At 44.3% G+C, this 122026-nt stretch overlaps 2 protein-coding genes and 1 pseudogene across 2 annotated transcripts; 2 read left to right on the forward strand and 1 right to left on the reverse strand.

Moving 5' to 3' along the window:
• Positions 1-14486: 14486 nt before the first annotated feature.
• ASAH2 (N-acylsphingosine amidohydrolase 2) lies at positions 14487-62978 on the forward strand. The gene is made up of 21 exons (XM_066621419.1): positions 14487-14499; positions 14730-14876; positions 17725-17786; positions 21234-21386; positions 26109-26285; positions 28383-28510; positions 31129-31206; positions 34340-34460; positions 37394-37519; positions 39434-39520; positions 41895-41999; positions 42087-42168; positions 44338-44453; positions 46740-46834; positions 49680-49719; positions 50681-50776; positions 51047-51142; positions 54123-54269; positions 57323-57382; positions 57668-57756; positions 60898-62978. The coding sequence occupies exons 1-21, from the start codon at positions 14487-14489 to the stop codon at positions 61070-61072; spliced, it is 2193 nt and encodes a 730-aa protein (XP_066477516.1). The 3' UTR covers positions 61073-62978.
• A 3635-nt stretch (positions 62979-66613) lies between these two features.
• SLC16A12 (solute carrier family 16 member 12) lies at positions 66614-79115 on the reverse strand. Its single transcript, XM_066621926.1, has 6 exons — positions 79048-79115; positions 75794-75897; positions 74466-74609; positions 72252-72843; positions 69763-70022; positions 66614-66887 (listed from the first exon to the last, which is right to left on the reverse strand). The coding sequence occupies exons 1-6, from the start codon at positions 79098-79100 to the stop codon at positions 66625-66627; spliced, it is 1416 nt and encodes a 471-aa protein (XP_066478023.1). The 5' UTR covers positions 79101-79115; the 3' UTR covers positions 66614-66624.
• Positions 79116-84854: 5739 nt separating this feature from the next.
• LOC136647246 (5S ribosomal RNA) lies at positions 84855-84971 on the forward strand (annotated as a pseudogene).
• Positions 84972-122026: the final 37055 nt, after the last annotated feature.

Here is a 122026-nt window from a genome sequence, read left to right on the forward strand (position 1 = left end):
AGTAATGCATCCATCTCCATTCATAGACATTGGGATATCAAGAATAGTGGAGAGCAAGTTCTCCCACTGTGAATAGTGAATTATTTTTGACCCAGAGAGCCCAGGTGATTCTTTGTTATCCACCTCTAGATTATGGTAAACCAAGCCACAGCTGTTTTTTCACATCTTGGCTTGAGTTCCAGTTTTCTTCCCGCTTAACCTTCCATTTCTCCTGTTCCCCTCTCACTCACCCCGAAACCTTTATTCCCCATCCAATCCTTCTGCCCTATGAGAAATCCCTTCATCTCCATAGAATGCTGGCGCCCCTCCATGTGTGTCCCACTTTCCCCTCACGTCTTCCTTCCCCTCCACTTTGCTTCTTTGCATTCCCCTTCTTCCTTAAGAAATTAGACTTTCCCTTGCATCCCTTGGACTGATGCCCTTTAGATTTCACTGCATGTGGCTGAAATCCTATACACACTTACCTGAGAGAGTCTAATTTAACTCAGTGGGACTTACTTCTAAGTCGACATGGTTAGGATTGTGCTGTAAGTTACATCACATTTTAAACCACTGCTCATTTATTTAATATCATTCTGCTACTTGATCCTCCTCCCGTTTTTTTTGTAATTGTATCCCCTCTATAAATATGACTGGTTTATTTTTATTATCACAATATTTATATACTCTGCTGCCTTTCTCATAGACTCACGGCAGTTTACATAGGCAGGCTGACCATAAACCGCCTTTTTTTCTTCAAATGGAATTTTTACAAGTGTTATTCCATGAACCCTGCCTTTCTCCAGATGCTTCCCGTCATAGTGCATTCGTCACCCTGGCTGCACAGCTCTTGCTCTTTCCGTGCTTTTGGAGGCAGCTGCAAATCATGCCTCAGACCAGTTTTCAAGATGATATCTGTTTCTTGCCAGCTGGCTCCTCCATGCTCCTCTGCAAAGATCTGCCAGAGGCTTTGGTTTCCCATCTAAGGCAGCTGATCCTGCTTAGCTTCCGAAGCCAAAGAGCAGTGCATGCTGCACTTCCTCCTCTTCCTTTGTTAGACCAATGCTGTGTCCCGAGATGCTTCCTTGTTCATCCTGGTGCAGGAAAGTGAGCTCCACTCCATTGTTGATGTGGGACCAGCCCTCTTGGGCTCTGACTAGAGCAGTCATTTTCAACCACTGTGCTATGGCACACTGGTGTGCCACGAATGGTCTGCAGGTGTGCCTCGGGAGTTTGGAGGAGGATCATTTATTAGTAGGGCCATTGAGGGATGTGAGCCCCCCACCAACAGCATGGTGTGCCTTCTCCATTGTCAAAAAAAACTGATGGTGTGCCTTGGCAATTTTAGTACTTCATCAGTGTGCTATGAGATGAAAAAGGTTGAAAATCACTGGGCTAGAGGCTTGACTTTTATTGCTCAATTTGAATAAACATATGCTACGATACGGGACCCTTTTGATGATGTGACGTTTGAGTCATCGTTATTGTTGAAGAGATTATTTTTTTCTAGTAAAGACATGACAATGTGTGACTTATGGGACCCCTTGGATGATGTGCCCACCAAGGCTGGAGCCACAACGTGGGACAGCCAACCTCTGATAAGAGCTGCTACATCAGAATTGTCGCTGTTAACTGGGAGAGCTCCAGCAGAGACTGTTATTCCTTGTTCAGGTGCAGCTTTGACTAGAGGTTTCATGTCCATTGCTTTTTCTGAACCAACATATGTTATGTTGGACGATTTAGGTGGTGAGCAAATGACAGCGAATGTGACAACTATAGAACAGTTGATAGCAATTTCAGAAGAGCATTTTTTTCATACTTGTGTATGGAACTGTATGAATGGGTAGCTGCACAAAAACAAATGGTAGCCTTGGAATGTGCCCACCTGGCAGTTGAAATCCAAGCTGGACAGGCAAGGGGGTCAGAACTGAAAGCTTCAACTGATAAGCAGGAGCTCCAGCTGAAAAATTCCATTTAGGAGAGGCAGGAGACCAGCAAGCCAGGAGTGAAGAACAACAAAAGCTGTGCATGCCTTCTCGCTCAAGTGGAACACCAGCTGTGAGTAAAAGCCCTTCCCAACATGGTGCGCCTTCTGAATTTCAAGCCCAGTCTACCCCTAGTCTACCACCATTAGGGAGGCAGATAGTGTAAGGGATGCCAAGGGCGGGGCCATATCATACAGCAGTGCCCGAACCCATCTTCTAGAGACAAAGAGCTTGGCAACCCATCTCAAGAGGGTTATATTAAACTACTGAAAGGTGGGCCACCCCAGCAAGAGCCTGAGAGATGAGATTTTGACTTTGAACCTGTAGCTTTGCTATCTCAAACAACTATAGAGACTGCTCAAGCAACAAATTTCTCTGAGACTGTTGCTATACCTGATATTGAGTGGTAAGGAACAGCTTTGTCCAGGGCTGGATGGACATTTCAAGTAAATGCTTGTCCGGAGAGCGATAGCTCAGAGAACGTTACAACCTGCCAGTGAAGGCGGAGGGGGAGGCAGAGGTGAGCTGCCGTGGCCTGAGCGACTTAAGATTCCATTTGAAAAAAACAATACCAATTGACCAGCCAGTCAGGGCTGGAAAGCTGAAATGTGCTCCTGCAATTTCATCTGAGGAGAACCAGATGCCAAGAACTGATCAGCAAGTCCAAACTGATAAGCGGAGGCAAGACTTTGCAGCTCCGCTTGAGAAAGAATGAACATGTCAGAGCTACCTCATTACTGAAGTGCCAACTGATCCCTTTGTGCTTCAAGGCAGGACTTTGTGGTGCAACCATGGAAGTCTTAAGTAGAGCTTCCCATTGACATCACATGTATTTTAACCTTACCCGTTAATTATAGTTCTGTTCTGTATGAATGCTCTCAAACTGTTGACTGTTCAAGCTGTCAGAATACTGCCAATACGTATCTTTTTTACCTTGCTTCACCTGTTTTGCTAATTTTCTTTGCTTTACCTACCTCATCAGTTGTATTATGAAACTCCAAGTAAGTTTTATTTTAAGCTTGTCCTCACCTCAAGTTATTGTTCAGGTTAAGTGTAGTTGAAGGTGTTAACCTTCGAAGCCCTCTTTTTGAAGGGGGGGGGGAGGATGAGACAGAAATGGTTGGCTAAGTTTCGTAAAAGCAATTGTTGACTTCTGCCTGAAGCAATGTTGGTAGCCAGCTGGGTGCAGTTTGGATATTGTAAGAAAGCTTTTTTTTTTTTTTAAATTAAGGTATATCAAAGGAAGACTTGCTTCTGAGGGTAGTGGGAGCGGTTGTACCAGTTTCTGCAGTTAGCAAGCGTCACATACAGTGTTAATTGGTTCAAGGACATCTTGATTGTTAGATGCATCACAGCTGAGGGCTTCATGATGGAAGCTGTGTTCCACCATGAGTAGATAGATGACCCTGGAGCATGTAGCCTTTTTGGAAGGTGTCAGGCCCAAATACTGATTAGCTCATTGTTCAGAGTTAGGTATAAGAGTCATCTATTTTCCAGAATCTTTTAGCTCTTAGCTTCTGTCTCTGTTAGAGGCCTGGGCAGTGGCTACTTCCTCTCAACAGGGGCGGCACTGACCGCAGCAGTGTTGGCTAATGAACTAAGATCTGGAGATGTAAGTTGTATCTTGGTGAAGGATAGTGTTAGCAACTAGGAGTTATCTTTTTATTGTTGTGTGTTTATGCTCTTTAAATTCTAGGATGTGGAAATGCCTGTCTTTTTGTTTACATATCCCATTTGAATGTTAAATTCTATATACTGATAAAGGTTGAGTCTCATTATTCGTGAGGGTTCCTTTCCAAGAACTTACGTGGATGGCAAAAAACGCACTACAGGTCCAGCCTATTTATACACAGAGTTTTTATACACGGATTTGACTCAACATGAATGGCCCCTGCAAATGAGAGAGAATGTGCTGATCCCTGGAGAAGGGGAAAAATGCATCCCTTTAAAATCAGTTTTAAAAACTGAACAGTCCTTTAACAACAGCCTCCTTAATGAGAGAGAGAGGGGGGGCACCAGGCTAACAATCCATCAATCCTTCTCTCTCCTTTGGACCCCTCCCTTCCCCAGCATGTGAAAGAAACATGATCATTTTGCATTGGTGCAGGGAGGGGCTGAGTGAAGTGCTGATGGATTGTCTTATCTGACTCTTATGACTCTTATCTTAGAGTCAAAAGGTCAGCAAGGCTGTTTTTCAATCACTGGAGCAAAGAAACTGTTTTTTAAATTGATTTGCTATAGTGCGTTTTTTTTTATCCACGAGTGCTTGGAACGGAACCCACGTGAATAATTAGTCTCAACCTGTATAGCAAATCAATTTAAAAAACAAAGGTTCTTTGCTCCGGTGATTTAAAAACAGCCTTGATGACCTTTGTCATGCACACAGAGGCAATAAGTTTCTCTCCAGGCACTTAGGCTTCACTAGGAGGCAGCAATCTCTCCCTTCACCAGGAGCCCCAGCAAGGGGGAAAGAATGGAGAAGGTGATAATCGCTGCCATTTAGCCTTCTTTCACGTGCTCAGGGGGAAGGAGGTCTGCAGAGAGAATGATTGATGGATTGTCAGCATGCATGGGAATGAGTGCTGAGTCAGGGGGACCCTCACTCGAGTCTTTTACAGTCTTTCACGTGCATGACTCACAAGTAATCAAGTCACCCAAAATCACGCATTTTTGCAACTTGAGTCTGAGTCACTGACCAGCAGCGGACCTCTGCAGCCCCGCGCCCGGAGCAAAGCTCTGTGACGGTGCCCCCCCGCAGGCTGTCACCACCCCCCTCGGACTTAAATTTGCTCCCCTACTTACCAGAGACTCACGGAGCCTTGCACGACCTCCTCCCATGCCGGGGAAATCTCTGTGAGGTTCCCCAGCGCTATAAACTGTGCTTCTGGCAAACCGGAAGCACAGTTTCCACTCCCGTCGGGAGCCTCAGAGAGACTTCTGCGGGGCCCTAGAGGCTAGTACTCGGGCATTTACCCCAGGTCAGCCTATGGCAGGCACGCAACTGTCACTGACTCCAGTTCCCAACCCTGCCAATCAGTATAGGAAGTTGGAGCTGAATTGCTAAACTAGTTGAAAAAAAGATTGCTCCTGTAGTGTTGTTTGTAAATAAACCCAGTTTGTTTGAAGAGGTGCATCTTCTGGATGTCAAGCCTGTCCTAAATTCTGGCAGAATGCCAGTTCACTGAATTGTAAACAGTATTCCCACTGAGGACCTGGAAAGGAGTGTCCACAACTCCTCAAGTCCTTGAGAAGAATGAGGCTCAGGCAAGCTAGGAACTGGTGCCAGCAGAATGACAGGATATATTAACACAAGTTTCAGTGGGACGTTCTCCAAGATAAGTATCTATAGCAGGGTTGGGCAAACATTTTGGCAGGAGGGTCACATCATGTCTCTGACACTGGCAGGAGAGAGGGGAAAAAAAGAATTAATTTACAATTCAAATTTGAATAAATACACAAATTTACATAAATGAATACATTAGAGATCAAACTTATATGACTAAATGCATTTACTGTGCTTATTTATAATACGCATGAGAACTATAATGTAGGTATGTAGAACCACATGAGAACTATGAACTGTTTGCCACACACCTCTTGCACAGTGAAAACATACAAACCAAGCCAGAAACACATGGAGACATAAATTGTTCAGAGCCAATGGGGGGGGGGGGGTGTTAAAAAATGCCCAGGGAAAAGCAGAAAACACTATAAAAGACTTTGCTCTAACTAGGCCCACAGCTCACATCTGGCGGTCATGACCGGCAGTTGGGCAGTTGTGGGTCAGTGCAGGTTCCAATACTCTTTGATGGGCCAGAGGCTCATTGGAGACTGGGGGCTCCCTGCAGGCCAGATTGGGGGACCCCAAGAGCTGCAAATGCCCCCGCCCCCCCGCCAGAGTTTGCCCATCCCTGATGTACAGGATTGTAGCCTCAGCCAGAGCTAGTAAAATAACATGATGAAGGACTTTTTTGCCTTTTGGCTCTCTGCATGAGCACCTAGTTATACAGAGTCCCTGTTTGCCTAATCTTTGTTTGCTTTTCTGTGAGGAAAGAACACAGTAATCTGAACTCCATGCAATCTGATGCTCATGGTCATCTACACATAGAAGGGAGGAACTCATTCCCCCACTATTTTTGACTATTGTGATGCCATCCCAATGCTAGTCATCTAAGATGTCTGTTGGAAAAATGTTTTTATTTTGTTTTTAAATCATGTTTTCAATTGTGTTTTTAATCATTGTTGTAAGATGCCTTGGGTCCCTTCGGGAAGAAAGGTGGGGTATAAATAAATAAAGTAAATCCCAGTTGAACTCATGAACCAGATCTTAAGCACATTGTACATCTCTTCCATTGAAGGCAGCTGGAAATAATTTGGGATTAAGGTTTTGGTGCACTCAGTTACATCCAAGCAGTGGCGTCACTAGGATTCACATCACCCGGTGTGGGGGCCCTGTGCCTCACCCCATGTAGTGGGCGAGGCAGTGCCCCAGGTGGGCGTGGTGATGTACCATTGTCCTGCCCCCATCAGTTTTTTGGCTGTACCTTTTGTTAGAACACAGATATTTCAATGTGGTTTGTTTCATTGCATTCTGCATGAAATTACGCATTGATTGATACATAACATGACGGTCTTATTCCTCCAAATTCTGATTTTAGTGATTTTGAAAATGTAGAGTCACACACACACAAACACACCCGTGTCAACTTACTAACACCTTATTGCAGCAGTTCTCAAACTTTTAGCACTGGGACCCACTTTTTAGAATGACAGTCTGTCTAGGACCCATTGGAAGTGATGTCATGGCCAGAAGTGACATCATCAAGCAAATTAAAATAAATAATTATAAATAATTAAATTAAAATAAAATAATTAAATAAGGGGGAGCCAGTCCTGTTCCACCAAGTGAATCTATTCTGAAGTAAGTCCTATTGTGGTCAGTGGGGCTTACTCTCAGGAAAGTGTGGGTAGGATTGCAGCCTGTGAGCCCAAGCCTATGCATGTCTACTCTAAAGTAAGTCCCATAGTGGTCAATGGGGCTTGCTCTCAGGAAAGTGTGGGTAGGTTTGCAGCCTATGAGCCCAATCCTATGCATGTCTACTCTGAAGTAAGTCCCACAGTGGTCAGTGGAGCTTACTCTGTAGTCTACCTGCAATAACAACACCCTAAAAAGAATCAGTGAGCTCTTCAGCCCTCCCAGTGCCCAGTTTAAAGTTCTTCTATTTCAGGCATATCAGTCCAAAGACCATCCTGGCTTCACAAGTGCAAAATAGAAAACTTTCCCCTTACCATTCAAGCCTCTTTTTTGTTCTTTTGTTGGGGGGAGGGGAGGCTGCCTTCTGTTGTACTCCAGCTCCATTGGATCAGGACCCTTCTGGTGTCCTCACATTCCCCTTTGCCTGGCCTGACCACCAGTCAAGGCACGTCTGCCTACTCACAAGTAAACACAACCGTGAAGCTGCTTTGCTTTCCATAGAGCACCATAGACTGGGAGGGGCAGCTGGAACCTCCTTCTCCTGTTTTTGGGGGCTGCACTTATTGGATGAGGACCATTCTGATGTCCTTGGAGCCTCTCAGCCTGCCTTGACTAAGGCAAGTTTGCCTACTCGTGAGTAAACGTGGCCAAGTGGCTTCATTTCAGGCACAGACTCACAGCTGGGTGGAGGGGAGCTTCTTGGGTGTTTTGGGGGGGTTGCATTCATTGGATCAGGACCATAATGGTGTTGTTGGATTTCTCTCAGCCTGCCCTTTCCGATGGACTATGGCAAGTATGCCTACTAATGAGTAAATGCGCGCTACGGCTTGCTTTCATTTTCCATAGAGCTCCATGCATTTTTTCCTTCCAGTGTTTTGGCCATGACTTTTGAACGAAAGGAGCTATTGCAGTTCCGGTTTTTGCACTGCACTCTCTGCTAGCCGTTCTGCATCCAACAGTGTATGGCATGACGCAGTAGCTCCTAACCCCACGATGTTATCACGTCCTCCCCCAGGGCGTGTCACCCCCCCAGCACGTCACCTGGTGCGGCCTGCACCCCCCACACCTCCCTAGTGATGCCAGTGCATCGAAGCAAAGATGCCTATGACTGGCTTCTAAATAAGACTCATTGATATCTCATATCTGTGTCCATTCACCTCCATGCTTTACCTTTGGGACCACTTTGAACCCTCCCCCCGCCCATGAATTCACACTTAAAAGAAACTTTTCTAAAAATAAACATTGATCAAGAAAATATGTTTTGTACGTTAGCATGCCTGGAGAGTTTACACTGACACTACAAAAACATTGTAATCTGCTGATGACAAAACAAAGATTTTATTTATAAAGATAAATAAACTTCAAGTCATTTCTGCCCAGCGTTGCATATATGCAGAAGGGATCAAATGTTTACACCTGTGGGCTGGGCAGAAATAGGTTAATTTGTTCTCGTACACATTTTTATGCTCTAAAAACTGCTTCATGAACTTTTTTGTTGAAAAGTGATATATAAATATTCTTAATAAGTGACAAACAATTAGCAGTGTGAATAATATAATTTAAGGCAAGTCCTGTTGCACCACTTGTTGAGTTTTGACAAATGAGCCATAATGTTTTTGGCAGAGAAACAAGAGCCCTGATCCAGCCAGATTGATAATGAGGGCTGACAGCCCCATCTTGTGCATGTTTACTTGGGAGTAAGTCCCACTAAATGTAATGGGCTTCCTAACAAGGAAATGCATGTAGAATTCTCCTTCCAAGCCCCACTGAAACTGATTGAACAAGTTGGTTACAAATTATTAACTCATTACTTTCACTGAGATTGACTGTTGCTGGATTGGGGCCATTGTAAGTTTAATGATTAAAATTTGATGAGTTTAGTGCTGTCTGTTTATAGAGAGGTTAAAGATGAATACTGTTATTGCAACACTTATCATTATTATCAAAGTAATTCTATAGTTTTAAAGTAGTTCAAATGAAATGCTTCAAAGAACAAAGTTTGTTCTTAGTAAATGATAATTATGCTGCTTTGTCAGGGAAGTCTACAATGACATGTTCTTGTAATTATAACAGAAAGAGTGCTTGGTAAAATCTTTGACTGTGATCCTACCTTTGAAGAATGTTTGTTATAGCATGGTATTTCCAGTAACAATTTACTGAATTGTGTTTGTTTACAGGCTGTCATCTTCTGCCTCTGTTCCAGGAGATGCCTCTCTTGATCTCCAGACTTTGCCTGTGGGTTTTCCTTCCAGTTTTCCATTGTCTTTGCCTGACTTGATTAGAAGCTGCTCTGCCTTTAACCTTTCTCCCCATGCCTTCCCCTGCCCCCTTTGCTTTCCTTTTTTGTACACCCTTCCACATTCGTACACCCCACTTCCTTGTACCATTACTTCCACCTTTCCATCTCCCCCCTGTCCCCTTCCCACCACAGTGGGCAATTCAGGTACAGCTGGTTGCTCATAATGGAAGATTTTATGGAACAGGGTACTGTGCATGGAAAAATGAATGCCTGAAGCAGAGTGCAAGACACACGGGGGGGGGGGGCCGACAACAATCACAGAAGAGTCATGATCCTAAAGAAGTGTTTATAACTAGGGGTAGTAAATTTAAGTGAGGGCCACTGTGTAAGGCCACTGTCATGCTAGTGATGATTATGAAGGCAGAGCCTTGATCCCTACGCCTCCTATTCAGATCTGCCATCTTCATGCACCTGTCTAACCAATTGTTTTATTTGTACTGTAGTTAAATAAAACTGTACTGTTTTATTTGCATTATGGTGGTATTCTGCTGCTTTTATTTTGCATTAGTTCTTTATACTGCTCTGTGCTTGTCTTTCATGCTGCTGTTTTGATTCTTTGTACTGGGTTTTGTTTCTTTTCTTTTTTTATTGGGTTTCATTGTAATTTGATGCCTTAAACTGCATTGTGGGAGGAAAGGCAGGGTAGAAATGGCTAAATAAATAAACCGGCACAACACAGGGCCTTGTCAATTCTTTTTTCAGCAGCTCCTGGTTATCTAGTGGAAGGAGTCCAGCGCCATTCAGAGAAGTCCAAGGGTACACACCAGTGGCTCAAGATCCAGCCCTGTTCTCTTCTGCACAGAGCATCCCACTAGCTGTGGACCTGCCTGTTCAGCCCTATCAATAAGCAGGCGTATCAGAGTAAGCACTGTTTTCTGTGATCAAGGCCTACTGACTAGTGTGCTAGGCTATGGACCTTAGGCCCAGCATTGATCAGGAAGGAAAAAACCATCAGGCAGCCATTTTCTCCCCAAGCTGTAGCTCCCAGAAGGCAAGCTAAAAGAGAGACTTCAATATCGGCACCCGTCCTTACTTCTCAGCAGCGGTGCCTTCCCAAAGGTTGGCTTCTGTTGTGGAAATCCTCCATGTCAATCCACAGGGTTGAATGTCAGTGGGGCTCAGTGGCCTCTGGCAGGGAGTACTGCACTTTGACATAATGAGGTTGCAGCCCAGGAGCAGCCAGGCACTCTTCACTTTCTGATATTTGGCATGACTCATCATGGCTGTTTGAATGTTCAGCAATCCATTCTACATTGTCCTAGTAGCTCTAACAGGCCAGAGCTGTTCCAATCTGGGTTTAATCCAGGTGCCTAATCCAGGTGTTCCAATCCAGGTTCAATCCAGGAGCCCAACGTTGCATATATGCAACAGGGACCAAATGTGTACATCTGTGGGCCAGGTAGAAATGGATTAATTCAGGACTTAAGCCCATGCCAGAGAAGCTGTTCTGGCAGCCACAAAAGATTTTGATAGGCACCACTTCCACTGTACCACCACTTCCACTGTGCTGGTTGTGATCATGCAAACACAGCCCACGGGCTCCAGCTATTTAGAGCTCATGGGTTGTAAGCGTTGGCATAATCAGAGGAGTGGTGATGCTATTCCAATACCTCTGGTGGAATGGTTCTGCCTCACCTTCCACCCCCAGACCACATGTCACTGTTCTAAATATTCTCTGACTTTTCCTGGTACTCAGAAGAAGCTTACGACCCCATCACCTGGTTCTAGTTGCCCAAATTAATTTAATCTTGATCTGGCCTTCCCTGCATCACCTGAAGTATCTTTACTTTTCAGTTTTGGTGCTGCTGGCAATTAAAGCAAAAGCTTGTTCCAAGTAGTAGCAGGTATTTATTCCAGGGATGAGGCAACAAGGATACAAAATCCGATGGCAGGAAGCCTCCAGTCTGTTGAATGTTTTACAAACCTGAGAAAACAAAAGTGGTGAAAAATGACCAAGAAATTGGATGATTATTATTGAGAGTAGTTACTGCTTTTCAATGAAAAACTTCACCAAGAGATTTACAGCAAGAATCAAATAAATGGTCCCTTACTCCCAAAGGGCTACAGTCTCAAAAGATGCACAAGAAACACTAGCAAGCCGCTAGTGCCCACTAGAAAAGACACTCTGCTGAGGTGAAGAGGAACAGTTAACTCTCCTTCTGCTAAATACATGAGGTGTACCATGGACTCTTTGCTCACTGAGCAGTGGAGTGATAGGCTTGATTTGATTAGAGGCCACAGCCTTACTGATATCTGTGTGTCTCTGAACTTTGCAATCTAAATGTTGTAAATGCTAGAAGGACAATCAGGGTTAAGGAGATACACTATCAGGTTCTACTTGCCTTTAACTGATACGCAATCATTTATCAAGAAATTGTCCTCAACTATGGCAGTCTTGTTAGTTATTCATCTGTAAAAATATATCACGTACAGTACATAGCACAGAGGTTCTCATGACGTTTACACATGCATTTTGCATTGGGAATTGACCAAGAGATCCTGAAGGAATACAGTCATAAGTAACTGCAACAGTCCTGCAAAGTTATTGTGTCATTTGTAGAACCCTGTGTTTCTTTCAGAACTTGGGAAATCTGCAAGCGCCTGTGACTAAGGAGAAGCACAATTTCAGGGCTGCAGTTTGTAAAGAAATACCTGATTCTCCAGAATTCTTCATCTTTGACTTCAAACCTGCCATTTGAAAAATAAAGGTTTGACTTTTTTCTTCATTCATGACTCTAGCTACTACTTCAGTGATTCTGTGTGCATTTTATAGTACAGTATCTTGTATCCTAAGATCTTATTTCACAAGTGGAGAGAGAAGAAGAAATCCCATTTGCTCTAGGAGAGAAGTGATTTTACCCCCATCTCTCCTTCCTCCTCCACCCCCCCAAAAATGTGCTTCTGAGGGACATAAGATCTCAAGAGCAGATAGTGGAAGAAGAGTTTCAAACACAATCCTACATATGCAAAGGCCAAAGGTACAAATTACAGCTTGAGCACTCCGGAGCTGTCACCATTCTCAGAGGAAGAAAAAGCATCATTCATATCCCTGACCATTACCCATTGCTTTTAAGGCCAAGTTGCAGTTACTTATCGTTTTTGCACTAGAGGCAGCATCACAGTCTTTGGGACTCATAATGGTTGCCTCAAGTGCACAGGAAGAATTAACACCCACAAATTATTTTGTGGTTTAGATCTGGAGAATTCCACTTCTCCCCCTTTCAGCCCCCAACTCTCCTCACCTTCTTATCTTCCTGCTGTTGCTATTCGGTTAGTGATGGCAAAATGAGTGGGGAGGGGGGAAGGAGGGAAGAAAAGACTTTTTTACCTTTCAGTTCCTGGCAGGGAAGGGGCTCATCAGCTAACTTCCCTTTAAGAAGTCCCTTGTACCTCAGTGGGTCCTAAGGAAGTCAGTCCACCATCACCATGCAGGCTATGGCACATTTATTCAGGGCCCTGGACCCCTGACAGCTTTCACCACTCCTGACCCCTAATGCCAAATCTGCACACCACTGTGCTGTAAGCCAAGTGCAACCAGGCTCTGATAAATGTTGTTTTCTCAAGGAATATTGATATTATTGTAGGCTTTGGGCAAAGTAAATTTCTCAGGGGCTACATGTACCAGGCATGCTGCATAGTAGTAAGCCAAGTAACAGATGAGACAGAAGTGAGAGGCTCCCTTTGCTTCATCCAGCCTGTTTGCCACCATGCTGGAATGGCCCTTTCCCGTGTAAATGGGTGAAAGGAAAGGTGTTGGAAGGATTCTTGATAGGTTGGACAGAAGGATGCATTTGGGGACTGGGCTCAGAATCAGAGTGGCTCAGAAATCAGCCAGGCTCTTTCTCAGTTCAAGAGAAAATAGCTTGTCTTATTTTGAGCCCATTTGATTTCATCCCTGGGGAGCTTGCCTTTCACTAGTTGCATGACTCTGGCTCTCTCCTCTCCATGAGCAGTAATTTATGACGAATTAACTTGACCGTGTTAGCTGCTGAGTCAATGTGGGCTGCAATGGTGCCACTCTGTCTTGCCAAATGCTTTTACTAAGCTGTGCCCAGTAATCTACCTAGGACAGTGTTTCTCAACCAGTGGTACACATGCCACCATTTGGTGGTACTTTAGGTGGTGTCTGGTGGTACACGTGTGACCCTGATCTTCCGCCACCTGGCAGCAAGACCAGCAATGTGACAAACAGGTATGAGGCTTGGTTCAGCAGGTAGAGCTGCAGTGTGTGCTTTTTGTGTGCTTGAAAAGGCCCTCCTGTCTGTCTTGAGCCTCTTACCAGTGTTTGTTTTGTCACTTCTGGTCTCCCAACCCAGCAGTAACTGGGGATGGCATCATCACCAGTTACTTCTGATGAAATTTCCAATTAGTGGACTATGCAAAGTGATATAGTGGGGTACAAACATTGAGAAATGTTGTCCTAGAACTGAAAAAGTTCTGCTGAATCAGATCATCAAAATGAAGAAAAAATAGAGTTACTCCCAGCATCTTTTTTTACTTGAACCTATAACCCTCTAGAAATTCCTACAGGCTGTGGGAGAGGCACTCAGAATAATCCATAATCCGGTTGAAGAATCTCACCTGTTTTTAAGAGAGCCAAATGTGATATCATGAAGAACTTATTCCTCAATGCTGTACACACTGATTCCTGTTGTTTACTGTCCTCCCTAGACACACAAGTTTTACAGGTTTCTGAGCCTCTGTATACCAGACCTATAATGGGATGAGTGTGTACACCAGAGGCTTTGGCTTGTATTCAAAGAGCTTGTAAAATACTCCCAAGAGTTTGGACATACCTAGTAGTATCTTCTCCTTGTTCCATTAGAGTGGCAGATCTCCGTGCCAAAACACAGAATCTATCCCAAACTTTTTTGAGTGGAAAGCTCAAGCCGTTTGTCAAACCCAACTAGCACTTTGGACTCAAGCCATCAATGCATCTATCAGACCACTATCAGACCAGTCTGAAACATGACCTCCCCCACTTACCTATAATCTCAGATGCTGCCACCTATTTACTTAAAATTGTGCAGGATAATGTCTTAATCTCAGTGTTGTTGTAGCCCTTGGTAATAATTCTTTTTGGGGAGGACGGGAAGAGTAATTTTTTTATATACTTTATTAATGTACTTTATCTCATACATTAAGAAGTGACTTTAGTAGGACATTTTGCAGACATTTTGGATACTGACACTGTCCCCTCATCTTAGGGCCCAATCCTATCCAAATTTTCTGCATCGGTGCAGCCACAATGCAGCCCCGAGGTAAGGGAACAAATGTTCCCATACCTTAAGGAGGCCTCTGAGACTGCCTCCCCTCCACAGGATACCAGGCACACCCCATTGGCATGGCTACATTGCACTGGAAAATTGAATAGGATTGGGCCCTCAGTTAGCTAATATTTGAGGGTGTACGGTGCAATGGTTGGGACATATTTGGATGGAATGTATTTAAAATCAATATTCAGTCTTGTCTACCCCCCTTCTCTTCTTAGAGTTACTTTTACCTGAGATGGGTGAATCTGGCAAATCGACTCTATCGCGCCTGGCAATTGTGTTTGTTGTCGTTTTACTGCTAGTGACGGGGATTGTTGTGACTCTTTTAGTTCTCCACTATCTCCCTAATAACAGCCATGGTGGTGGTGAGTCTCATGTCTTTAAGTGTTGTAATGCCTGAGGGATTCTGTGGTGATTTGAGTGATTTGCTGAACTGCTTGAATGTGACTGAGGGATGGAATAGAGAATGCAATGACTGCCATTGGCTCAGCTACTCTACTCCTAGACGGTAGGGAAAGAATGGTAGAGCAGAGGAAGCCAGGGGTAATAAACATTGAGGCTACATGCCTATGATCTGGGAGTAACACTCACTTAACACAATTGGGCTTAATTCTATACATGCATAGGGTGTGAGAGATATTAAAAAATGCCTCCCCATGAGTGAGAGTAGGGAGAGCATGACAAGATTTCTTCCATAAGGCAAGACGTACAGGAGACTTTAACTCCTCAAATTTTGCTTTTTTGAAGGGTAGGAAAAGATGGGGATTGAGCCTTCCTGCCTATGGAGATAATTGTGGGAGGAAAATGTTTTGAATTCTGAACTATCTGAGCAGCTGCAAAATCTAGTTAGGCTCCTACATTTTATTTTACATGCTTGTATCCCACTTTAAATACTTTGGTCATCTCATGAGAAGGGAGGACTCTAGAAAAGATCCTGATGCTGGGAAAAATTGAAGGCAAAAGGAGAAGGGGACGGCAGAGTATGAGTTAGTTAGAGAGTATCACTGAGGCAATGAACATTAATTTGGACAAACTCTGGAAGTTAGTGGTAGACAGGGGGGCCTGGCATGCTGTGGTCCATGGGGTCACGAAGAGTTAGGCATGACTTAATGACTGAACAATAACAACAAATCCCACTTTTAAAAATATGATGTTCACAGCAAGGTATATATATGTTTCATTCATCTATCAACAACTGGTCAATTGGAAATCACTATTTCTCAAGAGAATACACAGGTCTGTTAACCCTCTACTTCAAAACATTCTTCACTAGAACTGATAGTGAAAGGTCTTTTGGGATTCAACTTGCCTGCAACCCTTTAGAGAACAAAACATTGAGGACCAATCCTCTACTCCAGGGGTGCCCAAACCCCAGCCCGGGGGCCACTTGCAGCCCTACAGGACTCCCAGTCCAGCCCTCAGGGAGCCCCCAGTCTCCATTGAGCCTCTGGCCCTCCAGAAACTTGCTGGAGCCCGTGCTGGCCTGATGCAACTGCTCTCAGTGTGACGGCCAACTGTTGAGTGAGTTGTGGGATGAGGGCTCCCTCCACTACTTGCTGTTTCACATCTGTGATGCAGCAGCCAAGGAAAGGCTGGTCTTGTTTTGTGCAAGGCCTTTTATAGGCCTTGAGCCTATAAAAGATCTTCATTCATTCATATAAGTTCCATCTCAAATATATTCATTTATGTAAATTTTTTCAAATTTGAAAATTAATTAATTATTTTCCCAGCCCCCAAGTGTCAGAGAGATAACATGACCCTCCTGCCTAAAAGTTTGGACTCCCCTGCTCTACTCATTAATTAACTTCTAACTCAAGGGGAGAACAATGGGATGATAGGGGTGTTTAGAATTTGAAAAAAGGGATTAATCAGTTGCTGCAACCATTGAAAGTAAGACAAGGATGTGGTGAGATGAGTTTCTTTACAAATAGTCTTGGGTCAGAATCCTTTTATTTGCCCCAAGAGATGTATTACTGTATGTCACAATGTTTGTGTCATGTTTGATGTCCAGAGCACCAGCATACACTGTGGTCACCCTTTGAAAATAGCTTTGCATGGAGAGGAGGTAAGGGTGAGAGAGAAATCTTTGCAACCATACCAAAACTTCATGCTCTCTTATCCTGGTCAAAAGGTACATGTCAAAAGCCCAATATAATATAGAGGAGGTCTATTACAACTGCAAAAAAGGAGAACAACTCCATCAAATTTCTAGCAAAAAAAGGGGAAGCAAAATTATAAAGCAATAAAACCTTCCAAAATGCACACACATCTCAGGTAATGGGGAAATGGTTGCAACATAACTAACTAACATTACAATTACTAATGTTAGCTAAACAATAATATTGGCTGTCAGCTGTTTTCCACCTGCTTGGTTATTACTGAACAAACATGAAGTTATGGAATATTTACTGTATTGCTGAGTGGAAAACAAATTAGACCGAGAAACTAATTTAGAGTTTGTGACCCAGAGGAATCTTGAGTCACCTCTTATGTCAACTGATCATTGCTGAGTTGCTAAGTATAACTTCCCTATCGGTCAAACTCCTTACTCTGTCAAGGGATACCTGGGATTCTAATTGTCTCATGCTGTTAAGGAAAATATACTTCTTTCAGGAGAGGGCCTAATCCTATGACCCAGTTCTGGCAAAAAGTGCCGTAAGGCACTTTTGCGCCAGTGCTAATGACATGCCACCAGTGCTGAGCCCAGCATCAGTTGGCACAGGGCCTCAGCTCCAGAAGAGAACTCTTGGCAGTGAGTATGGCCACAGGCCAATGGTAAGTCTGTTTGAGGTGGGGAGAGGGCGGAAAGGGGGCAGAACTGGGCAGGGGGAGGAGAGGAGCAGGCCCTGCCACGGTATGCTGGTCATGTATCCTCTTTCCCTGGGCCAGGAATCCTAACATGGGTCTGCTCAGTTCTGAGCCAGTTCAATAGCTGGCACTAATCCAAGGAAACCTATTGGGGCCTCCTGGGTGCTACATGGGGAAAGTTTGTTCCCTTACCCTAAGGAGACCTGGCGTAGCTTCCCTGCCCCATAGGTTACAGCAGTTTGGCACCAGTGTAGCCCTGGGCGCTAGAGAAGTTTAGGATTGGGCTGTGCAATGTTTGATTTCAAAGAGGTAAATTCAATTTTTTGTTGTCATGGGCTTCTGCATAGAAAGCAGTGTTCAATTCTTATATCTTGTAGCCTTATGTTGTTTTCATATTTGCCCTAGATGGCTACTTGATTGGAGTTGGTCGAGCTGACTGCACCGGCCCTGTCGCTGAAGTACCTTTTGTAAGTAGAGAAATGCTAATTACGTTTCTTTAGTTGTGTCATCATAATCATTTCCGGAATTAAGTTTGTTAGCTTTATCCAAACGCCATATAATAAAGCTGGTTGTTTAACACATGGAGCAATGTTCTCTTATTTAAAATAAGAACACCTGCTTTAGAGCCTAATCCTATCCAACTTTCTAGTACCGGTGTAGCCGCAATGCAGCCCTGAGGTAAGGGAACAAAGTTGCCTCTGAGATTGCCTCCCCAATACGGGAAGCAGTACATACCCCACTGGCACAGCAGCACCGGTAGTGGAAAATTGGATATGATTGGGCCCTTAATCTATGTATGTTCATGATTGTTTATGATTGATATATTTATTTTATTTATAATGATATTAAAAAGAAAAACAATAAACAACGTTAATAAAAATGCATAAAAAAGAAAAAAGAGAAGAAAAAAACAAAATATCTCTAAGTGTAGCAAAAGTGAAACCAAAAAGTTCTAATTACTTACTGCATTTATGTTAATGATCTAAATTTCCACTCTTACGAAAGCTACACCTCCAATAGTCCCTCTTATGACTAATCTTCAAATCCAAAACTCATTGAATCATTATCTCTCTCTCTCTCTTGCAAAAAGTCAATGATTTGTTTCCAGTTATTCATAAAGGTTTTTGTTGATTTTTGTTTAAGTAAAGTCGTAAGTTTATCCATTTCTGCAAAGTCCATAACTTTCATCCACCATTCTTCAAACAATGGTATATCTGTAGTTTTCCAAATACTGTGCATAAAGTATTCTAGTATTCTTATCATATATAAGAAGAAAATTTCACTTCTTTTCCCCACATATTCATCTATCATGCTCAACAAAAATACTTCAGGTTTCAATTGTACATTTGTTTTTAAACTCAACCATATCTGTGCATATATTTGTGACCAATATGATTTTGCTTTAGAGCATGTACACCACTTATGGTAAAAAGTTCCCACCTGGTTTTTTTCCATTTCCAACATTTATCTGATATATCTATGCATGTTCAGATGACCAGTTAAAGAACTCTTAGGGCTCAATTCTGTCTCCTGCCAGCTCAAGTCATGCAGCATCGCTGAAGGTGCATGTGCTGCATGCTGTGTTGGGAGGGGCAACCAGAGAGCCAGGAGCGTAAAGTAAAAATCAATTTTACTTACTTCTCTATAGATCACCTGGCCTCCAGTGGATCTTCTTGGACCCACACGACTTATTTAAATGTGAGTCTGAGGAGACTTCGAGGTGCTTTGGGACAGGGAAAGGGGATAGGGGCCTCCATATGTGGTTGCTGCCAAGATCCACCCTTGAGCCACCCCCTGCCTGGCCCACTCAACACCCTAAACTGCCTCCACCACCACCTTACCTGCTTCCACGGGGCTTCTTGGAGCCACTGTTATACATGTGGGACCTCTAGCTGTTAACATGGCCACCAACATTTTACCTGCTCCAGTGGGGCACCAGGAAGGCGCTTTCATGTATGCGGGGCTTCCAGCCATTTGCAGTAGTGGCTTCAGTCCATGTGACCATGGCGTCAGTTGCAAACCTGGCCCCTGTACCGCTCTTAGGCCAGGTCTGCAACACACCCCACAACACGCTGCCTCTCTTGGGGATATCTGTCTTCACTACAGGACCTTACTTTCGTCAGCGCTCTGAAAGTCTCCTGAGACCATCAGAGCGCCTTTAACAGTACATCCAGTTTTCCAATGGAAACCAAAGTACTGTTAAAGGCACTCTGGAGGTCTTAGATGGCTTTTGGAGCACCAAGGAGCCACAGTCTAGGGCCTTGACTATCCTCAGAATGGTTCTGGAGAGCAGGCAGAGGCATCAACAGCATTGCGGTGGGTGGAGGAGGCTCCATGGCGGGTGTGGCAGTGCTGCCCCAACAGGGCCTGCAGGCACTGCACCTGGGGTTTTGCCCCCCCCCACCCTCCCCAGGTCCACCACTGTGCAGCATGGTTTTTTCACTGTTGGCCCAGGCTTTACAATGGCAGATCACAAGATCCACCACTGTAAGGCCCACGTAGGATTGGGCAACTAATTCCATTTTCATAAGGAACAGGTAGAGGCTGCATTAGCTGCTCCCACTTGCAAAAAGTTCAGGGGCTTTTTTTCTCTAGAAGAAAACCATCAAACTTTTGCAAGCAGAGGTTGCAAAGGAAGCCTCTGCCTGCTTGCTCCCACTGCTTCCCCCACCTTCCACCAGCAACATCCTTTTCCTGCCCGCCCATCCGCCAGCCAAGACCCCTGGTCATCCTCCCCCAAGCCCTGACCCACCTGCCACTGCAGCTGTCTCCTCCTTCATGCTGGCTGTCCCGAACGCAACTGGGACTCTGCTCCGGTTGCCTCCAGAGGAATTCTGAGTGCCATGGATGCCACCTGCAGCATCCCCAACCCTCAAAATAACATTTGGAGACCTCGGAAGACCTTAAAACGCCACCTCAGGGTTTTCTGAAAACCCAGAAATGAAGTGTTAAGGCCTTCTGAGGCCTCAAAACATCATTCTGTGAATTCTGCTCTGGACACGACCTGAGCAAGTGGGCGTGGGGCGATCCCAGAACTTGCCCAGAGCACGTGGGATGCTTGAAAAGGCTCCATGGGCTGTATCCGGCCAACGGGCCATATGTTTAACATCCCTGTGGGCACAATCTTAACCAACTTCCCAGCACTGACATAAGGGCAATGCAACTCTGGGTTAAGAGAACAAACATTGCCCCCCAACTGCCCCCCAACTGGAGGATGCAGCACGTGCCTCACAGGCACAGCTATGCCAGTGCTGGAAAGTGGGTTAGGATTGCTCCCTGTGTTAGATAATGCATACACAATGCAATCCTATGCATCTTTATTCAGAAGTAAGTCCCATTCTGTTCAACGAGACTTACTCTCAGGAAATTGTGATTGCAGCCAGTCACCATATCAGAAGAGGCATTTTTTTTCCTAGTGGAAGTTTTTTAAAAAGTCCTTACTTAAGATGCAGTCTGCCACTCAGTTTTTGTAAGTACTTTTAACTATGAAAATAACTTATGTTTTAAATGCTGCCCAGTCCATCAGGAGGCCCTCTTTAATTGCTCAAAATATTTTAAATTTATCTAATAATCTACTCAGGCTACAAACCTAAGTACAACTGCTAAGGTGTAGATTCCACTGAGCTCTGAGTAAGCATGAGTAGGATTACACTGTTAATACCGCAGAATTTATGCATACTTGTCTCTAAATCTAATATCTGTTTTATCAATATTGTCTACACTTCTTTTGCTTGACATTTTTAAAGAAATTTATTGCAAACAGTGTAGTTTTTTCCCCATTAACATATGTTTAATAATTGGAAAGCATGAAGTCTGCAGTATATAAGAGTGTATCTGTGTCTTCTGTTGTGTTTGTGAAATGTTGGCAGGCATGACCTTATGTGTGGTTAATGGAATGCTGTGTTCCACTACAGATAGGCTATGGCAATATGGACCAAATTGGTGCTGGCATCATCTCACGACTGTACAGTAGGGCGTTCATCTTAGCTGAACCTGATAACTGGAAGAAAAGAATGGTGTTTGTCAGTGCTGAGATAGGAATGATGTCTCAGAGAGTTAAGCTAGAGGTAAGTGGAGAGGAAAAATAGAACGGCGTTTAAAAGCATATGTAGTATATGTTTTATGTTATTACCCAAAACTCTTGGTTTCCAAAAGCTGTCACTTCTTGCATGTGGAACTCCTGTAGATATTATTATTATTATTATTATTATTATTATTATTAACAGTATTTATATACTGCTTTTCAACTAAAAGTTCACAAAGCGGTTTACAGAGAAAAATCAAATAACTAAATGGCTCCCTGTCCCAAAAGGGCTCACAATCTAAAAAGATGCAAATGAATACCAGCAGACAGCCACTAAAACAGACAGTGCTGGGGTGAGGTGGGCCTGTTACTCTCCCCCTACTAAAAAAAGGAGCACCCACTTGAAAAAGTGCCTCTTACCCAATTAGCAGGGGTTATTTATATTAGATATTTAGATATAAATGTACAGGAAGTGATATAAATGTACAGGATATTAGATATAAATGTACAGGAAGTGATAGGAGTTAAAACATGACCGTATTATATTATATTATATTATATTATATTATATTATATTATATTATATTATATTATATTATATTATATTATATTATATTACAGGTGCAGCCTATTTATCCACAGATTTTTTATCTGCAGATTTGTCTCAACAGGAATGGGGTGGGGGAATCAAAAGTCACACACAACTTTGCCCTGCGCTGGCATCTCGCTCCATTTCCAGGCAGCCCAAAAAACCTCAAAAAGGCTCTGCCTTGCCCAGGCAGGGAAATAGCTCTGGAAGAGGTTCCCCTTGCAAAGGAACAGTAACAGTCCTGGAGCCCCTGAGCCAGCAAAGATGCTGAAGAGAGGAAGGGGGGCTGAAAATCTCTGTAGCCAGAAGCACGCTCTCTCTCTCACTCACTCACACAGGGGCAGGTGTGATAGCAACAGAGGGGATTGCTTTAAAAAACCCAGGGAGTGTTTGCTGAATACCCCCCCCCATGGCACAGGCTATCACTAACACAAGCAAGCCTTCCCACCAAGCAAAGCATGAGATTTCGCCTACAATCCTCTCCACACTTTCCTGGGAGTAAGCCCCATTGACTGGAATGGAGCTTACTTCTAAGTAGAAACACATAGGGCTGGACTCTTAAAAGATCAGCATCCCAACTGTAAAAGAAGCCAGGCAGCTGGCAACAGGAGGGCTAAGTGCAGAGCGGAGAGGAGGGGATTGATAACAGCTGCCTTAGTTTCCTTCCATCTGGAAGTGTCAGGTTGCAGCCTCTTTGCGTAACTCTATGAAATTTAGCACAACATGTTTTTTGTTGATTGCGCCTAGTCACGGAATGGAACTAATGCAGATAAATAGGTTCCACCTATATATTATATTATATTATATTATATTATATTATATTATATTATATTATATTACTTGTTTAGCATAGCAAACTCTTTGGGTATTGTACCGTTGACTACTGTCATTTCGCAAATGTTTATCTGTCCTGCAACCAGTAATGGAAATGCGAAAGATCCCTCCAGGAGATAGGGTGTGGTGTCAACAGTGGCCCCTTGCTCTGGCAGGCAAGCATGGGGTTCACACCAGGGCCTTAGATTGCAGTGAGTGTTCTGCACAGCTGCAGCCACTTGGAGGCAGAAAGGCCCTCAGGGTTAAAAGCAGCACCTGGAGGAAGGAAAAAGGTGACTGTAGAAGGAAGGAATTGTGGAGTGGCTGTGAAAAAGGTGGCTGTGGAGTGTTTTAAAGTGCAGAAGGAAGGAGCTTGCAGGAGAGAAAACTAAACTGATGGATTAATGAACTGAGGAACTAATGGACTGGCTGATGGATTACTAGACTTGTTGCCTGATCAATGGGCAAATGGACTTCTGAGGATTGCTGGAATGGGAACTTTTGGAGACTGCTGGAACAGTGACTGCTGGAGACACTGGAGATTGGTGTGTGGCTGCCATGCCAAAGACCTGCTGAGGACCAAGGGGTTGCTGTAGTTGCTGGAGAAGCTGCTGGCAGGAGAGGGGAGGAAGGAGGACCTCTGCAGGTTGAACAGGCGAGCTACCTTGGTAGTGGGATGATGCAGTGCAGAACTAGGGCCAGTGCTGGGGAATGGAGAGCTAATTAGCTTAAAGTGGGCATAATTCTCTAAGTGAAGCTTGAGCCGAGAATCTTGGCAGAACAGAACCCCATATAGATGTATGTAGGAATTGTGCAGACAAGCAAGTGAAAGTGTGTATGTCAGTGGGTAAGGGTTCTGTCACATTCTCCTCTATGCACTCACTATGTACATGATTATTTTGTGAGTGAGTACTGCTGTGTCTTCTGTTCATCATGTTAATTCCTTTACTACACATCCCTGCAAATAACCATCCTGAGTTTAATCCTGCTCTTTTGCACAGGCACTATTTGATGAAGTAGTGTCTTGCCTCAAAAAGCATGTGAGAGTTTAAGGTGCCACAGGGTGTTTGGTTGTACAGGTTGGGCACCCACCATCTGGAATTTGGAAATATGAAGTATTCTTAAAACTGTAACTTTTTAAAATGTGAACATGGTTTTTTTTAAAAAAAATTTAAAATTGCTTTGCATGGGGTGGGAGTCAGCTAGAATTACACAATGCATGCTGGGACAGTATCCAGCTGAAACTGAGACAGTTTAAGCTCACAGGCTCCTTTTTTTAAAAGTCTCTCCCTCCAGCTGATCTCTTCATCTAAAGCAGTGGTTCCCAACCTTTAGGAACTCAGGGACCACTAAGGCAAAATTTGGAGACAGCAGGGACCACATGCTACCGCCCCACCCCCCACACAAAAAATACAATTAAATTTGTAATACATAAGATTATTTCATAATTAATGTGATGATTGTGCTTGCATTTGCTTCACTAGTTGTGAAATTCTTGTGTTTATACTGCTGCTCAAAGCTATACGCATGTCATCACTAGGGTCCAACTGATTCGTTTGCTTATTTTTCATCATTAGCAGACTAGAAAATCCCTGCTCACACAAAAAAGTTTGGTTAGGACTAAGAGAGCATGAGCAAGCCTATAGGTAGGCTGCAGCCACAAAACAACAACTGCCCACTCTGCCATTAGTCTGTGGAACTCCTTGCTCCAGGATGTGGCGAGGGTGTCTAGACTAGATGCCTTTAAAAGGGGATTGGAGAAATTTCTGGAGAAGTCCATCACAGCCACAGTGTGACTAACAGCCCCATTCTAGGTATGTCTACTCAGAAGTCCCATTATAGTCAATGGGGCTTACTCCAAGGTAAGCTTGCATAGGATTGCAATCTGAGGAGATATGGGAACTGGCCAAGTGTGGGGTGGGGGAGGGCTCCCCATGGACAAAGCTGCTGCTGCTCTCTGAGGAGGAAGAGTCAGGGGTTACACCTGCTGTACTTGGCTATAGTGGTGCCTGTTCTACAACTTCTGGGATTGCTTCTCCCCAGGTGGGCAGCTTGCAGTAAGACAGCAGAGGTGCTGCCTGTTTTCCTCTCCTAAAGGGGTACAAAAACTTTTTTGCTTGGATCCCTTGCTCCACCCCTGGGCATTAGAAGAGCACATCCAGGGGTCCCAATCCTGCCAACTGGGGAGGGGGTACCAGGGCTGGGGGTTGAGCATACTGTTTCTCCCCTCTCCTGCTGCCACACTGTCTCCAACTCCCTTCCTCTGTGTTCCCTGGCCAGCTGGAGTCTGCACTCCCAGGGAAATCATATCCAGAGAAACCCACTCCCAGGGAAACCCCCCCAGCCAGCCAGGCAGACAGCTAGTGATGCCTTTGGGAGCCTCCTCCAGCCTCCCCTTCTCAGGCCCCCCCTGCCCACCCACAAAAGGGACTTCCCAGGCTGGCTGGAGTCCTGATCTGACTCCTGAGAAACCAGGCTGCCCGGGCTCACCTGAAGGCACAGGGTCAAGGAATGAAGGCAGGAGGCAGCGGGCGACAGGGCACCTCTCCTCTGCATGCATCTGAGCCACGAGGCTGCACAAACGCGCGTGCACACCTTACAAAGCGCCTGTGCTTCACTTTTTTCTTGTCTGAGGACTCACAGACAAGGAGGGAAGGGAGGTGAAGGGGGCAGGCAGGAGACGGAGAAAGGCTATCCTCTGATTGGCTCTGAGCTGCTCTGATTGGCTGCTGTCTCTGCAGAGGCTTTTTTCTTCCTGGAAGGGCATTTTTTTCTTTTTTCACCAGAGACATCATGGACCATCTGGGGGGGGCGGGCGCTGCGGACCACCAGTGGTCCACGGACCACGGGTTGGGAACCCTAGCTCTAAAGTGATCACAGTGGCACAGCCTAAACTCTCCATCTTTCCACAGGGTGGAGACAGAGACCCAGCAGTAGACAAGGTTAGCCAAAGCAGGAACTGGCAGGCATTAATCCTTCTCTCCCTCCCTCCTTTTCAGCATCTACATCTCTAAGGTTTTGCCAGAGGAGGTTTAGCTGCAACCTCTCACAGGCACGGTGCTATTGTCGCGCACAGCGTTGTCACTCCAGTGCACTGTGTCAACAACCAGCTTTGGAATAATTGTTTACACAAGGATTCTAAAATCCAGAAAACATTTCTGGAACACTTCCAGCTCCAATTGGTCCGAATAAGGGATACCCAACCTGTAGTAGTAGTTGTTGTTTTTGGTGTGTGTCTCCATTAGTGAATATTCATTTAAAAATATATTCAGCTCTCTTGCACTGCTAAAAGATAACTTTTATGATTACCATACTGCTTGGATTGTGTAAGAAACCAGTCATTGCAATACTCTTATTTCATAGGTCATGAAACAGCTAAAACAGAAATATGGAGATCTCTACAATCAAGATAATGTTATACTGAGTGGAACTCATACCCATTCAGGACCTGGAGGATATTTTCAAAACACCCTTTTTATGATAACATCCAAAGGGCTCATCAGATCATCCCTCCATGCCATTGTCAATGGGATTGTAGAGGTATAAAGCAGTCCACTATCACTTTTTTTTTGTTATGATGAATATTTATACACTACTTTTCAACAAAAAGTCATTCTCACAGTGGTTCGCAGCACAAAATAAATCAGTAAAAGTTCTATGTCCCTGAAGGGCTCACAATCTTAAAAAAAAAAAAAGATGTGGAAGAGTCACCAGCAACTACCACTGGAAAAGAAGATGCCATGCTCTGATTAAGAGAGACAGTTACTCTTCCCTGACTAAATGTAAGAGGACACCACTTTTAAAAGTGCCTTTTTACCCACTTAGCAGGTGTTCAGGTTAAGCAACTTACAACCCAGTACAATCTGGAGCTTAGAGCAGCAGATCTCCTTATCTTACTGCCATAAGACCTTGTCCAGCATCCTGAAAGGCACACCAGTCTCATGCAATGTGGGGCCACCAATGCAAATGGCCAGAGCGTGTGGTGTGTGTGTGTGTGTGTGTGTGCGCGCGCGCGCGCGTGTGTGCACGCTTGCATCAACAGTTCTTCACTCAGGCCATATCGGAGCTGGTAAAGTGGCAGCTGGAGCAGTTTGAGGCCAATCTGGGAGAAAAGAGGCATGAGGAATAGGATGGGCAGTGGGTGGTTCACGCTAGGAGAGTGTGGATCTCAGCAGCAGTAGTGCACCCTGGAATTCTATTCCCTTACGTAGGCTGGTGGAGGATAGAACTGGGGCATAGTTCATTGCAACATTTAGTAGGGAAAGCTCTGTATGGCAGTGGCAATGTCCTAGAAGGATAAGATGAACTTGCAGGCTTCTTATAAGATGTTATAGTTCTTTGTCAAGATACTTTGTCATGATAAAGAATTTCATTGGCTTTTTAAAGGAGATATCAAAACAACACACTCATTCTTTAATGAAGATAACTGTTGGACTAACTGAAAACACTGTAGCTGGTTCTGATCATTTTCATGAAAATTACTAAGTGATGTAGGGCGTGATCCTAACTAGTAGAACAACCTTTTGCACCTCCTTGTGTGTCAGCTGGGCTGGCACAGGAATGCACACTGGCCCATGGAGGCTGCATCCAGCCTCCGTTCCAATCCAGGGGTCTGGGGATGGCAGGGAGGAGGTGGGAGGGAGGCGTTCTGGGGTGGGGGGAGAGTGGGCGGAGGGTGTTCCAGGAGGAGGGTGGGTGGGAAGCTGGAAGCAGGGCTGGAACTCAGCAGTTATGCCAGATCCCAACCCTGTTCCCTGAGCAGCGCAGAGCAGCTCCAAGATGCTCCGTTCTCGTCAGACTTGCATCACTTCCTGAGGTGGCACAGGTCCGAGGAGACCCATTGGGGCTGTGGTGGCTTACCCGGGGGTAAGGGGAAGAGTTTTATCATATCCTTCCGTCCCGCTGGTGCAACCATGCCAAAAATGAGTGTGCTGTATCCAGCAGGGGTTAGGGGTTGATTGGGAAGCACTGGAGGGGTAAGTGGAATTGTTTCCCCTTACCCTTCCATAAGTCTCTCACTCAGCAATGGGTCTGTAGCTGGCTCAAGTATGAGGAGTCAAAGGGGCAGGGAGGCTTGCAAAAACTGGATGGGATCCAGTGTGTGCCATCATTGCCTGATTTACCTCCTTCCACAACGTTCCTACCTCCCATTCCACCCCTCTCCCTGCCCACTTTCACCTGTCCAACCCTCACCCTGCTCTTGCCTTACCTTTTCCAGCAGGTGCAGCAGGTGCATCTGCGGCAGTAGAGCGCTGCTGCCTCTTGTAGCAACGCTCAGAAAATACCACTGACAGAGTGCTGTGCTTTCTGTTGGCAGCCATTATATGAGAGCGGAACTCTGTTCTGCTGTCGTAAATGCCTCTGCAGGTCAGCCCAGTCCACAATAGACTGGGCTGTAAATAAACCTGGGGTTTTAAACCTAGGCAGACTTACAACTGTGTATCACCTGCTGAATGAGGAACTGCAGGCATAAATGCGATACAGCCACAGATTTACATCTGAGGATAGGATGCACTCTGTGCCACACTGCTCTGAATGGAATGTGCATGTGCATTCAAGTGTGCATTCTAACATCTGTGCACTCCTGGGACTGAAGCTGTGTACATCAATGAACTTCTTTCTATTTCCCATTTTCAGAGCATTGACATGGCCCATCAAAATATGAGGAAAGGACGAATTTTAATCAATAAAGGTATCCTTGAAAACACTCAGATCAACCGAAGTCCCCTTTCTTATCTTCATAATCCAGAGTCCGAACGACTCAGGTAAAGAAGAGGGAAAACTAATAACTACCATATGTCAGAAGTGTGATTCTCTCCTATAATAGTGTTATGTATCAAACAGTGAAATCTTTTGTCTCATGAAAATACTGTGCTTGAACTTCCTCAACAAGAAGCTGGGAGCTATTAGGCAGTCATTGCATATTGGATTTTATGGCTAAAAAGCAGAGGAATGTAATGGTCATTTTTCATGTTTATCTCAACCAACTATGATTCCCCATGTATATTTGCAGCTGGCTAGGGGATCACACACGGCAATAGCACTACCATGTCACCCATGTATGACTTCCCAACCCAGTCTAAAAGGAGGGACTGCGCAATGTATCTTAAGGAAGCTGGAATTTCACTTACCAGTCATTGAGGAGGGAGAGCTGGGGTCTTGTCTAAGCAGTGAAGACATTCAGTTAGAAGGCTAAGCAGGCACATAGTGCAAGCTGCTGCAGCAGTTCATCTAGTCCACTTGATAGACTGAAGGTATATAACCCCACTCAGTTTGCAGCCCTGTTTTTTTTAATTATACCACGTCTATTTGTTCTGACTGGCAGCCTGCTGCTGTGAAGAGTATTGTTTCAGTCAAAACTCCTTTTCAGAGAAAAATCTGAAAGCGTTTATGAAGGGACCCCTCCCCCATCATTTACAATAGATGTTCTGAACCCAGCCTGTATAAGGGAAGTCAAAGGCAGAGTCCTCAGTTGCTGAAGGGAGGCTAATCCTTACTCCCCATAGTAGCAAGTGAAACAAGCAAAAGGGAAAAATGTGGGAAGGGAAAGTTGGCATATTGCTTTAAGGCAAATATTCTGTTTGGGAGAATGTGGGAGCATGTAAGCATGCTCCTGGTGACCTCAATATCCAGTCAAGATTTAAAAGCGCAATACAGGTATAACCTAATTATCCATGATTTTTCACCTGAAGTTTTATCTCAACATGATAAACGCCCTTTAAACTGAAGGGGAAAAGTCATTTAAGAATAGCCTCAATGCGAGAGAGGACAGCTGGCTGACAATCCATCAATCATTCTCTCTCCAGGCACTTAGAATAGCTTTACTCTGAGCCAGGGACCCCTCCCTTCCCCCTGAGCATGTGAAAGGAAGATAATCACTTTGCATTGGTGAAGGGAGGGGTCCCTGGCTCAGGGTGAAGCCTTTCTAAGCACTTGGAGAGAGACTGATTGATGGATTGTCTGCCTAATGACTCTGTCTTGCATCACAAAGGTCACCAAGGCTGTTTTAAAATCTCCTAGCAAAGGGACATTGTTTTATAAATGGATTTATAAATGGAATGCAATTTTTGCCCTGCTTTTGAGTTCTGGGAAAGCAACCTTCTCAAATAATGAGATTCAGCCTGTACAACAATTGCAAATCTAACATCCTAGACAGAGTTTCCCTGTGACTTTGTGCCTCCAATACCTTTCAAGATAGACTATTCACACATTCAGCTACAAGTTGCTGACTAATGTATCTGTGTGAATCAGCTTAAAATTAATAGTGGGAATGCAGTGATTTTTTTGTTTTGAAGATTAGAAGCAGCAAATTCATAGCTATAGATGAGTGTCCTGAATAAGTGGTTATCACAGTTCAAAGAAAAAAAGAAGTAGGTTCTTTTGCAAGGTGCCCCATGTTTTGAGGGAGGGGAAATGATTGCAACAGCAACCAACTCGGCAAATGGGAAACAAGGACTACTCAACATACTGGTGGAGAGACCAACCATAAGCAATAGCACAATATACAATAACAAGCTGCAGTAACAAAGGCATGCTTAGAATGTAAAATGTATGCATTTCCACTACCATGCAAACTACTGTCCCAACTAACCATTCAGAAAATCCTAATCTGGGGAAACTTGCTTATCTTTTTTCAGATAAGGGGCTCTAGCATCTCTTTTCAGCATGATAAAAAGTAACTGTAGAATAATAGGCAGGATTTCATATCTCATGAGTTCAGTGTTTCTCAAACTAGTGGGTTGTGACCCACCAGCTAGAGAACCACTACCCATTTCCTTTTAAGGGGCGGGGGCAGGGGGAAGGCAGCGATGCAGTCCCCAGGATCGCACCACTGCAGGGGAAAAGGGGCTTTTTAAAACTAAATTTCCGACTGCTGGGGTGCGGGAAGCCCCACAGAGCCTTCTGCAGGGCTTCCTGCAATTTGTAGAAATTTAAAAAACTGTAGTGACCCACATCTTGGTTGCAATTGCGAAACTGTAAGTGAGTGCAGTAGATTTTTTTACTTTCTGCAAGCCATGGAGAGCCCTGTAGAGGGCTCTTTGCACACCCCCCCCACCCCAGCAGCCGGTAAGTTTAGTTAAAAACAGCCCCCCTTCCCCCCACTGTGGTACAATCCTGGGGATCATGTTGCTGCTTTCCACCCCATCCCCACAAAGATTTACCCTAATCCTTTAACTCCCAGGGAGTCCCCAAACTCTTAATTAATATAACATTGAATATATAGCATATATATTAATATAGCATTGAAGACCGCACAGTGTCTACCAAGGAAACAGTCCTAGATGGGTACCCATGCTGATCTACCTCCTAACAGATCTGTTTCCAATATTGTAGCTCATTTAATTTAATTGTAGGATATATCACTTTTTTCTGTAATGTCCAGATATTCATCAAACACAGACAAAGAAATGGTGATGCTGAAGATGATTGATGATGAAGGCCAAGACATAGGAATGTTGAGGTAAGAATTCCGAAAGTGCCATTAAATATTGAGCAAGAGGAACGTTGGAGCAGAATGTCTTGGTCACTCCGTTCTGTGGATAAAACAGTATGTGAGAGATGGAGCTAATGGGTGAGATGGGTGCAGCTGGGGAGAGTGAATGGAAAGGAGGTGCAACTAAGAGATGAGAGTGCTGATTTGTGGAAGTGGTGCAGAGGGAGAGACAGAAAAGAAAGAGACTGAAGGAATGGGAATGTTAATAGAGAAAAGGGTTCAGAGAGATCTGTAATGAGGCAGTTGAACAAACAGAACAGACTATGTGATATGGATACCCAAAAAAAAAGAGGTTGGCAGAAAGGATTAAAAAGAAAACACTGCATTTGATTGTAAAAAAATAAAGTAACTGCTATTGACATCATGATGTGGCTCTCTTAAGTTAATACAAAGATAAAGGTGACACCCCCTGTTATGAAATTCCTGTGGTTTATGTGTGTTCTATTTCCTTACATTCTTAAACTCATTCTTAACTCGAAATGAAATGAAATAGGCCAGTCTGTGTCCCCCAGTGCTGGCATGCATGTAAATTACAGGCAGTTTGCTAGACAAGAAGGGGGAGGGGATGCAAACTGGGGGCATGGCAGCAAAGTCTGGCCAAACTGGTTGATCAAGTTTTAAGGGGCTACTGCTCCTCCAATCAAAGAGCAAGATGACTGTCATTTGAAAAATAAACCCAAACTCTTTTTCCGGTCACTGAGAGGGGAGGGGAGTCAGGGAGCGCCTACCACCCTCTTTGAAGAGAGGACAAGGGCTAGTGGTTCCAACATTCAGGGACACATAATTAGGGAGAGTGAAGACAGTATTGTCAGGTTTTGTTTTATTGTAGAATTATCAGTCTAAAACCTTCAGCTGTTTTCAGGCAGCTTTGTCCAAGCTCATTCCAAACTTAGAAGCAAGAACTCTGAGTTAACAATGCATAAGTGAGATTTGGCAGTGTCTTAGCGCCATCCACTGGCCAGTATTGCCTTGCTCCAATGTTTTCTGTTTTTATGTAACCCCCCCCCTTTTTTTTTACCAAATTCAATTATCCCAATTCCTTTTCTTGTTCAATTGTGCTCTCCCTCTCTTTTTTCTTTTTATTAACATTTTAATAAACTCTTTGCATATTATTCTGAGCATATTATTTCCTTGTTAAGGGAAAACCAGTAGATTGTCACATCTACTCCCTCTGCAGGCACTATTGTGAGAGTGATTTTGATTGAGACCCCTGTGGTTCTACGAGAGGGGTTCTGCCCAGGGAGCCCCTTAGCTAGTCTGATTGCCTGGGTTGGTGTCACCTGTTTCAAACTACCAAGGCTTTCCCTAGTAAGCTGTGTCCAAACAAGGGGAAGAGAGGGGAACTGAAAGGCAGCGACCACTACTGCCCTGAATAAGTGTGGGTTGCTAGCAGCCCGTCTCTGACACCATGCTTCCAGCATGATTTGAAGTAATTGTCCCTCCCTGGTGCTAGAGCTCTGAGTTTGGATACGGAAACCCAGGCCCAGGTTCTTACTCAGCTGCAAACCTCTTGGACAAATTGCTATTTTTCTGTCTGACTGAGAGGCTTGGACACCGTTCTGAGCTTCTTTCAAGAAGAGCAGGGTACAAATCTAGCAAATACATTCAAAAGTAGGTTTCTGTAGATATCTGCATAAAGAGGGCAAAGAGGATTGATGTGAAGGAGTGATTGTGCAATCCTAAGCGTATCTACTCAGAAGTAAGTCCCACTGTGTTCAGTGGGACTAACTTCCAGGAAAGTGTGCCTAGGATTGCAGCCTGAATCCATGTTTTTTGATGAAGCACAGATTGCAAACACTTCACCCAAATCACAATCTAGGTTCAGTTGATGGGCTGGTGTAGATGTGAGCACTCTTTTTTGAACAGAGAAATGCCCAGTGGCATAACTAATGAATGTGTAGCTGGGTGCAGAGCTCAAAATGATGTGCCAGAAGTGATGTCACAACCGGAAGTGATGTTATGGCCAGGCTTTTTAAAAATTAGGGGAAACCTGCCTCCTTCCCCCAGCAGCTCACCACCCACTTGCTCTGCTGCCTCCCCCCAGCCAGTGGCATAACTAAGACATCTATCTGCTGCCTGGAGTCAAAGATGATTTTGTAGGCTCCCCCCCCCACAACAAAATCAAATTTAATTAAGTAAATAAATAAAGAGTGTGTCCCTTATTGGTTAGAGACACTGTGCTGGGGTGAAGAGGGACAGTTATTCCCCCCTGCTAAATATAAGAAAAGCACCATTTGAAAAAGTGCCTCTTTACCCAGTTAGCAGGAGTAACTGCATGGAAATGAGAGCTCATATTAACACCTTACTGGCTCCATGCTGTATCATATTAACATCTCATTGGCTTTCAGAACAATCTATCACATAGGTCAGTTTTGAGTTACAGAAATCTACCTTTTGTTCCATAAGGCAGTTGTGTTTTCATTTTCTGGTTAATTGGCCATAACTTTTGATAGAAACCACATGGGAATATCTATATTCTTTCATTGCATACTGCATTAAATTACCTTTCCAATGGCGTATAAGATGATGGTATTATTCGTACATACCAAGATTTCCACAATTTTGGCCACTAGTATCAAGCTAAGCTTGTTGTCCCCCAAAGCATGTTGCCTGGTGCATTTGCTACCTCCTGCGTGCCCTTAGCTATGCCACTGGAAATGCCTTCTCATTGCTTTACTATATTAACCTCTTTGAGGACTTCGTTGAAAAGAGGTACTGTATATAAATATTTTAAATTACTATTGGCTTTAGCCTGTTTAATGCCATTAGTTTCTACATTTAATTTGTTCTTGTATAAGTTTCTGGGAACTTATTGTGAACCGAGCTGGCTGAGGGTGCAATCCTAACCAACTTTCCAGCACTGGCATAGCCATTCCAGTGGGGCATGTGCTGCATCCTTCAGTTGGGGGGCAGTCACGGAGGACTCCTCAAGATAAGGCAATGCTTGTTCTCTTATCTCAAAATTGCATTGCCCTTATCTCGGTGCTGGAAAGTTGGTTAGGATTGCGCCTGACTCATTTCAAAGTGAAGGTCCCATGAAATAAGCTTATATATTCATGAATTATTTTCCAATAATGATTATCTTTTGATTCTTTATTAGTTGGTATGCGATTCATCCAGTCAGTATGAACAACACCAATCTGTTAACATGTAGTGACAACGTTGGCTATGCAGCATATCTCTTTGAGCAAGAGATGAATAAGGGACATTTGACCGGCAAGGTATGAACAGAACCCAAAACTGATTACAGTGACCTAAACAGAACCCAAAACCAATTCATACCTTCTCCTACCTATTAATATTTCCAACATCTTTGGTTTATCAGTTGATACCATAAAGATGTTCTATCCAGGTTTGCCATATAGTTTCTAATTTTAACAAAGGTAGGTTACAAAATATCAATCAGCACCAGATAATCATTGTTGTTTTTCCTTCTGGAATGATTACTTTTATCCACTTGCATAATTTTCTTATTATACCTTTTAATCCTAAATAAAATTCTGCCTTCAGAATTATTTCCAAATCCTCATAAGGCATTGGTCATGTTCCAGCACAAGTTAAGCAGTTTATTCCATTTGATGGAAGATGGTTACACATGTGAACTCTTTTGTTCAAGTTGATGAAATGTAATAGGGCGCAATCCTTCCTTGCACTGCAACAGGCAAGCCAAGAATCTTGCGCTGTATCACCAGCGCAGGATAGGGGCCTAGAGAGGCTCAACCAGAGGCAAGGGAAAACTTTTCCCCTTACCTCCAGGTAAGGCACACTGGCCCCTATGGGTCTCCTCAGACCTGTGCCACCTCCTGAGATGGCACAAGTCCAAGGAGAGCTGAGTGGCTTGAAGCTGCTCCAAGCTCCCCAGGATCAGGGGTTGGGAACCAGTATAAGTGCTAGATCCCAGCCCCGCCTCCCACTCACCCTGCCCCCGGGGCCGCCCACCACTCGCCCTTCCCCCTACCATGAATGCCTCCCTCCTCCCCACCCACCCCAAAGCCTTGTGTCAGCCCAGCTGGGCCGATGCAAAGCTCACTTCACAAGCCACCATGGAGGCTAGATTCAGCCTCCGTGTGCCGGTGCACCTCCATGCGCTGATGTGGCTTGCTCATGAGGAGGTGCAAACATGCTTTACAGGGATTTGCGCCAGCCTAATGTGCAGTTAGGATTGCGCTGCACATCTGACTAAATTTTTACCTAAATGGCTATAATGATCAAGGTTTTCATGACTCTGTTAAATAATTTCATACCCTAACTTCATTTTTATGCACATTTTTTGAGTCTTTCTATGACTAAATTTAGCCACAGATATTTCCTGCCCTAGAATATTAACAGTGGGTAATTATATAGTAGTTCTTGATTCCTCTATACCAGGGCAGACAAACTTTTGACATCCAAGGAGCCACATTACCCATGCATGACCCTTGGCTGGGCTGACCCAGAGGTTCTGGGTTGTGACATGATGGCGTCACCGCCAATTACGTCTGCATTATGAAGTCATTGGCATTGCTTAGGACACAAACGCTGAGGCAATGGTGGATGCAGTGGAGGTTTTGGATCCCCCTGCTGCACTGTTCTGGTGAAGGAGAAGCTGGCATGGCACAGCAGGGAGACCGAAAAGCTGCTCGCATGGCCTGCTGCTCAAGCAGAGCGGGCATGCCAGCAAGGCTGTAGGCAGTGCTGGACTGGACTAGAACGGGGAGGACTGCATGCAAGCGCCACCAGAAGCATGCAGCCCACGGGCTGTGTATTGGACCACACTACTCTGAATGCTTCATGTGCTCATTTGCCCACTGAAATATTTATTAAGATAGAGCAGCATGTTACAAATAACTGATTGGGAATACCTTGCATCTAAATGTGCAGAGTGCTCAACCTCCTTATCTCATGCCACAACATCAGAATATTTTGTTACCAACACTGTATCAGCTGCTACTGGTGGGGGCAAGGAAATGTATAATGCCGTGATGATGTATTGCTGAGTGCTAATATCAAGTGAGAAATTCCATTTTCAGTAGAATTCATAAGATGTCATCCTTTCAATAAGAACCCCATAAGGAAAAGAGCGTTAGTATTCCCAAATTGCAGTTAGGAGAAGGGTAGCCCAACCCTAACGTGCCCTGGAGCAGGCAGGCCAGCTGCCTGTGCAGCATCCAGAGCAGGGCTAGGCCAGGTTGCAGCACAACTCTGGTTAAGGGGAACCCTTACCCCCATCGCTCGGCAGCTGTCCCCTGGGGCTACTCGGATCTGCACCACTTAGAGGTGGCGCAGATCCAAGCAGCCTGGCGTAAGGCTGGGCCGCTCAGGAAGGGGGTTAGGATCTGGCTGAATTGCCTGATCCTGGTACTGTCCCCCTCCCAGGCCCACTCCTCCCACCAGCCTGCCTGCTGCCTGCCCTCCCCTGCTCCAAAACACCTTCGTTCCGCCCTCCCCCTGCTCTCCCCAACCCTCCATGCCGGCTGCCCTCAGCCAGTGCAACTCCGGGAAGTCCAGGAAGTGGTGCAGGGAGGCTGGCACACATCCTTGCATCAGTCTCCCTGACGCTAAAGGAGACGCGAATGTGCCTTACGGCACACTTACGGTACTCCCAGGCTGGCGCCAGGAACTTGTGCTGGCCCAAGGGCAATGCAGGATTGTGCCCAAAATGATAGAACCTTACCCCTTTCTGCAGCCTCCCCACTTCCCGTCATGCATCCGTCCCTGCCGCATTTGATCCCATCCCGGCCGTTGTCTTACCTGCTCCTGTGGATGTAGGCAACTCTGACAGTGCAGCAGTGCTTCTAAAATGCACCCTCTGTCAGTAGCCAATTGGATTGGGCTGTCTCTCAAATAATTTCCTGCTCCAGTTGCCTAATTGGTAGAAGGATTTAAGATTATATTAAATACAGGCAGCTGTATTTACCTCTAGGTCAGTATCGTAGATATTGTCTTCATTCCTTGGCAGTATATCTGCATGGTATCTGATGGAAATCTTTCCAAGTCCTGCTTGGAGATGCCGGGGATGGACACTGGAACCTTCTGCTACTGAGTTGCACTTCTTCCCCATGCTTCTAGTTCTCCATTGCAAGCATTTTCTGCAGGGCACAGGAATGAATGTGTACTAAAAATCTTATAGACTAGCTTTGATTGTATCACTGAAATGACTGCCTTCTTTTCTCAGGGGCCATACGTGGCAGCCTTTGCATCATCTAACCTGGGAGATGTGAGTCCAAATATAAAGGGCCCACATTGCATAAATACTGGGGAGTCATGTGAAAACCTGCACAATTACTGCCCAATAGGTGGGGTAAGTATTTTATTTAGATCAGATGTTTTGAGCCTTGTGTAGTTGAAAGCATAAGACTTCCATTACCAGCATCAGGCCCAAGAAAACCAATACCAAAAAGTAGGTTATACTACGCAACTATAGTTTTTTAAATACTGTGCCAGCCAGGCTCTTAGGTAGTATTTTGTGCTCTGTTCCTCCCATTTCAGATAGTTCTTTATTCTGCAGGTTGTCTCATGAGATGCCCAAGATGTTTCAGATGTTAAAGTTAAAATATTTACTCTACGACTGTCCAAATTAACTCATTTCTGCCCAGCCCACAGGTGTACACATTATATCCCAGTTGCATATATGCAACTTTGGGCAGAAATGGCTTAAGCTGCTCTTGGTTGGTTATGCAGTTTATCTATAGCCCACTACATCACAACTCCCTACATGGCAATGCAGCGTCACAAATGTGGCATCCACTGTATCTTGCGAGGGAGTTTTGGCATGTTGAGGCCTTCTCAGAGGAAAGGAATATTTGTTCCATTCCCCCAGGGTAAATCCCCATTGCCGTCATGAGTTGCTGGTGCAAGTCCTCCTTGATGGTGTAGGCACATCAGGTCTGGAAAGGGGTTAGGATTCTGCAGGTACCATTGCCACTGAACCCACCCACTTCCCAGGCCCAATTCTCCTTCCTCCACACTGTCACCATCCCATTTCATGCACCCCCCCCATTCCACCCTGTCCCCACTTCTCTCCCGGCCCCTGCACAGCCATACCTCCATCAGTGGGCATCCACAGTCCATCTTCATGCTTGTAGTGGTGGCCAGACTACACATTTGTGACAGCCACAAAGTGTATTAAGCTGATGGAATGCACTTTCCACACTCACAGAATTGGGCCTTGAGTGAATTTTCCATTTCGGGCAATTTTCTCACTTATTACTGTTATTAAAAGAAATTCAGTCACTGACAAATACTGTTCGAACATTTAGTACAGATATTTTCAATGGAATTTGGGCTAGCAAAATGTGCCACACTAGCTATGAAGAGAAGTAAAATCGCAGAGAGAGATGGCATTGAAATGCCAAATGATAAAGTCTAACCTGAAAGAAATCTATAAATATCTTGGCATTTTACAATTGGATAACATTAAGCATGAAGAAGTGAAAACCATTGTCAAAAAGGAATATACCCAGAGGGTTAGAAAAATTTTGAAATCTAAGTTAAATGGTGGGAACACAGTTAAGGCCATTAACAGCTGGGCCATATCAGTTATAAGATATACTGCTGGAATAATTAATTACACTCAAGCTGTTTTGGATATTTTGGATCGGAAAACATGAAAACTTATGACAATACTCTATGGTTTACCCCATGGAGTGATGTGGATAGATTGCACTTGCTTTTGCAAGTAAAACAGTGGAGGAAGAGAAATATGCATTGGCTGATTATGTAAAAGAGAGTCAAGAACAGGCACTTGCTGATGTAAAGGATAGGAACATTAAATAAAAACTAAGCAAACTAAACAAGAGTATAAGAAAAATGCTATAAAAATAAGAAGTGAAAGCTGGCACAATAAACTGTTGCTTGCCATCAGTAGGTATTGTGGCTGTTTGTGGGATACATAAAGCCCAGCAAAGGAACAAAGATGAAATGGGCCACAACCCAAGCATGTTGGAATGACATATTAGCGCTAATAAACATTTGCTGAGCACCACACATCAGCATGGTCTAGCTATAAGATGTGTTCAGGTGAAATTTTGTACTTCACAGACAGAACACTGCAGTCTCAGGCCCAATTCATATATAAAGAACTTCATGGACAGGACAGATACGTGAAACTGGATGCTTTGACAAAATTATTGCAAAGTCTTTTGCTTCTTGAGTGAAACCCTGTAAATGCTTCTGAGGTTCCTCTTTTTATTTGTTCTTCTGAAACCTGATTTAGGCCCAGATGTGCATAGCTGCAGGTCCTGGCAAGAACATATTTGAGAGCACAAAACTCATTGGAAGAAATATCTACTTGAAAGCAAAGGTATGACTCTTGCAACTGCAACCAAGTGATGCATGCAAATTCTAGGATACATTTTCTTTTTAAACAAGTGTTCTTTTAAAATCAAGATGTTCGGCTGTGACACTTCAAGCATGTCTGAGAGCCCAATCCTGAGCTTGCTGCTCCAGCTTTCTGCTGGAGCGCACTGTCACAAATAAGCCATAAGGCATGTCTGCGAGACTTGCCACCAGGCCAGCGCCCGTGCTAGCCCAGCACTGGCTGGCGCTGGGCTAGCGCTGGGCGGGTGCCTGTCCACTGCTCGGCAGTCTCCCAGACCGTCGAGCCGCAGCACAGAAAGCGGGGGTGGGGAGGGGGCAGGGAGGAGGCGTTCCAAGGAGGGGGGAGGCATGGGGAGGGCGAAGAGAGGGCGGGTGGGAGGCATGGGGAGGCGGGGGCGGAGAGAGGGCGGGAGGCGTGCTGGGGGGAGGGAGCAGGGAGGCAGGAGGCGGGTCTGGTGGTGCTCATCTCCACCGGATCCTGACCGTTCTTATAGTGTTCGGCGCCCTACACTAATGACTTTACTGCCGATCTTTTGGTCAGCGGTAAAGTGAGTAACCCCATTGCAGGGCTGCTTCCCTTACCCAGGGGAAGGGGACGAAAGTACACAGGATGTGGTACGCAGGATGTGGCGGCAGCTGTTCTCGACGCCGCTGCAGCCACGTGTCCCAGGTAGCTCAGGATAGGGCTGCGAATTGTCCTCCCAGTTGCAAATTAAGGTGTACAATTGCATTTTATTTTCCATTCCATCCTAAAGACTTATGCAAGTCACAATTTCAATAGAGATTTTAATAAAATATGCGTAAATGTAGACATAGGTAAATACATATATGTTCCATTCCATAAACCGATAAATAGTTGTTCCAGTTTGTATTTTTAGTTGGCAAATAGTATGCAAGCTCTTCCTTATCTACTCAGAGTCAGTTCAGATATTTGAGGAAAGCATAAGGCACAATCAACAAGGAGACTCTTATGTCTTAACTTCCTGGACCTCTTACTCTTCCATTGCAATTTCTCCTGTGGCCAATCTTCTTGCTCTCCAAATTATGAGGGAAGATTAGCTGTATGAGAGATAACAATGGAAGGAGAAAAGACGGAGTCTGTTATGATAACTCCTACCCTCTGGCAAGGAGCTACTTCTGCAAAGGTGAATAATATGACCAGTGCTTGCTTCTTCTCAGAACAGAGAGAGAGAGAGCCTGGAGAAGCTGAATCATAGGTTTTCTCTGCCTAGATTCTTCTAGGCCAAGGCTTCTCAAACTAGGGTATCGTGACCCCCCAGCCGGAGGGCCCTGGACTCTGCCCCCTTAAGGGGGTTTTGCAGAGGTGGAGCATGATCACTCCACTTTCACTTTCTGAAGGCTAGGGAGCCCTGTGGACGGTCACTCAGGGCTCCCTGCACGCCCAGGAGGCTGCTGCAGGGACTGGTACTGCTGTTAGTTGTGTCATATTGCTGATCTCGTAGCCAGGCATCAGATGTCTAAGGGTCCTGCAAGTTCTACCAGACACCACCTCAAGTACTACCTGTGGTACCTGTACCGGTGATTGAGAAACACTGTTTTAGACAAAATACTTTTCTTTGAAGTAAATTTACATACGTATTCAGTTGTCAGGTTCCCACTCAGGTTGAAGTGAAACCAAACTGCATGTAATATGCTTATTCATATTCCTCTCTTTGCTGCTTCCTCCCCCTACCCTGTTGTCTCTTACTTAAATTGTAAGTTTCTCAAGGCACAGACCTTGTTCTTGTTGATGGTACTCTAGCCCTCTTCAGACCCATGTTTATTGTCTACCCATGTTTGTCCACTTCTAAGCCCTGCCCCTGTGCACTTGCTAAACCCCATGTTCTGCCCTGGCTTATAGAGTCTATCTGAAATGTTGGGTGCAACTTTTAGCTCTCCCAGCATCACATGGACAAAGTCTATGCCATGTTTGTCTAAACAGGGCTTCTGTTAAGTGCACATGCTAAATAATTATCATTATAAGTAAACATAATGTAACTACCTATATAAATAACCAATTAATATGTGTTGCATGCTCACATGATGAGAAATCACATGTTGTATGTGCATCAACCAGCCCTGCGATAATCTAAATTGTATTTTAACCTTGGGTCATTTAGGGCCCAATCCTAACCCACTTTCCAGCACCAACATAAGGGCAATACAGTTTGGAGGTAAGGGAACAAGCATTCCCTTACTTTGAGGAGGACTCTGTGAGTGCCACTCAACTGCAGGATGCAGCACACGTCCCATTGACACAGCTATACCAGTGCTGGAAAGTTGGTTAGGATTTGGGGCCTTATTTGTACACTTTTTTACTGTTGACATACATTAAATGACTGCCCTTAATATTTCAGGAACTATTTATGGCAGCATCTGAAGAGATAAATGGCCCCATCGGTTCAGCTCACCAGTGGGTGGACATGACTAATGTTACTGTACGACTCAATGCTACTCATTCGGTAATGTACTGTCAGTTTTAGGCAGGGGAGAGAGAGAGAGAGAAAGAGATTATGCGTGCCTTACCTTTCCATAATATTTTTCCAAAGGGTAAAACATGCATACCGGCTCTGGGATACAGCTTTGCTGCAGGTACTATGGACGGACCAGGAATGTTCAATTTTACGCAAGGCAAGTGGAGAAAAATAATTTATAGATGATATCCATTATTGGTACTCTTCATAACATTTAGCATTGAAAACTTACCATTAAAAACTGTGAGCATTGCTACTGATGTGTGGGATTTCTAGTATTCTAATTCAAGAAGTCAGACTTCACTGATCAAATTTATACACCAAAAATGTGCCAGTCCAGAGCCCAGCATCACCCTTAACCCCAGAGATCTCTCTTTTATGTACCCCAACTATATTTTTTCCTGAATTGTATGAATTTTAGGGGACCTTTAATTCAATACCCTGTTGGAAGCAGGAAAATCTTCTCTAGAGCATCTTCAAAAAGGTGCCTGTTAAACCTTTGCTTGGAGACCTCCTTTGCAGGAAAACCCACCGGTTCCATTGTGAAACCACTCCTATTAAGAATGTTTTCCTGTTATCCAATCAAAAACTGCAGCTTAGGCCCATTAGATCTAGTCCAACTGTCTGGGGCAGCACAGAAAAAATGTTTGCCCTTTTCCATGCAACAGCCCTGCAGGTATGTTCCCCCCCCCCAAGCATTCTCTTTTCCCAACTGAACACACCAATGCTTAGACCTTACCTGAAAGGACATGTTTTGCAAGCCCTTGACCTTTGTTTCCCTTTTTTTGATCTTGTTCCAGTTTGGCCTTTTAATTCCCTAGGTCAAAATTGGATGATTTCTGGATGACTGTTTAACTACGAATCTTTAATTGCTGTCAATCAGTGGTTATCAAACTTTCAGGGTGATTTACTCCCTAAGTAAGTTTTTGCAGGGGAGGGGCCCGGGCAGCGAGGCGATCCCCAGGATCATGTTGCTGCGGGGGGGGGGGGGGCGAGAGGGTGCTTTTCACTTACTTTCAGTAACTTAGGGCTGCTGCATCCTCCAGGAGGCATGGGGAGCCCCACGCAGCCCTCCGCAGGCTCCCCAATGCTTGGAATGGTGAAACATAAGCATGCACAAAGCACTTAAATAAACAACAACAACAACAAATCCTTTATTGCTTAACCATAGGTCATTACAATTGGGAAGAAAAATAAAATATACAAAATATATAAATACTTTAATATAATAATACCATACAATAAAACATCAATTATCAACAAATTGAATAAAACACGATCTTATCTTTTTGGCCGCAAGGGCAAAATGTGCCACAGCAAATGTAACATTTGGTTGTAAATCCACAAGTAAATAATAAACTAATTGTTCAAGAGAATAGCCACACAGGGATTTTACTATTGGTTCCAGAAAACGGCTTCTCGGATTCCCATATAAGGGGCAAATCAGTAAATAATGTAATTTGCGACACAATGCGGAAGTGCTTTGCACACGCTTATGTTCCAAGCATCGAGGAACGCTTTGGAGGACTGTGCGAGGTTCCCGCACCTCCTGGAGGACACAGCAGCCCTATGTTAGTGGAAGTAAGTAAAAAGCACCCCCTTCCCCCCTTAGTGACATAATTCTGGGGATTGCCTTGCTGCCCTTTTCCCTTCCCCCACCTGTTGGGGGAATCTTTACATGAACTGGTGGGTTGCAACCCACCAGTTTGAGAACCACTGCTGTAAATAACAGCCTGTTTTAGCTTGGTAATCTCTGTTCTTCACCAATATAAAATAGGAACTATTTCTATAGACCAGTAGTTCCCAGACTCACAGCAGCACCACATGGACTTTTCTTCCTGGCTTGCCAGGCTGGAAAATCTCGTGCGATCATGCGAGAATCGTGTGCAGTTTCTGGAAGATTTTGTGCAATCTTGGCATGCCGAGCTGTCCAGAAGAGACCACATGGCGCCCCTGTGAATGCGCATGGCACACAGTTTGGGAACCTTTGCTATAGACATTTTCAGAAAAACCTAGGGCTAAAAACCTATACTGTACATGCTTACCTGGGAGTACAGTTCATTGAATGCATTGGGATTTACTTCTGAATAGACATGTAGAGAACTGAACTGTAAGAAGATTTGGCACCCATATAAAATGTAAATATTTTTAAGGCAATGCATTTGAAAATACAGGAACTCACACATAAAACATTTTCAAAACTCTAGATTTTAATGTGCATAATAGGATTTTATGCTAGAATTACCACAATAAATTATGTACAGTATTTAAAAACTTTACAAAGATGAATGGGAAATCTTTCTATAAACACATGTCCCTTTGACAGGTGCAATAGAAGGTGATCCATTTTGGGATGCAGTTCGTGATGCAGTCCTTGCTGTACCTTCCAATGAAACAGTGGAATGCCACAGACCCAAGCCTATCCTTTTACCAACAGGAGAGGTAAAAGATAAGAGCTCTTGCTGCTGGGTGGAAATTCATTTCAGCTCTGGTTTGATTAAACTCATTATTGAAGCCACAGTCTAGATCAGCCATTTTCAACCACTGTGCCATGGCACACTAGTGCGCCGTGAGTGGTTCACAGGTGTGCCACAGGAATTTGGGGCAAGAAAATTTATTAGTAGGGCCAATGGGGATGTGAGCCCCCCACTAGCAGCATGGTGTGCCTTGTCAATTGTCAAAAATCTAAAGGTGTGCCTTGACAATTTTATTGCCTTGTTGGTGTGCCACGAGTTGAAAAAGATTGAAAATCGCTGGTCTCGATAGACATTTGACACATTCCCAAAAATGTGCTTCAGCTTCAAATCTGCAGAGCTTCAGAGGAGGAACTTCCCAGTTTATTTCTTGAAAAAGTAGCTCTCGGATGACTTCTCCTAGCCATCTACATGCAGGGTTTCATAGCAAAAAGTTTTTGAAAGTCTCTTTCAAATTCCCTCTTATTTTGCACTACAACAGTGCAAATGGAACTTTTTTGTCTGCATGTTGTCTGATGTAATATGGGGATCACTAGTCCCTCAAAGTACCATGTACTTTGCCTTTGTGCACATCACAGGAATGTGAATGATGCAGCACAGCTTCCTAAGTATTATTGAGAGATAATGGATGTTTCTGTGGGACCTCATCAATGTGTGAAACTTGGAAAATCTCACATGACGTAATTTATGACTGAGAGCCCAAGCCTATGCTTGTCTACTCAGAAATAAGTCCCATTATAGTCAATGGGACTTACTCCCAGGTCAGTGTGGAGGGGATTCCAGCCTCAGAGCCCAAGTCTGTGCAGCTCTACTCGGAAGTAAGTCCTGTTATAGTCAATGGGGCTTATTCCCAGGAAAGCCTTTATTCCCTGACTTATTTTGGATGCAGTTTCCCAGAAAAGACACCAAGGGCAGCAGGCAGTCTCCTCACCCAGATTGCCTCCTTGGAGCCAACCAGCGACCTCCCTCTTGAACAGCCTGGCTGAGACCTCATGCCATCAGCCACAGCCAGAGCCTGCCCAAAGTCAAGGGCAGCAGGTCGGCCAGGTCACCTCCACTCATTAGAGCTCCCACCGACCTTCCTCCTCAGCGGCCTTCCTACCTTGTTCCCCATCCTTGTTCCCCTGACAGAAACACACAAAAGGGAGGGGAAGGCACAGGGGGCGGGGTGCATCTCTTTCTCTCTGTCAGAGCAAGCTATGCTCCAGCCCCAACCACAAACACACTGCCAGGGACACTGGCACAACACGCTGGGTTGGGGGGGGCAGGGGTGAGGAAGGAGGAATGGGGGGAGTTGCCCGGCCAGGGAAAGAGTCTGTGCCTGTCCCCCAGAGAAGCAGGAGGAAGCCAGCAAACCTCCCCATAGGCTACTGTCTGTGTGTGGCAGCTGGAAAACTTCAGCTGGCTTGTGACAGTTTGGGGGGGCACACACCCGTGGTCCCCCCCCGATCCACCCCTGGCTAGACCATAGTTCTGTGCAAGGACTTGTCCTATAGCAAGAACTCTAAGATGCTGTCTTTGAATTTTTTTCCCCCAAAGGATGTGAACTAAGAAGAAATGTCAGGCTCAGCAGGAAGAAATGAAGAAATTTTCCTAGCGGTTTGTCAGTCTGCCCCTGTATTCAGATGCAGATGAATAGATAGGGGAAGGGAATCGAGGTGATGCCATGACCCAACAGCTCTAGCAAACTCTTAGCCAAAGTAACGCCATTTTAACATCCCCTCTGACTCTGCTTCTGGTCCTAAAATGCTTGTTAGCGAAACGCTGTGTACCATTCTTCACTTCGTATCTTAGTCCTTGAAGACCAGACAGAGCTGGTCTGCGTTATCTTGAAATGCAGTCTGAGCTCAATGTGGAGGGACTGAGCAGAGGAGAGTGGAATTTTACTGGACCTCTGGGCATGACCAATGTCCCCCTGGCATTTTCCTCAGTGGAGGGGGTGGCATTTTGCAGTCCTGGCCCCAGGCGGCACAGGACTAAGTTCATCACTGGGAGATGGCAGCAGACTCAGGATGAAGTGTGCCCTAAACTCACCATCCCTTCAATTCCTCACAGTCTGCCACTGATGCAGCCTACCTCACCTCATGATCAGGAGAAACCTTTCTGCCCTGATTGATGACATCCTTGTGTCCCCTGTTCACTTTTTCTAAACTTTCATAAGTCCCTTGTGCTATGTTTTTGACATTGGCTATGCTTTAATAAACTTTAAAAAATAAATAACATAAGCTTTCCTTTCTTTCCTGACTCTCTTAAGCTGAACAAACCTTACCCATGGCATCCAAAAATTATTGATGTTCAGATTGCTACCATTGGATCCCTGGCAATACTGGCTGTTCCAGGAGAGTTTACGTATGTATTCATATTTAATGTTTATTTAACCCCTACTAATTGGGTAAGAGGCACTTTTTCAAGTGGGTGCTCCTTTTTTTAGCAGGGGGAGAGTAACTGGCCCATCTCACCCCAGCAGTGTCTGTTGTAGTGGCTATCTGCTGGTATTCTTTTGCATCTTTTTAGATTGTGAGTCCTTTTGGGACAGGGAGCCATTTAGTCAGGGCTTTTTTTGTAATGGAACGCACCGGAACAGCATTCCGGCACCTTTTTTCCCCCTCCTCTCCGCCCCCACCTTTTTTCCCTCCCTGTCGGCACCTTTTTTTCCCTCCTCTCCGCCCCCACCTTTTTTCCCCTGCCTGCACCACCCCGCTCTGCACTGCTGGCTAGGGAGGGATTTGAACCTCCAACCCTGTGCTCCACAGCCCAGCACTCTCTCCATTGGGCTATAGGAAAGCCTCTAGTTAAAGTGTTCAGAACTAATATATAAGGTCTTGAGCCCAGCTGGTGGCCATCAGTGCCTCAAGTATTAGTTCCAAACACTTTGAGCCTAAGAGTTCCTATAGCTCAATTGCTAAAGTGCTGGTCTGTGGAGCCAGAGGCTAGGGGTTCAAATTCCTATGAGGAATAAATTTTTTTTTTTTTTTTTTTAAGTCCCAGGTAGGACTTAACCCACAGCCTCCAGCAGGGGGCTCACTCTAGGAGCTTAACTGTGGGTTAAATCCTACCTGGGACTTAAAAAAAAAAGGTAAAAAAAAAAGCCTGCCTGGGACTGAACTTTGAGGAGTTTTGCAGCCTCAACTGGCCCCCCTTTTGGCAACTGGCAACCAACCTTTATATTTTGCAGCCATGGAGCACCTCCCCACCTAAAAAAAAAAAATTATTCCTCATAGGGATTTGAACCCCTAGCCTCTGGCTCCACAGACCAGCACTTTAGCAATTGAGCCATAAGAGCTCTTAGGCTCAAAGTGTTTGGAACTAATACTTGAGGCACTGATGGCCACCAGCTGGGCTCAAGACCTTATATATTAGTTCTGAACACTTTAACTAGAGGCTTTCCTATAGCCCAATGGAGCAGCTCCCCACCTAAAAAAAATGGGGTGTTTCACTCCAGCTGTGGCAGGAGTGCTTTTGCTATCAGGGAGCTCATACGGGAGTGACGTGTGTGTGTGTGTGTGTGTAGTTATTGACTACGTCCTAGTTGTATCTTATTACTTATTTCTCCGATAAAAAATGGTTTAAAAATAAATAAATAAATAAAAGATTAACAAGTTGTGAGTTCCTGCACTTTTTTTTTTTTTACAAAAAAGCACTGCATTTAGTTATTTGATTTTTCTCTGTAAACCGCTTTGTGAACTTTTAGTTGAAAAGCGGTATATAAATACTGTTGTTGTTGTTGTTGTTGATGATGATAGTAATAATGTTCATGCTAGTAAAGAAAATTTTGCTTATGGAAAAGAGTTGGCCTAGAAGGCAGACCTGCAGTGCACATTTTGGAATTAAATTAGAACAATTGGAACTAAGGTGGCATTAGGACTTGACTACAGTAGATATTGGACAAGGGTGTGTGACCCTCAGAGGGCCCAAATGGTCAGACAAACCCCTGAACTATATTTCCTGTACGGGGTCTGCATCATTGCGCATAACTCTTTTTGCACAATATCATGACTATATTGTGACACCATATGTGGACATGTGGCAATGACGTCACACATCATCATTGCGCTTCCACATTACCAAATTCTGCGCTGTGTGGAGCTTGACTTAGCAGGAACTTTGCCCTTGAACCCTTAGCTCCATTGGTGATGGTAGTGACCAGGTGCCATCAGGGGTTAATGAAGGGCTTTGTCCCCGAATACCCCACAATCTGGGACTGGCCCTAACTAGAATAGACAATAAGAGACTGAATAATTATAGAAGTAAGGGAAAATTCCATCTCTATTTGACTAATACTGTTAGTAAATAATTGTCCCAATTCAGCTAAAGTTAGTCATGAGCAAGCCTCATTAAAAGTGATAGGACTGAAGTTTGTCATGGTTAAGAGCCCAATCCTAAGCTCTTTGTGCCAGCTTATCGCCGGTGCACATTGTTGCAAACGTGCCATAAGGCACATTTTTGAGGCTTAGCACCAGCCCAGCATCAGGGCTAGCCCAGCGCCAGCCAGTGCTGGGCTAGCGCTGGTGGAAAGCCAGTGCTCAGCCACTCAGCAGTCGCCCAAATTGCTGGGTAGTGGAGAGGTAGGTGGAGCATGAGGAGAGGCGGGGAGGAGGTGTTCTGGGGGGGTGGAGGGAGGGCGGGGAGAGTGTGGGGAAGAGGCGTGCCAGGGGAAGGGAGTGGTGTGGGAGGAGGGCGGGACTGGTGTTTTGTGGACAAAATAGGAAGTAGTGTGCACACCACTCTTACTATCCTTGATGCAATAATGTTTTGTTGTTTTTTTTTAAAAAAAGTTAATGACCTACAAACATCAAAGGTACTTTAATAATGCAGCTTGAAGCATGTACTTTCTGTACTACTCTGGTAGCCCAATTCTATTGGCTGTTTATGATGGTGGAGCTCACATTCCTTTTTAGTACATGGTGCACCGTTGCCAAGTGCATTGCAACTGCTGGTGCAAATGGCCAGCAGCTCCATGCCACTGATGGACCTGGCCCCTACTATAGTAGGTGAAGTGGCAGAGGGTCAAGTGAGGATCCAAGTGGGGACTGGGCTCAGCCAGGGGTGTGGCAAGGGCAGGCCAGGGGTGGATATCAGTGGCAATGGTGGTGCTGATATCCCATTGTGGTAATAGGGCTTAATCCCAGGAAAGTATGTATAGGATCGCAGCCCAAGGAAAATGAACTAATATTACCATTTTCACATCTCTCAGGACAATGGCTGGTCGGAGAATACGCGAAGTTATTAAGAGTGTAAGTTGTAGACTTACTGCTACTATTATTTATTCTTATTCTTGTCCACCTTTCCCAGTCAAAAACTGGCATAAGGCAGCTCACAACATTGTTAAATGCAATAAAAGGTAATATGAAAATAAAAAAAACTGATTTTATTTATAATTAGTCTACAAGCAGCAGCATAAAACAGATAACATGTGTTCTTGATTCAATAATAAAGAAGCAGCCAGGGCTTTTTAAAAGTCAGTTTTACAAGGAGTACATAGAAAAAGGTTTGTACTGTAAGTGCCAGACTACATATTGCATACAATGCGTGGCTGACTCATTTTTTCCCTATTTCTTATAAATAGTATGTTGAGGTTGCTGTGGAATGAGACAAAACTGCAGCAAGAAAGGTGGGGAAGGAGGCTAGCACTTTCCCCCTGATCTTTCAGAGGGACTAACCCTAACATTCTACACAGTGAGCAGCTTGGCCTTCAGGCCCCCCTATTGCACAGGATGGCTCTTGCCTTCCAGCTGTGTACTGTGTGTCCAATTCTCCCCTTGTTTCTCCTGCAGGATATATGGCCCCTTTATCTGCCTCTCCGAGTTCAGGCCAAGATAGAATCTGGGGTCATGAATTACAGTGGAGATTTTAAGTCACTGCTTCTGCTGCCCTCTGAGATTCAGCTGATTCCAAAAACTGCCCATGTAGATACTTCTGGCCCCAGTTTGGACTCATGTGGCTGGCTTAGGATGGTCCCTATTTGAAGAGTTCATCAGCTCACCGCAGGCTTTGGACAATGATGGTGCCCTTCTCAGCACCAAACTGCTCCCTGGTACTCCTAACTTGATTATATCTTCACCTCAGCACAGACAGAACACCCATTTCTCAGCTTCCAGGGAGGCTGCCTTTTGAAACTTGCTAGTCTTCAATATCTGAAGTTACCATATTTGTAGTCAAAGTGCTAACTGACTGATGTGTTCACCTTTTTCATAGGAGTTTAAAGCTCGAGACAGACCAGTTATGAATGTTGTACTTGCAGGCCTGTGCAGTGTTTATACCCATTATATAACTACTTATGAAGAATATCAGGTAACTAAACTTGCAGCAGTCTAAAGCACCACTTAAAAAAAAAATTGGCAGCTGTGTTGCACAAATGCCACAGACTTGCTAAAATCAATTTGTTTTCTCAAAAATCGAAACACTTAGAATTAACTGCTCCTAGAAATAAGGGTGGATAGATAAATTGAAAGCCCCAGGCAGCATGGGTCATTCATGACACCAACTACACTCTGCTATTTTGTACACATTTGGACCAAGACATGTGGCATGATTAAGATGTGTTCCTGTTTCATTTTTTAGGTTCAGCGCTATGAAGGAGCATCCACCATTTTTGGCCCCCACAGCCTGTCTGCTTATATCCAGTCATTCACAACTCTGGTTGAAGCTATTGTTAAGGTAATTAAAAGCTGAATAGATACAGTATAGGAAATCCAGAACAGACTGATATATCTCTATACTTCATTGAAACATTCCCTCTCTTTTTTTTCCTCTGGCCATCTTGTAAATTGGGATTGTACCCTTAAGCAGCGTACATGACCATCATGCAAACCAAAAACCAGCTGCAGGGGGCCCCTGTCCTGTTCAAGATCACAGTGCATAGAGGTTACACACACTTTCCCCTATATGCCATTTTCCCACTCAAAAATCTCCTCTCTGTCCCCAGAGTGGCATAATCTTTCTCTGTATTGGAGCCATTATAAAGGATGCACAAAAAGAAAATGGATGACACTGTAGGTGTACTCCTTACAAATATTCCAGAGCCCAGAAGAACTCTGAATGAACACCTGGGCGTGGGTCTCACTACTCTGTTGGCAATGTGGGTGTAAATTCTCTACAATACTATCACTCTGTCAATGATTCAGGGCACTGCACCAATGCCCTGAGTGCTCCATTGTACCCTGCTGTTAAGATAATGGCTAAGAGTGTGAGCTGGGAAATTCCTGGGTCAAAATTTTTGAGTGAGTCATAAACTCACTATAAAGTCATTGCGAGCCACTTTTCATCAACCTTATCCCCCAAACTGCAGTATAGAAAAAGAAATCTCACAAGGTGCTACTGTGAAACTGCTAATATAAGTACAGTACTTTGAATTCTTGGAATGGGCTATTTAGGTGCTGTAAATCAGCACTTCCAAACTGTGGGTTGTGAGGCCAAGCATAGTGGTTCTCAGTCTGGGTTCTCCTGCCCACCCTTCTGCTGGTTTGGCTCCAAATAGAAGCCATTCCAGAAACCCCATTACTTACTAAAGCCTCCGGAAGCCTCTCCCAGCCTGGTGACCCATTCTACATGCCTCTGTGAGCCTCAGAATGGCCCTCAAAATGGCCCTCGGAAGCCTCTGTAAGCCATTCTGGGTTTTGGAAGCCACTTCTGTTTTGCTTCCAAAAATGGGAAGTGGCTTATGAAGGCTTCTGAGGGCCATTCTGAGACCCACAGAGGCCTATAGAGTGGGTTGCTGATCCAGGACAAGTCTCCAGCACCACCAGGAGACTTGGTGAGATTGCAGTTCACCACAGAGGATGAAGTGGGCTGCAGCACTGCAAAGTTTTGGAACCTTTGCTCTAAATACAGGGCATCCTGCATTGTCTGCAGGTGTACAGTTCCAGGACTCCCCACATATAGCAATTTCATAATCTGTCAGTCTTGGGGCCTGCTAATCCTCCAGAGGCTGTGCTCCTGTCACCTCTGGCCTCCCTGGCATGACCTCCCTGAACCTCAGAATACCTTCTAAGGCCTTCAGCAAGCCTTAGAAGGTCTGTTCTGGCTTTCGGGGGGAGGGCACCGGAAGTGATGTTTTAGGCCCTTATAAGGCCTTCTGAGGCCTGGGATACCTTAGAAGGCATTCTGAGGCCTGTGGATGCTGAATGTGGCCTCCTTGGGACTTGGAACACCTTCCAGGGACAATGGGAGTCAGACTCCCATTGCCCCTGGAAGGTGTTCTGAGTCCCCTGTGTTCTGAGTCCCATTGCCCCCAGAAGGTATCCCAAATCTTTTCTGTAAAAAAGTCAGCCACAGGAAAAAAAAAAAACTGAACTGCTGCCTGGGTGTGTGTGTGTCAGAGTTCTCCTTTGATATTCCCCTGATGTCCCTGTCCCATCTGTAAACAAGGTAGGAGGGGGTGGGACAAAGTGTGTGAGAGCGGGTACAGAAGCTGCAGGCGCAGGAAGGGTCATGCACAGCAACTGGGAGGCTTACCAGTATGACCCAGTTATTTGCAGTTCTTCTCTGATGTAATAATAATAATAATAATAGTTGTTGGCATCCTTCAGTCTTGAAAGACTATGGAGTAACGCTCCGAATGGTGGCTCTGGAACAGAGTGTCCTCTCCAGAGCGCAAAGCCTGGGTAAAGCAGGTATGGAGGATAGGCTGTTACCCATGCAGCAAATTCCCCCTCTCCACGTCGCTGGAATGGTCCAATGGAAAGGCAGAGGCCAATACGGTTGGTTCCAGCGGCGTCGCAGGAGTTGCCAGAACGTGACTGTGTTCAGCCGTGAACTGCCTCAGGGACTCCGGCTCCGGATTTTGCCTCGAGGTTGACTCCTGAAGCCTTTTCCATAACTGGATGTAGCCACAAGGCAGTGGAGGTTTGGAATCAGAGTTTTCCTTCTCTCAGATGAGCTGCCTTCCCAGGCTGACAAGTCCCATCTACCCGGTGGCTGTTTAGTCGCCTCTTACGACAAGTCGCCTCTTACGCCTCTTAATAATAATAATAGCAGTATTTATATACCGCTTTTCAACAAAAAGTTCACAAAGTGGTTTACAGAAAAAAATCAAGTGGTTCCATTGCAGCCAGTCATTCCATAAGCCTGCTGGAGCCATGCCATGCTATTTATCCTGGATAGCTGGGAAATGCCCCCCCCACCTTCTCCCCTCACTTGTCCACTGAAAATACCTTCATCCACTGATCATCAGTTCCTTCAGAGATGTACAAGAGAGCCCCCCCCATCTCCTGCTTGACGCAAAACCAAAACATTACCCCTTCCCTGACTCCTGGCGGGAACGTGCCCGCTGCTCACCCGGGCTGAATGATTGGCCCCACGAGGTCTTTCATGCCACACAAAAAAAAGAAAGCAAGCACACCCAGATGCAGACAGACTCAAGTCTGCATGTGTGAGAAGTCATTTCCAAGTCAGTGGCCTCAGCCTTGAGTCAGTGCCAGAGTCATTGACATGCCTGACACAGATGTAACAAGTCAGCAGAAAATACTTGTTTTTGCGACTTGGACTCGAGTCACCTGACTCAAGTTCCCATCCCCGGTGACAACCTTCAAAATATTCATTCTATCACTGATCCATGATCCCTTCCCTTTCTATCTCTGTTCCATGGTGAAATTTAAGTAGAAAGTATTCACCTTGAATTAAATTAAATTTCTTTCAGGATTCCGTTCAGAATTTACCAAAGTCTCCAGAGCCGTCCATTTTCAACATAACGGACATAAACTTTTTGCCTCCTGTTATTGATACAAAGCCACCTGGTCATCATTATGGGGATGTGCTACAAGATGTACAGAAAACATACAGGGTGGTATGTGTACATTTTTTTAAAAGGAAACCAAATGCTGCTACTTTCATATAATTTTTGAATAGAGAACTTAGAGCCCAATCCTGAGCTTGGCGCTCTGGCTTTCTGCCAGAGCACACTGTCGCAAACATGCCGTAAGGCACGTCTGCAAGGCTTACCGCCGGGTAGGCACCCATGCTAGCCCAGCACTGGCTGGCGCTGAGCTAGCCCTGGGCAGGCACCTGTCCTCCGCTGCTTGGCGGTCTTATGGACCGCTGAGCCACGGCACGGTAAGCGGGAGCGGGAAGGAGGCGTTACGGGGAGGGGGGAGGCAGGCAGAAGGTGGAGAGAGGGCAGGGAGGAGGCGTGATGGGGAGGCGGAGAAAGGGCAGGCAGGAGGCGTGCCAAAGAGAGGGAGGGAGGTGGGTCCTGTGGAGCACCATTCCACCAGATCCAAGGCGTTTGTGTGGGGCTCAGTGCCCTACACAAATTCCTTTACATTACTGCCGACCTTTTGGTGGGCGGTAAAGTGAGTAGCCCCATTGCGGGGCTGCTTCACTTACCTGGGACAAGGGGACAAAAGTTCCCTTCTCCCGAGGCGCTGCCCGTGGCAGGCTAAGACATGCAGGATGCAGTGGGAGCCATTCTCGGTGCCATTGCAGCTGTGTGCCCTGGGCAGCTCAGGATTGGGCTGTTAAACTGCAATCCTAAGTACCCTTTCCTGGGACTAAGCCCCACTAGACATACTGGGAATCACTCTTTGAGTAAAACGTGCATAGAATCACGCTGTTATTCAATGACTTAATATATGAGCGGCCCAATTCAAACCTTGGGCTGGCCCCTTGCGCCACTCCTGACTGTCACAAACATGCTGTAAGGCACATTTGCATTGACTTGGGAGCCAGCTCAGTCATCATGGAGGCCTGTGCCAGCTCACCAGGACCAGGTCTAGCCCTTACACTGGCTGGATGGGTTGTGTTGGGCAGTGTAGGGGATGGGAGAGGGTGATGGGAGGGCATTCTGGGTGTGGGGAAGAGGCATTTTTGGGTGGGGGAGGGCGGAATGGGAGGTGGGTTGGACCTGGGAGGGGGCAGTGCACGCTGGATCCTAACACCCACTTGCCTGCTGGGCAGCCTTACTGCGCTGCTTGGATTTGTACCACCTAAATAGCTGGCACAGATCCAAGCAGCCCTACGGTGCAGGCTGGGGTTCAACACAGGGTAAGGGGAAAAATATTCCCTTAGCCTGAGGTGTCCTCCAGCCTTCACCTAAGCTGCACTGAATACAGCACAGGCCACTTGGCCTTAATGAATGTTAGGTTACACTTGAAATTAGATTGTGACTTCAACTCAACTCATTGTCAAGAGCAGAATCACAAAATGAAATTCAACTAGTGATAACGAAAATCCTGAAATATTTTTTTGAAAAGCCTTGCATTTTCATTCCTTTAAAAAATAAACTTCCCCTGTTTCTAATGCAGTAAATGCAGTATTACATGGTAATTATAAAACCTACTGATATATTTAATTTTTTTCATTTGAAATTCAAAAGCTAAAATAATGTGTTGAACAATGAGCAGGAGACATGTAGAATCTATACAGTTAGTGTTAGATTATTTGCCTGTTACTAGAAAAGCTAAATAAATACACTAATGCACTCAGCCAAGCACATATTGTATAACAGTCCAGCTATGGATTAGTTTTTCTTACTGGGATGCCACTTGCAGCCCTCGAGGACTCTTAATGCGGCATCAGGGAGTCCCCAGTCTCCAATGAGCCTCTGGCCCTCCAGAGATTTGTTGGAGCCCGCACCGGCCTGACGCAACTGCTCTTAGCGTGAGGGCAACTGTTGGACCTCTCGCGTGAGCTGTGGGATGAGGGCTCCCTCCACTGCTTGCTGTTTCACGTCTGTGATGCAGCAGAGGCAGCAAAGGAAAGGCCAGCCTTGCTTTGTGCAAGGCCTTTTATAGGCCTTGAGCTATTGCAAGACCTTCATTCATTCATATAAGTTCATCTTTAATATATTCATTTATGTAAATTTATTCAAATTTATTCAAATTTTAAATGTAAATTAATTCTTTTTTCCCCGGCCCCCAACACAGTATCAGAGAGATGATGTGGCCCTCCTGCCAAAAACTTTGGACACCCCTGTTCTAGAACATTCAGGAGAGCTTCAAGAGACATTTATGGAAGTTAACTGGGTTCAAGACAGAAAAAGAAAAAATATAATTTATAAAGAGTAGTAGCAGCTGCTTCATGACCTGTTCTTGGACCTAGTGCAGTGACATTGCTGATGCAACATTGTTGGTGCTGCTGAATACATTTGTTGTGGCACTACAAGACACAGCTTCCCCCTGTTTCCATCAATACACACACATAAAAATAAAAACAAAGAGAGATGCAAAAAGGCTGCAGACTCCAGCATAGTACTAAGTTGCTCCCAATTGCTCTAAGAAAATGATCCTCTGTAAACATTCTAGAACAGTAGTTCCCAAACTGGTGGGTTGTGAACCTGATTTTTGGTGGGTCACCAAAGGGTGATGGAAAGATCAGATAACTACCGTAATTGCCTCAAGCCCTGAAGCTATTCAGGAATCAGATACTGTAGCTGCTAGTGACCCTGCAGCTGAGCTGAGCTCCTGCAGTTTGCAAGCATGGGTAAATATAGGAGATAAATGTTTGTGGGTCTTTCTGGTTATTATTGCAAATAAATAAATACATTTAAATATTTCTTTCTAGGGCTCTTTTTTTAAAAGTCTAGTAAACGCAGATGGGTCCCAAGAGCGTGTCATTTTAAAAAATGGGTCCTGGTGCTAAAATGTTTGTGAACTACTGTTCTAGAAGACATTCTTAGGCCACAATCCTATCCATACTTACCTTGCAGAAAGTTTCATTGATGATAATGGAATTTACTTCTGAGTAGACATGCCTAGGACTGGGCTCTTAATTAGTTGAACAGAAAGTAACTACCTGCTGCCTACCTTTTGCTGAGCTTCTGTAAGGAGCAAAACATGGCAGCTTTCTTGTATTCTGGTCTGTAGTACACTGTCTCACAACACATTCTATTATTTCATCTAGGGAGAAGTTGCTGAAGTGAAATTTGTCAGTGCAAATCCAAGGAATTCTGTAGAAAACATGGTAAGTAAGAACCTGAGACTTTGGCACCACTGATTATTGTTACGTGTCTCCCCATGGAGGTCTGAGGTGCAAGAAACATGGGAAAATGAATGCTGGGAAGAAACAAAGGAGAGCAAGACGTAGGGGTAGGTGTACGTGAAAGCTCCAGATAGATCAGCCACGCAAGGGGAAAAGAGATCATTCTGATTGCTTATCTGCTCTTCCTGCATGTGCACTAACTCATTCTATAACCATGTTATATGTAGCTGCTTAATTCCTGATTTGTTGCACACCTTTTTATTTCAGAACAGTTTCACATTCCTTACGGTAGAAAAATACAATAATGCTACAGAAAATTGGCAAGTGCTATATAACGATGCTTCATGGGACACCAGGTGAGTGGCACTGTTCTACAATAGGCTGCACATTTCTCTTGAAGAGAGGCACATCGATAGTATCCACCAAAAGTAATTGCATTCCCCTTTGCGCCTCTAGATAAATTCCAGGGTGAATCTTAAGAACATAAGAACAGCCCCACTGGATCAGGCCATAGGCCCATCTAGTCCAGCTTTCTGTATCTCACAGTGGCCCACCAAATGCCCCAGGGAGCACACCAAATAACAAGAGACCGGCAGCCTGGTGCCCTCCCTTGTATTGGCATTCTGACATAACCCATTTCTACAATCAGGAGGTTGCACATACACATCATGGCTTATAACCCGTAATGGATTTTCCTCCAGAAACTTGTCCAATCCCCTTTTAAAGGCATCCAGGCCAGATGCCGTCACCACATCCTGTGGCAAGGAGTTCCACAGACCGACCACACACTGAGTAAAGAAATATTTTCTTTTGTCTGTCCTAACCCTCCCAACACTCAATTTTAGTGGATGTCCCCTGGTTCTGAAGAGCATCTCTCTATCCACTTTATCCTTCTCATGCATAATTTTGTATGTCTCAATCATCCCCCCTTAGGCACCTTTTTCTAGGCTGAAGAGGCCCAAACGCCGTAGCCTTTCCTCATAAGGAAGGTGCCCCAGCTCAGTAATCATCTTAGTCACTTTCTTTTGCACCTTTTCCATTTCCACTATGTCCTTTTTGAGATGTGGCGACCAGAACTGGACACAATACTCCAGGTGTGGCCTTACCATCGATTTGTACAACAACATTATAATATTAGCCGTTTTGTCTCAACTTTTTCTAATGATCCCAAGCATAGAATTGGCCTTCTTTACTGCCGCCGCACATTGGGTCGACACTTTCATCGACCTGTCCACCACCACCCCAAGATCTCTCTTCTGATCTGTCACAGACAGCTCAGAACCCATTAGCCTATATGTGAAGTTTTGATTTTTTTGCCCCAATGTGCATGACTTTACAATTACTGACATTGAAGCGCATCTGCCATTTTGCTGCCCATTCTGCCAGTTTGGAGAGATCCTTCTGGAGCTATGACAATCACTTCTGGTCTTCACCACTCGGAAAAGTTTGGTGTTGTCTGCAAACTTAGCCACTTCACTGCTCAACCCTGTCTCCAGGTCATTTATGAAGAGGGTGAAAAGCACCGGTCCCAGGACAGATCCTTGGGGCACACCACTTTTCACCTACCTCCATTGTGAAAATTGCCCATTGACACCCACTCTCTGTTTCCTGGTCTTCAACCAGTTCTCAATACAGGAGAGGACCTGCTCTCTAATTCCCTGACTGTGGAGTTTTTTCAGTAGCCTTTGGTGAGGGACCGTGCCAAACGCCTTCTGAAAGTCCAGATATATAATGTCCATGGGTTCTCCCACATCCACATGCATGTTGACCTTTTCAAAGAATTCTAAAAGGTTTGTGAGGCAAGACTTACCCTTACAGAAGCCATGCTGATTCTCCCTCAGCAAGGCTTGTTCGTCTGTGTGTTTTGAGATTCTATCTTTGATGAGGCATTCCACCATCTTACCCGGTAAAGATGTTAGGCTGACCAGCCTATAGTTTCCTGGGTCCCCCCTCTTTCCCTTTTTAAAGATGGGTATGACATTTGCTATCCTCCAATCCTCTGGCACCGTGGCCGTTTTGAGGGACAAGTTGCATGTTTTAGTCAAGAGATCAGCAACTTCATTCTTTAATTCCTTAATAACTCTTGGGTGGATGCCATGTGACTTATTGGTCTTTAATTTATCAATGAGGTCTGAAACATCTTCTCTTTCAACCTCTATCTGACTTAATTCCTTGGTCAGGAGGGGCTGTTCGAGCAGCGGTATCTGCCCGACGTCTTCTGCCGTGAAGACAGATGCAAAGAACTCATTCAATTTCTCAGCCATCTCTAAATCTCCTTTTATCTCCCCTTTCCCTCCCTCACCATCCAGAGGGCCAACCACTTCTCTGGCGGGTTTCCTGCTTCTAACGTATTTGAAGAAGCTTTTATTATTCCCCTTAATGTTGCTGGCCATGCATTCCTCATAGTCTCTCTTGGCCTCCCGTATCACCTTCTTACATTTCTTTTGCCACAGTTTATGTTCCTTTTTATTCTCCTCATTAGGGCAAGACTTCCATTTATGGAAGGAAGCTTCCTTGCCTTTATGTCCTCTCTAACTTGGCTTGTTAGCCATGCAGGCACCCTCCTGGACTTAGTGGAGCCCTTCTTCCTTTGTGGTATACACCTCTGCTGGGCCTCTATTACTGTTGTTTTAAGCAGCCTCCATGCACTCTGGAGAGACTGGACTCTTTTTACCTTCCCTTTCAACCTCCTTCTAACTAGCCTCCTCATTTGGGGGAAGTCGGCCCGTCGGAAGTCAAGGGTTTTTGTGAGAGATTTGCCCGGTATTCTTCCCGGTATCAATTCTTTTGATTGCAGTACTGGGGATTAGATATGAACAAAGAAAATGCATATGATTAAGAATATTTATATACCACTTTTCGACAACAAAAAAAAAGTTCACAAAGTTGTTTACAGAGAAAATCTAATTGTTAAATGCAGAGGCATCACTAGGATTTGCATCAGTTAGTACGAGAGCTCATTGTGCCACCCTCATGATGTGCCACCCTCCTCCTGTACCAGACTGTATAGAATAAATTACAATATCATACACACAGCCTTAATACCAGTGGCATCACTAGGATTGCTGTCACCCCCATTAACTTTATTACTCCTCTGACTTTATTCAAGGCGGTTCACATAGGCAGGCTATCTCTAAACCCCCGAGGGGATTTTTACAATAACAGGAAGGTTCTGTCTTTCAAGAACCGCACAACATTTCAGATGGATCTTTCACGGTCTGGTATCACTTCTGGCCCCAGTTGCCTTCCACGCTGGCTGACAAGCAGCTCCTTCATCTCTCACTTGAAGGGCAGCCAAGACACTTCTATGCTCACACCAAAGAGCAGGTGGAATAACTCAACTTGTCAGCTGCTTCAAGGTCTCGCCATTCACGGAGCTGCCTGTGGCCTCGAACCTTCAGATCTTATCTTTGGGCTAGACCAGACCTCCTGTGCTGAATTGTTTGGGAACTGCTGGAGTAATCGGTTTAACCTATGATGCTTGTTTTCCCCACTAGGTTCATCTGGGAGAAAGGTTTCTGGGGACAGAGCACTGCTAAAATTGAATGGCATATTCCGAACGATACTGATCCTGGCACCTACGTAATCAAATATTTTGGTCACAGCAAAGAGCTATTGAAACCAATAGTTGCTTTCAATGGCACGTCTTCAACATTTGAAGTTTCAAACTGAAATTGAAATTGTAAAGTTGTAGCTGCTGTCTTGAAAATTTCTCCTGTTGAACTTGCATGTATAGCAGCATCATATCAGATTTTTCATGCACTAGCCTATGGGCACACCTGTCTCGACACCTGTTCACAGTGTCACCCAATCTCTCGTGAAAATTCATCCGAAGTGGGACTAAGATAACGTGTTCTCATTTCAAGAGAAGCGATTCCAGCATTGTGACTAGAGCCACAACACCAACAGTTTGCTCCTAGCCTTCTGGCAGTGCATGGAAGTGCAGGTAAAGGAGAGCTGACTTGTAGTTTTGGACCAGTGCAGGCACATCCTTAGGTGCTCATTTCAGGTGTTCTGGTCAGTTTTAGTCACACTGTTCTAGTCAGTCAATTATTGCATTTTTTTCTTTAAAATGGATGAAGTGGACTCCACCTCATGGAAGTTTATGCCACAATAAATGTGTTAGCCAGTATCACTGGACTCCTTGCTACTTAAGGAATTGAAACTTGTGCTCGAATGCAGACTTATAATATACTCATCTAATGAATGACTTTTGCTGCAGGTGAGTAAACAAAGTCTTTGAACAGCTGATACTAAAACAATAATACTGGAAAAAGAGAAAGGTGAAGATCCTTGGTTAAGCTGACACAGACCCCAAGCCTATGTGGGTATACTCGGAAGTAAGTCCCATTTGAGTCAATGGGGCTTACTCCCAGGAAAATGGGGATAGGATTGCAGCCGCACAGAGCAAGATTACAACTCACCTCTGAAGTTGATAGGGGCATGCTCACACACATACACACCAACATGCAGATGCCACGCCTATTCCCCCCACTAAGAGCAGGCTGGGCTTCCTCCTTCCCAAGCGGAGGAAAGCGCTGCGCTGCTCTCTCTAGGTCAGGCTTCCCTCCCAGTTTGAAACCTACCAGGAGTGCGCCCTATCCTGATGAGATGCAACCCCTCCTCCGCTGTCTAACCAGCCTTCTCTCCCACCTCCCCCCACCATGTTTCACATGCCCTCAGCACCTCACACTGCCCCACCCACCTTGTTCACAGCCACAGAAAAGCAGCAAGTAGGGAGGTGGCACTCTAAGTTCAGCTGAGCTGAGCAGCTGTGGCCACCTCTCTCCCTAAGATGCCTCAAGACGCCCCTGGGGGCTAGCCACGCCTCCCTAGGGAGCACCCAATTGAATACCTCAGCCCTAAGCAGATAAGGAGAGAAAAGCAATTACTTATTTCATGCAGGATGTGTTCTGTCTTTGTTCTATCAAAAGGTACAGCCAAAAAAACAGTGGGGGTGGAGCGATGGTACATCACCACGCCCACCACCTGGGGTATTCCCCGCCCACTGCATGGGGGGTGATGCACTGGCATCCCGTACCGGGTGACATGAACCCTAGTGATGCCACTGACTCCTGCGATGTCGCTGGAACCAACCATATTGGCTTCTGCCTTTCCGTTGGACCATTCCAGCGACGTGAAGAGGGGGGATTTGCTGCATGGGAAACAGTCTATCCTCCATATCTATTTTACCCAGGCTTTGCGCTCTGGAGAGGACATTCTGTTCCAGAACCACCATTCAGAGCGCAATACCATAGTCTTCCGAAACTGAAGGATGCCTAAAATAATAAATATCCTCCTTGCAAAGACCTTCAAAACAACTGTCTAGTCCCCAGTGCTCTCTTCAATGGGGCTCACCTGTGTGTTACACTGGAAAGTCTTTGAAGAAGGAACTATGACTGGTAATGTAACTGGTAACCCCTGCTAATTGGGTAAGAGGCACTTTTTAAAGTGGGTGCTCCTTTTTTTTTAGCAGGGGGAGAGTAACTGTCCCACCTCACCCCAGCAGTGTCTGTTCTAGTGGCTGTCTGCTGGTATTCTTTTGCATCTTTTTAGATTGTGAGCCCTTTTGGGACAGGGAGCCATTTAATTATTTGATTTTTCTCTGTAAACCGCTTTGTGAACGTTCAGTTGAAAAGCGGTATATAAATACTGTTAATAATAATAATAATAATAATAATAATGTAGCAAGGGTAAAGATTTCACATTGACCAAACTAATCGGCAGCCCAATCCTAACTGGCGATGGTACACCCAGGCCACAGTGTCCTGCACTGCATCTGGGTCACCTTGGGCTAAGGGGATACTTTTCCCCTTGCTCTTTGTCAAGCCCCAGCCTGCCCTATGCGCAGTTATAAACCAGTTATTTAGCTGGCGCAAATCTGAGCAGCCCATGTAAGGCTGCCCAACCCAGGTGGGGGGGTTAGGATTCAGTGCTGCTGATCCCACCCCCCAGGCCCAATCCCCCCCCATTCCACCTTCCCAAAAACACCCCCTCCAACCCCTGGAATGCCCTTCCACCACCCTCTCCTATCCCCTGAACTGCCTGACTCAAACATACCCTGTCTGGCCAGCACAGGAGCTGGATCAGCTCTGCCACCCGTGCCAGTCTAGCTGATTCCCAAGTTGGTGCAAATGTGTCTTATAGCACGTTTGCGATACACGGGAGCCGGTGCAGGAGGCCTGGGTTGGCTCAAGTCACTCTTAAGATTGCATCCTCAGTACAGTTGTTACTCAAACATAAACAAGACTGACAGTAATTAAGTAGAACATTTGGTAAAACTGGTATGTTTTAGCAGCTGTGCCTGTTAAGTCTGGTTGGGATCTTTGTTTAATGAAATGTCACACTGTTTTATCAATGATGAAACTGAAGAAGGAAGAGAAATTAAATTAAATTCCAGACATTTATAAAAAATCTACCAGTCAGACTCTCTGTTTTATGGATGTAAGACTAGATTGAAGAGCAGCTCTGTTGTAAAAACATTGGAATGTTCAAATGACAATAGAAATGTCAAAGATCAGCATTTCAAAAACTGGCAACAGCTTGTCTATGCAGTCAGGTATCCTAAAATAAAAACATCCAACCTCCGTCTCTATAGGCAAATTAGAGGTTTTATGGAGTTGAAGAAGGCTGACAACCAGATCAAGCTTTCTGGGTTCATCTTTTGTTCATCAAGAGCTAAAGGATTGTATAGTATAACTGTTTCTAGTAGGCTGAGTTCACTGTATTATAATGAAATAAATACCCCTTCACCCACCCATATGGTGGATAACACAAACCATCTGGGTGCAGCTTATGTGAGAAGTCATGTATGGTAAGTGGCTCCTCAAACAGAGGCACAGATTTCAACCATGCTGATGGAATGCATTTGCGATGATGTATTTGAAATTACTGCAGCTGCATGGAAGGCTCAAACTGCTTACCATATGAAGCGGTACTCCAATCACAAGCAAACACCTGGACAGTTGCTTATCGACAGCATTCCACAGACATCTCCACATGTTTATTAGATGTATGACTAAAACAAAGACTAATTCTTTCCTGTGCAGGTAGAGCAGGACCATTAGTTTTGACAGTCCTACCAACAATTTAAGAACTGTGGTTTATTGTCTGACCTTCAAAGTGAGCGCAGAGCAATACTTAATTAAACCCGGTATCAGATTGTTGCATCACTTGTTTTGTTGCACATGCCACAAGGATGCAAATGATTAGGAAGCCTTGAATGTTACAAATGAAGCAATTGTGCATAGACTGCAACAAAGCCTGAAACAGCAGCAGTTTACTCCATCAGTAAAGTATTTTTTCTGTGGTTGTGGACACACCAAAAGGAACAGCTTACTCATTTTGTTGGCAGTATGGAACAGAAAGGAAGTATTTCTCCATTGCAGTTACTGCTGGAATAATCTATTGCTGTTTGAGAGGACAAAGTTCACCACATTTTGGTTAGCCTTGATCACCAGGGGTTGGGGTTTCATTAGGAACTGGATGGGTGAGGTTCTTCGGTCACTGCCTGCTAAAATTGCCAGCACTAATATTTCACTCTGAAGCTGGAGGGGAAAACAGGGACTTCTGGCACCGGATGGGTGAGACACCTGAACTGCCTATGCCAGAGGCTCTCAAACATTCCCTGTTTATGGTGCACCTATGGTGTCCCGATAATTTTTTCACATTGCCCCTAGATTTCCGTTGCTGTGTTTCCCTTGGAAATTTAAAATATTCCTCAGCACTCCTGTGAGTTGCTGTGGTGCCCAGGGCATTATGGTGCACAGTTTGGGAACCACAGGCCTACGCTGTCAAGCACTAAAATGGCCAACACTGACCACTTTTCCAGTTTACAACTGGAGAAAAGTGCTAAGCTCTTTCCTGTAGTTGTTCTGCACCTTCTGAACATCAACACAGCTGTGGGGACAGTCCCCTTCCCAATTCCATGCAGAAAAAGGGGACCTGCTGTTCTTTCATCACCCTTGCCAGAGGGCAAAGGAACGCTTGCCATGAGAAGGCAGATGAGCAGAAATGTGAGCGTCTGGGTGAGAATGCAAGCAACATGAATCATGACAATTCTTCAGGTTTATCAATACACATAATGCTGAACAGAACCAAAATCATAAACATGTTAAAAGGAACTGCCTCATATGAAACATAGCTGGAAACTTATTTGGTAGCCTTTTAGGAAAAGCAGAAATGCTTAACATATATGCACATATCAGGGGTGTGCCTTGCCAATTACTAAAGGGCTATTAGGATGTGCCTATTGCATTATGTTTCTCAAGTAAGAGCATACCATGAGCTGCACTCACATGGTTATGTGTCAAACAAGCACCCATGTTGCCTGTATGAACCGCACAGTGACCTATGAAGGAGTCAAGATAGTAAGCAGTCTTTCTCTGACTTAAATACACGAGACCAAACTATAAATTGAAAGAAAGCTGCAGGAACTTAATAATGTTCACTGGAAGGTACAATCTGGACCTACTCTGTATTTGTGAGGCCAGTGTGGAAACCACAGCCTGAAACATCAGGTCTATGATGTAATTGTTCAAATCCGAAAATTTGGTCTCCACTAACTTTCCAGGTAGGCACAGCTTTTCTGGCCCTATCATATTCGGACCTATTGATAGATGCTTTGAAGCTCTGAGAATTATCAGTCTTCCAAGGTCATATCCCAGTTGTTTATAAAATGTAGGCAAATCATACAGTAAGTGTATTTAAAATCAGATTAACTGCAGTATAAAATGCTGATCTCTAACAGAGTTTCTTTTCAAATGACACCGATACCTATTAACAGTGATTTTCAAAGACCACAGAAAATATACATTTTTAACCATTTTTAACCCTTGCTGTTCCGTACAAGAGAAGTCATGTGCTACATGAAAAGGCTTGCTGTGTCAGCATCTTAAATGCAATTTCATCATCCATTTAAATGTCCAATTTTCTTTCGTTACAGGCTTTTTTTGATTATGCTCAATTTGTCTTCATAAACCTAGGACTGAATAAGAAATGCTGAGATACATTCTAAAAGATAAATTCCTTTTTTCTTCTTTGCTACTGTTAGCCAAGGACGTTTGAGTTTGTTTAAGAGACAGGGAAACTCCAGTTGAAAAGGTGCCTTATTTCCTTCTTTGTACCGGGGTGAAAAATCTTCAGTAGTGTAGGATACTTAGCAAAATCTATCTTAGCAAAAGGTTATTTTGTACATCAAGTGGATGGGCCCCCTTTGCATGTTGTCATCTTTTGCTATAGCTGTTTGTCTCGCTAGCCAACATCTCCACATCTTTTTGCTTTAATTCTCCAGTCACAGAGTAAGCAATTGCGCCATTTGCCCAGATTTGTTGCTTGGCATCACTGACACTGCCGGTTGGCCTCAAGGGAGTCCGTCTGACCTTCTTTGCTAGCCTGGCACAGCATAATAATGTTGAACTGAATATCATGGAAAATCCACATAGGAGGAATGGTGCAGTATAGCTGCCAGTTGTATCCACAAGCCAGCCTGTGGGAAAGACAAAACATCAAGGTGCACATTAATTTTTATATCTGTTTAGCAGAGAGATGCTGCCTGAATCAAGCTGAACCATCCATTCTAGTTCTTTACAGAGTTCCCTCCCTATAAGACTCTTCTCCGATCCGGTGTATGACGGATGCCACAGATTGGGTCCTGTGGATCTAGCTTCAGGAGTTGCTGCACAAGTTGCATATATAAGAGATCAGTTGCTTATCTCTGCTGACAAAAAAACATAATCAGCGCATAACTCTGTAGCAACAGCAGCTCCTTTGTGTGCTCTTCCCACAAGCTGGCTGGCTTTCTTTCAGGGCCTCTGAGAAAGCTATTAGCTGGTGGGAGGAGTATAAGCTGACTACTGTCACAGTTGAAACTCTGCATGATGAATCATCGGTTGGGCTCCCGGCCCCACACACCATGGGGAGGGAAGCTCCCCATCCTGCCCTAGGACCCAGAAGAACCTGGCACCAACCCTAAGTAGTTGAACAATATTTCAAGTGACCAAAGACACAGTTTCAGTACTCTGAGTCCTTCCCCATGACTAGCTGAATCTATGATTACACAGGCCAACACACATTTTGCTTCCTTAAACATTACACCAATTCCTGGGTATATTTGGGGTGCTGATTCCAAAAATGGCATCCGTTTTGCCCTGTCACATCTAGTTTTGGAGACACAGCATAGTCTCATCAGTGAATGGTCCAAGCATCTTCCTCATGAGGAAGCCTACACCATGGCTTCCTAATGAGGAAGCTGCTTGAACCCATTCACTAATGAGACTATGCCGTGTCTCCAAAACTAGACATGACAGGGCAAAACGGATGCCATTTTTGGAATCGGCACCCCAAATTCATATCAAATCACCATAAAGTTTGGGAAAAACTTTTCTGACCCTCAATTTTGTAGGCCTGTGTTATTTATTATTATTAACTTTCATATCTGACTTATCCTCAATTCAGCTGAGGGAGGCATACAAGGTTATCCTACTTTATGCTCCCAGTAACTAGGTGAGGTGGAGAGAGTAACTGCCTCAATGTCACCAAGTGAGCTTCATGAAAATATGGGGTTCTCTAGCTGTTGTTTGATACTGTCGGCTCTGCACCACACAACTCTTCTGAAAAAGTAATTCTGGAAATTATGTCACTCTGCCTAGTTTGCATAAATTAAGTGGGCCAAGTAATTCTCATTTTCTTGGTAGAGAATTTTGGGTTTTCTTGGTAGAGAAGCCTGGCTTTTTAAATGTTTAGCTCAGAAGTGTACACATAATGTTAAAGGAGCATGGCATGAATATGACAGTCTTTAGACTTTTAACAGCTGACAATGCAGTGTGTGTTTTGTACACATGGGATATTCCGAAAAGGGAAACAGAAAATATCATATTTCAGATCTGTCAAACACCTCCCACCTTATTTAAATTACTCCCAATACCAATACTGATATATATTTTTTTCTTCAAAGTCGTTTTCTCTGAATTTCTCTTTCTGCATTTTCCTTGCTGAAAAGTACACAAGGAGTACATGTTCCTTGCTACATGAACATGCTGCCCTCTAGTAATCAATGTGGGGGAGAGCAAGCATTGAACAGCATTTATTTTTTAAATGTATTTATTGCCTTTCCACATACATATGGGACACTCAGAGGAGCAAACAATAATCATGTTTTTATGATTATTGGTATGGTTTTATGTATGGTTTCATGTATAACCATAAAAGCTTATACAGTGTCAGCAAAAGAATTATACTGCAAAGCAAAAAAAAAACCAAAAAAAAAAAAACCGCATGCATGGCAAAAAGAGGATCAGTATAAAAACAGAAGGTTAGATCCCAGGCAGATGAAAACTCTGCTGAGAAATTCATTTTTTTTAGCAGGCGGAAGAGCCCCAAGCTGGATGAAGGGTGTCTAATTTCACAAGGCAGTGAGCTCCGTCAGCCAGGTATCCCTCCAAAAAAGGCCCTCAGTGTCACCCTCACCCACAAAGGAGGCAGGAGGCACAAAAGGGCTTCAGCAGATGATGGATCTTGAGGAAAAATATCTGGATGGAAAATGTTTGAATCCACCAAAGTCCAGGATGGATCACACAAGAGGAATGAATATCTTGTACTGTGCAGTTGACCTCCCCTCTCCCTTCACTTAAAAAGGACACATTGTCTTAGAACATATTCTTCTGGGAAAGCATGAAGTAATGAAAGTGCCAGTTAGTACTAATGTGTCACTCTGTGGTAGGGTCTCTAACCTACTGTCAGAACTGGAGTCTCCAGCAGATTGTAAACTTTGTTCATGTGGTCCCTTTAAATAAAACCAGAAGTCCCACACTTCCTGGTTTGCAAAAACCATGTGACGGAGCATAACAAGGAAGTATGTACATCAATGTGGCTCATGTCCATGGTGATCTAGAGGAAGATTGTGGCAAACTTGGGGTGAAGGGCACCCTAAATCCACCACCCTCTCACCCCCTGCCATCTGCAACTGATGCAAAGTGCACCATCCAGTTTCATGACTGGGCTTGTCCTGCTTGGGTGTCAGGGGGTATTCAGTCCATTTGTACCATCTGTCCCTGGTCAAAGCCATCACATCAAGACAGCCAGGAGTTCCAGATTGCAGCCCATTTTTTTTTTCTTTTTTGCTCCATATAACTCATTGCAAGCCATTGATAAGCAAGCAAGCCTCAGTCTGAGTCATCTGCATAGCCCCCATCATGGGTTCTAAAGTGTGGCCAAGGGACAAAGGCCAGGACCTGGTTTGCATATATTATGAGTTTACAGACCTTTTAAAGATTTGAGCTATAGGTCAACTTACATTCACACACATAAGAAGAAATGGAAACAGCAAATGGAGTAGTACATAGTAGATGAACATGCAAACTGACCTGCAACCGGTGGGCTAATTAGGTATGGTATTGCATGAAGAAAGTAGACCACCCCAAGGGCTGATGATAGCGAAGCAGTCCCCACGACATCTGCTGTCACCACCGGGATGAGTGTTACGTAGGCTCCATCAAAATACCCAAAGGTGAACGAGAAAGGCACAAGGAGTGGAAAGCTTTGGAGGACCGGAAGGAAGAGACAGCAGAGACCATCCATTCCCACAGCAAAGAGGTAGCAAACGTGACGATACTTCTTCAGGCACCTGTGGGGCAGGGGAATCAAGGAGACAGGGAAGGAGCACATGAGTTGCCACTAATTCCTCTTCAGCACTGGTGTTTAGTAGGGGAAACACAGTCGGTATCACTGGTGTTAGTAGTGGGGAGCTGGGTCTTCTAGCCACACTTTTTCTTTAGCCACACCCACTTAGCATCACTTCTTCCTATCTGTGGCTATTCCCTTTTAAAAGAAGAAGAAATTAACATAAGAAAGAAAACCACCTCTGAACATGTATAAAGTGCACTTCTCTCCCCACACATTCAGAATAGAAGAAAGAAATAACTGAAGTACCTGATGAAATTGATGGTTATTTATCCTCACTGCTTACATTTTTTCCCCTCCCATCTCCAGTTATCTATATAGATGCTAAGAAGGCCCCAGGGTTCAACAGGCACTAATTGCTAATATGGACATGCTCTGAGAGAGTCACTCTGCTGCCACCTCACAAAGGCTGTGGGCCCAGTTGTTCAAGGATGCTCAGTCCCAGAACCAGCCCTGCCTGTCAAATGATGATAACATTTCATGCGTCTGATGAAGCAGGGGCTAGTCCACAAAAGCCCCACTTACGAAAAACATTCTTTGAGAAGCTATAAGATTCCTGGTTTTTGCAACAAACTTAGCTCTGGAAGCAAACATATTTGATGAATGTTGTGAGTTGTCTGAGGGACTCTGGTTAAAAAAAAAAAAGTGACAGCCACAAAAATAAGAATTAATAAGAAGCTGGAGCAAGGCGGCCTTCCAGGTTGAATCATGGCACCTCTTCTTGGAAGTTAAGCAGTGTCCCCACATTCCTAGGCAATAGTCAAAGTTCAAATGGTTTAGAAAACTGAATGTTTCTAGCTAATGGCAGCATTACCATACCACCCCAAACCTTGCCATTTAGGCCTGTTAAAGTCCTCTGCAATTGCCTGCTCTTTTTCAACATTCCTTGCAACAAACCAGGTATGTACGAGGTGCTTTCTGCACCTACTGCAACTCAAGGCTGGCCCATGAAGAGCGCAATGCGGCTCACATTGGCAGCAGCCACTGGGAGTGGCAGATTCAGGGTGTCCTTCATTCTTAGCCTGGCCACTGCCTCCCTCCAGCCCTCTGTGAATGGAGCTGCATTGATCCACTTCCTTACCTTGCTCCTTCCTCGCAACAGGTTTAATGTTTAAAGAGACAAGTCCCTTTAAACTCCACAGGACAAAGGAGAGAAGTGAGAAGGTCAGGAAGCCAGTGACCACTGCCCAAGCTGAAAAAACCATGTGGGAAGCGGCAAACAACTTCACTTAACTCTCTCCTTCCTTGCATGGTTCCTTTTTAAACTTAAGGGGGCAACATGAGGAAAGAGTGAGATGAAAGTATAGAGAAACTGGTTGCTGGCTGCTGTCCATATGGTGTGTTTTTTGTTTGTTTGTTTGTTTTGGTCTGGGCAGTGGCAAACCCAGAGGTGAAAGCCAGCCACTTACCTGGTTCTTTTCTTGTAGTCACTTTAAATAAAACAGAAGTGTGGTACATGCTTGGTTTTCCCAGCATTGCCTGCGCTTACTGTTTTGTCAAGAGGATAGTACAGGAAGAGGTGAAGCAAGTAGCTCCATTTTTTTCTCTCTCAGTTGGGGGGGCAGCAACATCATGTGGCACCTTGGGTTCAGCTATCCCTGCTGTAACTGCTGTATAGAGCTTGGACAAGCTCTATTAGTATAGTAGGAACTTCTCCAAAACTTTGTATATTGGTTAAGCATTAAGGTGAAAAAAAGGAAAAGCCATAATCCTGGCATATATTCTGAAAGGTCCTCTCTTTGGAAAATGGAAATGGTTATTTTTCCAAAGATCTGCCAGCTTAACACTGGTGTTCTTCTTCCATTAGAATCTGGGCAGGGCTGGCCCATCCATGACACTGACAGAGTCAGTTGCCTCAAGCAGCAGATTGGTGGAGGGTGCCCATCTCCATCTGTCCACTTGCCTCTTATAGTCCTCCTTCCACTCCCTGGATTGGAAAAGAAAGCGAGGGCTAGAACAGAAGAGGAAGCATGGAGGAGAGCTCTCTTTTCCACCACACTTCCTCCACTACTCTGTCCCCCTCTTCCTTTTCCAGCCCAGGGAATGGGAGGAGCAGAGGCTGGCACATCACCAGGTAAGGGGGGTAGGCTAACACTTGGGTTACTAGGTTAGGCACCATGAGGTCTTGTGCTGGCCTTGCCTCTGGACTCCAGCTTCTACCCTTCATTATTACCTTCTATCCGTGAGCCATCCAAAGGTGATGTTCCCAACGATGTCAATGACACCAAGGATGGACATGAGGAAAGCCGCCTGCTGATGACTCACTCCTGCTCTTAATGCATAAGGCACCAGGTAAACAAAGAGGGGGCTGCAGCCGTAAGCCATAAACAAGACAGACACAGCAAGCACCACAAAGTCTGGCATCAGTAAGAAGTTGTATTCCCGCCAAGAGCACTGGCACAGACATTTGTGAGACCACACTTTGATCAGAGGGGAACAGGCAGACCACGGCTTTAAGTCCTGCTCTTGGACCACAGGGTCAAACTCTTGCTCTGCGAATTCAGGCATGTTCTGGTGATCTGTTTTAAGAGCAATCGGTCTCATCAAGGCACCACAGACACAGAGGTTTAGCACAAAGCCTCCCAGGATGAGTAAGGCTCCACGCCATGAAAACTGTTCGATGAGAAGCTGGACCACAGGCGCCAGGATGAAGGTACCAATTCCACTTCCTGACATAGCGATGCCATAAGCCAGGGCTTTCCTCTTGTTGAAATAGTTGCCCACCATTGCGATCGCTGGTGAATAAGAAAGTGCAAATCCTAGGCCTGGAAGACAAAGAAAGAAGCTAGTGCACTAAAAATCATTCAATACTGTTTGGTGAATTGGCATACAGTATTTCAAGGTTTTAGAGAAGTGTTCTAGGAAAAGGTTTTAACCTTTTCTGTGGCCAAAGTTTTATAGATGACACCAACATTTACAGGACTCAGGTTAGAAGCTAGAGTTAGAGATGCCCAGGTTATGAAACTTCCTCTGTCAGGATGCCTTCCTTGGCTGGTTACATTCTGGGCCTAGCTAAAGATAGAACATTCAGATTTTGTTTGATTTCTGCTGTAAATTTGCTTTCACTGTTGTTCTTGCAAGCTGCCTTCTTTGCCTCCCTTGCAAGAGGGGAAAGTTGCAGGAAAGAAATCTTTTAATAAATAACTAACAACAAGTTGTGGTATCATGTATCTCAGAACTAGCCCTTGATGACTCACAGATGAATGTCTGATTGGACTCTAGTGGAAAGTATTGTGTTAGATGTCCTATGGGGTTTTAAACTATCATGATTTTTTTATTTTAATGTACTTATTCCATTTCTAGGGTGTCTTTAAACCAAACTGACCCTCAGACTGTAGAGATGTGATTATCTATTCCCACGTGCAAGTTTTGATGGGAGTTTGCAAGTGCTATTGGTAACAAATAGCTTCTTATTCATGGACAACAGATTGACAAATATTGACTCTGGAGTACTGACCCAAAACATGCCATAATAATAGATGTTTTTTCTCCATAGTAAACAAGCCATTGGCACCATTTGAATACAGTCATTTTCACAAAATTGTTATTAAACTGCAGGAGTCTCAGCACTAAGCTTGCATCACTGGGACTTCAATGTAGTTTTTAGTAAGTCAGCAATTCCTGTATAAATATTCCATTCCTCAGTTTTAGGGAAAATGAAAACAATGACGTCTGTAATTGCTAAATTCTCTGGAAAGGATCTCAAGCAATGCAATCAGCAGAATTAACTGTTGATTGGTTCTAACTGATGTGAATTAAGCAAGCAAGTTAAATCATACAATCTCAATGTATAAATTTGAACAACAGAGGAATTCCCTATCTGGGAGCTTTTCAAAATTCAGTGTTTAAGAAACAGAATAATACAGTGGGCCCTCTGCAGTGGGCAGTATCTGCAGCTGATCCATTCCCGGACCCCCTGTAGATACCAAATTCTACAGATAATTCAAACTGCAGGGGAGTATGACAGCAACTGTAAGTGTTTCTCTGAAGTGCTCAGAAGCCTTCTGAGGCACAGGGAGGCTAAGCACAAGAGGGCAGGGGAAGGGCCCATTTATAACATATGCTACAGGCCCCACATGAGTTTAATCTGGCCCTGGCAGGTAAGTGTAAACTGCTGCCAAAGGCTGCAGTCCTACGCATGCTTACCCTACAGCAAGTTCCACTGAATTCAGGGAGTAAAAATAGACGGCATTAGGCTCTCAGGGAATGTTCTTAGAGCATGTACAAAAATGAGATTCTACAACATTATCTGGTGTGCTCCCTGGGGCATTTGGTGGGCCGCTGTGAGATACAGGAAGCTGGACTAGATGGGCCTATGGCCTGATCCAGTGGGGCTGTTCTTATGTTCTTATGTTCTTAACAATAATATCATCAGCAATCATCATACCTGTAAGAACTCCTAGGGATAGATAAAGATGCTCCAGACTTGTAGCAAAGGAACTCAGGATCAGTCCAGAAGATGCTAGCAATCCTCCTAGCATGATACCCACTTGACAGGAGACATGATTACTGATAAAACTTCCAAGTGGTGCTTTAAATGAAAATGAATTGAGTTAATGTTAGGCAGGTCCTCATGTAGATTTTTTTTCATGAACAGTCTAAAAACTGAGAGGCAGTGTTGTGCAGCGGGCAGACTGCTGGACTTATGCCTGAGGTTCATATCCTAAGGACCTGGGACCAGTCACACACACTCTGCATATCCTACCTTACAAGGTTGTTGTGAGGATAAAATGGGGAGGGGGCTCGAGAACCATGTAAACTGCCCTGAGCTCCTTGGCAGAACTATGAGATTTGAAAGTAGTAAATGTAGTCACAGATATGCAGAAATCAAAACTGCAACAGGAGTATGTGCAGTATATGCAGTTGCACCTTTGAGTACCAGGAACTGAAATGGTGTTTATGATTTGCCTATCAATTTTTCTCAAACTGTGGGTCAGAATCCACTAGGTGGGTCATGAGCCAATTTCAGGTAGGTTGTGTAGCACCTAGCTCAGCTGCCACTGAAAATACAGATCTGAAAATTCAGGATATAGTCACTCCTACTGAGAGAGAGGCATGGTGCTGTGCTCAGAATTGGTGGGAAGATAGGATGCTGGAAATGGGGAAGGCTGTGTGGTTGGAGAAGGATCCAAGTCTGTATTCTGTTTTTGACTTCCAAGCTGGAATATTTTAATTCCATGCTGTGCAAAATAACAGTACAAGCACATTGTGTAATGAGGCCTTTGGCTAACTACAGCTTAGATTTGAAGCCTAAATTGATTATGTCACTTCTGGCCATAACATCACTTCCACATTAATGATGTCACTTCTAGTGGGTCCCAACAGATTGTCATTCTAAAAAGTGGGTCCTAGTACTAAAAAGTTTGGAAAACACTGGCCTATAAAAAGCATTTCAGTTAAGACTTGGGGGGGGGGGCTGTGCAAAAGAAAGAAGAGCTTGAGTCTGCAACATGATCTCAGTATGATTTTCTGATTACCGAAATGTATCTTACAGGCATTTTGAATCACAGCGGACAAACCAGATCTCCTTGCCTGACAAAGCCAGAGGGTGCATCATAAACAACTAGTAAATGAAAACTTTTGGGGTCATCAGATTTGGACGGAATGCATGCTCTAATGAGGTAGTCCACAACCAGAGTCTGTACTATTAACCAGAGTCTCTGTGTCTTATAGGTGAAAAGTTGTTGATAGGTCCCAAGTGATAGGAATATTCACCACATAGCATTGTAGCACAGTCTACTATGGAATGGATCCAAGCTGTTCGTGCATAATCTTGAGCAAAGTAAGTTTGGAACTCCACGAAAAAAATTGAGATGCACCTGAAAAACAACATCATCACATGAATTTCAGCCTGATAAAAACAGATTCATGTTTAGAACAGAAAATGCCAGACATATAAATTGAATGGAAAATCAGTTAGTGCTTATAGAGCTCAGGGGTAAGAAGGGTACTTTCCAGAGATGTTTTTCATCAAAATCCAACAGAAACTGATTAGAGGCTGATCCAACAGAAACTGATAGCACAAGTGATGAGTGATGACGAGCATTCATCACTTGATAACTGCCATGCCAAGGACAGCCTGCATTTGAAAATGGGCCATTGCAGATATACCTCCACACCTTTTCAAGCACAGTGGAGATTCTAGCCCTAGAGCCTGCATATAGGTACATTGTACAGAAGAATGAATATTTGTTAAGTGATATTCTCATGGAAGGATGAGAAATGCAAAATATAGGTTCAACCTGATATTTATACACTGATACTTGGATTTCACCCAATCAGAAGCCTATCTATGCAATGCATGCTCTCTGCAGCATGTTTGTGAAAGACATATTAACACACAGGCTTTTTTCCTGCTTAGTCAGATAAATGAGTCCTCCTAAGAGAACTGCCTTTGATACAGGAAACTGTCCTCCCAGGAGGCCTGCAACTCATGACCAACTGAAGTTATTGTTCCCTCTCTAGCATGACACAGCATTCGTGGAAACATTTTCATCACTGAATGTAAGAACAGCCCCACAGGATCAGGTCATAGGCCCATCTAGTCCAGCTTCCTGTATCTCACAGCAGCCCACCAAATGCCCCAAGGAGCACACCTGATAACAAGAGACCTCATCCTGGTGCCCTCCCTTGCATCTGACATAGCCCATTTCTAAAATCAGGAGGTTGCACATACACATCATGGCTTGTAACCCTTAATGGATTTTTCCTCCAGAAACTTATCCAATCCCCTTTTAAAGACATCCAGGCCAGATGCCATCACCACATCCTGTGGCAAGGAGTTCCACAGACCAACCACACACTGAGTAAAGAAATATTTTCTTTTGTCTGTCCTGACTCTCCCAACACTCAATTTTAGTTGATGTCCCCTGGTTCTGGTGTTATATGAGAGTGTAAAGAGCATCTCACTATCCACTTTATCCTTCCCATGCATAATTTTGTATGTCTCAATCATGTCCCCCCTCAGGCGTCTCTTTTCTAGGCTGAAGAGGCCCAAATGCCGTAGCCTTTCCTCATAAGGAAGGTGCCCCAGCCCAGCAATCATCTTAGTCGCTCTCTTTTGCACCTTTTCCATTTCCACTATATCCTTTTTGAGATGCGGCGACCAGAACTAGACACAATACTCCAGGTGTGGCCTTACCATCGATTTGTACAACGGCATTATAATATTAGCTTTTTTGTTCTCAATACCTTTTCTAATGATCCCAAGCATAGAATTGGCCTTCTTCATTGCCGCCACACATTGGGTCCACACTTTCATCAACCTGTCCACCACCAAATTCACCACCAAAGTTAAACTGAAAAATAACTCTGAGCTGTCTTTCCATACCGGCCAATTTTGCTAGAGCCACGAGACTCATTTTGCTGGGCCCTTCAAGTTAGGTTTTATTGTTTGTATTTAATATAGCTGGAAGGTCTATTGATCCTGGTCCACAGTCCACAACTTAACTCTGTTCCCTTCACAGTTAGCAGTCACAGCCAGCAGGGCTTTTGGCTGGAGCTGTCTCTCCTCTGTGGCTTTGTGGAAACAATATCGTTTTTGTAAAGACGATAACATGATCAAGCCAACTTCTGCAACCCAACACAAACAAGACAGGCTTTCCTGTGGTTTACCCTAGATGTCTTTCATCAGCAATGGCATCTCTATTTCAAAACAAAACATTGTCTACTCTAAAAAGGGAGAGTCTTTACTTTGCCCAGCCCTTGCATTTGGATGCACCCTTTCCTTCTTTCAGTTAGTCAAAGTGTACCCTGATTGTACTTTGTCCAGCTGTGAGGTACTCCTGCAGTTCCTATTTGAGTAACATAGCACAATACAGGTGGGCCTCCAATTCATGAGGGTTCGGTTCTCCCCCCCCCCATGGATAAGGAAACCACAGATATGGGAGAACACTGTATAAATAGCAACCTCCCCCCCCCCCCCGCACGCACAACCCCGTGTGCCCTCTACAAGTACCTTTGTTTATTGTTGTAGTGCTTGTAGCATGGGTGCTTCTTGCTTAACTTTCTTCCTTGACTGAAGAACCAAATATGCAGGCGACCAACCTACATGCTAGAAGTCAACTAACAGGAAGTGGGAGTTTGATGGTTTAGGACTACCTGGACATCCCTGCCTGCTCTATTATACCTTACTTGCAGGTGAACTGGGATGCTCAATCAGCTGAACATGCCAATATGAGAAGGTGAGCTGGCTAGGACTTATTCTTCTTGGGGAAACCAGAGGAGAAGATTGTGAATCCACAGAACAACCTATCATTTAGCCATGTGGGCTTTTTGCCACAGCACTGATTTCAAAGGGTTTCAGAGATACTGCAGCAAGATATCTCAGCAGCACCTTCAAGATGCTCAAGTGGCACAGAAGCCTCTGGAGGGCTACAGGAGTTCAAAACAGGAAAAGAAATCCACAAACAGGAGAAAATTAAGGACTTTCACTGCAGGCCTGTTCTGCTATGTATCTTAAGGAGTATCTTCCCTTCTCTGAACCTCCCTAATCACCTGTACTCCATAGAGGAGCCCTGAGGTTGGTGAGGGTGCAGAGAACTGCCATCTCTGCGGTGGTACCTACACATTTGATAGGAAAGCTTATGTGGCTATTTCACAGATGTATTTTTGCAATCCGTGAAAACATTGCCATTTCCCAAGGAAAACTGCCTACTATGACCAGCTTTTAATGCTTTGTTCACCTTTTAATCAACCAGACCTGTTTTAATGGCTACTAGAATAACAGAGATGGTTGAACTTCGACCCTATTTTTAATTGTTCTGTTTCAGTAGCAAGATTGTTTTCAAGATCTTTTCCTTGTTTTGCTGTTTTGTGCATCACCTTGGGTGCTGTTTAACTAAAGGAAAGTGCCTAAACAAGTCAACTAACAGCCTTTGTTTCCATTCAACAGCATCTCCTAGCATGCTGAAAGGAGGGATGACAAAAAAAAAGTCAGGCAACAAATAGTCACACCAGAGTAGTTTTACCTTGTGACAGCTCTAGTGCAGATAGTAACAAGGAAGCAGCCAATCACAATCATCCATCCCCAACCACCATCAGGAGGGGAGGCACGTAGACCTTTCCTTGGGGTAGCTACGGCCATAATGACAAGTCTCTGTTCTTGTCCCAAGTCAGCCTGCAACACCAGTTCCAGTTGACAGGCAAGGTATGGATGGAATGTTACCTGGCACACGAAACATTTGACATCTGAAACAAATTAGAAAAAACACAGTGAAGAAAAGATCAAAGGGAACCGCTCTTACTTTGTTCTCTAAAATGCCGCCACCAAATGGCAGCTACTGCTTTACTGTCTAAAATGAATGTTTTATTTTTAACCCCAAGAATTGCACCACACAAATTCTGTGCATTGTTGCGAGCAGCTGACTGTGGGCCCTGTTCTCCGGTTTAATCCAGAGCCACTCCACTGAGCTTACTTTACATTCATGTCACCAAGAACATATTGAATCACTATCAGCACCAGAATTACTACCATGTTTAATCCTGCAAATATAGCACATCAAAATGCATCTATATGTATTATAGTAATTCCTGAGCTGAGTTTATGCATATTTACTCAGAAGAAATTCTTATTTACATCACTAATTTCCAAATAGGAGCTGTAGAGTTGCAGCCATAGCCTTAGATATGTTAATATTCACATATCACCAGGGTGATCAGATGTCATAACCACAAAAGAGGACAAGACACCTCAAAATGTAGGACATCCAAGAAAAATAATGTAGGACATGACAAAACAAAAGCTAAAAACACTTGTATATTGATTTCATGTGGTTAATTTAAACACTGTATTATTTATTATTAAATTTAAAATATTATATTAATTATAATATTAAATTTAAATTATATAGCATAGAATTTTTTACACGTGCAGAGCAATCCTATCTTGCACTGGAACAGACAGGCCAGTAAGCCTATGCTGAATCCAGAGCAAGACAGGGGTCCAAAGTGGCTCAGCCAGAGACAAAGGGAAACTCTTCCCCTTACCCCTGGTTAAGACACTGCAGCCCCAATGGGTCTCCTTGGACTTGCACCACTTCTGGAGGTGGCATAAGTCCGAGGAGAGCAGAGCAGCTTGCTTGGGGCTAGGATTTGTTATATCTGCCAGGTCCCTGACCCACCTCCCGCTCCTCCCCTGCCCACCCCAGGACCACCCTCCCCCTGCCCTGGAATGCCTCCCTCACGCCTCCTCCCCACCTCCTTCCCACCCACCTCAGACCCTCCCTGCTCGAGTCAGTACAGAGGCTGGATTCGTCCTCTGAAGGCTGGCGCGCATCCCTGCGCCGGCCCAGCCAACCCTGGAGGAGGTGCAAACGTGCTTTATGGCACATTTGCGACCCTTCTGGGCCTGTGCCGGCCCAAGGGTGAGTTCTGGGCCAACTTGCGCCATCCCAAGGGCAAGTTAGGATTGCACCCATAATTTATTAATTGCAAGAAGACTATGCGCTGCCTGCTCACAGGGAAAAAGAGAACATTTAAGTTCTTTTCCAGGACCCGAGACTGAAAAACAGAACATATCCTGGAAAAAAGGGACATCAGGTCCCTCTGCATATTACCAATGCACCCCCACCTCCACAGTTCTCCTCATGAGTTGAATTTCCAGCTGTGCCTATTGGAAGATTCCTGCGCAGCTTTCATGACAGATACAATGGCATTTTCTTCCCATGGCAAAACCCCCCACTTCAAGACTTCCCTCAAACAATGCACTCTAGGGTAGGATTTCAAAGGCATAGATAACATTTAAGCACCCAACTGTCATACGTGCCTTTGAAAATAATCTCATAGACTTTTCTCTCCAGTTTTACTTGAATGAGGGACAGGATCAAGAAGCTGGAATTTAAAGCCACTGCAGATCTGGGCACCGCTAAAATTCCAAAGACAGCCCACCAGGTTCAAGTGCAGCCTCAACAGAGTTTGCACTTGTCTGCTGGTTTCCTGCCCAGAGGTTCTCCACCCATTCCACAACCACGGACACATCTAGATTGATGTATGCCTCAGACTAATTTTATTCAACAAGCTGTACAGAATTATATTTTCAGAAACTGACATTTCTTTGATTAATTGGGAAAAAAAGCTTTTTCTAATGTGCTATTTCAGTTTTAGATTCAGAATGTGTCTGCACCGCATAGGCCTTTTGGCAGGGATCAGAAAAACTTTCCACTATATAGCACCTTGATTCCTGCAAACCAGATTTAATTTGATACACAATTTTTTCCCCATTGAATTTGATTAGCTACCAGTCTGTATTCCTATCAGTGGTTGCTTTTGGGCAAGGATGCTGGCTTAAGCAGGACAGGCATTTTCATGCAATGGAGGGTACAGGTGGTGTGGGCCACACCAGGTGACGCACACAGGGGGGGTGACGCACACTGGGGGGGGTGACACGCTAAAATCACTGTGGTTATGAGTAATAGCATCATGTTATATATCACTGGATGCGGAATTTCCAGCAGACTACAATGCAAAAGGCCAGAGTGCAATATCTCCTTTCTACCAAAAGGTATGGCCAAAAAACTGGAGAACAAAAAATGCAAGGAAAGTGAAACTGAGCTGTATCGCGTGTTTACTTGCAAGTAGGCGAACATGTCTTAGTCTGGCGGAAAGGGCAGGCTGAGAGGAATCCAAATGCACCAGAATGGTCCTGATCCAATGAATGCAGCCCCCAAAAACACCTGAGAAGGAAGTCCCTCCCTCCAAGCAGACAAATGGATTGAGCCCGATGGAAAGCAAAACTAAGCCTCACGGTTGCGTTTACTCGCGAGTAAGCAAACGTGCCTTGGCTGGTGGTCAGGCCTGGCAAAGGGGAATGTGAAGCCACCAGAATGGTCCTGATCTGATGGAACTGGAGCTCAACAAATGCTCCAGAAGGCAGCCTCCCCCCCCCCCAATAAAAAGGATCAAAACAGAGGCTTCAGCTGATAAGGTGAACTTTTTTGAGACAGTCACAACAGGTATTGCTTCTGTTATTGCTGTAGTCACTGCACTAAACCTCTTCTGGCTTACTGAGAGTGAGTAAAAAAGGAGCAAGCCTCCGGTTGTTGTTGCTGCAATGGGTGATGCATTTGATCTTCAGCTTCCTCATGGACGGCTAACAAAAACAGAAGCAATACCTGTTGTGACTGTTGTGAGCCTGCTACAGTCACTCTTTGGGTTGTGGATCCCATAACCATGAAGGAATGTGTGGAAGCTCAGGACCCAGTGGCGGGGCTACAGCTGCTGCAGAAGTTCATTTTGGTCCATTCTAGTGTGAGCCTAAATACAATGATGCTAATTTTCTGCAATGGGTTTTCTATATTTCAAATATTTTAGAGAGACTTAGGAGTGTTTTGGTTTTCCATATTACTTTATCTAGCTGCCAGTGCTGTATGGTTGGGTAGACCTGGGCTCTGCATCAAGAAGCCTAGAAGACCTGAGCTCCAAAGACTATTGTGGCTGTCAGTACCCTCCCCTGCCCTATTTTGCCCCCCCTGTTCTGCCTGCCCCCATCGCTCCCCTCCCCCTTTGGGAAGAGGCCCAAAAGAAACTTCGTACCCCCTGATAAAAGTCTTCTCATAGGCCCTGCTCTAGAGGGCCAGTAGTACCCCCAGGTATGCTTTTTAAAAGATCATACTACCTTTTTTGAGGTGGTATGATCCAGGAAGAGTTGCGCCACTGTCCCTGGCCATCTCCACTCCCCTTAAAGGGAAGGCAGTATTTCCAATAGCCCTGGAGGGTTGTGACCTCCAGGTTGGGAAACACTGCTCTAGATCAGGGGTCTCCAAACTTTTTGGCCAGAGGGCCGCATCAAATATCTGGTGTGGTGCGGAGGGCTAGAAAAAAAATTTAAATATAAAATTTAAATAAATTTGAGATGGAACTTAGATGAGTGAATAAATGAATGGGCTAATTAATTCAACCTTTCTGGCCCTCAGAACACCCTCCAGACACAATCAGAGCACAGTTCTGGTTGTGTTCAGTTGAATGGGCCAGCGACTTTCGGGGACGTTGGCCATGGGATGGATAGAGGCTTGCCATGGGCCACATCTGGCCCCTGGGCCGGGGTTTGGAGATCCCTGCTCTAGATTGATTGCATTGTCAGAACTAGTTGCTATCTAGAGTTTAACATGAAAGCATGTCATCAATAGCAGGACTCGGCCTTCAATTATTTGAAGAAATAATTTTTTAGAAGGCTATAAAATTGTTGTCATGGTCATTCTCTCTCCCCAGGGACCCTGGGAATCCTAGTTCTTTGAGGAAGGAGCTAGAAATTATGTCAGAATGCAAGCACCTTCACTACTACCATTCCCAAATTTCTGAGGAAAGCTATGACAGATCAACTTATATAACATCGTAGTGCAACACCCATTCACCTGAACACAAAAGACTTGCTGATGAGAGGACTTGAGTTCCAGGCAGGTCTGAGACCTGGTATCTCTTGTTTTAGAAAGCAGTGGCGTAAGGCCGATGAACGCATCTGCTTGAAAAATTGTACAGAATCCTGATTCTATTGAGAAATGAAATGAAGAAGCACTTCCCCTGGTTAGCCATGATAATGGCTCTTTTCTCTGTTGAAAAAGTACACTGCCTTCCTGAATGAAGAAAAAAATTTTAAACAAATAAGCCAAGCTGTCTGGTATGTGTTTCAGTTTTCCTTGGAGAGGAACCTAAAATAGCCCAGCTGCAGTCTAATCCCTTAGCTGAACATACAATATTCATGCTGACAAGAATCACAGGCTGTCTCTGATGACATTTCAAGGAATGAATGGAGGCCATTTTGAGGTAAATGGTGATAAGTAACTTGGAAGAAGTTTTCAGTTCTCTTTCTTTTCTATTAGTTCTGAACTTGGGGCCAGTAAAGAGGTTTTGACCCCTCTATTACAGCTACCAGTAATATGCCAGGAATTTGTGGCACTGGCATAGAGACTCTCCCTGCAATTAGGCAAAAAACATTGTACAGGCATGTCCTCATATCTGCAAGGTTCTGTTCCGGAACCCCCCATGGTTAAATGACACTGCAGATATGGGTGAATGACTCGCCCCTACCCTCCAGAGCCCAGCCATGAACATCTGTCTACGTCCTCACCAGGCTCAGACTAAGCCCTAGAGATTTAAAAAAGACACTTCCAGTTTATCCATGAAACAGGAAGTGATGTTTTTAATGCCTTATAAGGCATTGGGAAGTCTGGGGAAGCCCCAGGGGGACTTTCACAGAGAAACCGGAAGTGACCTTTTTCTCTCTAGGGCTCAGTCTGAGCCCAGCAGAGGCTGGGGATGTCTGTCCACATCCTCTGCAGGGATCAGAGGACCCTCCAGAAACAAGGGGAGCTCTGCTTCCCTTGCCTTCTGAGGGGGCACATGTGGACCCAATCCATGGATAATTGAATCAGCAGATATGGGATCTGCAGATGGGGCCCCCCTGTAATTTGTTTGAAAATGTTTTGGCCCCACCTGAACAGAGCTCCTGCCAAAAGACACATTTTCCAGCAGCCTCCACAAAGGTGCTGTAATGTATGAATGAAATCCAGTCCTTCAGGGTGCTCTGGACCACTAACAACCACTATATTTGCCAAGGAACCATTGGCCTATTCAGCCATCTTGTACTGGGGATAAATCTGAATCCAGTGCTCTTTTGAACACAATCTCAACTTCCATTGGAAGAAAGCAACATTGACTCATTACAGGTTGTTCTGTATTTAATTGAATCTCCCTGTTTGGACCTTGCTCCCATCAAATAAGATGGGCACACCAACAGAGTGACAATGTGGTCCATTTCCATGACTAATTCAGGGTGTTTGTGATTAACGTTTGTTACCCTGCACATGCCCAATCTCATCTGATCTTGGAAGCTAAGCAGCGTCAGGCCTGGGTAGTACTTGGATGGGAGACCGCCTGGGAATACCAGGTGCTGTAGGCTTATACCATAGTCTTTCGAGACTGAAGGTTGCCAACCATCATTGTGATTAACTTTAATTTGAAATGGCACAGCAGTGCTTCCCAAAATGTGGATCATAACCCACCAGTGGGTCACAAGCCCATGCCTGGTGGTTTGCAACCTGGGCCCTCACAACCACCCTTGCTTCCAGATGGCTCCAAATCGGAGCCATTTTGGAGGCCCCCACAGGTCTCTTCTGGGCCAGTGACCCACACTATTGGGCCCTATGGGCCTTAAAATGTGACTAGCTTGATATTTCTCCTTAGTAACTAACATCTGAATGGACTCATTCATAATCTTCTACCTTTGATAACAAGATTACTATAGATAAGTGCAAAATGCACAAGCAAAATTTTGGTCCCAGAACAATTTTAGAACCCCTAAGCAGTGTATAGCCAGTTAGCCACAGAAAACCAGGGATGGGCCAATCCAGCATGGCTTGACTCGAGTTGAGTCACAAGTCTCCACCCCCACAAGTCGATTTGAAAATGAGTTCTAATGGGGGCACTTTCCAAGTCACCTGGAGCGTTTTCACGACTCACTCGAATCATGAGTCTTTTTGATACATGTGTCAGGCACGGAGAAAAAAACGGGGCATGGGGACCGAGTGCCGAGTCAGGGGGCCTTGACTTGAGTATTTTGTGGAGTCTTCCATGCATATTACTCAAGTGTACACGAGTCAGCGAAAAATGCTGATTATTCTGACTTGGATTCGAGCCACCTGACTCGAGTTTCCATTCCTGCAGAAAACCACCTGATTATGCTTTCTTCAATAAGTGCCACAATTCCTTCAACACTTCAATTACAGTCCTGGATGATTTTATGCATGTGTGCTTTTACAAGTATTGTGAAAATAACTTCATGTTCATCTATGTGTGATCTGCAAGCAGATGGATCAAGAATGCAGCATTGGAATGTTGAACAAACAGAGACTTTGAGTTTTTTAATACACTTTGTGGCCCTGATTTCAGTAATGTTGCTATTAGGGTTTTGTCTTGGTTGGTTGTTTTTTGTGCTTTTGGTTTTTGTTCTTATACTTGTTATACCATGAAGTTTCACTATGTGTTAACTCCTTTCATATATCTCTTCAGTACTCCAAGACAGAAAGTAAGCTTTGAAAAAAGAGTCTGAACCAGCTCTGTATGTAACACAACCACAATTCTTGATTCAAATGCTGATTTTTTTCCAAATTTCTATAGCAGAGCTAATTATTTGTTTGACTTTCAGTAATGAGCATTTTAATGATATAGAATACAAGAAGTCAGAATGATACTTTAAATACTGTGCAATGTTTATCCAGCGCTTAGCCAAATGGGATTCTCAAGAGATGATCAACATCCATCATTATTCCTTAGTTTCAATAGCTGATTTAAGCTAAGCATTTAAAGACACCTACTGTTTGCTTACTAGTTATCATAAAGAAATCACATTTGCTCTTAAAGCAAGCAGGAATCCATGAGCAAGCTACAGATTGTCATTTTTAATTTCTTTTTAATGACAGCAACTTAGCCCATTAGAGTTTGTGTCATCAGTGCAGGAGGCCAGTGTGTCACCCCTATGATGGATCTCCTCCCATGCAGTAGGCATGGCAACGCCCCAGGTGGGCGGGCATAGTGATGTACCATCACCCCACCCTGCTGGTTTTTTGGCTATAAATTTTGATAACATAGATATATTTCAACATGGTTTGTTTCATTGTGTCAGGGGTCGAGCCCTTGTCCGACCCCTGCCTTACCTGGCTGTAGGCCAGGGGCAGAACTGCCTGGCCACAGAGCCACCACCGCCTCTCCAGCTGACCAGGTAAGACATAGGGCAGCTGGGTGGGAGAGACCGTCCCCCCAGGGCTCACCTGACCTGAGCAGTGAGCAGGGCCTGGTCACCATTAACCACCAAAGAGGAGGGAAGCAGGCCAGGGTCAGGGCCCCTTTAAGCCTAGAGAGGGAGGAAGGGGAGGAGCCAAGGGTGTGGCTGGGGAGGATAAAAGCAGGGAGGCCTGTGATGAGAGGCAGTTCTGGAGAGGGAAGGCAGGAGGCTGGAGCTGGAGCCCCTGCCTGAAGACCAAGGGCCTCAGGTCCTGCCTCCAGGGAGGAGGACAAGGGTGTCGTGAACCCCCTCCCCCTGGCTTGGTCTGAGGCTTCCCCTGCAAGGAACCCCAGGGAGGTGGACACCCCACCCAGGGGACCCATGAGATCATTCAGTCGACCCTCGGCACCCCGCAAGGCAACACCCTGAGACCCCCCCCATTTCGGGGCGCTCCTCACACATTGCATTCTGCATGAAATTACACATCAATTGATATATGACATGATGGTATTATTCAAAAATACAAAGATTTTAAAATTTTTGGTGAGCAGTGGTGTTACCCCCCCCATGCGTGTCACCAGGTGCAGCCCGCATCACTGCACTCCCTAGCAATGCCACTGTCTCAGCCAGTTTAGTTTTTCCCAACATTGTATACCCATGTTAGAAAAAGCTATACCTTTTGCATTCCTGTTTGATGTTCAGCTGTTAAGCAGCCACATACCCGCTGCTAAACATCAAATGCCTTACTTGATATATACAAGCCTGAGCAGCTTAGCTGAGCAGCTAAGAACAATGGTTCTTGGGATTATGGTTTGTATAGCCAGGTTGAATCAAGTAAGAATTTGCTTTCTGAGAACTTAGTCATTTTTACCATTCATTTTAACATTTATAAATCAGTATCTTTTCTAGCAAACTTCCAATCTTTTTACATCCCCAAAACTATATAACTAAATGGGGAAACCATGAATAGAGGACTAAAAGCAAACTTCAGATAGCTCGAACATTGAGTTCACTGCTCAAATGTACTACCAAAAAAATGTAGGGAGATTGCAGTGCTTCATAATCAACCTTCCTTCATGCCCATTAACCATTTTAAAACTCTGATGCAAAATTATTTAAAGGCACGTTTGCCTTTCACACATGCATATCATATTTGAAACACTGAGAAGTGCTTTCAGTGGCATGCATAAAATAATCCTAAAATTCATACCCCTTCCCCAGAGAAAGATTATTGCCTTTAATAACTGCCTCAAAGAAGTGGAACTGGTTCAGCTTTTCACATTGCATTGTCTTTTCCAAAGAAACTGTATTAGTTGAACACACACAGTCATAGATACATTAAAGGCAAAAGGACTTTATGGAAGGAGGGGACTTCACAGCATTCAGTGTAAGCTCAAGCCTACAGTTCACTTCCTTTCTTGCTCTTCATTACCTTGCCAAAATATTCAGAATTCTGAATATACTGACTGTTGGCAACCTTCAGTCTCGAAAGACTATGGTATCGCGCTCTGAAAGGTGGTTCTGGAACAGCATCTAGTGTGGCTGAAAAGGCCAATTCGGGAGTGACAATCCCTTCCACACTGGGAGCAAGTGCAGTCTGTCCCTGGTCTGTCTCCCTGGCTATGCATTCTGCATAAAAATATAGCAATCCAAATATATGCAGGCATAATATGGGTGTATTATGCCTGCATCTTTTACTGTATCTTTACTATATCTTGTATCTTTTATTGACAGCACAGGATTTAAGAAGGCCTAAAGCACACCTGCAATTAGGTGGCTCTCAGTTTACACTTGTGATAGCAGAAAGCATTGCACTTGTGCATTTTGCAATGCTTCTTGGCTAATAGCCACATCAGCATTAAAGTATGTTGGCTTCATAATAACTTCATGAGTGTCTGAAGAAGTAGCAGGAATTTTGCTGATGTATTAGAAAGATCTCCGGCATATACTGTTTGGCTTGAACTGGATGCACAGTTTAGTGACCAGAATTCCAAGATAATAGACTGGGCGTTAAGTAGTATAGTAACTGAATATTCACTTTGACAGTGGCTCAAACGCAGTTAGTAAGGAAACATTGTCATTTAAGAGCACCACTCTCCATCTGTCCCGTCTGCTAAGAGGAATCTGTCTTACACCTAGATCAGTGGTTTTGAAATGTTGTTCCAGAAAACACTGCAGGTTGTCTGACCCAAATATGTACTGACCCATAGTAGAAGCCTACCATGAACAAAACTGTAAAGTTTTAACTGTAAATAAGCTTAACTCACCATTTCATGAAGTAGAATTCGCTCATATTAATTCTTCATCTAAAACTTTAATTTAAATCTACCATGTAATCATGTAAAAATCTACCATGTTTAAATCTACCATGTAAAGGTAATGATGATTATGATACAAAATGTATCTGATGTAGGGATGGGCAAGTCGGGCAAAGCTTGACTCGAGTCAAATCATGAGTCTCCACCCTCCCGTGACTCAACTTGAAAACAAGTCATCATAGGGGCACTTTCTGAGTGACCTGGAGCATTTTTGCAACTAAAAATGACTTGAGTCACAAGTCTTTTTGATACACATGTCAGGAGCAGGGAAAAATCCTGGGCTGCTGCCAAGGGTGTGTGTGTGTGTGTGTGTGTGTGTGTGTGAGTTCTCTTTAAACTTTCTCCTGTTGTCCCATCCCATCTGTAAACAGGGTGGGAGGGGGTGGGACAGACTGCAAGAAAGCAGGGACAGAAGTGGCAAGACGGAAGAGGGCCATGTGCAGCAGCTGGGAGGCTTACTAGAACGACCCAATCTTTTGCAGAAGTAATCCCACTGCAGTCGGTCATTCAATGGGGCTTCCTCCCCCCAAATAACAATGGAGCTCACAGCAGCCATGCATTTGGAAAGCATGATCACTACAAACCTACCCCTCCCACTTCCCCGTCTCCTTTTTCCCTGGGCTCTTCCAGCCAATTTCAAGGTAAGAACCACCTTGGGCTCCTCCTTCTGCCCTACCTCAGCCAAAGAAAAAAATCAGATCACCCATCCTTTGTCCAATGATCATTGGTTCTTTTAGAGATGGGCAAGACTGCCCACTCCTGCCTCCCCCCCCCCCCGTCAGATGCAAAAGCAAACATTATCCCTTCCCTGCCTCCTGGCTGGAACCTCTCTGCTGCTTGCCTGATCTGAATGAAGGCCCCACAAAGTCTTTCACGCTTACTGTGAAAATAGTAACCAAGCACACCCAGACAGACTTGAGTCTGCATGCGTGGGGATGGAGTACCAAGTCAGTGGCTTCAGACTCAATTCCTGAGTCATTGGTGCAGTTGACTGGAGTACATGAATCAGGAAAACAGCTGGTTTTCGTGACTCGGATTCGAGTCACCTGACTCAAGTCCCATCCCTGATCTGATGCAATTCAGCTCTCTGAATAAGTACATCAAGACACCTGGGAATATTCTGTGGGTGGTTTTTTTTTTTCTTAAAGGTCATTTGGAGATCTCATTTCATTATATTTGACAACAGGAGACACACCTTGATAATCTTCAGATTAAATAGTCTTGTTTGGCATTAGCTAACAAAATAAAGATTAATGTGAAGTTAGTCTGGGTATTACCTCAAGGGGAGCTGCAAAACGTTTTGCCATTAGTGAATAAAATGTGAATACAATGGAAGAATTCCCACCTCTTTTTGTGTAGGCCGTTAACTTTTTCGTGTTGGCAGGAATTCAATAGATGCAGCATTTGTCAGACCTGGAAGAAATGATGGGATAAGGTCTTCACTGTTGGGGAAGAAATGGGCTGCGGGGGGGGGGGGGTTGGCAGTTGTTAAAGGTACAGATGTGTTGCCAAAAGAAATGGTGGTGCTAGATGGAAGTGTGAGAGCCCCAAGGGCTCACCATCTTACGAGAGAGAGAGAGAGAGAGAGAGAGAGAGAGATCATGCTTGTGGCCTGGTGATATAGAAATCTTCTCAATATATGAGTTCATAGACAGTTTCAGAAATAGGACCACCACCACCCCAAAAGCATAGCTGTAAACTTTCATTCAAAAGAGGCTTGCTGATGAAACTGGCATCAGGACTAAGCTAGAAAAAGTAAATCGGTGCAAAATCAGATTAAACTAAGCATGAGCCCAGGCATGATACTGTGTGGTATTTCAGCCTTTTTGGGACTCTGCAGTAGTGCTTTAGACCAGATAAAAAAATAACTACTCTGGACGTTCCCAATGGGTTGGCATATTGTCCATGAATTTTTGAATTTTTTAACCCTTTTTGAACATTATACCTTCTGCTATGTCACAAACAGATTTACAACCTTCCCTTAGTGTCAAAAGAAGCTTGCCATGCAGCATGCAGACTGCTGTTCAAGAAACACAAACCCATAGTCCCCTTGGACATGCATGATTAGTTATGGACTTCTTTGGATTCCTGGTCTCGTTCTCTATCCTGCATTCTTTTACATTTGGAATATGGTGGCTGTTCTCCACTGAGGATTGGCAGACTGAAATCCCCCCCTCTAGCCTTTCCTATCTAATTAATAGGTGCAAATGATTGCATGGCTAGAATTTTTCCCACCTTGCTCTCCCACAGTCATTTGCTCTTACCAACCAGCCTGGTGTGTTTACTTTCTGAAACAAGCAGGGCTCTCATTTTTGGCTTGAACCTTTGGAAGCAACATGCTTAGATTGGAATACAATCTTAATCTTGAACAAAGCAATAAATCAAAATATGTTGAGGCTACTACCTCACTAAATGAATTGTTGAGCATCATGTTCAGGATTCCCCCCCTTTTTGAATTTCTCATTTAACCCCACAGAAGGTGGGAGCCAGAGAGTAGGAACCAGGATTCAGAGATGAGTAAAGCAAGGAAGAGTACAGTCTTTTGAGACTGAAGGTTGCCAACAAAGCAAGGAAAACTGGGGGTGCCTTGTTCACAGTTGCAGGACTGTAGAAAACCAGGAGGGTTCTTTGAGTAGTAACAATAGCCACACTGGTACAGCAAGTGTACAATAGTGGTAGCCTTACCTGTGCATACTGCCTGTATCATGGCAGCTGCCATATTTATCATTGGAAAAAGTGGTGAAGAGCAAGATAAGGCAGGTATAGAACTGCACCAGCAAGCAAAATAGAATGTGGCATGCAACAGGTCAAGGAGATGTGAGACTGAATATTGAGCAGCAAAGGTCCCATTGCACTGTTTTATCCAGAGAAAAGTTAAGAATGGTTTTTCACGTAAGCAGTCAGTAATTGTTGTGCAGCTATATAGCAGAACTATTAGTTCATACAGCTGATGCAATGTGAACTTCAAGGTCATTGTACTCACCAGGTGCCTTTTTTTCCTAGGTGATGAGGAAAAAAAAATCAGCCTAGGCTGTTCCTAAGCCTTCAATGTTAGCTTTATCTGCAGAAAACAGCAGGCACCAGGCCTTAGCCAAGGCAGGCTGCACTTATAGTGTCTGATTCTGGCAAGGCCAGCATGGAGCCAAAGGACAGAGGCAAGAAATAGTTAAGAACGCACTGAAGATGGGTACTAGGTCAGGCTGGCATCAGGGCTGGCCTTAGGAGATGCAACTCCCAATTGGAAACTTTTTGTTGTTGTTGTTGTTGTAAAGGGGAAGAACTCCCTCCTAAAAGGACAGAACTAGGAGGCTGATTTAAATTCCAGCAATTCTCAAAAACAAAATGGATTGATTTTCCCATGTCTGATATGAATCTTTCTGCCACATTTCTTGTGTTCTAACAAGTTTGATTTCATTGTCATGACATGAGCATGTTCTTGCCTACTTTCAGGGAGAGCACTGAAACAACTCAGATAGAAGATTATTTCCTTTTGAACATATAGACATACCCAACCCAACCCACTGGCATCTTTAAGTGTAGCATTATTCTGGTAATGGATAGCACCCATTATCAGTACAATAATATTACTCTTTCTCTATGGACTTGACTTCCACTTACTGCAGGTCTTCTTTGCAGTTTAAACATTTGAAAATTATTATGCCTATCATTGTATATAGCCAGGCCTGCTGATATTGATTTTCCCCCCTCACTACCACCGTTGTTGTACTTCAGAGGATTTATGGTAGTAATAAACAAATATATATCCAAATGTAGAAGACGCCTGTTGTTCAACCACGAGAATCCGAGGAAGAATACTTAAGAAGTCTGTTGTTTCAAAAGGCCTTTTACACGGTGGTTATTGACTAACATGTTGTAAAAATGATGAGATTTGATTGTTTTGTGGAGCCAGCAATGCAAAAACAAATCACCAATCTGACAGAATTTCCATTAACTGAGCCATTGGAACCTACTTACTTCAAAATCTCCTTGTGCTCACTCTGTGCAGTCTCAGCTCTGTGAAAACGTATGTGACTGCCATTTCCACTTCTATTAGAGGAGTTACAAAATGTTTCACCTAAAGTGAAATTAAAAGCAAATTTATCAGAAGGTCCTGATCATGCAAAACACTCTGTAGGACTTTAGAGGGAATTTTTTTTTAAGTGGTGAACAGAATACCTTGGGAGAACAGAAAGAAGCAAATTGCTCTTCTCTAGTCCATCTTGACTTTTGAAAATCAAAAATATTTGGATACCAGCTTAGTGCATTTTTAAAAAATGTCCCTGTATAAGGGCCATAATGAATATTCTCCCATTTTGATATTCAGTTTGAAAATAGCACTTACAATGCAGCTGAAGAAGTTACTGAAAAAAATAATGCTGACCATTCTGATTTGGTCTTTACTGTGTGCTGTTCTTTTGTTACCTGTCTGATGTTGCTTCATGGTCCCATTATCCTTTTTCTACTTTGCTCTCACTGCCCTTGGCTTCATTTACTCATATTGCTGTGACTTACATGATTTTGTTGATAAGAATATATTATGTCACATCTGATATAGCATTGTGACATCAGATACAGCATTCACATGGCAGTAAGACAAATGAGGGCAAAGACTGCAAGGGCATAGAAGGAAATCATGTACTAGGAACAGGATCAAAAAAATACAGGTGTGTTCCCAACACATACAGAAAATAGCTGAAAAGGAGAATTGTGTTTTGACACAAAAACAACACAAAACAAGGTGGCTAGCATAAACGCTTCTGCCTTTGGTTGTTATGGCCTGATGACTTAATAAAAGACAACTCAATCTAAAATATAGCATTGATAAGGCCACACGAATCTATTCTTATAGAAGTACTATTTAAGTCATAACACTTCCTTTTCTAGATTTATGTAACGTAAAATAATCAGAATGAGCATTTGTGGAAACACAAAACATGCTTACCTCAAGGAGTCTGAGAGCTACCTGGATCTGTCTTTGTCAGCAGAGCAAAGCAGAGATGGAAGCACATTTCTATAAGGACACAAACGTAAATAGTTCTCAGAAGGATATATGTAGAACTGTATTGACAAGTAAATGTATGGACACAACAGATTGAGAACCTCTCAGCTTCCACAATCAGTATAAGAACACATAAAGCTAAACCAGACAATACCCTAAGCATGTCATCCACCTTCATTTGACACCTATTCCGAAGATAAAGCTACATTTAGGTCCAACCCTGCCATTAGGCAGAATGAGCTAACCCAAGACAGGTGGCAGACTTGGGGTACCTTTAAAAGTCCTTAGTATATATTCCTCCCACTGTCTGCTGACGATCAAACCAGACAAAATATTAAACAAGACTTTGATTCAAGGCTTGATGTTATTCTTCTCTCCCTCCATGACACACACACACACACTTAACAGCAGGCTTGGGGACAGGGGGAGCAATTCACATCGGGAACATATGGAAGGGGTTTTTTACCATTTCCTCCTGCACCATTTTAAAACTGAAAATCTGCTGGAATTATTTGCCTGCTGTGAAGAAACAGGGTTCAGAGGTAACTCGGTTTGTAAACAGAGCCTAAGGTTAAGCTGAGCTGGTAGAGTCTGTGAGAAAATGGAAACATTGTACAGTATATGGGCTTTACTGCTGACAGGCTGTGCTGAGTAAGAGAGAAGGCGGAGTTTTGACTGTCACAGTAACATGCACTTGCTACTGAAAGGCGACAGGACTGTGGAGTTATTTGTGTGTTAGGACTATGTTGATACTCCAAAAGGCATTGCAAACCTGAAGTTCTAATTATTCAACAGGTGGCCACTTCCAACTGGTTATTTTAAAATCCCTCATTGGCTTTTAATTATGGACCTATGGTCAGTAGGTGTGAGAGAGAGTGTCTTATGATTGGTCACAGAGGCAGAAGGGGGCAAAATAAAAGGGAAGACCAGCCAGTGACAGAAGTTAGCTGGTACTGCTGGGATCCAAGGTCCTCTTTCTAGGAAAGAAAGGCAGAAGACACAAGGACCAGGAAAAGAATTAGAAACTGATAATCACTGAAGATGTTTTGGGGGGAGTGCTCAAGGAAGTCTTCCCAGAAATTGCATCTGAATGAAGAGCTAGGCTCTGACTACTAAGAGCCCCATCCTATTCAATTTTCCAGGGCCAACAATGGGGCGTGTGCTGCATCTTGTGGTGGGGGGACAGTCACATAGGCCTCCTGAAGGTATGGGAGCATTTGTTCCCTTACCTCGGGGCTGCATTGCGGCTGCACCGGAGCTGGAAACTTGGATAGGATTTGGCCCTAAGTAGTGTCTTTACAGGATGATTCCACAGGAATGTGAGGACCCTAAGGCCTTTGACATTAAGACCTGAGGGAAGATTTCAAGAGGAAGCTTCTGGAGTCTTGAATCTGGATTTGCATAGAGTCAGCCAGTTTTCTAAAATCCTCCAATATGTGAGTGTGACTGGGGTGGCTACAGGAAGGGGGGAATTGGCTATCAATTGTTTAGGGCAGTGATTTTCAATCAATGTGCTGTGGCACATTGGTGTGCTGCCAGTGGTCTGCAGTGTACCATTGTATGGAGGAGGGTCATTTATTAGTAGGGCCTATGAGGACTATGAGTCCTCCACCAGCAGTGAGATGTGCCTTGTCAATTGTCAAAAAACAGATGGTGTGCCTTGACAGTTGCAAACCTGGCCCCTGTGCTGCCCTGGGGCATAGGAGTGCAACATACTGTCCTCCCCGCAACACACCAACCCCCCCCCCCAAAAAAAAATACTAACCCAGCATCATGTGATGATCCCAAGCGCTCCAAAAACCTTCTGGGGCTTCTGGAGCTCCATTAACAGTACTTCCAGTTTTCCTAAGTAGTCATGACCTACTCATAATATGTAATGATCAATTACATCAGGGGTGTCCAAACTCTTTGGCATGAGGGTCACATCATCTCCCTGATGCTGTGTTGGGGGGTCAGGAAAAAGAATTAATTTACATTTAAATTTGAATAAATTTACATAAATGAATATATTAGAGATGGAACTTATATGAATGAATGAAGATCTTGTGATAGCTCAAGCCCTATAAAAGACCTTGTGCAAAGCAAGGCCGGCCTTTCCTTTGCTACTGCTGCTGCTTCACAGACATGAAACAGAAAGCAGCGGAGGGAGCCCTTGCATGAGAAGTAAAACAGTCAGCCCTTGTGCTAAGAGTAGTTATGCTGGGCCAGTGGGGGCTCCAGCAAGTCTCCAAAGGGCCATTGGGGGCTCCCCGCGGGCCAGATTGGAGGTGCCTGAGGGCCACAAGTGGCCCCCAGGCCACGGTTTGGGCACCCCTGAATTACGTGAATATTACAAATGATAGGTTTTTAATCTTTTCCTTATTTCACATTTTCCTCACAATGTCTCTCATTGAGTAGTCCTAGCATGTTCTTGGTTCCTTGGCTATTTTGAGCAGTCTGAAGAAGACTGCACCTTTTCTAGCTAAGGCTGATTCCAAATGTCCTCCCTGTTCTAACCATCTCATTTTCAGGGCAGAACATATGCCCTCAATGGGTACAAAAATCTTCCCCAATTGCTTTACTTTGAACAGTAGAATAAACTACTACTACTACTACTACTACTACTACTACTACTACTACTACTACTACTACTTCTTCTTCTTCTTCTTCTTCTTTACCTCTTCTTCTTCTTATCTCACTGTGTACTCTGAATGCTTACTAGGGTGCACTAGGGGAGGACATAGTTTATATTCTCTTTCGTCCCACATGTATTTGAGTAAAATATTGTATATGCCATTAATTCTGTTCACCATGTCATATTATTACGACAGTATTACCATGTAATTAGAGCTGTTAACCCATTCCTCCCATGCACACATGGTCCCTCACATGTCACACTCCCAAAGCTGGTGTTTGAAATATCAGTTCTGGAGGGCAATTTTCAGTGGGAAAATGGTAAAGAGGAAAGAATTATCCCCCCTTCCCCTGGTACTTCAGTCCCAATTCAGTTCCAATTCAGATGGTGGTCCTCCTGCAGCTGCCCTTAGTTGAAAAGAGAGATGTAGAATCCCAAGCACAGGACTCAGAGATACATTTAACATCATGTCTAGTTTGATCATAAGTTGTTTTAATTTAAAACGTCAAGCTAAGCCAATGCAGCATGAACAGCGCCAACCCGGAAAAGAAACACAAACTGCTTGAAAGGCAATGAAGGAGAATAAAACAGGTAAAGACTAAAAGAAAATGTTCTCTGCTTTTCCTGTCCTTTTATATCTAGACAACAAGCTTTTCTTGACTTCTACAGACATTATGAAACTTTGATCTGTTTGAACAACTAATGGCTTTGTTTTTTTTGTTGTTTTTTTTAAACAGAGATCACATTCCATGAGTTAAAAGATAACTGGCATGACTGGAAAAAGTCAGCACATTCTCTGTGCTCGGTGGGTAATTTAAGGATTGCTGAATAATTCACATTTCTAATTATTTCCCAATTAAATCAGTTTCTTTTGACATTAAAAGTTTTCAAAAAACAAATTCTCTAGCTCCTCCAGCACAAAACAATTTAAGAAAAGATTGTGGCATTTCTTGAATAACTGTGCATCACGGATTCTGATTTCTGGCATTGCTGTTTGGTTTATGTGATTTACGAGTATATTGTGAAATCCTTTGAAAGCAGGGCCATCTTTATTCTGTTCAGTAGCCAGCCCAACACATGGCTCTTCCTGGCATCTCCAGTTCAAAGGACCTCCAACAGCTGAATTGGAAAGGCCCTCTGCCTCAATGGAGAGAGTTTGCCTGTAAGAGTTTTGGGCTAGATCAGGGATATCAAACATAAGGCCTGTCGGCCAAATGCATACCCCAGAAGCAATTTATCTGGCCCCCATAATAATTGGGCTCTCCCAGCACAATAATTGGGATATCTCAAATATATGAACAAGATTTGCACATTTTTTCTTCTGTCATTTGCAGCTAATGAGTTTCTATGTGAGAACAAAGTGTTTATTTCTGCCTATCATCTGCTTAATGATGTCACTTGTGGCCCGCAGCAGGCACCATGAATGCTGACTTCAGTCCCTCAGTATGACATGACTTTGACATCCCTGTGCTAGCTGGACCAATGGTGTTACCCAGTATAAGGTAGGTCCACCTGATCACATCTTCAGTTCTGATTACATCAAGCTGGAAAATGGAACTATGAGGCCTCAGTGCCCATCTTGAGCCTCAATGGATGTCAGCACTGAAATGGAACATGTGGGACTGTGTACTGATTTCTACAGTGTCAGCCTCTTCCTGTAAGCCACATCAGAGTTCTGTGGACCAGTAAGAAGCTATAGTTTTACACCTTTAAAAAGTTGAAGCTTTACCCAAATGAAGAAAAAGTAGAAACTGATGTTGAAAGACAGGGCCCATATGTTGAAAGAGCCCATAGGACTGGACTCTGAATTTCTCCTGGGTGGGGTGTACGTGGAAATGTACGCTGTAGCCACTCACTCACTCACTGCAAGTTTGGCAGAAGAGTTAGAAGGTAGGATAAAAAGGTTAAAAGATCATCTCATCTTAGGGATGAACCAGATACAGTGTCAGTTCATTAGATCTATGCTTACAGGTCCCACTTGAATGAATAACCACCAGGTTCTCTTGTGTGCTCTGCTTTTCTATATTCTCAAACATGATCTGTGACTTTCTTTGTCTCCTACCATCTGACTGAACAATTCACATCTTCACTGCTTTACCTTATTGCATTCCTGATCATCTCTATATGCATTCCAATAGTCTTTGTGGTTAAATATTACATTAAGTGATAGCTGATGGCCAACTTGCAATTGGAGAGTCAGCAAGAAACTGAAATTGAATGCAATGTAACAAACATCTAGTTTTTGATTAAAGAAGGGGGAGAAAAAGTTGTGGGAAGGGAAGAAATTGTATTTAAAAAGAAGCTGGAAACAACCAGTTTCATGTATGGTTTTGTCCTTAAAGTGAAGTGATCTTGAAAAGGTCTCCCTTGAAGTATGGTACAGTACATGATACCTATAGGGTTCTTTCCAAATCTTTAATTCCATAAAAGATAAAAACAATGAAATAGACTTCCCATTACCCCTCACCCTTCTTAGATGAAACAGTGTGAGCCTTGCCAACCTGTGGTTTAGTTTTGTAGTCATACAAACCTATGAATCACAAAATGTAGAATGAAATGTGCTTGCCAAGAATGATAGTATCCTTGTTAAACACAAGATGACATCATTCTTATCTATCCTTTCATTATTATTTCATTATCACCACACTCCCAGAAGAACCAGGAACCTAATATTTTCTTGAAGAGCTGTTATTTCTGAATGGTTAGGCCATTCAATAGGAGGATAACAAGAGTGACCATGTGACCTTTCCAATTCCTGCAGAAAGAAGTTATGAATCAGATACAATTTCAGTCCCCTAAAGGTTTGCCCCTTCTCAGCTGCACCACCAAAGAGGCATCTTTCCCATGAGAAAGTTCTCATTATGGGAATATATTATCTGTACTCATTTCCTTTTGGCAGAAAATCAGTATGAACATTTTTAAAAAGAGGAAGATCGGAAGGCATTTGTATGATGGCCTTTTAATATCGAATGAATTTATTATGGTGAAATATGCTACAAACTAACTACAGTACAAACTGAAAAAATATTCAAAAGGTGATTAGCCACTTCATGAACCTCTGAGTAATTAAATAATCAGGCTCAGTAAGGACATTTTGAGATTTGTCACTATCAAATAGACTAGAATATAAAATATGAGCTTGCAAGATGAGTAAAAAAAAAACCCACTATTTTATTCCTACCATTTATATCTTCATCCCAACTTTCCTCATAAGAACATAAGAACAGCCTCGCTGGATCAGGCCATAGGCCCATCTAATCCAGCTTCCTGTATCTCACAGTGGCCCACCAAATACCATTCTCCTGAGTCCACTATATTGATTCACCAGTAAAATACAAAATTGGAACGATCCTAACTGCCCATTCCTATCCCACATTGATACCAATTCAACCACTTAGACAGAGTACATGCTACATCCAAACTGGGGCAGGGGGGGGGAGCAGTCAGCCAGCAGGAGGTAAGTAAAAATATTTTTGACTTACCTCCTAGTAGGCTGCCTGATCACCTCTGGGTTTCCTTGGACCTACACCTGCCATTTTTCTGGCATAAGTCCAAGGAAAGAAAAGGGGCAAAGTGGCCTGGGAATGAGGGGATGGGACCCTGGCGCACACTGGTGCTGCAAAGATGCAGCCCTCCCTCCCTGCCCTCCTCACCTCAAAACTCCTGCTACCCTCTTCCTTCATGCCCCCAACATGCCTCTGCCACTAGCACGAGCGGACGGTTTGAGAGCTGCTGCATGTGCCGCTGGCCATTTGTGGCAGCAACCTGGAAGCATGCCGCTGGCTTTTCATGCCACTGTAAAGAGCCTTGTGCTGCCAGAACATTAGTTCTGGTAGCCCAAGGTCCTGATAGCATTGGGGCCTTAATTTTTGAAGTTCTTTACCCTACCTTTCCCCCCCAACAACCCCCAAAATTTCATTCCTATATACTGGCTCCCAAGTTCTGTTTACTGTTTATTTAGTTTCTTCACCTACATCCCAAACAAACTCAAAAACTTTTCTTCCAGGCTCTGAGAAACTTGCATTGTCTTACACTGGATTTTGAAATGTTATCCAAAGACACAGCACTTACTCCTACAGGAAATGGACTCTTGCTGGGATGCACAGTGATGCCTCTTTTGCATGACTTTGTTGCTTTGCCAAATTTACGACTCAGCCTCAGGTCACTTTGCAAAACCTAAATCATTTTCTAAGCCTTTTAATTGTTTTCTCCCTGTCTTGTTTTGTTTGCTGGAACTTTTTATATTTCTCTGGTAGAGCATGAATATCTTTGCTCTGTAGTGACAAACAACATTTTTTGCATGATTTCTAACAGCATAATCCTACCTAACTCCCCATGCACTGATGCAGCCATGCTTCGGTCTCCTCTCCATTCCTCTGCTTCCTGCTCCACCCAGCTGCCCTTCAAGCCATGAAGACAGGGTAACCCCTCACAGACCCACTGGGTCTACTTGAACTTGCACCAGCTACTTCACTGGTACAAGTCCAAGTGGATCCAAATCAGGGAATAGAAGCTGGGAAGGGGGATAAGATATTGGTGGCAATGCCGCCGCAGATGCTGCTCCCCTCCTGGCTTTGATCCAGCGCTTCCCTGCCCCAGTCTCCTCTCCCTTCCTCCGCTTCCTGTTCCACCCACCCATTCTCTGACTTACCTGTGCTGGGGCTCCATCATTTGTGTAATTTTAAACTCTTCTAATAAACTTTCTTTTATTTTACTATTTTACCTGCCTGGTCTCAGGTCGCTCAGGAGGGAGACAGTTGACCACCTACCATAGTTATCGTCTGCAGGAATTCAGGGGATCTCCATTACACTGGGAAACACGTTTTCCCAAGGCAGCTTTCTTCTGCCTGGTTTTCCTTGGTCTTGGGTGGTGGTAGTGATCAACCATTCTAAGTTTCAGGACTGACAGGACATTCATTGCAAGTGAATGCTGATTGCTCGGTACTGTGCCCTGCACCCACCACCATCTGACTACTACCACAGAAGAGATGTGGCTGTTGACCAAGAAGTCAATGAAGCAAGATCTTTTCTTAAAGACAAGATGAGGCAGATCACACAGAATGAGTTGTGATGACAGAGAGAATCCAGTGAAGACAAGATGGTCACATGGGAAGCTTTCCCATGTTGTTCCTTTAGTAAGTCATAACCTCCCTCCCACATAATTGAGTTCTGAAATAAACATGAGGGGTATCCCCTATGCCCATATTTCAAAGTTTCATTGAAAATAATATATTTGTGCTGTTGCGTGACAAACAAGTACCCCATCTACTGACCACTGCTTCTGAGGTAGCTTTTGATAAACAGTGATCTTACAGTATACACAGAGGTTGGCAACCTTCAGTCTCGAAAGACTATGGTATCGCGCTCTGAAAGGTGGTTCTGGAACAGCGTCTAGTGTGGCTGAAAAGGCCGATTCGGGAGTGACAATCCCTTCCACACTGGGAGCAAGTGCAGTCTGTCCCTGGTCTGTCTCCCTGGCTACGGGCCTTCCTTCTTTGCTTCTTAGCCTCAGACTGTTGGCCAAGTGTCTCTTCAAACTGGGAAAGGCCATGTTGCACAGCCTGCCTCCAAGCAGGCCGCTCAGAGGCCAGGGTTTCCCACTTGTTGAGGTCCACTCCTAAGGCCTTCAGATCTGAAGGGATCTGAAGTATACACAGAAAACACATCCTAAAGCAGGGGTCTCCAGACCCCGGCCCATGGGCCACATCCAACCCTCTGGTGGTTTTTATCTGGGCCTCAAGGTTTCCCAGTGTCTTAGAGCTAAATATAGCTCAAAAGATGCTCTTACTGGTTTCCCAGCATGGAAATAAATTATTCCACTCCACTGCATTGCATTCAGCACCTCTAGTGGCTGAATAAGATACATGCCAATGTTGGGAGACCGTGGCCACTTCAGTACTCAGAGGCTGGAGTAGATAGTGGTTCAAACAAAGATTTTTTTTTTTTTAAACAAACAAGGCTTCACAAAACTACATATTAACTGTACTCATTTCAATGAAGAATCCAGAAACAGTCTTCAGAAGCAGCTATTTACACAGACACAGAAAACATTTACTTACATCAACAAAGAAGGAAGGAGTGTCACATGCCTAGTGACATGCCCTTCTTGTGCTTCCTCCTCTCAGGTTGTGGGCGGTCAGTCCTGCCAGGGAAGGCCTCCATCACAGCAGTCCGTCTTTCCAGGAAGGTGGTCAGCATTTGTTGCAGGATAGTCAGTTGTAGAGAGCTTGCTCTGGCAGGCTGCTGTCCTCTCACATCCCACTCCTGGGACTCCCTGTCCTGGAGGTGGTTTGGGTTTCTGTGAGCTTCTTGTTCATCTCTCAGTAAGCCTGGAGGAGTTCTCAGGAGATTTTCATATGCTGTAGCTTCTGTCAAGTCCTCAGATGCCACATCTACTTTGCCAGGATCATCTGAAGCCTCTGTTGCTCAACTTCTGCAAAGGAGAAAACAGCTTTGAATAGCTGATCATGCTGTCCTTGCCCAATCCTTGCAGTGATGAATGCCTAGGTCAGGAAAGGCACCCTCCCCCCACAGGCCTTTGGTACTATTTGATTGATGCCCAAAAGGCTTCCCTGCACTTTCCCTAGTGCCCATCCTCCCAGTTTTTTTGAAACTGTCCTCCACATGGGACAGAGAACCTTTACCTATCCTTGGATGCCTATTGGGAAGGGTAATCAAAGAGCAGATGGTCCTCACAGCAGGAAAGTGGACTCTTCAGGGTTGATGGGCAACAGGTCAAGGACCACTTCTTCCTCACTGCCTGGTTCTTCCCCTGCGTCCACTGTACCACTCCAAGCTGCTGAGGCAGGGTACAACCACCCCATGGTCCACACAGAGGAACTGATCAAGGACCGGTGGTCAAAGAAGAGTATGGCTGTCCTTGAGTGCCCAGATTGACTCTTGTCCTCATTCTCCAGCTCATAATTACTCCTCAGCAATTTTGCTTCCAGGTCCAAGTGGTATCCCTGATCCCTCAGCTTGCCAGAAATGTAGTGGAACTACTCATTTCTGTGATTTTTAGAAAGAACCATCTGGACCAAGTTCTTCTGCAAAATGTTTATTAAAGCTGTTCACTGCTTCTCAGTCTACGAAGTGCTCTTCCAACAGCAAGGAAGCTCCCAACTGCAGGGAGGAGTGCCTTGAGTAGTTTCAGGCACAGGAATATCACTTCCCTCTTTCTCAAGCAAAATCAACATTTTCAGATCAAAAGGCCAAAGTTCTCAAATCAACAATTTAAACTATCTCCACTTTTGTGACTTTCTCTCCTACTCACAAGTGAGGGAGTGGAGACAGCTGCCTTTTAAAGCCCAGAGGAGGAGCTGTGGCAAGGAAGGGCTGCACAAGAGGATAGTCTAGGATGCTATCTCACCTACCAAACTCAGGGATATTGAAATCCACATGGGTTTTGCACCCACACATTTGAAAATCCTAGTGGGAGCCTGCAAACTCATGGATTAAGAGGGGGATGAGTGTGAAAGAGATACCTGGATATTCCGTGGCACAAAGCTCACAGGATAAAGAAATCCATGTGAGTATTTCTTCCTAACATGCATGTATTCTATGGAAAATTCCTATTACCTTGTGGGTTTTTAAACATTTGGTGTGGACCTTCTAGGCACAGAAGCCATCCCAGAAAAAGTCAACATGAATTGTGGCACCAGGAATGGCAAGCCCATGCTGCTTCATCAGAAATACAACTGGTGAATCTTGCTGATAATATGCCCTACTAGCACTGAAGCTTGTGAGTAGACTCCCAGTATATCCAAAATATTCCTAATGCTTTAGCCTGGAGGTCTTACTATTTTGAAGACTCATTTGAAAAGATACATTTATGTGGGTGGAGAATGCATGGATAGCTCTTCATGAATATGGTCTGAAGATAATGAAGTGTATATTCTATTATAGCTACTGCTGAAGATAGGAGTCAAATAAAGTGTGACCTAAAATTGGTTACATTTGGATGTCTTTTTTTTTTTAACTGACTTGAAAGGCTTTACTAGGGTTTATTGTTAAAAATCATTGATTAGCGTAATTTTTTAAAATAATTGGATCAACTTTTTGTTATTGTTGCATTTAATTTTGGGTTCTTTAATTTTGGGAGCATCCCATTCTATAGATCTGTGGTTCTCAAACTTTTTACCACCATGACCTGCTATATCGGCCACAGAAACTGTGTCATGCTTCAGAATGCCTTGCAGCTTTCAGGCCACACCCCAGAATGGAAGCGAATCACTGTGACTTGCATACATAGCAGGCTGGGGGAGGGGAAGGTAGTGGTTAGGGCATATTCAGAGTGAATGGCATCCCAAATAACCACACCTCCCGCACCCCACCATCTGCAAGCAATGCAGGCTACATCAGGTCGCTTCATGTCTGGGCAGGCAATGCTCTGTATGAAGATCTCTGCCATGGATTCAGTTGATCTGCAGTCTATAATAAACACTATGAACTCCACTCCAAAGTAGCCATAAGTTACTCTGTCTCAGCTGTAGTCCCCTTGGTGATATGGGAACACCTGCAATGGAGTACACTCTATGCCTAACATACTTGATCAACTGTAAGACAAACCTTGATGATAATAAAGACAAGGAAAATATGGCGATCAAAATAATAATATCTGATCTTATCCAATTGACGTAAGGATTACTGAGATAATTTACATGAAATGCTATCAACGTTAGGAAGAAGACAGTGGCAAAAAGGCCAAGGGAAGTATGGAGCACAGAAACAGACCATGCACTATGTTTACTGTACTCTAATTTACCATTTCATTGCTTTTTGTAGCATAAGACAATTTGTAAATCCCTTAACTCTGCTCTTAAACTAAAGAATGTGCTGTTTTTATCCTTAAATCAAATAGAATGCTGATAAGCACAAACTGATGCTCACCAAGAGAAAACATTCATTTCTGCTGAGAAAATGAGACTACGTGGAAGATGCAAATAATGTTGTTTCCAGAAATTAAGCAGGACAGGCGGTTTGGAAACTCAGCAGAAGCAAAAGAACAAGGCCAAATAGCTTACGGCTACTGCTGTTGACTTTGTTCTATTATTTATTTAATAGCAAAAGAAAATAATTCTGTGGATCTTTTCCATTGTCTCATGACTGCAGCAATCATGTTTTTTAAAATGTTTTCACTGAAGTCTGCTTCTCGTTAACTTTCCCACACACCCCTCATGAACAGCCATATTTGGAAATCTACCACAGAAGCAAGGAGCTTCCTGTTCATGCAAGATGCTTCACACTATACAAGTCGTAGTTCTGGGACCTACCTTTTATCAAAATAATCTCACATAACCAGAAATGATGCCCTTGAGATATTCATGATGGAAAACCTTGTTCATAGGATGTCATTTCCGCCCCTCTCCCCAAGTCTCCATAAGCCTGCTCTCAGTAACCGCAGCTGGAAATTAAACCAGAGAGCACAGTTTCCACCCCTCCCACCTTAGTCCCAGATTTCCAGGGACTCCTAGCCCTAGTGCACCAATAGTACAAAATTTGCAGATCCACCTGACTGGAAATTATGCTGATTAGTATGTCATACCCTTCTTTTCCATGACTGACAGGACATCATGGACTCATCCTGTCAGCCTAGAGCAGTGATTTTCAGCCTTTTCCATCTCACGGCACACTGACAAGGCACTAAAATGGTCAAGGCACACCACCAGGTTTTTGACAATTGACAAGGCACACCATGCTCCCAGTGGGGGCTCACATCTCCTATTGGCCCTATTAATAAATGACCTTCCACCAAATTCCTGTGGCACACCTGTGGACCACTCACGGCACACCAGTGTGCCACGGCACAGCGGTTGAAAATGGCTGGCCTAGAGCAATAGAAAGGGGTTTTAGATCCACAAGACCAATGACATGGACATAAATGATACCTGCTAGGGTATCATTTCCCCATCCATGCCCTGTTGTTGTGTATCATGTGACACTTCTAAGAGCATGCCTGACTAGCTGGAAAAGGTTTTTAACCTTAAGGTGAATTTTTAGGATAGGCTTGTGAAAGAAGTCATTTTATGTGGACAGTTTTGAACCTGGTAAAAGAACATAGAGACTATCAGCACATGACTCCCATGAGGCCTATGGAACTCACCAGCCCACTTCTCATACCAAAGCAATGGCCCAGCTGTATCATCTCTAGTTTTTTTGATAAGTTGTTTTCTTCATCCAAGGTTTGTTTACCATGAGTAGATCTGGAATAGACTAAATGGTGGCAAATGTGCTACAAGTAGATTTGCAGACAACAAAATCTCCCAGATATGACACAGCTTGATGGAAGAAATTTCAGCAGAGAACATTCTAAAATAGGTAACTAGTTCTGGGAAGGAAGCACAAATTTCAGAGGTGTGTATGAAGTGCATAAAAAAAATTTAAGCATATTCTTCAAATTTTGGGAGACTCCTCTAGATGTTCAGGCATTACAATGCTTCTCCCTGGAGAAGGAAGGTGAAGCATAAGCCAGCAAGATCCAAGTAGTGCAGATCCAAGTAGACCTATTGGAGCCATTGTGGCTCTCCCCCGGATAGAGGGAAAAGTTTCCCCTTGCCCCTGGTTGAGCCACAGTTGGCCCCAAACTTGCGCTGGATACAGCACAGGCCTGCTAGCCTGCCTGTTCCAGCGCAAGTTAGGATTGCGAGGTAAAAATGTCCTTTCTTACCTAGTGCCAGAATTAAAAGATGAATAAACATGTAAATGTAAAATAAAATGCTAGAAGAAATATTTAGAACCCCAAGCAAGCTGCTGAAGCAGTGTTTCAAATGGAATAAAGGTTATAAATCATTTCTTGTGTAACGATGTCAAAACGAATGAAAGCATAAAATAAAATCTGAAATAAAATGCTTCATGTGAAGTACTGTATATTGGTATGTTTTTCCATTGTAAAACAAGCCAGGGCATGTCACAAGGTGGTAGCAGTTAGGGACAAAATGATGGGATTACCTTCTCATAGTTAAAACCAGACTAGGCAGAAGAGACTATAGCTTTAATCCCATCAGTGAAAACCAAAAGTTCTGGCAGGGCATGTTTGTTGCCTCTCAAACTAGGCATTGACGAGATTTGAGTGTAAGTTGTAAAATACAGATTGTTTTAATGAGTTATTTCACATTGATACAGCTTTTTAAAAAATCACATAGGAAGTGCTTTTGATATATCAGGCTAATAGCACTATTCTGCAAGTTTTTTCTAAGCATTACTAATGAATGAGCAAGATTCTAATATAATTCAACAGAGCTTCCTTCACTTAAACTAATAACAGAGTCTGGGGATAGCAATAATAGCAATACTCTGTAAATATAGTGTTTGGGATCTCCTAGCTCAGATCCCCTGGTTCCCAAACTGGTGGGTCGCAACCCACCAGGGGAATCGGAAGCAGGGCATTTCCCCTTGCTCTGATGGTAGTGATGGCGCTGCAGTAGTTGCAGCACTGTTGCTGCCAAGGGGCTTTTTTGTTTACCTGGGGGGCAGCGCTGGCCTCGTGTAGGGTCTTGGAGGCTCATAGGCCCCTCTGATCTCTGCAGCTGCTGTAAAAAGCCCTTATCTCCTATCTAAAGCTGCTTCTGGTTTGGGGGGAAATATATATTTTATTTATAATGATATTAAAAAGAAAAAAATGACATTAATACAAAAATACATAAAAATACATTAAAAAAGAAGAATTAAAAAAAAACCAACTACATGGGATAAGTAGGTTGGAGCTGAATGTTACCTAAGCCCTAATGTTATCCAGTGAAACCAACACTCTCAGCACCGTGGTCCTTGGCTTGCTATATGCTTCAGCTTTGTCCCTTCAGTGTAGATGCAGCACTTTCTGGGCCTTTGCTTAAGTATTGGAGGAGGCTAGTGAGTTCCATAGATCTCACAGGAGTGCTGACAGTTTCCATGTCCTTTCCATCGATTTCAGAAGTGTATCTGCTTGTTCAAAATGTCTTCACGCTTGTCCCAAGAATCCACTCCAGAGTTTTAAAACCCTTTTCAACTGGCCAGGCATGCTGGGACTAGTTCTTATAAGCATCACATGATAACAGCAGGACATGGACTCGAGCAGGGGTGTCCAAAGTTTGTGGCAGGAGGGCCACATCATCTCTCTGACACTGTGTTGGGGGCCGAGGAAAGAAATAATTAATTTACATTTAAAATTTGAATAAATTTACTTAAGTTTACAGTTTCAGCAACCTTTATTGGCATAGAATAAAAAGTACTAGGAAACATACAAAATACGTAAAGAGTCACAAAAAAACACAGCAACAAATAAACATACACCCATACACAAAAACAAACCACATGAGAGATTACTCGCCCAGAAACACCAGTCAGGGCTGTCTAGAACTGTTAAAAGTAAGAACATTTGCAAGAAACTCTGCAACAAGAATCGTAGTTTCTTGCGAAAAATCATGTAAAAGGAATGCTGCCAGAAGGTGGGAGGGGCCAGAATAACTGGAAAGAACAGGGCCTAAGATAGAGCAATGGAGCTTACTGAACGCAGGGCAGATGCAGAGAAAATGGGTGACAGAGTCAGGCTCAATGCCACACCGATTACAATGCCTCTGGTCGAAAGGTACCAGGGTGTAGCGGCCATTCAGCACTGCAGAGGGGAAAATATTTAACTGGGCTAACATAAAAGCCCTTCTCTCGAGAGGATTCACAAGGAACTGAAAATAAGAAAAGCCACTTAAGTTTACATAAATTAATATACTAGAGGTGGAACTTATATGAATGAATGAGGGTCTATAAAAGGCCTTGCACAAAGCAAGGCTGGCCTTTTCTTTGCTGCCACTACTGCATCACAGACGTGAAACAGCAAGCGGTGGAGGGAGCCCTCATCCCACAGCTAACGAGAGAGGTCAAATAGTTGCCCTCACGCTGACAGCAGTTGCGTTGGGCCAGTGCAGGCTCCAGCAAGTTTCCGGAGGGCCAGAGGCTCATTGGAGGCTGGGGTCTCCCTGAGGGCCGCATTGGGAGTCCTCGAGGGCCGCAAGTGGCCCCAGGACTGGGGTTTGGGCACCCCTGGACTGGAGGAACTGATGCCCTAGCAGGTGTTGTTTATGTCCATGTATATGGTCTTCTGGGTTGGGCAACCCAATCCTAATGGCCATGGCACCCAGAGGAACTGTGGTGCCAAAATGGCAAGCCTTGTATCCTGTGGGCGACAGGAAGCTATTGGAGGTCTCCTGGGGGGAAGGGCACAGGCCCAGCAATGGGTCTTAAGTCTGCTCCGGGTATTTTGCCGGCAGACTTAAGAACCTCCATGTTGGGCTTTTCAGCCCGACATGGAGAATAGGATCTGGCAGAGGAGGTCACTTCTGGTTGAAATGGTAAAACTTGCAAAAGTGGTACATGGAAACATACTTACAAAAAATATTTTTAAGAGTCCTATTTTAATCAAATGTTAATGGTTGACTTAAATAGAATTAGAATGTAACTTTTACCCCCAAAACTATGGCAGACCATCATCTATCATAAAAAACCTCAAGAGAAAAAAGTGTTAACACATTAGGTCATATTTAAAAATAATTTTAAATAAATAAGTACCATGACACTTGATGTCTTTTCAGAACAATTGACAAAATAAAATGTAGCAAAGAATTAATGATTATATAAAGAATGGTGTTACATACAGTATAATAAGGGCATAAAGCAGCCCTTAATCCTGCCACACTTCATTAAGTTTCTTGTTGTCCTAGGAATTTGCAGGCGTTCAAGGAAATGTTCCTTCACTAGCTCAGCAGGGAACAATTGCAGGGCTAGAAGCTCAATGTGGCCGCTCCAGTCTGCTTGTTAATACAATAACATCAATGTTCTCCAAGCTTCCATGTAAAGGCACTTCAGTGCCTCTGGAATATTTCATTACCAGTCCACCTTCTGAGTAATGAATTCATCACAGTACAAAAGAGAAGAAGAAGAAAGTGTAATAGGCACAACCTCCTGGAAACTTCACAGCAACAAATGGGAGTTGGGCAAAAGTGGTCCATAAATAAACTGTTGGAAGCAAATTAATAGCTACTGAAAAAATAGATGTTTCTCCAAGCTGCAAGTCCAAATACCTGTTGATGGGGTATTTATGGTTCCACTGACATCAACGGGTGCCAACATTTCACTGAAAATAAGTGGACTGTTGCCAATATAGGAAGGTTTGGAAGTCATATACTGTATATAAGTCTTGTGAGTTCAACCAATATAGCGGCACCTCTGCCTTGAGAATGTTGTGTCACTTGGCCCACGCCCAGATCTTTACAGCACCATTTTATTTTCTCAGGCCTGCAGCAGAAATTTTTTAATAACTATAGTTTTAAATTCCATGGCGGATTGTTTTGTTATTATTTTTATTGTTGTCCTTTTCTTTTCCTGCACACTGCCCTGAAAATCATTTCACGTGGAAAGATGAGCTATAAATGAATAAGTACAGTAGTTCCATTCAGTCCCACCATAACACAAATGATTTGAGGGAAGGAAACTGGTGGCCAATGGTGGGAAGAATGAGTAAGACATTCAGGGGTCCAAACTAGACAATATGACTCTTTTAAAAAAAACAAACATGTAAACAGGAGCTAAGCTAGGCCCAGGACTGGCCCATTTGTGAGGCCGACTGAGATGGTCTCTTCAGGGAACAGACTGGCAGGGGTCACCCACTTCTATCCAGCCACTCACCTCCACTGCTCCTCCTCCATTCCTTCCCTTTCTGGATTGTAAAAGAAGAAGGGGATGAGAAAGTAAAGTGGAGAGGACAGTGGCGGTCAGAAGAGAATATTTGCTTCTGGAGGGAAGCTCCCATTGGCTCTACTGGTTAGAAACAAGCAAGGCTCCCATTGTAGTGCTTTCTAGGTGGGGTGTTTCCGATCATGTGTTAGACTATGAAAATGCCAAATAGAGATGAAAATCAAACCCCACACATCAGACAAGGAATCATATCTTTATCTCCTCATGCCCTTATGACAAAGGGCAACACCCTCATACCCCAAAGAAATAAAGCCAGTATTAACACCTACCCTCTGAATGGTTACTGGAGAATAATTCTCTCTGGGTTCAATGGAGTTGACTCCCATACGCAAGTGTGCACAGGAGAGCAGCCAAGATTGCAGTCTCTAAAGTAGAACCCCCAGTAAACCGATGGATGTTTTTATCCTTTACAATCCTGACTTGTGTATGTGTATACACACACGTCTCACATTAACTAGGGTCACTAAATCTCAACTCAGAGGTTCTGCCTAAATTTCAAGGCAGCAGGAGCTGATGCAGCTGCTACTGCTGCACTACCCGCCCACTCCCTCCTCCCCTGACTTGACTTTCCCCACCTGCTTTAGTAAGCAGAATTCCAGCTCCAGGGACTGGAAGAAAGGGGACAAGCAAGGAAGTGTAGCAGCTGTCTCAGAAAGATCAAAGAGATGGGCATGTTCTCCTGGTTGAGATCCGGCAACCCTATTGACAGGTGATGGGGGGCAGTCACAAAGGCCCCCTCAAGGTGCATCAGCACTGGAAAGTCGGATAGGATGTGCCCTTGCTCACATACAAACTTTCTTGTCACTACTGCGGACCAGAAACCTCACTTTCCCAAAAGGGTAGACCTGAAAGGGACTGTGGAATCAGAGGGCTAGTTATTCTAGATTAGTTAACTAGGCATATAGCCTGGGCTCCTGCATTTGTGGTGTAGCCCACGTAGGTAGCAGAAACACCACAGAGAAGTCTGCTTGCTTGCACTTTTTATTAAGTCATCTGGAACAAATTAACCTTTGGATCTGTGTTCCCAATCACATTCTGGATTCAAGTCTATTGAGCCCAAAATGCATTTGGAAAGGAAAAACCAACAAGCCCCTCTAAGCATTCTGATGACAGGTAAATGAGGTGGGTTACAGGGCAAGGAGGATTTGTTATTCCTTAACTCCTCTGGTAGTGGTTCCTAGGCGCCCAATCCTATGCATGTCTACTCAGAAGTAAGTCCCATTAGTGTCAATGGGGCTTACTCACGGGAAAGTGTGGATAGGATTGGGCTGTAAGTCTGTGCGGGGCATGGCTGGGAATACAAATAGTGTGAAGACCCATGGAAGAATCACCCACCAACTCCAATCCATCCTGTAAGAATCAAGACCTGCTTTCTCACCACTTGGAGGTCCCTGGAGAGCTCCCTGCTGGGATCCAGAACTCCTTCTAGATCCCAGTTCAGCAACTCATTTTTCACAGGGTGCATATTTCCCATTGAGCAAAGGCGCCCCTGCTCCACCTACTGACTGACCCACTCACGGAGTGGGGGGCGCATTCAAGGAGCCCTTTAACCCTCTCCTTGCCACTGGGCGACCCCTGCTCAGCCCGTTTTGTTCTTTCATCTCCACACAGGCTCCAGCCAAGTTCTTGCTGCCTGTAGCATCTCAGTGAATCATGTCTTCCTTGCCTGCTTCTCTCCCTCTGGGATGTATCTAGAGGGAAGGCAACTTGGGATGGGGGATCATGCTGGCCTGAGCAGCTAGCGCTCCACTGCTTACCCCTGCTCCGGAGAGGTAACCTTACACCCAGCAACCCCCCCCCCCTTATTTTCTTCTCCTCCCTCTTCCTTTACGTATCCTCCATCACCCGGACAGCTTCCACTCTCAACCAATGGGTGCTGTTCAGCTCAATGACAGCTGGATCCCTCTCTTTCCTCGCGCCCGACAGATGTTTCTGCCTCGAGCAGCCAGAAGTCCTGCAGGTGCAGCGCACACTCTCGCTTGGGGAAAGAGGCACCTGTTGAACTTCCGCCTGCCTCGCCGCCCTCTAAGGCACCTGGGGGCTGCCTGCGACAGCCAGACAAAGGCACCAGCTGCACACTCCGTCCTCGCGTTGCAACCTCGCCTTTTCAGACCCCTGCTTGCTTGCTGTGGGTCGGGGAGCGGTGTCACCTACCTCAGGTGAGCCGCCGCCGCCGCCTCTTCGTGGTGGGCTGTGCCGCTGCAGGTCTGCCTGCCCCCCTCCGGCAGCTCCGATCTGTCCTGGTGGGGAGGGGGCGGAGGGCGTCGGGGTCACACACAGAGCCTGCAAGCTCCTCCTCGGAGCTGCCTGCAAAGTCCACAACTGCCGCTGGCCGGTGCGGATTGCCTGTGCGGTGGAATCCAAGGCACCAGCCGGGAAGTGCCCCCCCCGGTCCCTGGAATCGGATTACAAAGGCGCCCTCCTCCCCCCCCCACCCCCGGGTTTATTTGGGGCACTGTGAACCGCCGGGATTTGCTGGCAGAGCAGCCTGGGGAGCAACTGGCTCGCTAATCCGGGCGCAGTGGGGCAGGCAGGCAGGGGAGAGGAGGAGGAGACTTTGGCAACGCGCGGGGCGAGGGGCTGAGTGTGCTCACTCAGAATCAAGTGACCGTGAGTTCCGCAGGACTTGCTCGCCAAGGAGGTTTGCAGCCCATCCCGCTCGCCCCTAAACCACTTTTATTCCGGAGTAAGTCTCTATGGAGTTGTTTCGTCATTGGAAGGGCTCCTTCTTCGTTATCATGCAGAGCCAAAGGCACGCTCCTGACTGAGGGCGCAATGCTATCCCACTTTCCCATGCTGGGGCTGCAGCAATGCAGCCCCAAGGAAAGGGAGCAAACATTCCCTTACCTGGAGCAGGACCCTGTGATTGCCCCCCTACCATAGGATGCAGCACACGCCCCATGGTGCCGGCTGCACCCGTGCTGGAAAGTTGGATGAGATTTGGCCCTCAGTTGGGGCTTAATTTGGGCACCACCAGCAGCCCAATACTATGGTTCAGAATCTGTTCTGAATGCCAGGATTCAGTCCTGGAACATGCCAAAGCATAATAAAGATGAGTGCCTCTGAGCATGTTAAGAGAGCCTTCCTTTCAACCCTGAGTAACTACACAGTCCACACCAGGGCGCCTGCAATGAATCATTCCAGTGCTACCAAGGAAGGGTCTCATAATAAGATGAGTTAAGAATGGGTATGGACCTTTCACAGGTGTGGTGCTCAGACAGACAGCTCCTGTTCAGAGAAACTGTCACATAAACCACCTGCTGCTTCATGCCTTGAGTTTTCTCCTCTTCCACTGGCTCTGTTGAATAGTAGAATGGGCTTTCCCCTGTGAGGTTGCTTGCACAGGGCAAGTGAAAGGTTGCATGGTGCCACTCTGCCTGAACTGCTGCCCTCCCTGAGCCTCTGAACAAGGGAACGTTTACATAATTCCAAAGTCAATATATTACATGGTCTTCGATGCCCATTTTGAGCCTGTATTCAAGTTTTGCCAAGAGCTGGTGCCCCTTTCACTGTGCTCCAATTACATTACTGGTTCACACAATCTAGAATTACAAGACAAAGCAAACAACAAAAGATCAAAGAAAGCAACCAACAAAACAGCTTCCCAACAACCCTGACCATAGTGTCACACTTGTTGAAAATTACTATTGGTTTTAACGAATCTTTTCTGGCTACTGTGATGCATTATAATTTGCCAAGGCTAAGTTTTAGGGTATTGAGCTTATCACTGTTGCCTGCAAGTGGCTCATTGGCATAGTTGATTGTCAACCACACCAATCCCATTGTAAATGTCTCTGAAAGAAACTGAGTCTGTGGTCTCACCACATTATAGTGCATATTAGTTTCCACTTTATTTTCAGTGCCACTTCTCATCATGAAGATTGTTGGAGTTCACCCTGTGAATCTATCCAAAGCAAATCAAAGGGGGAGGGGAGGGAAGAACTCCCAGGAATGATGTATGTGCAGATTCCCAGATGTGAACAGTGGAAAATGAAGCAGCACATTGGCTGCACATCACAGGTACTTCAAAATGACTCAGGCAGGTATCACCTGGGAAGTTATTTGTTAATCCAGATTAGCATGAGCCAAAACAAACATGCGTTGTTAACACAGATTTACATTACCTGTAACCTTCCTGTCAAAGAAAGTTATTAGCAAACATTTCAAGAAAACAAAGAAGGTAAATGATTCAGGCCAGGTGATTTTTTTTTTCATGCACACTCCCAATGTGGAATGTGTTTGATCTAATTTAAAAACTTTGCAGTAAAAGAAAATGATCTCTTGCCTTGTTCCTTTGGTGATTACTTACTTTGGGCACAATCCTAACCAGGTCTATTCAAAAGGAAGTCCTATTTTGTTCAATGGACTGTACTCTCAAGGAAGTGTGGTTAGGATTGCAGCCCACTTACATTTAAGGATTTATTTAATTCCTTTTATTGAATGTTTGACATTCAAGGCTGTTAAGAAATAAGATATAAAACCCCTATAAAACAAGAATATGAAAAACAATAACTCAAGAGAAAAAAAGACCCAAAATAAAAGCAGCAGCTGAAAAGAACATTACAAACATCTCCTAAAGCCCTCCTAAAAAGCCAAGTTCTGAGCATGTGCCAAAAGACAAGCATTGAAGACAACCTTCAGTGGGCTTTAAGGTGCAGCAACCAATAAGGCTCTGTTTTCTTGCCCATCTGTCTAACCTCAGTACCCCATCAGAGGGTGCTGAGACACAGAACAGGACTTCTGATGTTGAATGGAATGGGCGAATAGGTAGAATGGGTAGAAAGACGCTGTCCCTTATCCCTGGGCATTTAGAGCTGAAAGGGTGAGAAACTGCACCTTGAATTGAGCTCAGATCAGCAATCAGGCCTGGCTGAATCCCAAGCATAACCTCAAGTGGCCCAAATTTGAATACAAACCCCATTGAACACAAAATTCTGAGTTATGCTGCCTCTTCTTGTCTTGCTCTTTACGGGCAAGGGCCTGGAACCAGTTTTGCCATCAAGTGAAACAATGCAACTGGGCACCTACATGCAGTTCAGTTGCACTAATTAGCGTAACTTGGGATAGCATGCAATCTGATGGGGCTTACTCCTATTCGTTTGGTATTCCAGGCAGCGATCTTGGTGCCAATATTATGGTTAAGGTTTAAGATAAAATGAAATGCAATAGAAAGCAATGTGACATGAAATCTTTTGAATGCAATCATTAACCTGAAGAAAAGGACAGAGAAAGATAACGTTAAGTGTTGCCTCTGGTCTTCCTATAAAAAAAAAAATCTGGAAAAATTTTTGAGAATCTCTAGGAACTTTTTGAAAGGTAGAAGGGAGACATAATGTTTCTATCTGGGGGATTTAGTTTCACTTTTAGAGGGAACAGATTGTCGGGACAGCCAAAAAGCAAATGAATTTTCAAACTAGGCAGCTTCCCATGGGAGGTTCTGGGGATGCATCTCCAGTACAGGCAAAGTCTACACTGTTCTGCTATTTAAACAATAGCAGCATGAAAGGGAAGCTATATTTAACCCATACTGAAATAACATACTTTTGTACATTGAAAAAAAATTGTTTTAGGAATGCACTAATTCATGATAGAAAGGGCAGATTAACCATTGATTTATAACCTGCACGTTTAATGGCAGGTTCATTCACTTCATGGCAACAGAATTGTTGGGTCTTGTTGTAGATTCTCATCTTTCCAGTTAGTTTCACTTTGCTGCCTCAGGGCCATTGCTTTCACTTGTCTAGCATGCAATCTGCTAAAATGTTCAGGAAATGTCATTCCATTGCAATTATTTTGATAGATACCTCATGCAAAATTGTTCTTGCATGTGCACATGAGATGTCTAGTTCACATTTCCAGTGAAATATGACTGTATAAAGGCATGTCTAATTTATTAAGGTGGTCCCATAGCCTTGTGTTGAGGGCAAACTACACAATGGCTGACAGAATGGAGAGCAAGCAGAAGAGTACAAGGGAGCCTCACTGAAATGAATGGAGGCTGTATGTAACAATAAAGAGTAAATCTTATTTGTTTAGTTCTTAATTCCACCTAAAAGAATCCCAGGAGCAGCAGGTTTGTTGCTTGAGGGTGCTCCTGGATGGGAGGATAATAGTGAAGCCTAGAGAGCACCTACTTACAGGCACCCCCCTGTATCCACAGGGGTTCCATTCCAGGCCCCCCAATGGATATGGAAACCATGGATATGCGAAACCCTTTAAAAATAAGACCCACAACATCCCCCCCCCCCCAACATGGCCATTACCTTCATTTTCCATTAGAAGCAATTGAAGCACAGGTTTTTCTTGCTTAAGCTATTTCTGCCCAATGTTGCACATATGTCACAGGGACCAAATGTGTACACCGGTGGGCCGGGCAAAAATGGGTTAACCAAGAAACCTTAACTGAAGAACTGAACTTACCAACTGAAGAACTTGACTTTACTTGAGAACTTAACAGACGACTGGCTTAACTGAAGAATCTGCCTGCATACTACAGGGAGGAGACTAACCAAACAAGACAGGCCATAATATGCCCATCTTTTGTCAATGGTACTGCCTAGGCAGCCTACCAATTTGTTTTCAGCTTCAATTCAAGGTGTTGCCTTTGGCCTTCATATGACCTGGAACCAGAGTCATGAACCAGACCTGGATATCAGAAATCACTTCCTTTTGAGACTTTCCTTGTTGTTCCCACACCATCAGAGGACCCACTCGTGGAGCTGAGAGGGCCTTTTCATTGTGCCACACACTTAACAAAATCCCCTTCCCCCAGAAGATGTGCCTTCACTCCTTGCTTTTAAGCATGCATTGAAAACTTTTCTTTCAGTGGGCATTGTTTAGTTAGGGTCTTTTAATTTTGCACTGTCATTGCTTTTTATTTCTGCTTGCTTTTTTTTTAGTAATACATTTCATACCTTGTGAGTCATTTTGGGTTGCACGAAATTTAGTATTCCTAATTCGAATTGAACCCTAACCATTGATTCCAATGGTGGTACTTAATCACAACTAAGGGCGCAATCCTAACCCATTTTCCCGCATTGACATAAGGGCAATGTAACTTCGAGGTAAAGGAACAAACATTGCCATACCTTGAGGAGGCCTCCATAATTGCCCCCTAACTGCAGGATGCAGTACATGCCCCACTGGAACAGCTATGCCAGTGCTAGAAAATTGGTTAGGATTGCACCCAAACTTTCTTCAAAAACAAGCCCTTGGGTACACTTACACATTGAAATGCATGATATACACCTCACTATAACATATATTAATTTTTTTTAAATATTGTTTTACAGTTCTGAAGCCTCTGCCCCAGGGCTACACAAAATGTGTACATACCAAAACATAGGTCCCCTGTTCTTGGTAATCTCAGACAAACAGCAAGACAGGCTTATTGTGTCACTGCTATGCAGGGTTTGGAGGCTGAGTTTGGTCTGGTGGGTTATAAATAACACAAGTCTAGAATAGACAAGTCTGGAACTGTTGGGCCAATTTTTAACTTCTCTGTAGGTCAAATGAATAAGATTGACTAAGCAGGATAACTAAAGTTTCACTCATTCCTACATTGACTTTGCAAATTATGTGGCTAACATGCCTGTAAATTCACATTATAGCACACTTAGGCCCCAATCCTGAACCTTCCCAGCTCTGGCATTGAGCTCTAGTGCCAGGGCTAGGTGCCATAAATGTGCCATAAAGCATGGAGAGTAGGGAGTGGCGCACCTGGAGAGTAGGGAGTGGCGCTGGGCCCACACCAGTCCGGCCCGGGACCCAACGCCAGCAGAAGGCTGCGCCACTGCCAGGGGTAAGTGAGACCACCAGGTGGCAGTGTGGTCTCTAGGAGGTGGGGGAGGACAGAACAAGGGCGGGGTGGGGGGAGAGGAACTGGGTCAGGAGGGGGATAGAACTGGCAGAGCCCTGCTCCTCTGGATCCTGAACTCTGTGTTGGGCCAGAAGGCCCAACAGAAGCTTTCATTTCTGTGCTGGCAAGATAGTTGGCACAGATACGAGGAGACCCATTGCCAGGGCTTTCCTTGGGGAAGGGGGCAAAAGTTCCTTCCCACCGAGGAGACTCCTGGCAGCTTCCTGGTGCGACCATAGTAGCCACTTTGGTGCCACTGCTCCAGCAGGTGCTGGGAAACATAGGATTGCACTGCCCCACAACTGAAACCTTTCTCTATATCTTCCAGTTTAGATTTGCTTTGCAGCCTGTGCACAGTATGTGCATAAAGTGAAGCAAAGTCAATCATGGGAGGAAAGAACCACCATGACTGATGCGTATGCCAATTCTCAGATTCGGCCAGTAGAAAATGAATTGGATGGTTTGCACAGCATAGGTTCTTCAAAATGACACAGACAGGCATTACTTAGGAAATTATTTGTAGTGCAGATTAGTGTTTGCCAAAGCAAGCACTCATTGAAATTGTTAGACTTGTGTTATCTGTCACATTCCTATCAAAAGAAGTTATCAGCAAAGATTGTTAGAAAAACAAGGGAAATGAGTTGGGCAGGAGCAGTTGCTTTTTTAATGCATGCTCTCCATGTGAGCTGTGTTTGATGTAATTTTAAAACTTTGGGAATCAAACAAAACTATTTCCCTGCCCCTGTATTTATTCAAAAGATTTATTACAATTTTTAAATTAAAATTGTCCTGGTTTTGAGACCACAGTCCATTAAGACATTTTGCCCATACCTGTGACGGGCATTCTCAAAGCATGAGAGAACACAAGATTTAAAAATAAACAGACACTCCAACTGTTCTTTAGATGTTCATAGAAAGCAGAACACTTCGCACTCACTTATCCAGACTTAAAGGGGAATCTGACCATTCTACAACCCTCTGTTGCCCCGTATTCTTAAAGTACAAAATTCTTGTGCTTTTTAATGAGGGGAGGCAAGCATTACTTATACTCAATGTTTCTTCTTTTCTATTTACATTTTGCTGATGTTTCTGGATCTCAATTGCTTCCCTGTATACCCAGGTATGGTATTGTTTATCCCTGGATAAAACTTACATCTGCTTGAATCTGATTTGGTGACCTGTTCCTATTGCAAAATTGCCACTGCCAATTTTTCCAGTTGCCCCAGTCGGCAGTGTTTTTCATGTTCTTTAATCCAGTTTTTATAGTCCTTTTGGTGGTTCCAATGTAAACTTTTCTGCAGCTGCATGGAATACATTATACTCCTGCCCTGTCAATGGGGTGTCTAGGATCTTTAACTGAATGCAAAGCCCATTGTACTTTTAATGGTGACTTAAAAATCTGCGTCACATTTGCTTGCTTCAGAATTTTACCAATATGGTGTGTTACACCTTTACTATAAGGCAGAAATACTTTTGTTCTATGTCCAAGCTGCTCTTCCACTTGAGATGTTATAATGGCTTAGAATTAATGCCCTCCTGATTACTTGTTGGGAGTATCCATTTTAATGCAAAGTGTATCTGACATGTTCACATTCCTCCTGCAAATACTGGGGTTCTGAGATACTTTAGCTCGTGTCATAAGCATGTTAATGAGTCCTGTCTTCTGGGGATTCCATGCGTGATGTACCTACCTGTCTGTGTGTGTGGGCTTCCTGTAAACTCAGTGGCCCAAGGTCTTGTCTTCTTTATGATTAATAACAACAACAGGTACGTATATACGGCCTTTCTGGCCCCTGGATTACTCTTTTGGCTTTATTCAAAGCGGTTTACACAGGCAGGATTTTTCTAACTCCCCAAGGGGGTTTTTACAATCACAAATAAGTTTTGTCTTTCAAGAATGATCTACATTCCAGATGGATCTCCTCACGGTCTGGTAAATGTTCTGGCTGCAGGCTGCCTCCCATGCTGACAGCTTTCTTTCCTCTCACAGAAAGAGCTTCAGCCAGCTTCCTTTGATTCTTACCCAAAAGGGTTTGGCTCAACTCGTCAGTTATCCAGGTCTCACAGTTCACGGAGGCTTCCAATGGTCTTAAACTGGCAACCTTCAGATGTTAAATCTTCAGGCTTAATGGTGACTCTACCCTCTAGACCAGACCTCCTGCCCACATACCTAATGAATAAGAATGGTAGCGCCCCCTCCTTTCTCCAACTCCTTAGTAAACCTTAGGGAAGGATGGATGGCATTAAGGTGTTGCAGGAATGGGGCGAGTTCCATCTCACCTCCATCCCAAATCGCAAAAGCATCATCAGCATATCATATCCAAACCAAAGGTTTTCAATATAATACCAAACCTGGATATACAGGGAAGCAACTGAAATCCAGAAACATAAGCAAAATATGAAAAGAAGAAACATTGAGTATAAGTAATGCTTGGATTCCCACATTAAAATGCACAGGAATTTTGCACCTTCAGAACATGGGAGCAGAATGGTCAGATTCCCCTTTATGTCCAGATGAGTGAGTGTGAAGTATGCTGCTTTCTATGAACATCTACAGGACAGTTGGAGTGCCTGTATTTTTAAACCTTGAAGGACAGTTGAAGTGTCTGTGTTCTGTCATTCTTTGAGAATGCTCATTGCAGGTATGGGCAAAACTTTAGTCAAGATTTTAATGGACTGTAGTGTCAAAACCTGGACAATTTTAATTAAAAAGATAACTACATT

Source organism: Tiliqua scincoides, chromosome 3 (assembly GCF_035046505.1).
Source record: "Tiliqua scincoides isolate rTilSci1 chromosome 3, rTilSci1.hap2, whole genome shotgun sequence".
Taxonomy (NCBI): domain Eukaryota; kingdom Metazoa; phylum Chordata; class Lepidosauria; order Squamata; family Scincidae; genus Tiliqua; species Tiliqua scincoides.

What these genes read in the sequence shown, in the direction of transcription:
- SLC16A12 (XM_066621926.1), bottom strand. Translation starts at nt 79,100, where the DNA reads ATGATTGTGATTGGCTGCTTCCTTGTTACTATCTGCACTAGAGCTGTC. An exon ending in CTGTGCTACAATGCTATGTG is followed by an intron (nt 74,610 to 75,793) that starts GTGAATATTCCT and finishes TTTCATTTAAAG; the next exon opens with CACCACTTGGAAGTTTTATC. An exon ending in ATCCCTAGGAGTTCTTACAG is followed by an intron (nt 72,844 to 74,465) that starts GTATGATGATTG and finishes TTTGTCTTCCAG; the next exon opens with GCCTAGGATTTGCACTTTCT.
- ASAH2 (XM_066621419.1), top strand. An exon ending in GACTCAATGCTACTCATTCG is followed by an intron (nt 42,000 to 42,086) that starts GTAATGTACTGT and finishes ATTTTTCCAAAG; the next exon opens with GGTAAAACATGCATACCGGC. An exon ending in CTACTTATGAAGAATATCAG is followed by an intron (nt 50,777 to 51,046) that starts GTAACTAAACTT and finishes TTCATTTTTTAG; the next exon opens with GTTCAGCGCTATGAAGGAGC.